Source organism: Pipistrellus kuhlii, unplaced genomic scaffold, assembly GCF_014108245.1.
Source record: "Pipistrellus kuhlii isolate mPipKuh1 unplaced genomic scaffold, mPipKuh1.p scaffold_m20_p_11, whole genome shotgun sequence".
Classification (NCBI taxonomy): Eukaryota; Metazoa; Chordata; class Mammalia; order Chiroptera; family Vespertilionidae; genus Pipistrellus; species Pipistrellus kuhlii.
Genome location: NW_023425416.1, coordinates 22,037,542 through 22,164,936, shown reverse-complemented (window position 1 = coordinate 22,164,936; position 127,395 = coordinate 22,037,542). Strand labels below are relative to the sequence as shown.

The window sequence follows — 127,395 nt, the reverse complement described above, 5'->3', positions numbered from 1 at the left end:
AAATGTAGTCATCATAGACTACAATCAAATTTAAACACCTATCAGCTTACATAGACTGTGTGTGTGTGTGTATACACGTATATATACACAGCCTTGGGATATTATATATATATATATATATATATATATATATATATATATACACACACACACACACACACACACACACACACACACATACACACACACACACACACACACACACATATATACACACACATATATATTTATATTAACCAAAAGCCAAAAATCTACAAAAGGTATACAAAAAATAAAGAGAAAACTCTAAATGAAAACACTAAAGAAAACCAGCAAACCACAAGGGAAAAGAAAAGAAGGAGCAGAGAACAAAAAGCAATTAGCAAAATGGCAATAAGTACACAGTTATTAATAATTACTTTAAATGTGAATGAATTAAATTATCCAATAAAAAGACACAGGGTGCTGAATGGATTAAATCCCATGACCCATCTATATGCTGCTTACAAGAGACTCACTTCAAGTCAAAAGACACACACAGACTGAAAGTAAAGGGATGGAAAAAGATATGCCATGAAAATAGAAATGAAAAGCAAGTTGAAAAAGAAAAATAAGAAGCCTGAGGTAGCAATACTCCTATCATACAAAACAGACTTTAAAACAAAAATGTTAAAAAAAAAAAGACAAAGAAGGACATCGCATAATTATAAAGGGGTCAATTCAAGAAGGTGATATAACAATCATAGATACCTATGCACCCAACACAGAAGCATCTAAATATATAAAACAACATTATTAATAGACACAAAGGGAGAAACCCACAATAATACAGTAAGAACAAGGAATTTTAATGCCCCATTCACATCAATGAATACATAGACATATATCCATAACAAACCGAAAATTAATAAGAAAATAATTACCTTAAATGTCACATTAGATCAGATCCACTTAATAAACATCCCTAGAACATTTCATTCCCATGCTGCAGAATACATATCTCTCTCCAAGTGCACATAGAACATTCTCCATATTAGGTCACAAAACAAGCCTCAATAAAATCAAGAAAGATTAAAATCATATCAAGCACCATGACATGAAACTAGAAATCAATTCCAGAAAAAACAAACAAACAAACAAAAAAAACTGGGTGGGGGGTGGGAGGAGAAACAATTCCCACAAATGTGTGGGGACTAAACAACATACCATTAAACAACCAATGGATCAAAGAAGAAAAAAATTTTAAATATCTTGAAATAAAAATGAATGCACAATTTTTCAAGATTTACGGGATGTAGCAAAAGAGTTCTAAGGGGAAAATCTTTACAGGTCTACCTCAAGAAACAAAAATTTCCAAGTAATACTATAACTTTATACCTAAAGGAACTAGGAAAAACAACAACAAAGTAAACAGAAAGAAGAAATAGTTGAGATCAGCAGAAATAAATGAAAGAAAAATTAAGAAAACAATAGGGAAGATCTATAAAACTAAGAGCCATTTCTTTAAAAAGATAAATAAAATTGACAAATCTTTGGTCAAACTCATCAAGAAAAAAAAAAGAACCCAAATAAATAAAATCATAAAAGAAAGAGAAGTGACAATCAGCACCATGGAAGTACAAAGAATCATTAAAGAATACTACAATTATATGCCAACATATTTGACAATCTAGAATAAATAAATAAATTTCTAAAAGTATATAACTTTCTAAGACTGAACCTGGAAATCTAAACAAACCAATTACTACCAATGAAATTGAAGCAGAGAAAAAAAACACCAAAAAACTCCCAATAAATAAAAGTTTAGGACCAGATGGTTTTACATGTGAACTTTACTGAACATTCAAAGAACAATCTATATACAATGAGTGGCCAGATTACTATGATCTCTGAATAATAATTAGAGGCCTGGTGCATGAATTTGTGCATGGGTGGGGTCTAGCCATCCTGGTCAGGGGGAGGGACATGGGCGGTTGGCTGGCCTGTCTGCTGGTCAAACTCCTGGTTGAGGGGACAGTTTGCATATTAGCCTTTTATTATGTAGGATATACACTGAGTGCACAGATTATTATGCATTCGGAGATCATCATAATCTGGCTATTCAGTGTATATAAAAGCCCAGCGACTGGAATAGCAAAACACATACTGCAGCAACCAACTGACCTGATCTGGGCTCCTGATCAGCGACACCCCCCCCCCCCCCCGCCCCCCGCCCCGAGCCAGCCCAGCCCTTAATTGCCCCCAACACCCAGATCAGGGGTAGGGCCGGCTGGCCAACCACCCATGGCCCCTCTCCCTGGCCGGCCTTGCCCTGATCAGCCCCCCCCCCCCCCCATCCCAATTAGGGGTGAGGCCGACTGGGCCTTCAGTTAATATATATTCTTCTAAAACATCAAGCTGTTTTAAAAAACTGAATACAAAGGAAAGCTTCCAAACTCACTATATAAAGACAGCATTACCCTTATAACAAAAGTAGACAAAAATATTACTCACAAAAATTATAGGCCAATATCCTTGGTGGACAAAGATGCAAAAATTCTCAACAAAATATTAGCAAACCAGATTCAACAATATCTTAAAAGGATCCCAGGGGGATTAAAAATGGTGGCCGAGTAAGTGTACACCAGTAAGCAACACTGATACTCTCCCAGGACTGAGCTGGAAATACAACTAAAATACAGGAAACACTACCCAGAAAAATCAACTGAAGACTAGCTGGAGGGAACTCTGATAATCAAAGATGGAAAGTGGAGACCACATAGAGACTGGTAGGAAGTGCGAAGACACGAAAGGGGTGGCTGGGTCCCCACAGACAGCACTGAAGGTCTGGAGGGATATCTCAGCTTGTGAGGTTCCTACTGAGAACTCTGGGGTGCAAACCCTAAGCTAGTCTCCCCAGCCCAGAGCGCCAAAACCGAGAAAGGTGCCCGCATCACATCTGGCTGAGAAAAACAGCAGGGCTGCTGCCAGCCACCAAGAGAAGACTGGAAATGCAGGCACCCTCTTAAAGGACGAACACACCAAGTTTTGTGTGGAGCCACTCACCTTGGGCTCCAACATGGGGAGGCAGAGTGAATGGAGCTGCATGAGGACAGTTCACAGTTGGGAGCTCTGGGGTTGGAGCTTGGAGGGGAGCCATCACACTTTTTGCTTTCCCCTGCCGAGTCACTCCCACACGCTGAAGAGGACATCTTTCTCCTATGGACCGTTGCTATCCAGGTGGTTTTGGCCTTCGGGAAAGCCAGTTGCTATACCTGGTTGGAAGAATTCTCACCTCACGCTGTGGTTGATAGCCTGAGGCCAATCAAGACTGATAACAATCGGAGGACCACATCAAAACCCTGGTTGGGGTGCTTGGGAGAGGGGAAGATAGAGGGAGATATAAACAAGTGGAAGAATATGCCATGTTCATGAATTGGTAGAATTAACATAACTAAAATGTCCATACTACCCATTAATATGTCCATACTTGATGAACAAGAACAGACCCAGAGACAAGGAGGCATGGATCAGACTGTCGGATCTCAGAGGGAGGGCAAAGGAGGGTGGGGATAAAGGGGAAAGATCAACCAAATGATTTGTGTGCATCCATATGAGCCTAACCAGTGGTCAAGAACAACAAGGGGGTGGGGGCATGCGTGAGAAGGGGTTTGGGATGAAAATGGGGGGATGAGGACAAATATGTGATATCTTAATCAATAAAGAAATTTAAACAAAGAATAAAGAGAAAGAATCATAGATAAAATTTCTCAATGACTGTCATATTCATTAAGAAAAGTGTGTATTTAAATAATTTTAAAAATATTTATTCATTATAATTATTCATTGATTCCCCAAGTTTACTGAGTTTGTTTGTCAAATAAAAATGATGTTTCTGAATTTTAAAAAAATGTCCATACTACCTAAAGCAATCTACAGATTCAATGCAATCCTATTAAAATACCAAAACGTATTTCACAGATATAGGACAAATACTCCAAAAATTATATGAAATAAAAAAGATCCCAAATCATCGCAGCTATCTTGAGAAAGAAGAATAAAGGTGAAGGAATCATTCTACCAGATATCAAACTATACTACAAAGCCACTGTAATCAAAACAGCCTGGTACTTGCACTAGAACAGGTCTATAGATCAACGGAATAAAACGGAGACCTCAGAAATCGACCCAAACCATTACACTCTATTAATGTTTGACAAAGATGAGAATAGTCTCTTCAATAAACGGTATTAAGAAAACTGGACAAGAAGATGGCTGCTGACAGGAAGGCAGATTGCAAGATAGTGGGTGAGTGAGAGAACGAAAGGAGAGTGTGTAGTCGCACAGGGAGTATTTGTGAGTTGAGGGACAGCTATACTCCAAGGGACTGTTAGGGATTGCCAGATAGGGTTCCCCTGACAGGGCAGTCTCCACTGCTGCTGAAATCCCTCCCAGAGCAATTGGCTCTGACGCAAAGACTGCTCCATCTTGGAGGGGAAAGTGGCTGTTATTGGAAGCCTAAAAATCCCAGGGAATTTATTACACCACCACCCAGGGAACAGCTGGAAACCCAGGAACATCAGACCCCAAGTAACGTGAATAAACAGACTCGGAGGAGTTCTGCACCTTCTCACGAAAAGGTCAGATTTAGCTTAGGAAAAGGAGAGAGAGAACTACATAACAAAACACCCAGAGCAGAGAGATCAGGGGAGACAAAGAAACAGCCCGCATAAGAAAAGGAGGCATCAGCCGAAACTGGTTTGGCTCAGTGGTTAGAGCGTCGGCCTGCGGACTGAAAGGTCCCAGGTTCGATTCCGGTCAAGGGCATGTACCTTGGTTGCGGGCACATCCCCAGTAGTGGGTGTGCAAGAGGCAGCTGACCAATGATTCTCTCTCATCAATATTTCTAACTATCCCTCTCTGTAAAATATCAATTATATATATATATATATATATATATATATATATATATATATATGAAAAAGAAAAAGAGAATGAGGCATCATCAGAAAAAAAGTAAATGATATGGAGGCAAGCAACCTGTCAGAGAAAGAATACAAAGAAATGGTCATAAGGTGGCTGAAAAGAATGGAAGACAAATTCAATAGTATGTGTAAGAACCAAGAGGAAATGAAGAATCAAGTAGAAATGAAAAATGAAATTGTTGCTATAAAGAACTCAATAGAAAGCATCAAGAATATACTATAAGAAGCAGAGGACCACATCAGTGAGCTGGAAGACAAGGTAGGAAAAAACACCCAAGCAGAGCAGCATCTAGAAAAAAAATTAAAAAACAGGAGGAGAGCCTAAGAGAACTTTGGGACAACACAAAAAGTAACAACATCTGCATAATAGGGGTGCCAGAAGGAGAGAAAACTGAGCAAGGAATAGAAAACCTGTTTGAAGAAATAATGACAGAAAACTTCCCTGATATAGGGAAGAAAAAACTCACAAATCCAAGAAGCTTACAGAGTCCCAAACAAAATGAACCCCAAAAGACCAATGCCAAGGCACATTATAATTAAATTGGCAAACACCAATGACAAAGTAAGAATCTTAAAAGTGGCCAGAGAGAGACAGAAAGTTATCTACAAAGGATCCCACATCAGACTAGCGACTGATTTCTCAACAGAAACGTATCAGACCAGAAGTGAATGGAATTAAATATACAAAGTCATACAAAGGAAGGGGCTGAATCTAAGAATAATGTACCCAGCAAGGCTATCAATCAAAATTGATGGTGAAATCAGGAGCTTCATAGACAAAAAAGGACTTAGGGAGTTTATAACCACCAAACCAGCAATGCAAGAAATGCTAAGGGATCTGCTGTAAAAAGAATAAATAGGAAGCGAAGAAGGAACACAAGGGTAAAGAATAAAAATGGAGACCAACAAGTACCTGGGCTGGTTTTTACTAAAATACTAATTTATTCTTATCTAGACACTATATTTTAACTCTCTGGTTTGTTCTTGCCCATATTTATACATTTGAGTTAAATTACATTTGCATTAAATTAGTGTGTATACGTACTGTCTGAACTTGATTTATTTTGTATTCTTTTACATTTTGCTATCAATAATAACTTTAAATGTAAATGGATTAAATACCCCAATCAAAAGACATAGGGTAATTGAGTGGATAAGAAAACATGACCCATATTATCTGTTATCTACAGAAAATCCACCTAAAAAAAAAAAAGACACACACAGACTGAGGGTGAAGGGGTGGAAAAAGGTTTTTCAGGTGAATGGAAATAAAAAAGCTTGGGTAGCAATACTTATATCTGACAATTAGGTCTCAGAGTGAAGGACATAAAAAGAGATAAGGTAGGCCACTTCATAATACTAAAGGGAGCAATCCAACAAGAAGAAATAACTCTGGTAAACATATACACACCCAATACAGGAACACTCAAATACATTAAAAAAACTTCTGGAGACTATCAAGGGAGAGACTGACAGCAATACAATCATAGCAGGGGACTTTATTATTATTATTTTTTTAAATATATTTTATTGATTTTTTACAGAAAGGAAGAGAGAGGGATAGAGAGTTAGAAACATCGATGAGAGAGAATCATCAATCAGCTGCGTCTTGCACACCCCTACTGGGGATGTGCCTTCAACCAAGGTACATGCCCTTGACATTTCAGTCCGCAGGCCGATGTTCTACCACTGAGCCAAACCAGTTTCAGCATAGCAGGGGACTTTAAGACCCCACTATCACCATTGGACAATCCTCTAAACAAAAAAAATTAGCAAAGAAACATCAATCCTAAATGACTCATTAGATCAGATGGAATTAATTGACATCTTCAGAACATTTCACCCCAAAGCCACAGAATATACATTCTTCTCAAGTGCACATGAGTCATTTTCAAAGATAGACCATATATTGGGTCACAGGTAAAGACTCTTCAAATTCAAGAAGATAGAAATCATATCAAGCATCTTCTCAGATCACAGTGGCATAAAACTGGAAATCAACTACAATAAATACAATCCAAAAAAAATCAAACACCTGGAGACTGAATAGTATGCTATTAAACAATGACTGTATTACCAGAGAGATCAAGGAAGAAATAAAAAAAAATCATGGCAACAAACAATGAAAACACAACAATCCAAAATCCATAGGACACAGTGAAAGCAGTCTTGAGAGGAAAGTTCATAACTCTACAAGCCAACTGCAAAAAACAAAAAACAATGGTAATATATTACCTAACCCTACAACTCAAAGTGTTAGGAAGAGAGCAACAAGAAAAGCCTATTGTAAGCAGAAGGAAGGAAATAATAAAGATCAGAGCAGAGATAAACAACATAGAGACCAAACAAACAAACAAAAAAACACAACAATACAAAAGATCAACAAAACCAAGAGCTGGTTCTTTGAAAGGATAAACAAGATTGGTGAATGTCTAGCCACGCTCACCAAGAAGCAAAGAGAAGAGAGAGGACCCAAATAAACAAATTCATAAATGAAAGAGGCGAAATAACAACAGAACCCACAGAAATACAAAGGATTGTTAAAAAATATTATGAACAACTCTATTCCAACAAACTGGACAACCTGAAAGGAAATGGACATATTCCTAGAAAAAATACAACCTTCCAAAATTCAGGAGAATCTAAAAATCTCAATAGGCCAGTAACTATGGAAGAAATTGAAGCAGTCATCAAAAAGCTTCCAGCAAACAAAAGACTGGGGCCAGATGGCTTCACAGGGCAGTTCTACCAAACATTCAAGGAAGAACTAAAACCTATCCTCCTCAGACTATTCCAAAAAATTCAAGAGGAAGGAATACTTCCAAGCTCATTCTATGAAGCCAGCATCACCCTAATGCCAAAACCAGATAAAGACAACACTATAAAAGAGAATTACAGGCCAATATCCCTCATGAACATAGATGCCAAAATCCTCAACAAAATTCTAGCAAATTAGATCCAGTAGTACATCAGAAAAATCATACACCATGACCAAGTAGGATTTATCCCAGGATGCAAGGATGGTACAATATCTGTAAATCAATAAACATGATACATCACATAAACAAATTGAGAGCCGAAACTGGTTTGGCTCAGTGGATAGAGCGTCGGCCTGCCGACTGAGGGGTCCAGGGTTTGATTCCGGTCAAGGGCATGTGCCTTGTTTGTGGGCACATCCCCAGTGGCGGGGAGGGGGAGGTTTGCAGGAGGCAGCTGATCAATATTTCTCTCTCATTGATGTTTCTAACTCTCTATCCCTCTCCCTTCCTCTCTGTAAAAAAATCAATTATATATATATATATATATATTTTTTTTTAATTGAGATATAAAAGTCACATAGTCAAATCAGTTGATGCAGAAAAAGCATTTGACCAAACCCAAAACCCTTTCTTGATAAAAACTCCCAACAAGGTGGGAATAGAAGGATCATACGTCAACATAATAAAAGCCATATATGCCGGGACTGGTTTAGCTCAGTGGATAGAGCGTCGGCCTGCGGACTGAAGGGTCCCGGGTTCGATTCGGGTCAAGGGCATGTACCTTGGTTGCAGGCCCATCCCCAGTGGGGGGTGTGCAAGAGGCAGCTGGTCGATGTTTCTCTCTCATCGATGTTTCTAACTCTCTGTCCCTCTCAATTCCTCTCTGTGTAAAATCAATAAAATATATTAAGAAAAAAAAAAAAAAGCCATATGTAACAAACCCACAGCCAACATCATATTCAATGGGCAAAAACTAAAACCATTTCCCCTAAGACAGTGGTCTGTAAACTCAATAGTCAAGAGAGCCAAATATCAAGAGTACAACAATTTAAATTTCTTTTGAGAGCCAATTTAAAAAAATATATAGATATTTTATTGATTTTTCACAGAGAGGAAGAGAGATGGATAGAGAGTTAGAAACATCGATGAGAGAGAATCATTGATCAGCTGCCTCTTGCACACCCTCCACCAGGAATGTGCCCGCAACCAAGGTACATGCCCTTGACCGAATCGAACCCGGGACCTTTCAGTCCATAGGCCGATGCTCTATCCATGAGCCAAACTGGTCCTGGCCGAGAGCCAAATTTTTTAAACTTAAACTTCTTCTAACACCATTTTTTCAAAATAGACTCACCCAAGCCATTGTATTTTGTGGAAGAGCCACACTCAAGGGGCCAAAGAGCCGCATGTGGCTCACGAGCCACAGTTTGCCAACCACGGCCCTAAGAACAGGAACAAGACAGAGATGCCCACTCTCACCACTCCTGTTCGGCATAGTACTGGAAGTATTAGCCATTGCGATTAGACAAGAAGAAATAAATAAAAGGCATCCAAATTGGAAAAGTAAAGCTGTCCTTATTTGCAGATGACATGATATTATTATACATAAAAAACCTGAAAGACTCCATAAAAAAAAAAACTATTAGATTCAATAAATGAATTAGGCAATGTAGCAGGATACAAAATTAATACCAAGAAATCTATGACATTTCTATACACCAATAGTGAACTTACAGAAAGAGAGACTAAAAAAGCAATCCCATTTAGCAATGCACCAAAAAAAATTTAAGATACCTAGGAATAAACTTAACTAAGGATGTAAAAGACCTATATGTGGAAAACTACACGACACTGAAAAAAAAGAGAAAGACATAAACAGATGGAAGAACATAACCATGTTCATGGATTGGTAGACTCAACATCATTAAAATATCCATACTACCCAAAGCAATATATAGATTCAATGCACTCCCATTAAAATACCAACGGCATTATTTCACAGGTCTATAAAGAACTCTCCAAAAATTCATCTAGAATAAAAAGAGAACCTGAATAGCTGCAGCAATCCTGAGAAGGAAAAACAAAGTAGGTGGGAGCTGAATACCAGATTTCAAGCTGTATTACAAAGCAGCCTGGTACTGGCCCAAGAACAGACATATAGACCAATGGAATAGAATAGAGAACCCAGATATTGACCCAAACCACTATGCTCAGTTAATATTTGATAAAGGAGGCATGAACATACAATGGAGTCAAGACAGTCTCTTCAATAAATGGTGCTGGGAAAATTGGACAGATACTTGCAAAACAATGAAACTAGACCACCAACTTACACCATACACAAAAATAAACTAAAAATGGATGAAGGATTTATACATAGTATGGGAAACCATTAAAAAAAAAAAAAAACACAAAAAACTAGAGGCATCCATAGTCAGAGAAATCTCAGGCATATGCCGAAGCAATTTCTTCACCGATACTGCTCCTAGGGCAATGGAAACTGAAGAGAAAATAAAAAAATGGGACTACATCAAAATAAAAAGCTTTTTTACAGCAAAAGAAACCATCAACAAAACAACAAGAAAGCCCATTATATAGGAGAACATATTTGCCAATGTTATCACCAATAAAGGTTTTATCTCCAACATTTACAGGGAACTCATACATCATAACAAAAAGAAGATAAACAACCCAATAAAAAAAATGGGCAATGGACCTAAATAAATACTTTTCGAAAGAAGACAGAAGGAAGGCCAAGAGACATGTGAAAACATGCTCAAAGTCACTAATTATCCGAGAGATGCAAATCAAAACCACAATGTGGTACCATCTCACACCTGTCAGAATGGCTATCAGCAAACGACAAGTGCTGGTGAGGATGCAGAGAAAAGGGAACCCTGGTGCACTGCTGGTGGGAATGCAGACTGGTGCAGTCACTGTGGAGAAAGTATGGAGTTTCCTCAAAAAACTGAAAATGGAACTCCCATTTGATCCAGTAGACCCACTTCTAGGAATATACCCCAAGAAACTAGGACCGCCAATCAGAAAGGCTATATGCACCCCTATGTTTATAGCAGTACAATTCACCAAAGCTAAGATTTGGAAACACCATCAGCAGAAGAGTGGATTAGAAAACTGTGGTACATCTACACAATGGAATACTGCGCTGCTATAAAAAAGAAGGAATTCTTGCCGAAACCGGTTTGGCTCAGTGGATAGAGCATCGGCCTGCGGATTGAAGGGTCTGGGGTTCGATTCCGGTCAAGGGCATGTACCTTGGTTGCAGGCACATTCCCAGTAGGGGGTGTGCAAGAGGCAGCTGATCAATGATTCTCATCGATGTTTCTAACTATCTATCCCTCTCTCTTCCTCTCTGTAAAAAAATCAATAATATATACATATATATATATATATATATATATATATACACATATATATACACACACACACACACACACACACACACACACACATATATATATATATATATATATATATGGAATTCTTACCATTTACAGCAGCATGGATGGACCTGGAGAGCATAATGCATAAGCCAGGCAATGAAAGAAAAATATCACATCATCTCACTCATTTATGGAAAATAAAGAACATTATAACCTGATGAAGAAAAAGATAGATACAGAGGCAATGAAGCATTGAGCAGACTGTAAAATTACAGTGGGAAAGCTGGGGAGTATTGGGGGGTGGGGGAGAGATCAACCAAAGGACTTGTATGCATGCACATAAGCACAACTAATGAACACAAGACACTGGTGGGGAGGGGGGAAGGCATGTGCCAGGGAATAGGGGAGGCTGGGGGAAGGTCAATGGAGAAAAAAAAGAAGATATATATATATTGCTATTTGTAATACTTTAAACAATAAAATTTTAAAAATAAAATAAAATGACTCGTGAAAAAAAATCTTAGAATGATATTTGCTATAGGTATGCTCTGAGTTCTGTCAACACAATAAACATTCAAACCTGTAAAAAAAAAAAGAGAAGAAAAATTGGACATATATATGTGCAAGAAAATGAAACTAGACTACCAACTTATACCATACACAAGAATAATCTCAAAATAGATAAAAGACTTAAATGTAAATCACGAAATCATAAAAGTCTTAGAAGAAACCATAGGCAGCAAAAATCTCAGACATCTTTCATAACAATATGTTTGCAGATACATCTCCTAGAGCAATGGAAACTAAGGAGAAAATAAACACATGGGACTACATTAAAATAAAAAGCTTCTGCACAGCAAAAAAAAAACAAACCATCAACAAAATGAGAAGGGAGCCCACTGTATGGGAGAACATGTTTGGCAATGAGACATCGGATAAAGGTTTAATATCCAAAATATATAAGGAACTCATACAACTTAACAAAAGGAAGACAATCAATCCAATTTAAAAATGGGCAAAGGACCTAAATAGACACTTCTTCAAAGCAGACATGCAGATGGCCAAGAGACAGATGAAAAAATGCTCACAGTCACTCATCGTCAGAGAGATGCCAATTAAAATGTCAACGAGGTATCACCTCACACCTGTCAGAACGGCGACCATCAACAAATCAACAAATGACAAGTGCTGGCGAGGATGTGGAGAAGAGGGAACCCTAGTAACACTGCTAGTGGGACTGGTGCAGCCATTATGGAAAACAGTAAGGAGTTTCCTCAAAAAATTAAATATGGAACTGCCATTTGACCCAGTGATCCCACTTTCAGGATTATGAAACCCGAAACACCAATCAGAAAGAATGTCTGCACCTCTATGTTCATAGCAGCACAATTTACAATAGCTAAGCTCTGGATACAGCCCACGTGCCCATCAGCAGATGAGTGGGTAAAAAAGCTGTGGTACATTTGCACCACGGAATACAAGGCAGCAGTAAGAAAGAAGGATCTCTCACCCTTGAGACAGCATACAGGGACCTGGAGAGTATTATGCTAAGTGAAATAAGCCAATCAGAGAAAGATAAGTAGCACATATCTCACTTATATGTGGAATCTAATGAACAAAATAAACTGATTAACAAAATACACCCATAGATATAGAAGGATAGAACAGACTGCGGAATCTCAAAGGGAAAGTGGAGGAGGGTGGGTGGGAGGAGATCAACCAAATTACTTGTATGCACATATGCATAACCCAGAGACATAGACAATAGGGTGGTGAAGGCCTGGGTGGGGGAGGGGGTGAGCCAGAAGGGATCAGTGCTGGGGCGGGGGTGGTGGTGGTGGGGGGAGAGACATATGTAATACTTTCAACAATAAAGATTTAATTTAAAAATAAAAAAGGATTATAGCCCTAGCTGGTGAGTTCAGTGGTTAGAGCACTCACCCATGCACCAAAGGGCACCTGCCTGGGATCAATCCTCCACCCCAGTCTGGGTGCATGCGGGAGACAGCCCATCAATTTTTCTCTCTTACATCGATATTTTTCTCTTATCAATGGCTCCTCCCCCCTGCCCTCCCATTCACTCTCCCTTTCAATCAATGGGGGGGGGGATCCTTGGGTGAGAATTCATACAAATAAATAATCCTATCTAATAAAGAAGGAATATGCTAATTGACCCTCACACAGTTGCAGAGATGGTGGCGCCCACAGACAATAAGGAGGGAATATGCTAATTGACTGCCATGCCCTCAAAGATGGCGGCACCCAGAGCCACAAGATGGCAGCATCCAGTCTCCTCAGCCCCCCAGCTGCCCAGGGCCCACCAGTGGCACAGGCAAGCCTCAGATGGTGGCTGCCCAACTGCCCAGGGCTGCCCTAGGCTCAGGTAACCAGGGCCAGCCAAGGGTTGCACTGCTGGCAGTGGCAGCAGCAGCGGTACGATGGGGGTGTCGCCTTCCCAATTGCTGGGTCTCTTCCCACCCCTGAGGGCTCCAGGACTGTGAGAGGGAGCAGGCTGTGCTGAGGGACCCCACACCAGTGCATCGATTTTCATGTACCAGGTCTCTAGTTTAAAATAGAATAAAATAATAAAATAAAATAAAATAATAAAATAAAATAAAATAAAATAAAATAAAATAATAAAATATAATATAATATAATATAATAAAATAAAAAATAAAAATAAAAAATAAAATAAAATGAAATAAATAAATAAATTAATTAATTAATTAAAATAAAATAAGATAAATAAAATAAAATGGATTATATTTTATACCATGGCCAAGTGGGATGCAAGGATGGTTCAACACCAGTAAATATCAATTAACACGATACATCACGTTAACAAAATAAAACAATCATATGATTATAGGTGCAGAAGAAGCATTGGACAAAGTTCAACATTTATGATAAAAACTCTCAACAAAGCGGTACAGGAGGAATATGCCTCAGCGTAATACTGTATATGAAAACTCACTAACACCGCACGCACAGGTGAAAAGCTGAAAGCGCTTCCTCTAAGTTCAGGAACAAGACAAGGGTGCCTCCTGTCTCCTCTTCTGTTCAGCACGGCGCTGGAAGTCCCAGCCACAGCAACCGAACAAGAAATAGGAGGCATTCAAATCAGAAAGGAAGAAGTCAAACACCGATTATTAGCAGATAACATGATACCACATATAAAGACCCCAAAGGCCACAAAAACAAACTATTAGAACTAATAAATGAATTCAGTAAAGTTGCAGGATACCAACATGCAGATCAGTATTTGTTGCATTTCTATACACCAACAATAAATTATCAAAAGGAAAAATTAAGAAACCATCCCATTTATTAGTACAATTGTATCAGAAAGCACAAAATGCCTAGGAATAAATTTAACCAGAGAGGTGAAAGACCTATACTCTGAAGACATTGGAAAAAGAAATTAAAGAAGATACAAATAAGTGGAAGATCTATTTTGTTTGTGGTTTAGAATGATTTTAATAATAACATCCTTATTACCTAAGGCGATCAATATACAGATTCAATGCCATCCCTATTAAAATATCAGAATTAGAATTAATCCTAAAATTCATAGGAAACCACAAAGACCCCAAACAGCTAAAGAGATCTTGAAAAAGAACAAAATATCCCCTGATATCAAACTATATTACATAGCTACAATAACCAAAACAGCATGGTAGCTTGGGGTGATAGACACACAATGTCACATGAGGCACTATAGAGCTGTACACCTAAAACCTGTATAGTTAACCAGTGTCACAACAATTAATTGAATAATAAAAAACGGCATGGGCCCTAGCCGGTTTGGCTCAGGGGATAGAGCGTTGGCCTGTGGAGTGAGGGGTCCCAGGTTTGATTCCAGTCACGGGTACATGCCCTGGGTTGCGGGCTAGGTCCCTGGTAGGCGGCATGCAGGAGGCAGCTGATCAATGACTCTCATCATTGATGTTTCTCTCTCTCTCTCCCCCCTTCCTCTCAGAAATCAATAGAAATATATTTAAAACAAAAACAAAAAACCCCAGCATGGAACTTGCATGCAATAGAAGAGAGCCCAGAAATAAATCCTTGTTTATATGGTCAATTAATCTATGACAAAGGAGGCAGAGATATACAATGGAGTCAAGACAGTCTCTTCGATAAGTGGTGCTGGGAAAACAGCAAATACATGCAAAAAAAAAAGTGAAAGTGAACCATTTTTCCCCCCTCTGTACAAAAATAAACTAAAAAAATGGATTAAAGACTTAAAGACCTGAAACTAGGAAACTCCCGAAGAAAACACAGGCAGTAAGCTCTGACGCCCCCTGGAGCAGTGTCTTTGTGGAGATGTTTCCTTGGGCGAGGCCAACAACAGGAAAAACAAACAAATAGCTCTGTATCAAACTGGAAGTTTTTGAACAGAAAAGGAGAGCATCAACGCAGCGAAAAGACAACCTACGAAACTGGAGGAGATACTTGCAAGTGGTATAGTACATCCAATACAGGGCTCGCATCCAAAATAGATTAAAAAAAACACACAAAACTTATATAACTTAACGCCAAGAAAACCCCCAAACGATCCAATTAAAAACTGGGCAGAGGACCTGAATAGATACTCCTCCACCGAGGACGGAGCGATAGCCAACAGGCGTACAAAAAGATTGGCACCATTCCTCACTAGCAGGGAGATGCACACTAAAACCACAATGAGCTATCCATCACCTCACACCTGCCAGGGTGGCTGTCGTCAATGAGTCAACAAATGAGCGACAGGGAGGAGAAGAGGGAACCCGCCTGCACTGCTGGTGGGATTGTATAATGACGCAGCCACCAGGAAGAAAACAGTACGGCAATCCCTCAAAAAAAGTTAAAAATACATGTGCCATGGGATCCAGCAATTCCACTTGTGGGTATTTATCCAAAGGAAAAACAACAACATTAATTCAAAAAGATATATGCACCCCTATCCTATCCAATGTCATTGCCAACATCCTTTACAGCAGCCAAGATATGGAAGCAGCCGAGGGGCCCATCGATAAGACGAAAGGATAAAGAAGATGTGGTACATACACACAATGGAATATTACTCGGCCATAAAAAATAGAGTGCAATCTTACCATGTATGACACCATGGATGGGCCTGGAGGGTATTGTGCCAAGTGAAATAAGTCAGAGAAAGACAAACACTGTATGGTTTCACTTACTACATGTGGAATCGAAAAAAAACACACACAAAAGCCACACAAATGACTAAACAAAACAGAAACAGGCCAGTAGATACAGAGGACAGGCTGATGGATGCCCAAGGGGGGTGGGGTGAGGGGATGGGGATTTAAAAAACACACAGGAAGTATAGAAGCTTCTAGTGTCCCAAGGTCTTGGGCCCTTCCTGTCAGGTCCACGCTGCCATATCCGTCAAGCAATCACCGAGCCCGGAGTCGAGGCCCAGGACCCGGCCTCCACCTCTCGCTGGGGAGATGCCACAGCCATTCTTAAAGGGCCCAGGCTTCGCGTCCCGTTGCTGCTCCCCCTCCGTGGGCTGCAGCCACGCGGGCCTGCCCGCAGCTCCTTAGGCCTGCTCAGCAAGTGCCCACCTCAGGCCTCACCCCTCCTCCTGCTGCTGCTGATTAGAGAGGTGGTGCTCAGTAACCAGCTGTGGAGTGGTCCCTAACGCCTCTCAGCCTCTCTCCTCTCTCCTCACAGCCGGAGGGCTTTTTCTAAACCTACCCACCATCGCTTCCCCTGCCTCTAACCTCCCTGGCTGGGGTCCCCACGACCCCAGAGAGAAGGCCCACCTTCCCCAGTCTGCATGCCCACCCTCCCCCGTGCTGCTCTCACAGCCACAAATCCCCCTCTTCCCACCACACCGCAGGTGTGCAGGGCCTCTCCCTGCAATGCCCGTCCGTTCCTCCAGCTCCTCCCGCTCATCCTTAAGGCCAAAAGCTGCCTCCTCCTCCAGGCAGCAGTCCCAGACCTCCAGCTGCGTTCAACGCCTCTGCTGTGCCCTCCGATCCCCGCACCAGCCCTTTCCGTTGTACGGTACCCGCCCCCCCCCCCCCCCCCCATGAGAGTTTTGTACATGCACCAGGTCTCTAGTTTAAAATAAAATAAAATAAAAAGGATTATACACCACGGGAGCTTCTACCTGGGCCCTGGCCCTGCACGGCCAGACCCTTAGGCCTCCGCCTTCTTCCACACCAGTTTGAGAGGGAGAAAAAGAAAATTCTTTATTGATAAGTAGGTGGTTACAGTAAAATAAAGTGATGTTTTTTGGGGGAATAAAAACTCTGTGTCTATCCACCCCGCCTCTAGCTCCTGGCCTCGGCCTTCACTCCGGTCTCCTCGGTGGGCGGGCCAGGCCTCCGGGGGCCCCGGGGGGCCTCCGTCTTCCTCTTGGGCGGTCCCGGGCCCGCCTTGGGCTCGCCGTCCTTAGGAGCTGCTGCGGTGGCAGCAGCAGCGGCGGCAGCTTTGGCTTTCGGCCCTTTCCTGGCGCCCTGGGCAGCGGCCTCTTTAAGGGCCTTGTTCCCCGTCTTCTTTTTGGCCGGGGCGGCCACTCCGTTTTCACTCTGTAAGGGAGTAAGCCGAGGGGCCGGGCGGCGAGCTGGCGGGGAGGGGCACCCGGCGCTGGGTGTCTTTGGCCCAGAGGCCTCCCTGCCCTGAGACTCAGTCTCTCTCCTGTGAAACCGGGGTGCCGGAGGGCCTGGAGGAGAGGCTGCACTGTGCTTTGTAGGAAAACAAGTGGCCCCCTCTTCTCTATTTGACTTCCAGGGGCCCGGGGCGGGGGCCCAAACAGTGGCCTGTGCGGGAGTGGGGGGCAGACCCAGGCCAGGGGAGCCGCACAGGCACCTACCTTGGGGACTGTGGGCTTTGAACTCTGAGTCCCAGCTTTGGCGTTCCTGTGGGCCTTGGCATCTGCTGGGAAGCGGGGAGAGTATGGGGGAAGGAGCCCTCTCGGGAGGAGCTGCTGGTGGGCGGGAAGGCTCAGGGGCTCCGGAGCCCTGGTCCCGCCCGACCCCCCACTCCTCACAATGCCACCGACTGGCTTGGGGGCAAATGGTTGAGCCTCAGCATCTCCCAACAGCATCGTCGGAGAAGGCGCTGGGCCGGGGGTGGCCGTCCCTCACTCTCAGCCTTGCCTCCTCTGGCCTCTTTCCCTTGCTCTGACCCCAGTGCTCTGCGCTCTCCCACAACAAAGGGCCTAACAGGCTCCTGGGCCTCCAGTCTTTAGTCCATGACCCACATGGCGGCTGAGATACAGTGAAAATGCCTCAGCCCCTCGCTGCTCCCTGTCAGAGTCTTCCCTTGGCTCCTCGCTGTTCTCCAGATCAAGTCCAGTCTCTGGCTGCCCTTCCCAGCCTCCCCCTGCTGCAGCCCCTCTATCCGCCCCCCTCGCCCCCCGAACTGCACACAGAACCATTTTCACGTCAAATGCATTGCCTTCTTCATTTTTCCAGGCCTTTGCATAGGCTGCTCTTCTGCCTAGGACACCTGCTCCAGGAAGCCCTCCCTGACTCTCTTAGGGATGAATCAGGCTCCTCCCCCTCCCCCCAATCAGCTTCTATGACTTCCTTCCGTCTGTCCAGGTGGAGCTTGCTGCTCAGGGTGCAGGTGCCAGCTAGGAAATCCCCTCCCCAGAGCCAGCCCCTCCATCCTCACCTCCAGTGGCTGCCACGCCCTCTTCCCTGCCCTTCACACGCCTACCTGAGCTGTCCTTCTTGCCTTTGACCTTTAACTTCCCGTAGGGCCCGCTGGCACCGGGAGGGGCCTTCGGGACCTTGTCTGCCTGCTGGGGGGCCTTCCTGGCCGTCTTGCCCCCTCTCGCCTCTTCACCCTTGGCCTGGCCATCTCTCTTGGGGGCCTCCTCCTTGGCCTCCCTGGGCCTCCGGGGGGCCGCCACGGTGGCTGTCTTCCTGTGCTGGGTTTTCTTCTTCTGCTTGGGGACTAACTGGCAGAGGAGAGGACGGGGTGGGGTTGAGAGCGGAGGTTCTGGGGGCTCATGCCCCTAGCCCCAATGCGAAGCTCAGGGAAGATGGCCCCCTTCAAAAAGGGGGGAGACGAAGGAGGTGGTCAGGGCACGGGAGAGGACACACACCCGCCTGCCAAACGCCTGCCGCCAGGAGCACATTCAGGCCTCTCTCTGCCCTGCAAGCCAGGGCTGCTGCCACTCAGGAGCCGGGCCCGAGTCTCCCGTCTCACCCAAGCTGCCCCCTTCCTGCTTCCCGAGGCCGCGGTGCCCCGCTCCTCCCCCCAATCTGGAAGCGTCAAAGCCAGGCTCCTGGGAGCAAATGATGCCTCTGTGAGCCCCGAAGCCATCCCGAGAGGCTGAGCTGTGAGCCTCCTTGGGCATCCTCCCTGCCCACACGGTCCATGGACTGAGGCTCCGACTCGCCCTCCCTCTCCCCACCAAAGCCTGCCCCACGGCACACTGCCAGGTCCCCCACTCCCCGCCTCGCCCGCCCGCTGTGCCCGCCAGAGGAACATGGACTCCCCGGCCACACGGCCTGGCACTTACACACACACACACACACACACACACACACACACACACCCGTGTGCATCTTGGCCGAGTCTTCCCGTCTTTACCAGGGAGCCGTCGGAGGAGGTGAGCACATCAGGGGATGCAAGGGCCCCTGGCAGAAACGTGCTCCTTGCCTTCTGGAGTCTACTTGTGACGATGCTGCCCCCTCGCCCCCAGCCCTCCTGGCTCCCCAGCTCCCACCCAGACCGGAAACAACCCCACTCTCACCTCACAGATTATTACACCCCTAACACCGAGCGCCCTGAGCCCTTCCCTGCCTCCCACCGCCGCGGCCCGCTCTCCGGGTTAGCTCCTAGGCCCTAGGAGCACCCCAGCCACGAGCACCCCAGCACCCCTCTCTTCTCCCCGTCCCACCCCAGCCCCGGGCCTTGCCATGGCTGTCCACGCTCTGGCCCGCGGGCAGGTGTCCTGCAGGGCTGGGACTTCCTGTGCCCGGCCACCATTCCCACCGGGACTGGAACACAGCAGGCTGAGAACGTTCCATGGCAACTGCCAGAGCAACTGCTGCCCACCGGGGCGCAGCACGGACCAGGCAGACCCACGCCTGGGCCCCTGAGATTTCCCCGGTGGCAGCTGGCGGGCATGGTGCTGGGGTTCAATTTTGTGACACATCTGACCCCTTTGGGACCCTCCCCTTTGACAGCGGAGGGTGTGGTGCTCAGGCGGGCGCCAGCCTCGGTTTGGAGCCAGAGAGCATTGGGGGAAGGGGGGAGGGTAAACCTGACCCTGAGGCCGGGGCCCGAGGCTGGGCGGCCTCGCCAAGAGTGAGGGAGTTCCAGGAAAGGGCTGTGGGCAGAGGGGAACACAGTGGAGATGGTCCCTGGCCACTGAACAGAGCTGACAGGGATGGAGGAGGACACAGCAGGGTGACCAGAGCTGTGTAGGGACTCCGATGGGGCTCACACACCAGCCCTCCTGGGGAAGGGGGCGTCCCCGAGAACACACGGGAAAAAGGAGAGAAGACAGCCGAAGCCGGTGTGGTTCAGTGGATAGAGCATCAGCCTGCAGACTGAAAGGTTCCAGGTTCGATTCCGGTCAAGGGCATGTGCGTTGGTTGCAGGCACATCCCCAGTAGGGGGGTGTGCAAGAGGCAGCTGGTCGATGACTCTCTCTGATCGATGTTTCTAACTCTCTCTCTCCCTTCCTCTCTGTAAAAAAAAAAAATCAATAAAATGTATTTGAAAAAAAAGAGAAAAAGGAGAGAAGACAGGGAGACAGGGGAACCGGCACACAGAGGTCAGGAAGAGCGAGCTGGAGCTGAAGCTTAGCCCTGGCTGAGTGCCCCCCAGCCCCCCTCCGACTCACTTTGAAGCTGCCGGTGGCCCCCCGGGCCCTGGAGTTGATGGGCCTGCTGAGGAGGCCACGCTGCATGCCGGTGTCCAGGGCCCGCTTCAGCAGGAACTTGAGCCGGATGGCGTCCACCGTCGGGTACTTCTGCAGGATGTACACCTTGATGGCCATCACCGAGGTGCCCTGGCGCTGCTCGCCCGCCTGCAGCGCCTCCAGCACCATGCGCAGCATCGGGGGGTTGCGGCGAGGTGGGGGGGCGGCATGTGGGCGCGGGCCTGCGGACGGACAGCAGGGCATCACCCGGAGGAGCCAAACCACCTTCAGGCCCAGCGGACGCGGTGGGGTGGCTGGTGAGGCACACACCGCACCCGCCAGGCCCCACGGTGGGCGGGCAAAGGGCTGGGGGATCAATGCACCCCCAGCGAATGCCTGCGAGCACCCCCCGGACAGGACTCACTGCTGGGCCGGTGCTGTCTCCTGGCTGGGCTCGTGGAAAGCATGGAGTGTTCCTTTAAAAAAAAATAACCCAACAAACAAAACGGGTCCAGAGACAGCAAACATGCAATAGACTGACGGAGCTCAGAGAAAAGTGGGGAAGCAGGGGTTAGAGGGAAGAGATTAACCAAAGAATTTATATGCATATATGTGTAACCCATGGCCACAGACAGCAGTGTGGCAAAGGCCTGGAAGGGGCTGGGGAGGAGGGGGGTCAGTGGGGGGGAAATGGGGGACATCTGTAATCCTTCCAACAACAGGGATAATTTTATAAACAAATAAACATACAAGATGAGCCCAAACAGGCCCACACCAAGATATATCATCATTAAAATGCTAAAGGTTAAAGACAGAGAGAGAATCTTCAAAGCACAAGAAAAAAAGCATTTAATTACCTGTAACGAAGTTCCCCTAAAATTCTCAGCTGATTTCTCAACAGAAACTTTTCAAGCCAGAAGGGATTTGCAAAAAATAATTAAAATGACAAAAAGTAAGGACCAAGATTATTCTACCCAGTAAGCTTATCATTTAGAATCAAAGGATATATAAAGAGCCTCCTAGACAAGAAAAAGCTAAAGGAGTTCACCACCACCAAACCAGAATTACATGAAATATTAATGGTTCTTCTTTAAGAATAAGAAGGGGGAGGAGAGAAAAAAAATATGAACAATAAAATGGCTATTAATACATATCTATCAACAATGGAATTTAAAAACACATGAACAAGCAGAACAGAAATAGTCTCGTAGATACAGATAACATTTTGATGTTGACATGGGAATGGAGTTGGGGGGATGGATAAAAAAGTGAAGGGATTAAGTACAAATATGTTGTCATAGAATAGTCATGGGGATATAAAGTACAGCATAGGGGATACAGTCAATAACATTCTAACTATGGATTATGTCAAACGGGTATAAGTTTTATCAGGATGATCACTTGGTAAATTATATAATGTCTAGTCACTGGGGTGTACACCTGAAATATGATATTGTATGTCAACTGTAATTGAAAAATAAAAACGATTTACATTTTTTTTTTTTAAAGAAAAAACACACACAAATAAACAACCCGAAACCAAGTCAGGTGTGTAGACCTCACTGCAGTCAGGGCACGCAGGGCTGTGAAAGGGACACAGCGGTGAGATGAGCAGAACCAGGCTGTGAGGACCTCTGCCGGACACCAAGCCCCACTTTGCCTGCACACCCTCCAGGAGGAAGACAGAAAGGAGGAGTGGTCCCCAGAGATGAGATTCTGGAGAAACCTTTCAACCAAATGCCAGGAGGGGCCCTTGGAACATGATTTGGATGAGCCAGTGGGGGTGGAGATGGGGGGCGGGGAGGGAGGCAGGGGGAAGGCAAGGCAACTAGCTAAACGTGAATACTGGGAATACTTGATGATGCTATTGGTCCAGGTATGCTCATGGCATTGGAATTATTTTGTAAGAGGTTCTTATTTTTTTTAAAGACACTGGTGTTTACAGATGAAATGGTGGCTCTGGCGCTCGCCTCGAAATAGCCCCATATACGAAACAAGAGTGGCCGTCCGCTAATGACTGCTGAGGTTGGGTGATGAGTGCTGGAGATGGGACTGGGGCGGGGGGGAGAGAGGGAGGGGTTCCCTGTACCACTCCGTCTACTTTTATGTTCATTTGAAAGTTTTCATAATAAAAAAGTTACAAAAGAATTCCACTGCTAAATATATCCCCGAGAGAAATGAAAACATATGTCCACACAAACATTTTTACACACAATGTTCATCACGGCCGGTATTTATAATCGCACAAAAGTAGAAACAACGCATATGTCCCTAAACCAACGGGCGGATAAACAAAAGGGACGGCAATAGGATGGAACATCGCCCGGCCGAAAGGAGGAGTGAGGCGCTCCCGTGAAAACACTACGCCGGTCCCACAAAAGCCACAGCCCAGCACTTCAGGCATGCGAGCTGTTCGATCGGGCCAGCGGCAGGAAGGGGAAGCAGACCGGTGATTGCCGGGGGCTGGGGGTGAGGGCTGGATGGGAGCCACGGCTGTGGGTGCAGGTTTTCTCTCCAGGTGACGGAAATATTCTAAAGCCGGCTGTGGAGACGGGCCCACAGCTGTGCCGGTACGAAAAGCCACTGTCCACTTTGAACGGGTGAACTGGATGGTGTGTGGGTCGCTGGCATAGCTCAGTCAGCTTTCACAAAGAAAAGCTGCAAAAAGAATAGGGTCAGGGGCTGAGCAGGGAGAGGGGGTGAGAAGTTGTCCGTCACGAGAAGGCACATAAAAGTGGTTTAAATGGGGAGGTTAACTGGGGGGGAAGGAGATGTGTAATATATACTTTAAACAATAATTCTAAAAAGTGGTTTCAGAAGAAAATCTGATTTAAATACTAGGTGATTAGAAATATTACTTTCTAATCAACTTGCAAAAATTAAAGACCTCAGGAATCAATTGGCTATATATATATATATATATATATATATATATACACATTTTAAAGTAGAAAAAAACAACACCCAAAAAACTCTAGATCCTGAGCAAAACTGTAGAGACCTAATCCATTTGGACCACTGCTGTCTCCCGGCCAGGAAGAGCCCAGTGTCTGGGAATATTCATTCTGGGACCAAAGCCTGTGAATTGGTGGTGTCCTGGGTCAGTCACCCCAGGTCTTGGGAGTTTTACCCAACCCCACCCCCCCTTCAGTCTTCCCATCTGGATAGTGGGAATGGGGCCAAAGCCCTCCCGCTGCAGTGTTCAGTGGTTTCCAACGGGGTCCTCAGCCTTAGTGTCCCCTCTCCTGCCTCTCCCAGACGGTGCCGGGCCCAGGAGCCACGTCTAAGCCTCCTCCCTCCCAGACCCCCAAAGGGATGGGATTCAGCTCTTTGTTTGGCAGCTGTTTAATACTGCCATGTCCAGAATCACACACCCACATACCTGCCCTCCACTTTTCCCTCCCCGCATCTCTCCCAGACACCTCACAAGAACCCAGGGGACACCCTGGACTGCCCTCCCCTCCACCACCATCCCCACTCTCCCTCCCCTCCCCTCCCCGACAATCTCCCCTCCCCCCTTTCCTCCCCTCCCCCAGGCTTCTCCCCCTCCATGCTGGCCTCTCCTCTTCCTCACTCCCCCCTCGCACCCCAGGGCCCTTGCCTCCTTCCTGTGTCCTTATTTCCCTCCCAGCCCTTCTCCTCACTGCATCTCACATCCCTCACCTGCATGTTGCCTTCGGTCTGAGGGCTGACGCACCTGACAGCAGCCTGGGAGGCCCAGTCTGATTGGCCCCGCCCACCCTCACAGGTGTTCTCCCCGGCCCTGCCCCTGGCTGAGGGGAACCTGCAACTCCCAACCCTCTGCCGCACTGCTGCCCCCGGGCCTCTGTCTGTGCTGTTCCTTCAGTGCAGAGGCCTCCTCCTTAGTCACCAGGCAGCTCTCCCTCACCCTGTATGGCTCACACAGCACTGGGATTTGAACACCTGCCCTGGCTTCCCAGCCCCAGCGAACAGCTCTTCCCTGTGTGCCGGGGGCATCCGGAACCTCCTCTCCTCCAAAGGAGCCTTTGCAAAAACTCAGGAAGCTTCCCCTCCTCCCCCTCTCCTCTCGGGCAGGACTGACCCTCCCTTCAGGGTCACCTCCTCCAGGGCGCAGGAGGGCCCTCCCGCAGGGAGTTGGGTGACCACCTTGGACTCCTACAGCCCTCGGGGTCCCCACAATTAACATCATGCTGAGTGAAATAAGCCAGTCAATGAAAGAAAAGCACCACGTGATCTCATTTATGGGTAATAAAGAACATTATGGACTGATGAACAAAAAGATAGATACAAAGACGGTAAAGCAATAGACTGTCAAATTACAGCGGGGAGGGTAGGGAAATATGGGGGAGATAAGAGATCAACCGAAGGACTTATAATACATGCATATAAGCAAAACCAATGGACGCAAAACCCCGGGGAGGGAGGGCATGTATGGGGGGGGCGGGCAATGGTAAGATATATACACATATAATACCTTAATAAAAAATGAAAAAAAAAAACCTTAAAAAACAAACAAACATGCATGCCACATCATCAAATGGCACCGCTTAACGAGGCAGATTGGCCCATCAGACTGGGAGCCGCTGTGGGGAGAGAACCAGGGCTGTCTCCGGGGACCCTGTATCCTGAGAAACCCTGAAGCCTTGTTTATTGAAAACTGAGAGGCAGCCCTAAATCCACAGCCCAGCCCCGCATCAACCCTCGCTTTTCTGGACCCTTCCACCAGCTGTGGAGGGTGCCGGCGTTCCCGGGGGAAGAAACAGGCTCCAGCCGGGGAGGCCTGCCCTGCCCGCGTCCCCTGGCCGGGCAGCCTCCGCTCTCAGGCCCTGCCCGGCCCCCCCCCGGCCCGCTGGCAGCTGCACGCAGCAGCCTCTGTGCAGGGTGCTGGCCAGGCTGGAGAGGAGGAGGGGGGAGGAGGGGGGAGGGTCTGGGACACCCAGGGAGTGGTCTTGCTGGGAGGAGGGAGGAGCTGCCTCGCTTTGCTCACCGGGCTTTAGGGTCCCAGGCCACCCGGAGGAGGAGGTCTTGGAGGTCAGCGAGGCCGAGGAAATCAGGCTGTCACTGGAGGCCAAGCTCCCGGGAGCCATTGCGAGGCTGACACGGACGCAGAGATAAGGCCGCCAGCCCGCCTGCTTGTCTTATACACCGGCGGCCTGGCCCGGTGACTCCAATTAGCCCTGATTGGGGGGGTGGGAGCTCTGAGGTCCTGCTGGGGCAGGAGGGATGGGATGGGGCGCTGACACCCCGGCTTAGTCACCCACCCCTGTGCGAAGTTGGAGGAGTGATTGGCTTCTCTGCGTGTCCGCCCCCCCTGGTGAGAGGATGGGGGCTGAGACCCTGGCTCCCTCCTGCACCCTCTGCCCACCAGGGGCTGGAGACGCTGGTGGGGCATTGGGCACAGCTGGGCTGTGTAGGCGAGGCCATCTGATCCTACCGCCCAGGTGTCCGGCCCTGTTCCCTGGCGGCTGCTTGCCTCCCTTTCTCCCAACGGATGGGGGTTGCCTGAAGCAGACGCGCCTAGGCCAACCTGTGGCCACTCTTATTTTTTTTTTTTTAATTTATTTAATTTATTTTATTTTTTTTTGAGAGAGTGTAAGGGAGGAGGAGACCAAGAGAGAAATATCGATGTGGGAGAGAGACACAGCAATTGGTTGCCTCCTGCACACGTCCAGACGGGGCAAGGACCAAAGTACAGAACTGAACCCGAGACCCTTCAGTGTGTGGGGTCTAACCATTGAGCAACGAGCGAGGGCCTTTATATATTTTTAAGAAAGAAATCTTTCCCCAGCCGATGTGGCTCCGTAGTTGGTCGCACACCCATGAACCAAGAGGTCACCATTTGGATTCCCAGTCAGGGTACATGTCTGGGTTATGGGTTCTATCCCCAGGAGGGGGGGGTGGGGGGCCAGGAGGCAGCTGATTGAAGTTTCACTCTCATCGATGTTTCTCTCTCTCTCTACCCCTCTCCCTTCCTCTCTCTAAAATCAATAAGGACATTTTTTTTTAAAAAAAATAGAAGGAAATCTTTATGGAATTAAAGAGCAATTTTAAAATACAACTGCTTTCTAATCAACTTGTAATTTTAAAATAAAATTGCTCAGCCAAAGTCTATAAAAATTAACAATGGCCATTGGGAAAGTGGACAAGAATATAAATAGGCGATTCACAGAACAGTTTATAAACACAGGAACATAACCCCAACCTCCTTGGCCTTCTGGGAAATTCAAATCGAAGCAATGATATTATTTCCCCATAAAAATGACAAAAGTTGAAGACCAAGCTGGCAAAGAGGCAGGGAGCTGGATGCAAAGGCCCTCGCTGCCCCTGCCAGGGGTATAGATTGGGGTGCAGCCAACTTTGAAAAGGTTTTCCCTTAAGCCCAGCAGCTCCCCTTCTCCGAGCAGTGCATTAGCGAGGGGAAAAAAGTGAAATAGAGCTAACTTCCAAGTGAATCACTTGGGGCCTGGCTAAATCGCTCCCTTACTGCAGAGCACTCTGCAGCCACTTACAGTGATGAGCGGGGTTACAACAAAGATGAGGCTGTATTTCTCACCCAGTAGAATAACGCATATTTAAATGGCTGTCAATGCGGAGTGCCCAGGACACGGAGAAAGGCGTGGCCATCAGGAGGGTGAGTTGGAGCCGCTTTAGAAACAGTTTGGTAGCATTTCACATAACTAAGGATGGACACCTGCCACATCCCACCGTGTTGCTCTAGGTATAAATCAGAGAAATTCTTAGGTTACACACAAGTGTGCTTACCGCAATCTTAGCGAAACTTCATCGCAGCCTCAATGCCCGCCAGGAGGACAGTGGGACAGTACAGAACAGTGAAAATGAAGGTGCCAGAATATACCTGAGGAATATACCCTTCACTTCTAAGAAGACAGAACTGTGTGTGTGTGTTAAAGGCACAAAAGGTTTGAAAGAATTTATACCAAGATAATAGCAGGGATTACCTCTGAGGAGGACATAGGATTTGGATGGGATGGGTTTAAAAGAGATTTAAGCTGAAACTGGTTTAGCTCAGTGGATAGAGCGTCGGTCTGAGGACTGAAGGGTCCCAGGTTCAATTCCGGTCAAGGGCATGTACGTTGGTTGCAAGCACATCCCCGGTGGGGAGGCGGGGGTGTGCAGGAGGCAGCTGGTCGATGTTTCTCTCTCATTGGTGTTTCTAGCTCTCTATCCTTCTCTCTTCCTCTCTGTAAAGAATCAATAAAATATATTTTTTAAAATAAAAAATAAAGATAAAAGAGATCTAAAATTTCCTCTCTCTATATAGTCTATTTTTGGAACTTTCCCAGGGGACTCTCCATTGCCAGGAGGCAGCAGCGGCCATCGAAGTGCCCTAAAGTGCCCAATAGATGTCACTGCCCTGTCTAGCACTCTTCATGGCTCCCCCCTGCCCAGGTTGGAAGTTTGACCTCTTCATTCTGGCTTTCGGAGCCTTCTTCCCCCACAGACCTGCCACATAGTTGCTCTGGGGCTAGGTACCGAGATGTGGGTTTTGCTCTGTGTTTCCTCCGTGTGTATGTGTTAGATTGGTGTAGAAAGAACCCCAATTTTTCACCCCTGCCCGTTTGCAATGTAACTTTGCAGGGCCTCCCGCACTCCTTCAATCTGTGCTAGCCTTTGTGACTTTCTTTGACCCATAGAACGTGGTGGAAGGGATGTTATGCTAATCCCACTGGCATATGAACAAGCCCTGGCCAGCGTGATGGATGCAGAGCTCGTACACCTACCACCCAGCCAACTAATCAACCCTCCAATTAATCACACATACTTGGATCTGCCTAGTGGAGATCAACGGAGCTTGGTCTGGGCAAGCAGAACTGCCCAGCTGACCCACAGAGTTGCAAGCAGCAATGCAGGGTGTGTTGTTTTGAGCCATGTGGCATAGGAGCTGTTTGTCATGCAGCATAAGCTAGCTGATACAGTCTGCCTAGAAGAATCTTCCTTACCCCTATCTACCTTCTCTGGACTGGTTTCTACTCATCCTTTTGGCCTCAGAGTAGATGCCACTTCCTCAGAAAAGCCCTCCCCGTCTCCCTAGGAGGGTATGGGCCCCTTCTCTGGGTGCCCAGCAGTCCCTGAACTTGCTGTGTGGGAGCCTCCAGCATCCTGAGTTACAACGCTGCCTTACCTGTCTCCTGTACTAGCCTTTGAGCTTGGTAGGGGTGGGGGGTATTAAAGGAGAGGGAACAGGGCTATGTCTGCCTTGTTCCTGGTGGTATCCTTGGCACCCAGCACAGCGCCTCACACACAGTAGGTGCTCAGCACCCATTGTAGAAGCCTCGGTGTCAGGGCCCAGTTTGGCTCAGTGCAGGAAGAAGGCCTGAGAGCCAGGTGTGGGAACCATGCTAGAACAGAAGATACGAGTATGAGGCAAAGAGGCATGTGGAAGCTGGTGCCAACGGGGGCAGCAGTTTTGATCACATTGTGGGGAATTTCCAAGAATTGAGAAATAGAAAAAGACTCAGCAATACAAACATTCCCACAAGCTTAATCCGAAACCCTGCTCCCGGTCTGTGCCAGGATAGAGGTTTGCATTGGGAGGGAAGACGTTCTAAAATGTGCTGCGTGATCTAAAAATTCTCCTAGAGGATTGCCTTTTACAGGAAACAATCGCGGCGAGGACCAGCCTGCGGGGAGGAGCGGGGCTTGGTTACCGATGTGACTCCTTTCCTGAGGCCCGTCCGGAGTTTGAATTTTGCCGAAAATATTTTTAGCGTCTTGGAGCACTGAACAGGGTCCATCTGCATGGGAGCTTCTGATGGTTCTGAAGGTTACAGCACTCAACTTTCTGAAGTAGCAATAGGGTGTCTGTTTTGTGCAACTCTAGATTCTGTAGCGTCAGGATATCTGCGACTTTAGGTCAATAAATGCCCAGAGGGCAGGGTAGAAATGAAAAGTAGCTGCCAAGTTCAATATCTATGTTAATATTTTATAGCCACGGCTTTATTTACACATGAAGAAGCAGAAGTTCGGAGAGGACCTGTGCCAGCCCTGAGCCGCAGCCTGGAAGCCCTGTGTCCGTTAAGAAGCCAGCGGTGACTCCAAAGTATCAGTGGCTCAGACGAGAAGCCACGAGACCATTTCTCACAAAGCTCCCGGAGAATGCATTGTGCGGGGCCGGCAGGGCAGCCCGGGAGACCTTGTCCTGAGGCTCTGCTGGTCTCTGCCCACAGATGCCACCTCCTGACCCGAGAGAGCTGCTGCCACTCTGGTCGTCATGACCACCCTCCTGCCTTATGACAGGAAAGGAAAGGAAGTGCCTCAACTCTCTGACGTGGAAGACCCAGAGATTGCAAACATCACTCCTGATTATGCTCCGTTGGCCAGACCTTGATGTCATGCCACTTGCAGGTGCAAGGGAAGCTGGGAGGTGCAGCCTGTGCTGGGTGCCAGCTAGAACCTGGGTGATATTACTCAAAGGAAGGAAGGGGATGAATATTGAAGCCCTTTGCTCTTGCTTCCCCTTTTCCTGAGGCCCCTCCATTATTTTAGTCCCTTCAGTGCCCGTCTCGACCACCACAGGGGGCTGCTCCTTTGAACTTGGTTTGTGTCTCTGGGAAGGGACCTCACAGTTATTGAATGTCTAGTAGGCACTGCATCTTTTATATCCATTATCTCGTTTGTCCCTTTAGACAAATCTACCACCTGGGATGATTCTCCCCTTTAAAGCTGAGGGGTCTGAGGCCTGGTGAGGTTCAGAGACTGGGTCCAAAGTCGCACTGCTGGGAAGGACACCCACCATCTCCCTGGGGGGGGGGACCTTGGGGTGTCAGGAACGCACATCTCTCCTGAGGACAGGGGGACCAGCTGCCATTAGGCCCTGCTGCCTCGGGGGCTGGGGTGGGGTTCGTACAATCTCCTCCCGGGGCCAGGATCAGGGCGGAGAGGGCTCTGTGGCCCGGAGGCTGGCCAGGCCACAGCACAGGGACGTGGTCCCTCCGATCCATCTCAGGAGCCCCTGGCACACCCTGGCCTAGGACCCGCCCCCTTAGATCGGGTTGAGTGGAGACGTGATTGCATACAACAGGCGTTCCATAAACCTGTGGGCTGCAAGGAGCCGAGAGAGGAGGTGGATAATACCCTCCTCTTGGGCTAAGTCAGCAGCTCTTTGCCTTCCCTATGCAAGTGCCCCATACGTAGCTGCCAAATCAGTTGTAAATTAAAGAAATAAAGAGGCTTTCCTCTCTACCAGGAAAAACCACAGGATGTTCTGGTTTTAGAGTAATTTTCTCCTCTGGATGTGAGGCTGAGGCAGACATACCACTCTTCGGAATAAGTGAGGTAGGGTGGGGGAGTGAGGGGACAGGGCAGCCTGCAAGACAGGGCGGCTTAAATGCCACGTCCCTCCCACTGCTGTGCCTGGCCCAACACAGCACCTGACAGGGACAGTAACCTGCAGGACCAGCCATGGGGACCTTCTTTCTCATGTCCCAATGTGGGAAGGGGGCCTGATCTAGCCAAACCTCAGTGATTCAGAGTCCGTCCTCTTTGGGCCTCTGACTCTCTGCCCACCCCGCCTCCCACCCTCTTCCTTCTGGTACCAGGCCTCCCCCCTCCCCCCCAGGTTTCCTTTGGGCCCCTTTCTGTCCCCTCTCTCAGGCCATCTGGTGTATGTGGGGTTAACATTGGGCTGCAGGGGCAATCAGGTGACCTCGGCTTGGCCAATGAGGGCCTTTCCTGGGACATTTGCTGGAACTGACGGGAAAGAGAAGCCCACTCTCTGGGCCCGTGCTGGGCCTGGAACAACTGGCTGCCGTTCCTGCCCTCCTCTTGGAACAGTCAGCCTATGCGTGAAGCCAGCACGGAGGAGAGTGCGGCCAGAAGAGACACAGGAGCCCGATAACATAATCTGAGCAACTGTCTGCAGCTGTTCCCAAAGCCCTGGGCTTTCCGTGTATGGCAGCCAATGGCTTTCCCCTTTACGTTCAGCCCTCACAGGGATTTCTGGTCACTCGCAGCCAAAAGAATCCTGACTGACGTCACTCAAGGAGACAGAGTGAAGAGGGATAAGGATAGAGGCCAGTACCTGCCCCAGTCCCACCATGGCACTAGGGCTCTCTCCATCTCAGGCTCCTGCCACCCTTTCCTCCGCGGAGGCTGAGGGTAACTCTGGGAGCTATGTCTCCATCCTGTTTCCCTTGCAGATGGAGTGCCCAGCAAAGTGAGCTCTGAGCTGAGTCCCCAGTAATGTCCACAGTCTCCCACAGGGCAGACTGGTCACTGTAGTCTATTATCTCATCGAATCCCCTCAAGGTCTGTTTTAACATTCTCTTTTGCAGACAAAAAAGGCTCAGAGAGGTGACAAAACTTACTTGCAGTTTCACAGGTCACCTGGGTCTCTGTGAGGCCAAAGTTGGGACTTTTCCCATGCGTGGGCTGGCTCCCTCCCTCCTCTCCCAACCCCCACACCCCCAGGAGGCTCTGCTGATTGCCCCATCCAGGCATCCAGGGTCAGGGACCAGGTGGATGCTGCCCAGTTTCAATCCATCCTGCAGAAAAGAAAAAAAAACAGAAAGAAAAAAAACCCCACCACCATTAACACCAAGTACAGAAGCTGAGCTTTTAATGCCCCAATTTGCCTTAGTCTCCAGGCAGGGCTGTAGAGAGATAGAGCTTCCAGCTTTGGTTATGTGAAGAAGGAGAGGTCAGTGCCTGAGGTGGCTCAATTCTGATGCCCCAGCCTTAGAGCAAGGGCTCTCCAGAATAGGGAATGGACTGGAGCTGCCAAAGATGGGCTCCTCAGCAAGGGAGCTGGAATCTGGGACCTGTCAACGTCCCCAGGGAAGGTGGCCCAAACAAACTGCCCACTCTTTGTTTCTAAGCTCTTCAAGACAAGGGTGACATTGGAGACGCCGCTCTTTATTAAATGTGGGCAGGGAGCACGGCTTCTAGAAGCTCTATCCTGGCCCAGATATGTCGTGGCCCGAGGATCTGGGTAGCAGAGCACGTGGTTTCCAGAGCTGAGAGAAAGGCCTGTCTCTTCACTGGCTGCACAGGGGCTGGTGCTCCAGGCCAGAGGTTAGACTCCGGACCTTGGTCCCAGACTCCAGTCCAATGTCGTTTCCTCAGGTCTGATGACGGCATTCTACATTCACTCAACTGTCCCTACCTCCAGCCCAACCCCCAAATGTGGTCTGGCCTTGACACCCAGCTAATTTTTTTTAAAAAACCTGCCGAGGCTGGATACAGTCTCAAAATGGTCACTATGAAGAGGAAATTATAATAGCAATTAATTGATTACATTAATTGATGTTATTCATAATGTTAACTACAATCTGTACAGCTTCTTTACAAAGTGCTTTAATACACACACACACACACACACACACGCACACACACCATTTGATCTGCACAGCAGCCATGAATGGCAGGACCAGGGACTCGGGATTCCCATTTCACAGGGAAAGAAGGTGAGGCCCAGGGAGGAAAACAACTGCTCAAGGTCGTCAGCCACGGAGCTGCTGCTGCTGAGGTGGTTTTCAGAGGATAGATATACTCTCCTTCCATCTCTGCATTCACTCCCCCATTCACTCCTTCCTCCCTCCATCTAGCGTTTATTTAGCACCTACTATGTGCCCCACTCTGTGCTAGGTACTTATCCCTAAGCTGGGACACGTGTCCAGACGGCAAGAGTTCTCTGGTCCTGAGAGATGCGTTGTGGGGAGGAGGGGTGAGGTCCCACTGGCCCCTGGGAACTCAGGACTCCAGATCAAGCCGTCCTCGTGATGAGTGGAGAGCCTCGTTAATTTTTTTTTTTTAAATGCCTGGAGCCTGTGAGACCTGGTCTGACAGGCACAGATCCCGGCGGGGGCGCTGTTGCCGGGGGTGGGTGGTGGGGACGGGAGGCTCCTACGGTCGGCAGCAGAGTCCTTGGCAGGGCTTAGGCTGGTGCCACCTGGCTGGCCTCCGTCTTGGAGACAGTGGTGGACGCTTCGTCATCACCCAGTGGGTTCTTGCCACAGCAGAGGGTGGTGAGCATGCAGCTCCGGAACTGGAAGGCAAGGGGCCTGAGTCAGAGTCAGGGTCCACTCCACGTGTGTGTGGCAGGATTGGCCTACAAACCCTTCCCGCTCTGCCCCTCACAGCCTTCACTCCGGGTCAGACCTGGCCCTCTGGGGGGAACTTACTAAACATATGTGTCCCCACTCAGAGATGCCAGGGACTAAACGCAGGGGGGGCTTTGTCACTAATGACATTCCGTGACGCCCTCTGCGTGCCCAGGGTCATCTGTAAATTATCTCATTTAACTCAAGAGTTTGGAATTTTGCCCCTTCTATGGATGAAAAACCCGAAGCCCAGAGAATGGAAGTGATGCATTGCCCAAGGTCACACAGCTAGAAAATAGCAGATGGATCCAGTATGCCTGACTGGAGAGCATGTTTTCCCCCACTGGATTCGGCAGAGAAACACTGGTCTGTGTTAAAGGACTACTTTATCCTTTTATCCCTCAGAATAAGACTTTTTAGCTTTTTTTTTTTTTTTTTCTCCTTGATGGAGACTGGTACATTCCATCCTCTGGCTTGGGATTTTGACTTTTAAAGCGGGCCTTCAGAACCATCTGACGTGAGCCGGCCCCAGAATCACCCGGAGGACTTGTTCGAAATGCAGGTCTGGGCAGAGCCCAGGAATCTGCATTCCTCCCAGGTGCCTCTGATGCCCTGAAGGAGACCAACCCCGCAGTCCAGCTTTGCAGAGGGGAAGACCGAGACCCAGACAAGGGGACCTGGACCCTCCTGCCCCGCCACCTGGCACCTGCTTGTTCATCATGATGTAGATGACCGGGTTGTAGATGGAGGATGACTTGGCAAAGAATGCCGGGATGGTCATGAAGATGGGGCCAAAGTTAGAGCCTTGGTGGGTGAAGATGTAGAGCGCCACGCTGGCGTAGGGCACCCAACAGACCAGGAACGCGACGACCATGATGATGACCATGCGGGTGACTTCCTTCTCGGCCTTCTGGGTGGTGGCGGACTCCTGCTGCTGGGCGGCGGCCTGCGGGGACACGGGGCCTGGTGTGCAGGCTGCCGCCGCTCCGGGCCCGGGGCCGGGGCCGGGCTCCACCCACCCGGCGCCCAGCATGGGACCGTACCTCCTTCACGGTGAAGACCAGCTGTCCGTAGCAGAAGAAGATGACCACCATGGGGATGGTGAAGTGGACCACGAACATGTAGATGACGAAGGACTCGTTGTTGACCTCCGGTTTGAGCGTGTAGTAGTCAATCCCGCACGAGCACTGCATGCCCTCTGGGATGTACCTGGCGGGACGGGAGGGGGCGTGATGGGGACCCACATATGAGGAGCTTGGGAGCAGGTGCCAGCTGACCCGAGTGACCTGCCGTGTGTGGCTGGCCTTGCTCTGGGCCTCACTTTCCCTCTCTGTAAAGTGGAGATAATAAAACGTCTTCTTGGCTGCGAGACTTTGAGAATCAAATCAATTGAGAAAAGGGACTCAAATGCGCCATGTTTGTTTCACTATTGGTTTGGTGGCTGTGTTATTGGAACACGACCCAGTCTCCTGCCCGTCTCTCCCCTGGCTTGTGCATACCACCGGCCTGCGCAGGGTTTCTCCCCGGACCTGCTGCCCGATAGCGGCCAGAGCCAGGCCTCGGGCTATGCAAGGCAGAGGTTGGTGGGGAGAAGGGAAATACTCCTCACCTCTGCATTTGAGATAGTTTGTACAACTCGGGGTCTTACTGAATAACAGGATGAGAGTATTTACTAGCACAAATAAGGGCATGCAGGGTAACTAAGAGATACTTGCACAAAAGAGGAGAGGGGGAATGAGAGGCGTCTGGGGCATGTGGTTGGATTTTTTTTTCTCTCAATGATTCTAGAGGACGGTGATATTGCACCGATCTCAGAAAACACGATGTGTCTGTGCTCACGAGGATGTAACTGAACCAGACTGGACCAGAAAGAGAAAGAGGCTGGAGCGGGGATGGGCTTGAATTCAGCAATGGGCAGAAAATGACCTCAGATTAGGGGTCATGATTGGACCGGGAGCCCTGCAGGGAGCTTTCATAGAGACTGAGGAGGAAAGGGAGGAGAGGGGATTTCCTGGAAGCAGGGGAACATGAAGCCTCTGGACACGCAAAGTCACAGTCAAATTTCCCGAACTGCCTCCCCTTTTCCACGTCTCTCATCTCAGCCCCATTCGGAGACAATGACCCGCAGACGGCACAGGACCCAGGTCCCAGGGGCTACAGAGTCACCACCTGCACCAGGAAGGCTCAGCCTCCCCAGGTGCTGAGGCCCAAGGTCAAAGGAAGCCGCCCGCAGGGCACTGGACCAAAGAGGATTGGAATCTGGCCCTGGCTTAGTTGAGGATTAGGGGCACAGCCAAGGTGAAGGGTTAGACTTTTTGGATTCTCCTTAAGATGGGGACTCAGGAGGTGGGACCAGCCCCATAGCAACATGAAGGTCTGATCCTTTTTTTCCTCTGCCCTAAACCCCAATCCCAGAAAAGTTAGCAGCTCAGTGCCTGGAACCAGACAGCCCCAGGGGTAAGTGTGTCTTGGGGGCCCTAAGAAGACCCCTGGAGACCCGCCCCTCCTGCCCAGTGCCATTACCTGGACCAGCCGGCTAGCGGGGGTGCAGCGCAGGCCAGTGCCATGACCCACGTGAAGGCGAGGCCCATGATGGCGTGGTTCTCCCCAAACCGGAAGTTGCTCATGGGCTTGCATACCACCACGTACCGCTCGATGGCCAGGACCACCAAGGACCACAGGGCAACTTCACCTGCAAGGCAGTCAGCCGTCGGTCAGCCTGCTGGACTCCACTCTCTGAGGAGGAAGCTAGGAAGGCAACCGGGTGTAGGCCTCGTGTGAGGCCTCAGGGTGGAGCGGGGTCAGACATCGAGACCTGGGAGGGGTGCAGGGCAGAGGGAGTGGAGTAACTCTTAGTTTAGTTCAGTTAGAGCTCTGGGCTCAGGAAGGACACAGAAATCAGATCAGGGACCAGCGGTGGACTGGAAGCCCTGCAGGGAGTTTTCACAGGAGGAGGGGTCCTTCCTGGGGCAACAGCCAGAGTCCCTGTCTAGAGGCGTCGCAGAGGCAGGGGAACCTTCCTCCCTCTGGAGCGGGGCCCCTCCCCTCTGGGAAAACAAACAACCTGGGCATGTACGACCCTCTCTCAGGAGCCAGGAAGATGAATGGCGTTTGGCTCAGAGGACTAAGGAGGAAATAATGATGGAGCTCAGACATCATGCTGCACACCACCACAGACATTCAGGAAGGAGGGTCATAGAATTCATCAAGCAGACTGGGCCATTTCTGAGAGTGAAAGGGGACACTATCGTTGTAAAGTGGGACTGACCCTGCAGAGAAGTGTCTGCCTGCCTTGCCCCCTGCCTTCTGGCCTGAGACCGAATGATCTCTGGTCCCTGAAGTTGACACCCAGGAATAGCCAGAGATTCAGGGGAATAGGGCTGAGGCAGCAACCTGGACACAATAGGGCGAGAGAAGACAGGCAGCAGAGCATCCTTATGGTTGGTGTTATGTCCCAGGGGCAGGGGCAGGGCGGCGAACGTTCCTGAATCTGAGCCAGGAGACCTAGGATCTCTGGTCACTGCCCTGCATATCCTTAAATGAGTCTTCCCCTCTCCATGCCTCAGTTTTCTCCTCTGCTAAATGGGATCTATTGTCTCTGTAGCACTCCTGTCAGTTTTCCAATCAAAGAAACTTTTTAAAAGCATCTTCCAAAGCTACAGACCACACAGGTCTCATGCCTCCTATGGGAGGGTTTTCGGAAGCAGATGAGCTCCTCAACACAGAAAGCATTCATGCTTGGCAGAGGCTGGAGGTGGGCTGGGGAGGGACTCAGCTCATGGCTCAGTGCAGGTCAAGTCCAATGGCTGGAGGACAGAGAGTCTGCATCCCACCCTGAGCTGGGAGCCCTGAGCACAGGGACCTATCTTGTCCATCTCTCTCCCCAATGCCAGGCATGGGTCTGACCCAGGGCGTCTGCCCTGAGGGGAACTGAACGTGCTTGCAGGGGCCCACAGAAGTGGGCTTGGAGCACAGCTTTGCCCCTGCTGCCGAGACGTGACCCCTGCAAGGCCCTTGACTTCTCACGCTGTTTCCTCGCTCTAAAGCAAGACAAAGGCACCACTCAAGTGAGATTAAACAGCGCTCACTGCTTGCCCTTCCCATTTGGCAGCCTAGCTCATCATCACCGAGTGTTTGAACGTTAGATGATGCCAATGATTGCAGAGGGCAGAAGGCCTCTGAACCCCCATCTCTAAGCCTGGACCTGTCCCCAGACACCTCCATGCCCCTGGCTCCTGCACCCCTGCCCGTCCGCACCACAACGCGTACCGCCCAGCGTGGCGAAGAAGCCCTCCATATTGCATCCCGTGGCCCCGAAGACAAAGTATCCGTGCATAGAGGTGTAGAGGGTGGTGGTGAAGCCGCCGAAGACCATGAAGAGGTTGGCCACGGCCAGGTTGAGCAGGATGTAGTTGAGAGGCGTGCGCAGCTTCTTGTGCTGGACGGTGACGTAGAGCGTGAGGAAGTTGATGGGGAAGCCCAGCACGATCAGCAGGAACATGTAGGCGGCCAGCACGGAGAACTGCCAGGGCTCGGCCAGGTAGTACTGCGGGTACTCGAAGGGGCTGCGCACCACGCCCGTCTTGTTGGAGAAGGGCACGTAGAAGTTGGGGCCCTCTGTGCCGTTCATGGCGGAGGTCCCGGTGGCCGCCCCGGGGGCAGCTCTGACCCAGGAATGCTGCTGGGGCCTGAGCTTGGCCACACAGGGCTCCGGCCGGACAACTCCGGGGCCTGACCCCCCCAGGCCCTTATAAAGTGACCTCCCCTCCCTAAGCTCCTGGCTGAATCAGCACCTGGGAGATTGAGGGTGTTATTAATCATACTAATCCCGGAGTAGATGCTCACTAACTATTTGTGGAAGGGCAACCGGGGGCCTAATTGGCTTCCCAAGAGGGGCCAAGGTGACTCCAGGTGGAAGCCCAAGGTTGGGAAGGGGAGGTGCTGGGACCCCGGGGAAGCACAGGAAGCCTGCACCCACTCTTCTGCCCCCAGGAATCTCTGCCCGTCTCAGCCTGATGGCCTCGGCCTGGCATGGGACCTCAGACTCCCAGCCCATTCCTCTCTGGCTTAGTGTGAGCTGGCTTGGTCTTCCACCGCCTGGACCGTGCGCTCCCAGTGGGCAGTCTCTGGTTACTCTCCCGGTCTCTCATCCCCCCACTCAGCCCCTGGCCCATCCAGGTGCTGGACACACACCAGCCCATCTTCCAGATTTTGAGCGTCATGAGGGCAGAGGTCACATCCTGCCAGATGCACAGCCTGGCATAGCCCAGGAGCTCAACTGAATGGGAATTCACTCACTCACTTATTTGTGTGCAGGTCACTGAGGAGGACCCCAGCCCAGAGAGGGGAGGTGCCTGCTTGGCAGAGACGCCCAGGGAGGTGATGTTTGGGTCTTTGAGGGAGGGGAGCACTTTGCCAAGTTGGGAAGATAGCACACACTTAAGACAAAGGCTAGGCAGAGGCCTGAGGCACATCTGGGCTGTGGCTGCATGTGGGTTGGGGCCCCACTGAGGGCAGTGGGAAGTGGCTTGGGCAGATCTCAGGGACAAAAAGGTGACACGAATGCCCCCATAGAAGGATTGGAGGGAGCCAAGATGGAGAAGGGAACAGGGAAAGGGTTGAAGCAGGGAGGGACAAAGACTCTCAGGGATGCTGAAGCAAGGCCTTGCATCCAGCAGGCAGACTGTGTACCAAGCCCTGTGCTGGGCACCAGATCATTGCTGTGAGCGGGGCAGGTGCAGTCCTGGCCTCCTGGGGACTCCAGTGTGAAGGGGAGGCAGGCCTGGGAAACAGGACAGGTTGGGCACTGTGGCACACGGGCATGTCCGGGGATTCTGGTCAGCCTGGGCTAGCACAGTGGGCTTCGGGTACCATGGAGCCCCTCGAGGGTGGGTCCCAGAATAGCAGGATGAGTTTTGGGGCCAAATGGAGGCCTCACCTGTGACAGGAATGCAATGACACCTCCTAGGAATAAAGAGGGCAGCTGGGAGTGCTGGCATGCAGGGTGCTTGTCCAGCCGCAAATGTACATCGACCAAGTTGCTTTGTTCTGGGAGACACAGTGGACAAGGAGGACCAAGCCCCTGCCTGCAGGAAGCATTTCATTACAAACAAGTAATGAAGCAAAACATATACAGGAAAAGTTCAGATCGTGATGCATCCCCAAGACACTGTTATCTAGAGCAGCCCCGGGCAAGTCTTGGGGAAGGTGAGGTTTGAGCTGAGAACTCAGCGATGGAAAGAGCCAGTCCTGCCAAGATCTGGGGCCGGGATGTTTAGGCAGAGGAAACAGCAAGTGCAAAGGCCCTGTGGCCAGAAATTCAAGGCCAGCGGGAAAGTGTCCCTGTCTCTGAGACTTCTATCCCTTAAGCTTTCTGTCATCCAGTCTCTTTCCTACCTGGGCATCCTAGACCTGTCTGCTAAAGAAAAAAAAAAAAAAGTACCCCCTTCCCTCAAGCCCACTTGGGGCTCCAGGCCCCTGTCTCTCCGGGCAGTGTCAGGGCCTGCACCGAAGGGCTGGTGATGAAATGTGTGTTGGTGGGATGAACAGAGGGTGTCAGGGCAGGGTGGGTGGGGTGTGACCTCTTGCAGTTTAAGGCGCTTGGCCCAGTGATTAGGCCCAACGCTAATGAGGTCAAGGTGGAGGGTTTGATTCTGACAGCCTGGCCCCTGGTAGGAGGAGCCCTGGATTCCCTGAGTCAACACCAGCCCCCACACGGCCCCACCCTGGCTGGGCTGGGCTGAGCCCTCGACCTCGGCACCTTCCTATGCTTATGACAGCCTGGAAGCTTCTAATTCGTGTTCTGTTCATGTGCTTTTGGTCCATCTCCCAGGCTGTCACGTGGGTGGGGTCTGTTTCCTCACCACGGGGACCTCAGAGCCCAGACTGGTGCCCAGCATGTGGCAGGAGCAGAATCATTTTCCTGGAACTGGGACAAGCTGGGGTTCCTGTCTGTGTTGTTCCCTGATGTGTCCCCAGGGTCTGGCACAGAGTAGGTACTCACCAACCATTGGTGGGAAGAGTGAATGTATTCAGTGACCGCAGGAAGTGCTTGCCCTCTCTAAGTCTCAGTTCCTCCTCTGTAAGAGTTTAACAATTCCGCCCTCACAGGGTGAGGTAAAGGGGCATGGGTTAGGGTTTAGCTGGAGGGGCACAGATAGCTCCTGAGCCTCTGCATTGAGGTGCTGCTTGACCAGCAGCAGCTTCCTCCTCCTTCCTGCTTCCCCTCACTGGCTTAGTCACACCTGACTGTGTCATCAGGCTGGGCGAGGCCTTAGACTGAGCAGAGAATGTCAAGGGGGAAGAAGGAAAGGGACAAATGGACTCTCTTCCCCTTCCTTCCTCTTTTCCTCCCATCCCCTCCTCCTTCTTCCTCTCTTCCTCCCTCTCTCTCTTTTCCTCTTAACCCAACATTTGCCAAACACCTCTGGGCACCAGGGCTGGGTGCTCGGGACACTGATATGAGTCCCACATGGTCCCTGCCCTCAGGGAGCTCCTGGTCTCAGGCAGCAGCAAACGAGGCAAAAAACGAATAACCATGAGAGGTGGGAATTTGTTCTCAGCCTCAAGTGGGGGCTCAGAGTAGCAAGATGTGGTCCAAGAGGGAGCCTGAGAGACCCCCCCCAACCTAGACAGCCAAGGCCAAGGGAGGTAAGGGCCGGCTGGTGTGAAGATGCTGAGGCCCCAGGATGCGTGGCAGGGGAAGGGAGGACTAGAGGTTGGGTGCTAGCTGGCTGGCAGCAGGGGGCACTGATAATTGCAAGCAGGGGAGGCGTGTCATCAGGTTCCCATTTTAGGAAGATGCTCCGGAGTCTGGGTGGAGGAGGAATATCAGGGAGTGCTAGGATAACAGCCTGGCCCACAGTGAGCCCCTCACCCAGTGGTAGCTCCTGCTTGTTCCAAGGGCAGGGCTGGCACAAGTGGGAGGTCACCTGGTATTTGCAGTTGGCAGCAACCTTGGAGAAGGGGCTCTGTCCACCTATTTGAGAATCACAAGAGGCTCCTGGCTTTGGTAGCATTGCTGGGGATAGATGGAGAAACCCAGGTGGTTGAGGCGGGGCTAGAGCCAGGCCCACTTAAAGTCTGGCCTGGGGCTCTTTCTGGGCCACCCTTTGCCCCCTTTCCCACTTTCTCCTTTCAAGAATATGGGGCCTTAGCTGGCTTGGCTCAGTAGAGAGAACATCAGCCTACGGACTAAAGGGTTCCAGGTTCGATTCAGGTCAAGGGCACATGCCTGGGTTGCAAGCTTGATCCCCAGTGGGGGACATACAGGCGGCAGCCAATCAATGATTCTCTCTCATCATTGATGTTTCTTTTTCCCTCTCCCGCCCTCTCTGAAATCAATAAAGATGTATTAAAAAAAAAAAATATATGGGAACAATGTTGAGGACTGGAGACAATGTCGTAAGCTCGACCTCTTCCACGCTGTGCGGCCTCTGGCAGACACTCCTCCCCCTCCAGGCCTCAGGCTCCTCTTAATGAAATGGGCACCTCAGGAACCCTCGAGGCCTCTCTCATCCTAGTATGTGAGGGGTTGTCAGTGTCAACGGTGGAGACTGAGGCCTGAACCTCAGTGTCAGAGCTGGAGGGGGCGCTTTTGTACACATCAGGAAACTGAGCCTTGGAGAGAAAACTGGACCTGGTCAAAACCCCTCCAGGTTGGGACAGGAGAGCAGGTAAAACAGAGTGCTTACATGTAAAGGCTGGGTGTGAATGCTGTCTTGGCTCAATAAATATTCCTTAAGTGAAAGAAAACATTACTGAACCTCAGTTTCGTCATCAGTAAAAGGAGAATCCTTAGTGGTTAGTAAGGATTAAATAAGATGATGAGTGGAAAGTGCTTAGCACAGGGACTGACATTCAGTAAGCACTTGATTTAATGGGAATTACAGTGATTGTTTCTCAGACTCAGGCCTCCAAAGCTCAGCTTGGTGGCAGCAGAACCTGGCAGGGCACATGCGTGTTATTCAGCTGAAAGGATGCATGCCGAAGTCTCAGTCTGGGCTCCCTGTCTCTCCCTTCAGCCATGGACCATCTGATCTGACACTGATTGACACCTGCCTGCTGGGTGGTTGAGGCTGTTTTCTTCCTCTCCCCTCTTTTTCCCAGCTATATGCAAATGATTTCAGTTCAAGTAATGCGCTAATGGAAATCCTAATGCATTAATAAATGTTTAGTGAGAGAGAGCATGCATGATCATAAGTAATTACACACTCAGCGGAGGAGTTCTGTTGGCACAATTGTCTGGCTCCTTTTCTTCATTTTCCTCCATTATCTCCAAAGAGAGATGCAGAGGGAGGCAGGGAAGAAGGGTGGGGCAGGGGTCCAGCTTCTGCACTCACCCCTCTGCAGCTGCTCCCCTCTTCATCCCTCCAGTAGGGACCAGTGTTGTGCTCTGTATCAATATCTAATCATGAGAGTGGTTTTCGACATGTTCCCTTTCTCCTGCTGTCAGGACTTTACAGGATGCGCTTGCTCACCCCCTCCTGGGCAGGCAGAGTGGACCGTGAAGGGAGTGGGGCCCCCGGGACAGACAGTTCAGCGACTTACCCTCAGGGAGGGGTGAGGCCCCAGCACCTCCACCCATCCCCGTGGCTGTATAATGGAAATCACCCTTCCTCGCAGAGAGCTGTGAGAACTGAGACAACATATGAAACAAACCTGGCACAGAAAAAGTCTCAGGAAGTATCAGCTCTTCCTCCCCAGCTTCCCATCTGCTACCCCCCATGCCCTTGAGCTATAAATCGGACATTGTTGATGGTCAGGGGAAGGGACCTTAGTGGGATCTCAAGAGGAACCACTCCCTTTAGGACCGGGATGGAGGGAAGGGAAAAGCCTCGGGTTGGGATGGAGCCCAGGTGGTGCTGGGGGAAAGGTGGTGGAAGGGGCCTGGCCCCAGCTGGGAAGTATAACCTCCAGGGAGGGCCCTCTTTGCCATCTTCTTTGGAGCCAGGTATTTTATTTTCTTGTCAAGATGGAGCCCCATTAAACCAAAATATATGAATAAATAAACCCTGTTCCCCTACTCACTTCCATATTGCCATTTCGATTAGATTAAATTTTAAAAGAACACAAATATAATGTTCCTCTTGGATCAAATTAGAAACAGGTGCACTTTTGCATAAGGAAATTAAATTGCAGACAATATGAAGATTTGCTAAAATGCAGACACTGATGAAAATAAGTAGCCCCTTTATTTGTAATTATTGAGGCAATCTGTTTGCAAAGTATACATGTTAATGGTCTGACAGATCTCTGGACTCCAGCAGGCTGCCACGAACAACTCAGAACTGTGCTGAAAGTAACAGCTTTTTTTTTAGGTTTTTTTTTTTTTTTTTTTTTTTTTTTAGAAAATATATGTACATTCTCTTATCCATATCCTGGTGCTATTTACAAGGTCTGAAATGCCATAAATAGGAATTCTGTGGTTACATAAGGCCCCTCCCTAAAATATAAACTTCATCTGGGCAGAACACACATTCTAACAATTTACCTCTTCCTTCTTTCTACTGCCAACTACAAGGTGGCCCAAAGGGAATGGGTGGTCCCCAGGGTGCAGGTCACGGGCTGGGGTCGTCAATATGTCTGCGGCAATAGGGGCAGTGGGTGTGCTGAAGCACCAGCAGCTCGTAGTCCTCCGAGTGGAACATCTGAGGAGAGACGGCCGGGACTCTGGGCAGCCACTCTAGGAGTGCGTCAGCCCCGAGCCTGGCAAAGACGGCTGCCTTCCAGTGGTCGGGTTAGAACACCAGACCTCGAACACCTCTGTCCGAGGACTGGGAGGAAGGGGTAAGGGTCTGTGGCCCATGTTTTCTAAATGAAGTTCAAAGGTGAGTCACTTTCCCGGCCCTCCCGGAGTAAGGGTACATGCAGACAGCCCAGGGCCAGGACATGAGTGTTCCAGGCAGCACACGGGATGCAACCCAGAGGAGGGAGGACAGCCGAGTCTCTTCTCCCAACTAGGCCCTGGTTGCTCAGAGATCACTTACACTCCTCCCAGATGCCCGGCCTCCCCAGGGGGAAATTTGGGAAATGGGAAAGCAACAGAAAGAAGAACCTGCACACCCCACAGGAGCTGCAGGCAGTGGGCACAGTACCTGGAAGCAGGAGGGACACATGGTGATGGAGGCGTCTGGTAGGAAGGAGCGGAAGTACTGCCACTGCAGGGGCGGGGGCCAGCGCTTGATAAGGACTTCCCGACGGCTCATGGAACGCAGCACCGACCGACTCACTACCACGGGCACGAACTCCGAGCCACCTTGCTGCAGGGCAGGCAGGAAGCAGGGGGCCCTGGTACCCTCAGTCACAGTAACACATTTATGTGGGCCATGATCCCAGAATCTTTAGGAGTGGCCAGGAAAGATGCCAGAGATTTCCCCCATCAAGTACCTTAACAGAACCCTGCCAGGTCATGGAGCCCCTGTTGGCATCTCTACTGACAGAAAGCCCACCCCCGCCCCCTACCTGGCAGTCCTAACAGGAAGTAGTTCTCCCTCACACCAAAGAATGTATACAGAAGAGACCTAAGACCACCCTCCCAATAGGCTTTGCGGGCCTCAGGAACCCATCACTCACAGAGGCACCTCACCTCAAAACTCAGCTTTGCCGTGAAAGGGTCATCATCTCCCATGGAATTCATGGTCTCGTCCAGTCTCAGAGTCTGGGAATCTGGAGGAGTCTGGTCAAGGATAGAACCTGAGGCCGAATAGGAAACAGGTCCCACCCTCCACCCAACATGCTGAGACTCCCAGGAGCTCCTCCAGGCCTCATGGGTCTCCCTCCAGCTCTGGGGAAGAGCGGCAGGGCTGGCGGGACAGGTTTCCAGATGGAGAAATGCAGGAAACACAGACCTGGTCAGGCCCCATGCTCAGGTGGGAAAGGAGGACAAAGGGCTCTGCGGCCCCACAGGGACCATGCCATGGCACCATGGGCCTGCCAGCCAGAAGCACCAGGTGAACAGAGGCCAGAGGGCTGCTGTGTGTGGCTGTAGAAATGATGGGCCAGCGAACTGGCATTTCTTGGAGACACATAGCCGGGTGGTTTGCAGGCCATATTTCTGAGATGGCCATGGAGAAGGGGGTGAGAGCTCCTGCAGATCCCGAGGCTGGCCAGATTAGGCTGAAGGTCCCCAGGGAGCTGCCACCTCTGCCAGGAAGAGCTGATGTGAGGCCAGGGCAGCGGGACTCCCACGCGAAAGGCCCCTCCGACTGGAGGCCGCGGTGCTGAGTCAGGTACAGGATGTGGCCTCACACAGCAGCAATAATCCAGCCTAAGCAGATGTATGTGTGCAGAGGACTGGTGTGTGAACAGAGTTTCTGTCTCCCTTCTTGACCTCTCCTCTGTCTTCTGCTTTTCAAAATGGGGTTCATGGCCCAGTGGCATTGGCATTACCTAAAAGCTTGTAGAAATACAGGCCCCAGATGAGGCCTGTCCATGCCGCCAGGTGGGCCTCTCCACTCTCTCAGCAATTGCCTGCCATGTCCTCGTCCTACCTGGCCCAGCCGCCCTCCAAGGCCTTCTCCTCACACCCAGGCCCTGAGCTCCGCTGGCACACACAGAGGTCAAGCCCGATGCCCAGGATACTGTTGCCTGTGATCTCCTGCCATTTGTTCTCACGCTTGTGTCTTGGTGCCTCCAGGTCAATGAGGGAGACGGCTTCTTCATCGGTGATCCCCTCCTCTAGGTAGAACTCAACCAGGTGCAGCACCTCTGGAAGACACGGGGCACGGGGAGGCGCTGGGGGATGGCACCAGCGGGAAGCTGGGGGCTGGATACTCTCACCAGGCAGCCTGAGAGGTGAGAGGACCACAGAGTTCCTTCCTCACCCAGCAGCGGGCTTCTCTGAAATCAAGTAGACAAGCTGAGCAGCAGGGACACTCCTCCTGCCTGTCCAATGTCCGGGAGCAGGGGTGTGGTGGTGGTGGGGTGTCTGTGTGTATGGGATGAGAACTGGGCCTTCAGTCCCTCCTTCTTCCCCCCAACAGCTGGACGGGCTCCTCTCTGAAGGAAGAGGCTAGGCCTCTGCCCAGCTACTGGGAAGGGCTTCTGATCCTATGTCAACATAGAAGGAACTGGGACTCCCAGACCAAATGCCCGACCAGCAGCCTCTATTCCTGGGGCTTTTATGTTACACAAAGCCTCACACAGGCTCTGAGGAATGAGTGCTTCAGGTTTGTGCAGCACTGTGCGTCCTGAATGACCCTATGTGTCAGGCACGGTGGCTGTCCCACTGTCCCACTTTACAAATCAGGACACATGTGAACAACAAGAAGTGGGCTGAGCCCAGCCATTCACTGGGACCCCTTCCACATATGCCAGACTCACCATAGGAAGAGGCAGAGAAGATGAAGGGCTGGCGGCAATTGATGCAAACGTTGCCCAGGTTGTTTAGCAACGGGTTGTTGGTAGAGCAGCGGTAGCACAAGGGCACCAGCTCCTGCAAAACAAAACAAGGACCACAGACTGGGCTTAGCTGCGAAGAGGAAAGGCCCTGGGTGGGTGGGTGGGGGCTCTGTGCTATGTAAAGCAGAGTAAGAGCCTACAAAGACTCTGGAGGCCTCATCATTTGGGGCCTGGACACCTCCTTCACAGGCAGGACTCAGCAGCTCTGTTCTCCCGGCAGGAATGCCAATAACCAGGGCCACATTCACCGGCCACTTACTATGCTCCAGGTACTGTGCTAAGCACATCACCCACACTGGCTCTTTCACCCTTACAGCCACGGTGGGAAAGCTATGTGTGCCCCCATTTGATAGAGAAGGAAACCCAGGCTTAGAAAGATTGAGACATAGCTAGGAAATGGTGGGGCTTGGATCCGAAGCCATGTCTATCTGATGGCAGTCTCTCCTATGAGCTTAAAGAGGGGATTGTGAAAGAGACAGTAGTTAGCTGGGTTGGAGGAGAGAGGGCTGGGCAAAGACATGGGATGGATTTACTGAAGCACAATAACCTGGTTCCAGAAGGACGGCGGGCGAGGACTTGGGCTCCTAGGACGAAGTGGAGGCAAAGCCACCTGGCCACGGAGGGGTGGAGGGAGGCTAGGGACAGAGGAGGGCCACAGCAGAAATGGAACCTTGAGAGGGCCAGGAAGAAGATGGGGCAGGGCTGTGGGATTCAGGGAAGCCCTCTGGAGCACAGAGGGCTGAGTGAGAACGGAGGGACGGAGAGGAAAGAGCAGGAGTTGGCAGGGAGGGGACACGGACACCTGAGCGTGTGCGTCAGGAATGTCCGAAGATGCTGCGAAAGAGGAGGAGCCTGAGGGGCTGTGACCCACCTCGTTGTCATGGAAAGGTTGGGAGCGGATGGTCAGGCTGTCCAGCTCGATGGACTTCTGGAACCTGGCGGGGACGTACAGGCCCCGCAGCTGGTCGTAGGCGTGCCGGGCCAGTTTGTAGGCACCCAGGGTCCTGCTCTGCTTGGCCAGGGTGAAGAGTGTTCTCCTGTCAATTACAGGGTTAAGGACAGCAAGGCCTACACTGGGGCCTGCGAGTTGGCACCACTTACCCTCAGAATGAGCCCAGTGCCAGAACACAGCTCATGCTGGTGCCAGGAGGGCACAAGCAGGAGCTTGAGGAGTACTTTGTTCCTTTATGGGATGTAAGTGTAATTCTCGGGTATCAAGGCCCAGAGATCTTTTTTCAGAGATAAAGACAGTGCAGTTTCCATTATTTCAACCTTGTTTAGGTTCTCTGGGCCAGCTTTGGTTCATCTTGTACCTGACCAGGACTAAATGGCTCTCCCCACCTTGCCCAGCCTGTCAGCCAAGCCCTCCGACTCCAGTCCTGCCATGTACAACCTGGTCCCAGACTGCCTGGGGAGCTGCCCTCAGTTCAGCTTACAGAGGCCGCTGGTTGCAGCGCACTTCTCTCTGCCTCCCCTCCCCAAGGGCCAGGTGATTTCTGAGTGGCAGCCTCCCTTGCTCTCTGCGGCCTTCCTCTGAGCTCCTCGGACTGAGGCTGGCAAAACTGTGTTCAATCTCAGGTTAGCTCCATTGTTGGATATACTCAGACCCAGCCTGACCTTCGTCCCCAGCCCACCTGTGGACACTTAACCCACTTCCCCAGCCAGTCCCATGCCTCCTCCCCACTCTCCTACAGATGTTCCCGCTCCCCACGCCCCAAGTGTGGCTCCTTCCACTCCAGCAGTCATATTTGTCTGTGTCTTCACTGTGGCTTCTCAAAGTCTGGGACTGTCTGGAGCTATTCCCAGGTCCCCAATGGCCAGCACAGGGTGAAGCTCAGGGCAGGGGTTCAGCAAACGCTGCTGATTTGAATGGAGCTGCTGGAATGGGTACAGTGCTCAGACCCCAGCAGGTGTGTCCTTGGCCACTCATTTGAAGGCAAGGCTTGATTTGTGGGAGTTTCCTCTGAAATGTAAATTTTGGGCCTGGAACCCTTTAGAAACACCTGATTAGCACCCCCGAGCCCTCTCCTGGGAGGGCTTTTTCCTCGCAGAAGGCAGGCCCCGTTGGAGCTGGAAAGGGGCTGAGAGAATGGCGAGATTTCCAACAGGAGGGGATGTTTATGTCCTTTATTACTTTCTGGGCCTTCTGGAAGCATTGGCCCTCTGCCTCTTCTCTGCTGATAGCCCTCCCTGTGGCTTGCACCAGCCAGAGGAGGGAGGAGGCTCCAAGGCCACTGCCTCTCCAGCCTGGCTCCCCAGGGCTTCAGCAGGCTGCCGCTCCTCTGGCACGTCATGCTCACTTCACCACCTGGCCTTTCCATGTGCTAGATACTCTCCTGGAACATGGACTCTGCTGTCGTCCCTGGTTACCTCAGCCTGTAGGATGGATATCACCTTCTCCAGGCAGCCTTCCTTGGTCAAGACCCCGGCTGCATTCCACTCTTGGAAACGGCATGCATCCCACTGAACCGGCCCTGACAGGTTCCCTCTCTCCCATTAGACGGCAGCCTTGTTGCCTACCGCCTGGCAAGGGGCTTGGGGCACAACAGGTGCTCCATCCACCGGCCTCCCGAGGGAAGTCTCTAAAATTCCAAACCCGAAGGCCTGGTCTTCCTATAATGCAGTCACAGCCACATTTGTGGGTTCCGGGAGGGCTTGGAGAGTGTGCTGGCTGCAGACTCAGTGCTGGGTCTAGCACAGAGAACCCTGTAAACTAATCTTCTCTTGGCACTAGCCCCTCGGCTTCCCTGGCTGGGCCTCTTCTTCAGCAAACAGCAGCGGCTAGGCAGGCTTTCTGCCTTCCCTGAGGGCTGCTGGAGAGAGGGAGGTTTTTGCCAGCAAAGTGCTCTGGAAAGAACTTCTCAGGGCCATTAGACAGGAGGGGTGGGATAGAGGTGGGGGTAAGAGAGAGGATACACTTTAGAGATGCCCAAGGGGGTGTCCTTGGTCAGGCTGTGCAGCAGGAACCTGGAGATGTTGAAGAGGGTTTCAGGGCGATGGGAACTGAACGGCTCCTCCTACAGTGAGAAAAGTAAACAGAGATTGAATTCCTCAAATGAGCCACTGCTGGGCCAGGCTGAAAAGCAGATGCCAATAATTCTAAGATCCTTTAGTAAATGAGAAGACCTGCTTAATGAGAACCTACTGTGTGCAGGGCATTTTATAGCTACTGTCTCACATGGTCTTTAACACAGTCCTGTGAGGGATGTATTGTCACCCTCACTGTACTTACAGGCAAACAAGGCCCAGGGAGATGATCTGCCGAGGTCACCAGCTAGAAAGGAGCAGAGCTGGGATTCAAACCCAGATCTGATCCCAAAGCCCAAGCATGTCTCCTGAGTGGCACTGCTTCTGGGGTACGTAATGATTCCGTTTCCCTGAGCTCAAACTGTCTCAAATTAGCTCAAAAACAGAAGACATTTATGCAATTTGGGACTTGACCATGCTATAAACCTGCAGGGAAATAGTTAACCGACAGCATAAAATCTCATACCTCTTCTCTGCTCTCCAATAGCGGCCTGCCCATTCACTGCCCACCGAACATGCACATGTGGTGGAGCCCCTCAACTGCTCATCCCTGTGCCCCTGCACCTGGCATAGGCCCTAAAGATGAGGCACTCAACACACATTAACTGAATGAGTACCTAGAGGCTGCCGGAAGCTCAGAACAGCAGACCAGAGGGAATTTTCTATCAGAAAGGGTCCATAAAAGGTTAAGAATACCACTTTGAAGGAATCTGGCACAGTGTGTGCAAACTGAGACTGCTTTAGATAAGAATGCCTAATTCAGGCCAGTTACCCCTCCCCTCTCAAGCACTTAAATAGCAATAAACTGACATTTCCTTAAAGGTCTTGCTAGACCACTCTCACCATGGAGCCATCAGGACGTAGGCCCTAATTGGTCTAAATTCACTAGGACTCACTTTACACCACTTCAGTTCAGAGCCCAGCATTCTCTCTCCAGTTCTCACTTAAATGTCTTTAGCCTCTTTTAGTTCCAAGAACCCAAGAAAACCTGAGACTGCATCCTTTTCTGGGTGACAGCCAGGGAGAAGCCTGCCGCTGGTTACACTGCACTAGGTGAGAAGCTAAGAAATGTCCCAGAGAGAACAGGGGTTGGGGGAGTTCCTCAGGATTAGCACCTCTCCTCTGGGAAGGAAGCCATTATGCCAGGAAAGGTCTGCTGCTTCCCTTCCCAGTCTGCTCTGCATCAGAGCTGCTCTGCTGGGACCTGCCTGCCAAGCCTTAAAATACCACCTACCTCCACGCCTTTGTACATGCTGTGACCTCTGCCAGGAATGCTCTTCCTCCGCCTCTGCACTTGCCCCATCCTTACGTACCTCCCTCCTCTGGGCTTCACCTTCTCGAGGAAATCTCTTGACGACAACTTCTTGTTACTAGACTATGAGCTCCTCAGAGCTGTTACAGAGAAGAGATGCCCCGTGCTCATGCCCCGAGGTGCAGAGGAAGAAGAAGAGCAAAAAGAAAGAGCTGGGCTCAAAGTGACTCAGGAAAACTGATACTGAGCTAGGGCCTTGACTTTTGAGTCTAAGTTGAGTTTGGGTCTGCTTTCCACCTGGGCACCTCTTTGCCCCTCTTTTGTGCTAAACTCTTGGCACATTATTTGCCTCTGGGGAAAGTCTGGCAAGAAAGACTCTTCTGATGGGCTCTGCCTGAGCAGCTGTCAAGCCTGCATCTCATCTCCTCCCACACCAGCGCCAGTGGTCTCAAGGGGCCTCGTCTGCCCTTGCAGTCCTTTCAGAGCCCCTGTCTCAGGTGCTCACCCGGAAAGAAGCTACTTTCCTGATTTCAGAGGGAGAGAGATAGAAACATCAATGATGAGAGAGAAACATTGATTGGCTGTCTCCTGTACGTTCCACACTGGGAATGGAGCCCACACCCAGGCATATGCCCTGACTGGGAACTGAACTGTGACCTCCTGGTTCATAGGCTGATGCTCAACCACTGAGCCATGCTGGCCTGGCAACCCTCATGTTTTATAGAGAAGAAGGAAACTGAAGGCCGTAGAGGGAAAATTGCTCAAGGTCATATAGCAAGCCAGTTGCAGAGCTAGGGAGGGACCTTAGGCCTTTGTTAGAACTGGGTCTTCACCCATCTAGTAGAGCCCCATGCACTGTTCACCCCTCACCATTTTAGACAGCCCTTTGTCTGGCTAACCTAGAGTCTGTCCGAGTCATCCAAACCTGAAGCAAGCAACTCGAAAGGCCCAATTTAGCTGGCTGACTAATTCAGAAGCCCGCAGCTTGCTACATGTCAAACAAGCAGCCAATCAAAGAAAATCAAAGTTCCACACTTTGTTTCTCAGGAGAAAAGCAGGATTTCTCAGGAGGTCACTCTGCCCAGTGGGTTTACTTAAGACAAGTCCAGTGCCCCTATCTCAGTAGGCAGTGCCCCTAGCTTAGGCACCCATTTCCGGGCCATCTTACCGTGTACCGGTGAATGGCATGGTAGCAGTGGTACAGCTCAGCCAAGTGCTGGAAGTGGTGAAACTTGGTGAGCATCGTGCCCTTCTGGGCAGGATCTTCGGTGTGCAGTGGGAGGGAAGAAGGGGGAGAAGGAGAAGGCGTGTCAAATCAGTCTAGAAGGAAGAGCTAGGCAATGGCACTGTTGCCAGTTCTCCCCCAACATCAGGACTATGCCAGGAAGAGTGACAAAGAGGTACAATGAATGGAAAAGATGCTCTGCTTAGAAGCTGGGGCCATCGCAAGACAAGGCAGAGCACTATCTCAGTGTGGCAGAGCACATGGCCAGGGAAAGTCTGTGGATATTTCTCGCAGGTTCTCCCAGAGCCCACACTATGCACTCTCAGGTCATTCCACTGAGAGAGCAGCAGCTAGGGCAAGAGCGTGGGTCACTGGCACTCAGACATACCAGAGGAGCTGGCAGGGAGGGTGGGCAAGGGCCAATTTTATTCATGCTCACCTCAAGCCTCTTTCCACTGTGCTGTTCCCTATTAAAATCACAGACCACTGGCCGGAACAGAAAAATACCAACCTACAACCTGGCATGACAGTTATCAAACTGAAACCATGGCTTCTGTGAGGCTCACAGCAGCCTTGGGAAGGAAGGGCAGGGTTACCCCCATGCTAGAGACAGGACATGCTGCTGAGGAAGGAATTGGGACTTATTATTAGTCACCTAGCTGCCTCCAATTCCAGTGGTTTTCTCATTCCTGAATACTGGCCTCGGTCTAGTAAAGAACTCCTCAGGGGGAAGTCTTGTGAATGAAAGAAACATTGAAACTATTTTTCTGCTTGGGATGAGTGAGAATCTGGAGTGTGTCATTGTAAAATGATCTCTTCTTCATCTTTTCATTTAATTAAAAACATTTTTAAAACTGGAGCTCACCCAGGTCCAGTTATGGGCTCCCAGGTAGCTGGGGAGAGACATGTTCTGAATTAGCCACACAGGGTATGACACCCCCCCCCCCCCAATCTGTAACCCCAGGATGGTCCTCATCCCATCTTTAAGCTGATGGGAAAACTGGAAAAAGATGACACATCAGACTAGGGCACTGCAAGGCAGGGTTACGGACAATACACCCAATAAACAAGCCCAAGGCTTTAATTAAAACGTCCCAGCTCTTTCAATGTTTATCTTGGTGCCAGAGCAGGGCCGGGGAAACAAGCGGCCTGGCTGTTGTTTACTTACCTTGAGCTATATTGAGGCACTGCATGGACAGCATCCAATAATAATAGGCAGCATCATTAAATCTGTTTTCTACCACCGCGTTGTTTGAGAGCTGCTCCAGCACTCTGACCGCTTCCCCCTGCCGCCCGGCCTTGTGGAACGCTGGAGGGGCACAAACACACACACAATTCAGGGCATCGGAGGGAATTTTGCAGGGTTTGCAAGGGGCTGCTGAGAAGTAGGACATTCATCGGAGCATCTGCAGCACTGCGTTGCTGGGATGCGCCTCTCAGGCCGAAGGCTATAAATAACCTAGGCTATATCTTGAAAAAACTACAGTGAGATATGCTCCCTTTTGGCTGGGAAAAGGCAACCAACTTTGTAAAGGCATGGCAGCAAGAAAAACTTGAGGGACCGAAATGCAGGGCAAAGTCTAAAGATAAAACTGTTGTTCTTCAGTGAGGTTTTGCCCCTATCCCACTCCAGGGGAAATAAGCCTTGTGGTTTCTGAGGTGACGCTAACAGGACCTGACACTTGAATGGGTTTGGTGGTTTAAAAAGTGCTTTTGTCGCTGACTACTTCACTGGGTCATCACAACAGACTTATGAAGACTTTGCTTAATGGGCTCTGCAGGGTGGAGGTAAAGCAGCATGCCAGGGTCACAGATCCGAGCACAACTCAAGTCCTCAGTCAGTGTCCAACTGAGTGCTTTCGGATGGCAACCTTGAAAAAATCTGGCTTGGTTTTATCAACCAAACATTTGTGAAAATAAGCCAAAAAGATCTCTAAATTGTTCCTATTCTATTTAAGAGAAATCTCTTGTACACACTGTGTGCCAGAACCATGGGTGCTGGGGGCTGCCAGGGAAGCACTTCTAGTTGTGACAATTGCCCACGTATGGGCTCTCAGATGATCCAAATCCTCAGCTTTAGAGAAGGAAAAGGTCTGGCCTTTGTTCCATTCTCATCCGTAATCTCTCATCTGAGTACCAAGTTACTATGGCGATGGATTCTTGGAAGGGCAGACGCAGACAGATAGATAGGTTGATATGTTTTGCCCAAACATGCAGATACTTTAACAACTGGGCTCTCTGGAAACGCTGAAGCAGTAGAGAAGACGCTGTCTTTCAAAGGGGGCTTTATCGAGCTGAGGAGATTCAACAGGGAGACATTTGTTCCAAAACGTGTCCGGAGGTGGCAACCAGATAGACGTGTGAGATGCTATGGAATATGACACACCCAACTTCAGTTAGAGGACTTCCCAAAGAGGCAGCAAAGCCTAGCAGACGAATCAGGTTCCCCAGCCAGCCAGCCAGATCTAGTCCAACTCGGCCTTCGTCACTCTCTGGCTTTGTGACTTTGGAGGGCACAGCTAGTTTCTGTCTCTGCAGGGTTGCTGCCCAGATTCAAGGTTATGTAGTTACATGCCCAGCCAGTGCCTGACATAGAAGACAACCATATTTTTCAATTATTACTGCCAGTTAGTTCTATACTCTCTTTCACTTCTATTTCAGATACTGCCACACCTAGAATGCAGCCCACTTTACCTGTGAAATGCCGAGGAGCTGAGGATACCCCATTTATCTGGGCCAGAAACAGAACCCATCTCCATCCATGCCAGGGGAAAGTGTCAGGTGAGATGGTGCTAGACACTGTGCGAATCCTCTCATTTTGTCCTCGCCCCAACCTGGCTTGAATTCTTTCTCTGTCACTTCCTTGCTGTGACACGTCAGGCAAAATCCCTGTACCACTTCCAACCTCAGTTTTCTCATCTACAAAGCGGCACCTACATCATAGGGCTTGTGAGGATTAAATGGGAAGATACATTTGAGGGCACAGTGCTTTGCTCTGAGGGGAGATAGGACCTGTGTAAGGTCCGAAGGCAGGTGAGTGATGGACTCAGATGTGTCTGACTCCAGAGCCCATGTTCTTTCCACTGCTACCCAGTCTTTCATCAGTAAACACATCACATGCCCAGATAAAGTCGTACATCTTGGTAGTCTACAAAGGGAGGGGCTTGGCAGCCTTCCTAAAATGTGTATCTGGGAAGTGCCTTCTCTTGCTCCTTCTACAAGGTGCCAGTCTGTGTCCCCTACCTTTTTGGGCTTCCTCAAAACGATCGTTCTCTGCCAACCACTGAGCGTAGGGCATGTAGATGTCTTCTTTAAACTCAGGATGCTTCTCGCCCAGAGCAAAAGCCTGGAGGAAGGAACCAATGCATTTGTAATAAAAGGCCCTGCAGTCCCCTTGAAAACATGGCTCTTGGCTGAATCCATCAGGGATGTCATATTTTGCCAGCTTGACAACTCAGAGGGGGAGAGTGCTTTCCCCCACAACCCCCAAAACTGCAAAAACAAATCAGCTCTTTGAAAACAAAGGCAATTAACAGCTATATGCAAGCGACTGGATTCAATAACAACAGTCTGTTTCTGGACCACAGAAGCAGCACAGAATTGGAAACATTTTATTTTGAGGGTTTGCGTGGGCTCCTGTACTGCTGCAAACAGATTTCTTTTCATTGCAGGCGACACCTAAGGAAACAGAATTGACATTATCATCATCCTGTGTATTAGCTGTTAAAGATGATGATGGACTGGTGCTGTATGGGACCCGGTGACTGCTTCATCTAAGTCCCAGAACCACCTGTCAAGCAGAATTGAAAATGAGTCATAGGGGAAAGTATGTGGAAATAGGGAGAAAGTTTGCCTGATACCCAGCCAGGATCGAGTTGTTCCAAGATGTTTTAATTTATGCTGCTTGAGAAATCTCCTGATAAGCTTATCTTGAGATGCCATTATTACCTCTGTCCCTGGCTCCACCTTTTCTCTGAAGGGACCGTGTCACCTCACCAAATGGAGCCACTCAGAGGGCAGTCAGGAGTGAGACAACTCATACCCAGAAAAGTCCTACACTGGCTCTGTAAACTAGAACGTGGTGGGTAGGGTAAGGACCAAAGGTGCAGTCTAATACTTCCATGGATGAATTTCAATCCAGGACACAGGTAGTCAGTGAGCTAGAGGGTGAGTTCAAGATACAGAGAGGGTAGCACATCACTGCTTCTGCATCCTCATCCCAGTGCTCTTCCTATTGGCCTGGCTAATTCTCTCACCTGCCTTTCATGCGAAAGGAGCCTAGGTCTTTAAGTGGGGCCAGGTAGGCAAGAAGGAGGAGGAGGAAGTGACCTCTGAAATGGCTCTGGCAACCTGCACCTGGAAGTATGGGTGACCTTTTCTGCCACCCAGTAGGTTTTAAATGTCACTTAGGTGTCTCTCCATGTCAGACCTGTGTCAGCCTGTGGTGCTGGTCAGAGATAGCTCAGACCAACAATGGGGGCTGTCACATTAACTCTCACATGCCCAGTCTCTGTCACAGGGCTGGTACAGAGTCAGCAGTCCATAAAGATGCTCTGAATGAATAAATGAGCAAACAAATGGGAAGCTAGTGTCAAAAGGCCCGCCAAAATACTCTGGCTTGGAGAATTCAAGGTTAAGTCTCTTGACTGCCAGGCTAATGTTCATTCTCACAATGAGGGCAGCTGCTTTCCATCTAAACCACAAAAAGTCTCCTGTGGCCCAGGGCCCAGACAGGACCCCCTAACCCATGAAGCATATGGCAACCTCACCTCATCCCAGTGCTGGGTCTCCACGTGAAGCTGAACCAAGGACTTCAGGTCACCAATCTTCTGGTAGGTCTCGGCAGCATAGCCAGGGTTATCCAGCTTCTTGAAGTAATGAGCGCACATTAGCAGGGGCTCCCGCTCGGCCTTGTCCAGCTTGCGGGCAATGTCAATTAACCTGGAGAGGCAAGCACACAGGGAGAAGATGGACCCCTGTGAAAGGAGCCTGAGGCAAGGAAGCGGATCTTCTTGAGGGCAGGCTCCGTATCACTTCATGTTGATGCCCAGTTCTCCATATAGTATCACGGCCCCCGGTGCCCCAGGGGGTTATTAAATGAGTGAATACACACCCAGAAGCAGTGCCCAGTGACAGGGAGAGGTTGCCTGCCAAAAGACACTGCTTCCCTGTCCCCCCATCATGAGCCTTTCATGGGAGTTACTAAGCTACCAGCAGGAACCTGGGGAGAGAAACGAGCATCTACTGATTACCTACTGTATCAAGAACAGTGCCAATAGTTTTCACATGTGTGATCTCATTGAATCTCCACCATCCTAAGAGGTGGTACTGTTTTCCCATTTTACAGATGAGTAGACTAAAGGCTAGGGTGGAAGGTGGAGCAACCTGACCAAAGCTCTGCGGCCAGGAAGTGGCAAAGGGCTCTTCCCACCACTGTTCTGAGAATTCTCATGGGAAAGCAGAGGCAGAGGCATGAAAATTCTTCAGTGACAGAATCTCTAGAGGAAGAGGCTTGTGTGGGGCTTGCTCTGAGCTCTGGAAAAGAGGTCTGCAGGCACTGTGCCTCACTTCCTGGCCAAGGTGCCATCCATTAGTGAGGGGCCACAGGGACCACTTGCTCAACACTTCTTCCCAGTAGTGACTGGCTCTCCCACTGCTTGTGGAGACTTAGGGGCTGAATGAAATGTGCTTGTTCCCTCTGGTCAGGCCAGGATTTAGGGTAAAACCAGCTTTCCCAGGGGAAAAGGGTCCTAGCCAGCTTGCTCTTTGTGAGAAAGAAAGGGGAAGCAGCTGTAACAGATCCCTGTCTCAGAGACAGGCAAGCTCAGGAAGGCCTGTCAATCTGTACTTAGAATAATAATGGATCTAAAAATAACACTTCTCAGGGGAGAAATGACACATTTTAGGGAAAGGTGGCACAGGCAACCCTTTAGAGCTCCCTAGCCCCACCCGTCAAACCAAATGTCCCTGGAGGAGAGGCACCTTTTACAGCCAGACCTGGAAAAGGGCAGAACATGCTGCATGTCTCTTTCCTGAAAATATGTAAGTCTCCTCAAGGTAACCCTGGCACATATCAGTTGCAAAAGAAAGTGACATGAAAAAGTAGAGGGAGAGAGGGACTTAAATCTGCCTGGCGCTCTCCTATACCATCCTTTTTGTGAAAGAATAATTTTGGGAGTGAGGGGAATCTGTGCCTCTTTCTTCAAGAAACTTTATTCTTGGACACATATCAAACACATAGTGGGGTTCACAGGGATGATCTCGTTATTATCAGCCCCTCTCCGTCCCCAGGTTCTATCTGGGCCACCGCTCCCTACGAACTACAATGTGGCTTCCAGAACAACCAACAGTTTTGAAAGTTCAGACTCAGCTGACCTCAGAAACTGCTCCCTCAACAGTCATGGCAGTGCATGCACATATATGTACACATGAATATACACATGTATATACACACATGCACGTGTATGAGAATGAGGCCCACTTTTTCTGACCTTCCCCTGGAGGTGTGATGCTCTCAGAGTCCCAAAACTGAATCCATCCCCTTTCCAGCAGCCCCACCCAAGCCTATTCCTCTTCTGTTCTCTACCTTGGCAAGTGGCATTACTGACTACCAGTCCCAGATCTCAGAATCAGTCTACAATTCCCTTGCCTGGCCCACTCCCAACACCCCTAATTCACTTGGGTCTTATTAGTTCTGCCTACTCCGTGCCTCTCATTCATTCCCCAGCCAGCCTACTATAGTGACCACTTATCTGGTCTCTCTTCCTTTGGTTTTCCCTCCACTCTACACCCTCTGCCTGAGTGGGCTCCTGACAGCACAGTTCTGATCAAGGGTCCTCACTGCTTACTGACAAATCTAAATGCCTCAGTCTGACACCAAGGCCCTCCCAGAGTGGCCAGCACAGATCCTTCTGCCCACAGCCAGCTGTCTTTCACTCTCCCCCTCCTACACCTTTTATTCTGATCACAGCCAACCCATTGTGCTGTGCTTCTGGCCTGTACATCCTGCCCCTTCCTCCTAGCTCTGCCTCTTGAAATTCGTCTAAAATCCTTCATGCAAAGACTACTCTAAGGAGAAGACAGCCATGGTTCCTCCTATGAGAATTCAGTTCAAATCCTCCTTTTCAGTTCCTACCGTTATAGGTATTATGGGCATTGAAGACAGTCAAATCAGTTTGAATGAGGCTCAGCTCCACAATTTCCCAGCTATTTGGCCTGTGTGATCATTTGGTCCTTGAGCCTTGGTTTCCTCATTTGGAAGAGGGGCATGGAAACACCCATGCTTAGGGTGTCAGCGAAAACCAAATGTCTTCAAGGTATTACAGTGCCTGGCCCGTAGGGAAAGCTCAGGGAAGGGCAACTCCAATGCTTGGGTGTTTCCTCCTCACTCTCTTCTATTCTTTCGCCCAGAAATTTGCTAAGCTCCTCAAAGACAGAAAATGCCTCATCCAATCTCTGTCTCAAAAACCTAATCACTATCACATTCGGATTAAATCTTTAGAGAAACACTATTGTTTTCCTTGTCAGTCAAATCCAAGAGCTAACAAGATACAACATGCTGCCAAATGCTTCTTGGGGCAGGGACTGAAAACCTACATGTCAATCCAGCCATGGTCACCGCTGATCTCTATGGCCTTGACATGCTCTCCAGCTGAGATGTACATCTCCACAGCGGCTTTGGGCTCATTGATATTTCTAGCCCAGTCAGCCTGTTTGGTGATTAGCATCTTTGTTTCTTTGGGGTCTCCAGATCCAAGGAAATCCTGAGGAAGCACAACAAACAAAAACACTCTGAATTAGAACTTCCTGCTGCCAGCATTACATCAGGCTGCTGAAAGCTGGAGCAAGGAAGGGCTTGTTTGGCTGAAGCAGGCGATCAGGATGCAAGTGTGAGCCCATCCCTACAGAGCTGACTGAGGGGCAGTCCCAGGTGTCCGGGAGGAGAGCTCACAGGCCGCCCCACAGGTGCCTCTGGCGGGAACTGGGACAGTGTCAAGGACTATGGCCTTCAGCGTTTCCTGTCCTGCCCACTAATGCATATTTGTTCTCTAGCTAAACAACCCTTTCCGGATTCTGCAGTACTGTACACAAACTCTGAAGTGTGGCAAACTTATGAGAAGGTTTCTTCTCTTTCTGCGTGTGTGTTTGATATACGTGTGAATACTTCAATATAGTGACTCTACAACCTGGTTGCACAATTTCAAATATTCTAACTTACAATCTTTATTTAGATATTAGGGAGAATGCCACATGCCCCAGAGTGAGGCTGAGCACAGTCCCCTAAACTTAAACAGACAAAATGATTTAGAGTCTAGAATAGCCCCTTTGTGCCCTCCTCCCCTCACCACCCACAGGAGGTACTATTCACATCTGTTTTCTGATTCTATTCAAGTTCTTTTGCCTGGACGTAGGGCATCTCCCATTGGCTTTGCCCCCAGGTGTTTGCCTAGGGCAGATAAGGAGTACAAATGTTACTGGTTAATTCCTTCTCAACTGGACAGTATCAATTGTCTGGAGATCAGGTCTGCTGGGGGCTAAGAGGGCTCTGAGGCAGGGGAAGAGGCCTGTGGATTTGCAGGCTCACAGGGTCAAGTCTCAGGGCCTATGTGCTTTCTACCACAGCAGGGGGCCTCCAAAGGGGCATGCCCAGCTTCCCTAGTGGCCCTAGGATAAGGGGCATGAGAAACAGCCTCAGAAAATCACCTCTTTTCAGGATACAGTCACCTAAAATACATACGCGGGAGTTTGCCATAGTTGAGGTATGGTACTGACATTTTAAAAGGTGGGGCTTTTCAAAAAAGGATATTGAGAGCTCGGAGCACCCAGATCTGCATAACTAGTAAGAAGCGGTTTGTCTTAGGAATAATGTACCCTGCAGAGAGTGCACTGTCAACCTCACAAAGTCTAAAAAAAGCACTCCTTTCCCCACGATTAGCACTCACTTGTCAGGAAAGTACAGTCAATGTATGCTAAAATCCTACTTGAATAATTAGCTCTATTTTTTTTCTCTCCATTTGCTTTCAGGGTAATTGTGTAGCCCCTAAAATAATATTAGATTGGCCTAAGACAACCATTTTAAAGGGGGAAAGAGCATCATTTATCTTGATGCTGGGGGTCCAGATAGGCTAGCCTCACTGGCCTTTGGTCCTTCTGGAGTTCTCAGAGGAGAAGGGGTCTGGAAAGCAGCTACTATCTGAAGATGCCTAGTTTGGGCCACTACAGAATAGTCTTTACTCTTGACAACTACTGCAATGTGTACACTTTATGCCAATGCAAAACTGGAAACTTTGCTAACCTGGTTGGTTAAATGAGGTTAGCAGCTGGGAGAAAAGGTAGAGAGAACAGAAATAGCCTTCAAAGTGAGTACTCGGTGGACTCAGGGTGACTATAGTAAGAAGGTTCAGAGACCAAAAGCAAGCCATAAATGTGGATCCTCAATAAGGAGACCAGCCAGGAACACAGTTCATAAGCTTAGAGGGACCTCCTCTAGCCCAACAGCTCAGTCCCGAGAGATCTGACCTAATTGAAGCTGACTCTAACTGGTTCCTTGAAGGATCAACAAACTGGGTTTTCAAAGTTTCTTTGGTTTCATGAAACTAATCTACACATTATCTGGGGCCATGGCAAAGACTCTGCCCTGGAGTGGACAGAAAGAGGCTGTGCTGAGTGATGAATGAGACTAAACAGTGTTCTCATGCTTGGTGATTTTGATAAGGACACACTACATAAGAGTTAAGAGCATTATAATTCCCTTTATCACCATATAAACATGTCACTTATCCGGAAAGCATATAATTTATTTGTACATGGGAATGTAATTTAAAAATTTTCTGAAAACCAGATTGAATCTTGGGAAGCAATTTTCAAATAAACAAAAACATGCCATGTTAATAAGTACTGTATCCCTCCCCACCCCAGACATAATGTGTATATACACACTTTCTCAAATTCAAACTACTGGGGGGTGGGGGAGGGAAGGGATTAAAACAGAACCAATCTACTTGGAATTGTGACCAAAAACTACAACCAAAAACAACCCCCAGAGTATTTACCTTCATAGAGAAGCAGACCATATGGAGTGTGTAAATAGGCTGCATTTCTGGGTGGGAGCCTTGGGTACACGAAGCCCACCCAAAGTGTGAGGAGGAGCCTCCGTATAGGAGCGGGAGTGGGGCTGACCAGGGAGAGGCTGAAGCACAGCCACGCTGTGGTCAGGGTTGGCCTGTCTCGTTTTCCTAACCTTTCTACAGCTTGGCCTTGGTAAAGGGTTTTCTCAGACATTATTTTGTGCAATTCTCAGAACTAAGTTGAGATGCAACTGTCACCTCCAAGAAGAAAATGGAGGCTTAGAAAAGTGAAAAGCCTGGACACCAAGGCAAGAAAGCACTGTCTGCTACACCACAACATCTTGCTGGAAGGTTCCAGAAGTTCTAAAGAACACCGAGAGCCAGCTTTCCTAATACTTAAATTCCACCTCTAGGATTCAATCCTTTAGTTTAAGGTTTTGGCCTTGGTTTAGAAATTGTTATCCCCAGAAAGAGACACGCTGATTTAAGTGTTCTCAGTATGAATGCAGTGTCAGATTGTGTGTCCCTGTGTGTGTAGTGGCAGTATGGGGGGGTTAAAAAAGTTGAAAACAGCAAAGTGGATAAGAGGGACAGAGTGAAGGGACCACAACCCAGGTGAAGAGTCAGGCTGGGGACCAGGTGCTTGTCCAGCTATTGGTGACCAGAAACTCCTAGGCCAGATCACAGTGGCCCAGACATAACCTTTGGCTCCAGAAATTCATACATGGTGGAAGGTAAAAGAATGCAGCCTTAAGGAAAAGAGCAGAAAAAAATGGGGATGATTTTTCACCTTGAACTTGTGAGCTAGATAACTGCCATTAATAGCCACTAATTGGTTATGGCTGATGACTCACTAACATTCTGAAGCTCCTGACAATACCCGGAAAGGCAGGTTAACAAAGGCACCTCCATGGAAGGAAGAGCCTGATTGTTCTATGTGTACAGGCTCCTTTCACTTGCATTAGGCTAGACTGCAAGTGTCCTGAAGGTCTGGGCTCCTCAATGGTACCCATGCTCACACAAACCATGAGAAGCCTGCTCCAGGAAGTGCTCCCTCATGTATCCACATCTGTTGGCCCCTTCCAAATGCAAGGGGAAATCTCTACTTCAAGCATGCAGGTGATGTGGGAGCCGTGCTGTACCAGCCCAGGTTAAGGCACACCATGCTCGCACCAGAGGGCAGGGGTTTTGTCAATGTCTCCAAGGTCCAGTGCAAATGTCAGTACCAGACAGACAACAGGAGTTTAGGGAACCCTGGCTGGGGTAAATCACACTCTCCGTATGTAGAACCATTCATGCCTGAGGACACTGATTCTTGGTGGCTTCCAATGAAGTTTTGGGAGAAGTTGTGAGAAACAGCCCTGACCCTGAATGAAGGGGCACTGCTGGTTCATCTAGCTCTGTCATTGTCAAAGGTCTGAACTGTCATATTCTGTTCCTTTGATGTCACCCAGAGGGTCAGTGTTAGGTCAGCCTCCATTGATGGTTCCTTTGCTTACCCATTTGCCCACACTCTTTCTGAGGCCATTGCTGTCTTCTGTCTGCACCGCCTCTTGGGGCCAAACAACTGGACACACGGTGTCAGAACACAGGTGGGTCCCACCTGGCAGCTGGGGCCAGGATGTGGGGAATTACCTTGGCATACTCAAACATGCGGAGGTCAGTGTACATGTCCAGTGCGAGGTTCTCATGTCCACTTCTCTTGTACAGTTTGGCGGCCTCGTGGAACTTCCCCTGGTAGGCAAACACATCTGCCAGAAACAGGTCATTGTTGGTCTCTCCCTGCTTCTTCCTCTCCTGGAAAAATTAGAAGCACAGGAAATGGCCTCTGCAGCACGGCAGGAAGCAGCCTTTACAAAGGTTAGATGTTGCTATTTCAAGTTAAGCCCATGGGCCTTCCTACTGGAATCTACACTGGCTCCTGGGCTGTTGTATCTCTCACCTAGGATTCTGGTGGGAATGCTTGACAACAAAAGCAGATCTTTCCTTCCCCACGCCGCCGCACTAAACCTTCCCCCCCACCCCTCCCCGGCCATGAGTGAAGGTCAAAAGAGATGCAAACTTCTATTTATTTAGGGCTGCTTTCTTATATATTCTTCCAAAGAAATAACTACTTAGGATGGTGTGTACTGCCCATTCTTTGGAGGCCTCCAAGCTCCCAAGATCTCTCAAGTCCTCAGGCTTGATTTGGCTGAATTGTAACTCATGAGGATGGTAGACAAGGAGAAAGTTTAGGGTTTCTTCCCCAGAAAAACAACAACAAAATAAAAATATAATTAGTCTCACTTTATCCCTGTCTCTAAAGTGAAGGTGAGCACCCATTAGGTACTTCCCATATGGACCCAAGGGTGGGCAGTGCTACCCAAGTGTCACACTGAGGGGAGCTGAGGTTCAGAACGGCAGATCGAGGGCATACAGTGCTGGCATTTGGACTTGGTCTGTCTGTCTCTAGATGCTCTTTGTACCACAGAAACAAGTGATGTTCTCCAACACTCTGCTATGTGTTTACACACACACACACACACACACTCACACACACAGTAGTGCTGAGGATGGAGAGAAATAACTGTGTGCTCCTTTCTCCTGTGTTAGGGAACATTCATTAGTCTACAGCTCAAGTATTTGTAAACACTCAATAGCACCCAATTGCTCATCCCCCGCAGTTTCCTTTTGCTTGTTTTCTAGCAAGTGTATCACACTAGAAGAAGAGACATTGAGTCAAACTCCCAGACAAGCTGGTGAAAGTTTTAACAGCTGGAGCAACATCCTTCCCCACTGACAGAAATAATTAAAAAAAAAAAAAAAAAAAGGCTGAAACCGGTTTGGCTCAGTGGATAGAGTGTCAGCCTGTGGACTGAAAGGTCCTGGGTTCGATTCCGGTCAAGGGCATGTACCTTGGTTGTGGGCACATCCCCAGCAGGGGGTGTGCAAGAGGCAGCTGATCGATGATTCTCTCTCATCGATGTTTCTAACTCTCTATTCCTCTCTATAAAAAAATCAATAAAATATATTTTTTTAAAAAGAAAAAAAGAAACTACACATTTTAGGATAACCAACCAAAAAAATTAACCCTAATTGTAGGAAATGATTAAAATCTTGCAGTGAGATAAAGAAATAGGTTTTTACTAGGCATGGCATTTAGGCTATATCCATCCTAGGTCACAGAATATCACCATGATCAAGAAATATGGTTTATGTGTAAAGTCACATGGGAAGATTCTCTTCTTCCTGTTATCAGTACAGTTGCATCTCACCTATCTCAAAGAAGTCTTCTAAGGAGCCTGAGTTCTCTGGAATAATACCAAGTGCAAGCACCTAAGACCTCAGAGCAGCTAAAATGGATCCTCACTCAGTGGTACTTGACTCTTTCTCATGAGACAATTCTTACAAGTTTCCTTTAACCGATGGTCTTAGGCTCTACAGCAGCGGTTCTCAACCTGTGGGTAGCCTAAGACCATCGGAAAACACAGATATTTACATTACGATTCATTAGCAGTAGCAAAATTACAGTTATGAAGTAGCAACAAAAATGATTTTATGGTTGGGGGTCACCACAGCATGAAGAACTGTATTAAAGGGTTGCGGCATTAGAAAGGTTGAAAACCACTGATCTAGAGTAAAGACAGTTTGGGAAATAGAACTGGCTTTGAATTCTAACTGAGCTTTTGTCTGTGGACCCTTCGGGACATGGCCTAGCCTTTCTTAGCCTTTGTGTCCTTATTTATCCAACAGGTATACTAGTAAAAACAATGTCTGACTAAGTTGTGAGGGTTTAAAATAGCATACACATCAATCATGATCATGCGAGGGCAGAGCAGGAATTCAGCAAATGGCAACAATTGTCAGGGTTAGCGGGTCTCTTCCACTCAGCTCTGCCCACTGGGCTCAGCACAGGCTTGGCCCACAACAGGTGTTTATTATGCTAAACTGAATCAAAGGGACAAGACATTTGCTGATTTCTTCACTGCTTCCATATGGAAATTCAAATTTATCTCACATTCCCATAGCCTCACAATAAATCTGTTCAGAGAAAAAATATGTATGCCTTTTTACAGACACCCAGCAAATGGTGCTCCCAGAACCAGCCTCTTTCGTCTAACATAGCTCTCTCTGGGTTTGGTTGATGAGGCTGGTTTTCTCAGCTAGGAATGGTGAACTGGAGGGAGGGCTCCAGAGCCTTTGGATGCCCAGTTCAGACCTCCCTTCCCAGGACCCATTGCTACGAGTGGGCTGTGGATCATATGCATTTGGGAAATGCCTTCTACATTGGCATGCTATTGAAGCCCTAGAGCAGGGGTGGGGAACCTTTTTTTCTGCAAAGGGCCATTTGGATATTTATAACATCATTCTCAGGCCATACAAAATTATCAGCTTAAAAATTAGCCGGCTATATTTGGGCAAACGTTTAATTAACTCACCCCTAATGCCTTGGCAGGGCCAGACTAAATGATTTCGCAGGCCTTATATGGCTGGATGTTTCCCACCCCTGCCCTAGAGGATGGTAACCAGCTAACAACCACTGCAAGGATGAAAAACAGTTACTGAAAATCTATGTAATCCTCCCAGCAATCTTGCAAGGTTGGTCTCATCCCACCTTACAGACAAGAAACCAAAGCTCAGAGAGAGTAGGAATCCATCTATAATACCTCCCCTACCTACCAAGTACCAGGCTGCACTCCTTGCCCCCAGGTGCTGCCTCCCCCCACCACATGGCATCTGTACCCCAAAGGCAAGGCTGTAGCCTTAATACTCAGGCACCAGTAGGCTCTGTTCACATGTCCTCAAGGCTTTTTCCTTCTTGAAGAGCTGCTTGTAAACCCCTGACAGTGAGTCTGTGCTTTCTTGAGAATAAAGAACACTTCATCTTTACCTCAATGCTGTTGATGAGCTCTAAATATCGGAGGTCTCGTACTCTGATGAAGGCCTACAGAGAAAGAAATAAAATAATAAAATCAGCTGCTTTCTGGGCTTCAAATGTGGGTGATTGGCTGGGGATGGGAAGTCAAGCTTTAGAAAATGAGCCAGTAAGGAGGAGAAAGAAGCAAGCATTGATTAATCACTTGAATGTTCAGGAGGGTTCTACCACCCATGAGGCTCAGCTTTATTCCTGGGATTAGTCCATACAAAAAAGCCCTGGTTGCATCAATCACGTTGGGATTAGGTGAAACAAAACTATAACACTGCAGTCTGAGATGGTGCCTGCTTAGAGGAACCTCTATGCAAAATGGAAGAACAAGCCAGTCTGGCACTCTGAGGCAGTGGCATCTGAGTGGGAGTGGGAAAGACGTACTGACTCAGGAGAGACTGCACGTACATCTTGGTGACTTGGACAGAAAACAGGAGACAGCTATACTTACCAACCGTGCGAAAACACAGGGCATTCAGTACCACCATGAAGGGAGAAAAGGAAGAGAAATTTGAGAAGGAATGAAGATGGTTTCTAGAAGGAAGGGGTAGGTAGGGAATGAATCACTCCAAGTCCCTGGGAGGCAAACTCTTGCATAAATCCTAAACGTGTAGCTCTTGCCTTGGACTCACAGTAAAGCCAGAGACTTTAACCCATGGGAAGTTTCCAGGCATCCCTCTTCATGCACACTGAAGCCTCTTTAGTTGCTTTCAGATTCTGCATGGGGCTTAGAGGAGCAGGACCCACCATGTCAGGCTGATCTTCATGTGGTTTTGCTGTCAACATTCACACTCAGCTGTGCTTCTTTACATTGTCCCATTTGAAATGGGCTGACACACTCCTAGAAGAGACAGCAGGTCCAGGATGCATAGGGGTGTCGAACTCAATCAGAGAAGGGGCCAAAATCTAAAATCCAGCCTAAATCGCGGGCCGAATGGTTTACTGAACAGTCATAAACTGTCATTGTGATGGAAACGCAGCGGAGTGCAGTGATGACAGCGAGGTGCGGGCCACATTGCAAGGCCTGGCGGGATGGATTTGGCCCGAGGGCCTTGTGTTTGACACATGTGCTTAGAATATGAAATGGAGAACAATAATCCTAGCTACTTAGCTACAAGACATCCTCCATCTTAAAAAGACTTGTGGAAATGAGCAAGTCACCCAGCCTCTGGCTGCCCACAGATGACCACAATGTACTGTCATCTTTTCGGCCCACAGGACCAAGCATCCTGTTGGGTTGGGGACCAAGAGGTGAATATTATTTGGCTCCTGTCCCCCTCTCAAATTTGGGGATTCATATTCTAAAAGGGGAGGCAGGCGGATTAAATAGATCAATAAATTTCGCTGAGCTAAGAGCTATACAAGCACAAACTAGATGTCCTGGAGAACAGAGATTCACTGTCTAAGCACAGGCAATAGCAGGAGGCAGGATTAAGCACCACAGTAGACCCTGGCAAATGGGTATTCCTAAAGAGGAATTCCTTGAAAGGGTAAGGCAGTTATCACATGAGCAAAGGGATGGGAGCTAAGAGCACCTGTATTTTTAACTGGAGGTCTTGTATTAGTAAGCCATCTTTGAGGTCTGGGCTTCCTTAAAGCAACCAAAGGGAAACCTGGAATGCCTGACAAAGTAGCAGGGAGGTAAGGAAGAGCTAGGTCTCAGTCCTAGCTTGCTTTCTAGGTGGGGGACTCTGAACCTACTTCTTCCCCACCGCTGAGAGAAATCTGTTTCTGAGTTCCTTCAGCCCTAACATTCTGCAGTGTCAGGGTGCCCTGGTCAGAGTGGTCAGAATCACAAGGCCTGTGAATAACCTCAGGGGAGGGAAATGTGGGAACGGAGAAGCTTTGCAGTTCTCCTCAGGGCAGTGGTCCTGGGTGCTAAACAGCTCTCCTCTGCCATCTAGTGGGGACAGCAGTCTATCACCGGAACCATTCACTTCCAAGGGTGCCTGAGTGACTTGGCAAAGCAGGAAAGAAAGGCTGGGGATTAGGAATTTGGGTAAAGTGATCAAGTTATAGTCTATAATCAAATTCTATGTCTTTAATACAATAACTCATATTCTCAGGAGTGTTTGGGGGGGGGTGATACAGATTGGGGGCAGGTATTAAGCAAATGGGAATTCATTCCAGTTTAGTTTTCATCCATTCAAACATTTGCTGAGCACTTAACACAGAGTTAGGCACTTCCGTCTAATTTCATTCAATGATAAAAATAAATAAAACATATTCTAGGAATCCTTTGTTATTCTTCATCCCTCCTGGCATTTCAAGGTGAGGCAGGAGAGGGAAGCTCCCTCCATGGAAAGTTTCCTCCCTCTGGATTCCTAAAGCCCTCTACTGCTACCACTTTTATGATACAATAGATCCAAAACTATAATATACTAGAGGCCCAGTGCATGAAAATTCATGCATGGGAGAGCAGGTCCCTCATCCCTGCCTGCCCTCTCTCACAGTCTGGAAGCCCTTCAGGGGTGGAAAGCAACCTAGCGATCAGGGGAAGGTCGACGCCCCATCACACCTCTGCTGCTGCCACTGCCAGCTTCACAAGCCTCCACCGACCCTGGTTACCTGAGCCTCAGGCAGCCCTGGATGGCTGGGCAGCTGCCATTCAAGGCTTGCCTGCACCTCGGGCCAGCCCTGGGCGGCTGGGAAGGCAACATCTGAGACTTGCCTCCACCTTGGGCCAGCCCTGGGTGGCTAGGGGGCTGAGGGGACTGGAGGACTCCAGAGGCAGGTACTCCAGCGACGCTGAGAGAACTGGGTGCTGCCATCTTTGAGAACATGGCAGTCAATTAGCATATTCCCTCCTTATTGGCTGTGGGTACTGCCAACTTTGCAATGGCATGAGGATCAATTACCATATTCCTTCTTTATTAGATAGGATATTATTATTATGTAATTACTAGAGTCCCAGTGCATGAATTCGTGCATGGGTGGGATCCCTCAGGGTGGCCTTAGGGGATCAAGCCAAAACCCGCAGTCCAACGCTGCCTGCAGCTCCTACCTGCTGCTCCTGCTCATGTCTGCCCCACTGTGCCTGTCTCAGGCTCACGCCCAATCAGTCCTGATCAGCAGAGGCTCACACTGCAGCAGCAGCAGCAGCACTCGCCAGTCATGAGCCTTGTGTCTGGCACTCTCCAGAGGGGAGTGGCCTGCAGGATTGGACTGAAACTGGCTCTCCAACATCCTTGTGGAGTCCTGGATTACGAGAGGGTATAGGGCAGGCCAAGTGACCCTACTGGTGCACAATCGGGGCCTGGGAGGGACCATAGGAGGGCTCCAGGGCATGTCGGCCCCCCACCCCCCATCCCGGTCTCGCCCAGTCCTGGGGAGACTGGGCCCGATCGGGGCCAATCAGGGATGGCCAGCCAGCCGAGGAGGGATCATGGGAGGTCTCCAGGGTATGTCTGGCTCATCTCAGTCCCAACTGGCCACATCCCAGCAGCAAGCTAACCTACCAGTGGGAGCATCTGCCCCCTGGTGGTCAGTGCACATCATAGTGACTGGTCAACCAATCAACTATCTGCCTCCTGGTGTTCATTGTACGTCATAGCAAGCAGTTGAGTGGCCTTAGCATATCATTAGCATATTGCACTTTGATTGACTGAACAGTCAACTGGTCACTGGACAACCAAACACTTAGTATATTAGGCTTTTATTATATAGGATAATTGTACTTGCTTTAATAACAGCTAGCATTTGTATAACCATTGCTAGTTTTAGAATCCTTTTTACAATGTGACAGGTAAGCCTGATGACACTGTGTCAGGCAGGATTGACAGTGTTTTCATCCTCCCCATTGTAGAAAAGACTGAGGCTGAGAGAAATGGCTTGCCAAGGGTCTTCCAGCCTGTACATGGCCAAGCTGGTTCTCAACCAGGCTTCTGAAATCTAGTCTGGTCTTGGTACACTCTCTTTTTATGCTTAGAAATCTTGACCTAGCATGGAGATAGCATCAAATACTTCTGCAATTTCTTCCCGATCAGCACAATAGTATGCACAAAATGAGTATCTGATTAATGGGCTATGGGAAAATAGAGACAGAAGCGGGGAGAGAGCTGAAGGCCGTTCCTTTCCCCTACACCTCAGGAGACATAGCTGGATTCTTCCTAATAATGTGTGTCAAATGTTTTCAGCTATTTCTGTTATTTTAATAGACTGAGCCAGGACATGACACTATGAATCAAGGTCATGAATTATGCCATGAAAGTATGTGGGAGTGACATTGCTGTCAGAATCAGAGAGCTTGACCATCTTGTCTAACATACTTAGCAGTGTGCCAAGAAAAACAGCATTGTGTAATACCAATAAGCGCTTATGCCAATAACAAAAGCCACCATTTATGGAGTGCCTAGTTTGTGCCAGGCTTTTAACTAGGGGCTTTATATAAATGATAGCTAATAAGAGTGACAGCTAGAATCTATCAGATGCTTCTCCTATGTCAAGCTTTATAGGCATTATCACATTAGATAAAGGTGACCAAATGTCCCGCTTTTGGCAGGACAGCCCCGCTTTTCAACAATCTGTCCTGCGTCCCGTGGCGTTTTTAAAAAGTCCCGAGTTTTGGAAAGATCCTTTTAACTTTTTGAAGATGGGACCTATCATCACCCTGATTTTACCAATGAGCAACCTCAGGAAGGCTGTTACCTGCTCAGGCTTATAGTCAGAAGGTGGCTGGCTGAGCCAGGTCAGTCTAATTCCAGCACCCACTGCAATATGCTTTTGCCTCCCCCTATGTCACCTGGAATGGACCCTCTTCTGCCTCCTCAGAGGACTCTCCAAGGACCAGATTCTTGCTCACTCTGACGAGATGCTTACCTTCTTTGCTGTTTCAAACTCTAATCCTTCTAAAGCTTCCATGGCCAGCTCACGCCAATCAGTGTCTGTCACCCCCAAGCAAGCAATCTGGTAGGCTTCTTTGAACATTTTCCTCTCCAGATACTGGTACATGGGAGCAGACTGCAGGATTGAAGAAAAGAAGATTATTTTCAAAGCAATGGAAAGAGTCAGATTCATACAAAGCCTGACTCCATATGTGTGCACTGACTTATTTACAAAAGCCTGCAGAGCAATGCTGCAATGGTTAATCAGTACCCTTCTCAGCCACACCCCAGTTCACCCTACATGCCTTCCATTCTGCCACCTCCTTTCAGAGCTGAGCCATGCTCAGCAGTACAACCCTTACCCATTCTTCCCTCCTCCACCGGCTTTTCCCACCTCCAGGCCTGCCTCTCCACAGAGTTCTCCATCATCTGGAATGCCTTTGTCCCTCTTCACCCTCTGGAAAGTATCGATTTGGCTTTCAAGACCCTGTTAAAGTGTCACTTCTTCTGGAAATTCTTCACTGACCCTTCAAATAATATCATGAATGGTTCCTAATAACTTCTATTTGTAGGCTTTTGGATCTGTCCCAACAGTCCTGTGTCATAGGTATTATCACTCCTGGATGATAGCCCAAGACTGAAACTCAGGGAGGGCAACTGATTTGTCTAAGGGCACACATTAGCCAAAACCGGTTTGTCTCAGTGGTAGAGCGTCGGCCTGTGGACTGAAAGGTCCCAGGTTCGATTCCAGTCAAGGGCATGTACCTTGGTTGCGGGCGCATCCTCGGTAGGGGGTGTGCAAGAGGCAGCTGGTGGATGTTTCTCTCTCACCGACATTTCTAGCTCTCTATCTCTCTCCCTTCCTCTCTGTAAAAAAATCAATAAGGGCACACACTAGTAGTGGCATATAGAAGATCTTGGGGCTGGAGCCTGGATGACTTCTTGGGTATGTGTGTGTATGTGTCTCTATACATGAGAACAAGTCTGAGTTGGGCCTGAGTGTCTTTCATAACTAAAGGCCCTCCCTTGTTTTAGGCCAGTCAGTGGGCTGAGGGAACTGCGTCTTTCTGGATTCCTAGGCAGTGGAAATCAATCAGTCAGAACCTCTGTGCTAATGGTTCCCAAATGTGGAGCAGAAAGTGCTGTTTTCTCCATTTGAGGCCTTAATCTTTGAAATTTCCTGTCCCATTTTTTGCTTTAGCATTGAAGGAAATTTCTTTTTAAGCCATTCCATCCTCTCACAGCAAGATGTGCCTGCTGCTGAGCACTCATCTTTCCTCCTGCACCCTCCCTTCAGGTAGCAGCAGGGTATGGGCACAGGAACAGTTGAGCTAGAATCCAGGCCTAGCTCAGCCATATCCTAGATGTGTGAATTTTGGGGTCAATTAACTTCTGTTTAGCTCACAGGCTACCATGGGCAAACAAGAGAAGTACTTTGAAAATTGATAAAGTGCTGGGCAAAAAATGAGCATGATCATTGGATCCATAGTATTTTCTCATCACCAGCTCCTCCCCTTCTCACAAATCCTCCAGACTTGTATCCACCCCCAACGTTCCCTGTTTGAAATACCTTTGCTAGTCCTCTCTGCCTTTCCAGACCTTTCAGGGCTCAGATCAAGTGTCACCATCACCTGGAAGCTTTCTAACTCCCCATTCACAATGAGCTTTCCTTTCTAAACTCCTTTAGTGAGCACCTTCTGTTCCAATTTAGTCCTGTTTTGTAATGTTTAATATTTTAACACTGTTGTTAATAATAATAATAATAATGATAGAATTTGGAGCAGACAAAACCTGAAAGAGGGATGTCTTTAACCTCACTGCACAGAAAACAAGTGAGACCCCAAAAAGTGAACGGAGTTGCTCAAGGTCACAGCTAGAGTCAGAAAGCCAGTACTCCTTTCCCTAAACTCCTTCCCTTTCCCCATGCTGAAAGCCCCATGAGGGTTGGGCTTGCCCGGGAGGCCCCATCTGAGAGTGGGAGTTTTAAAAATACCCTAACTGAACAAATGCCCTCTGAGCTCTATTTTATCTTGCTATCGCATTCCAAGCATGAAGTCACCACCCGCCCTGAGAAGCCCGGCTAGGGCCTGCCGCCCTACTTGGCAGCCCTGACAAACCATTTCTTGCACAAGATGATGTAAATTTCGAAAGGAAACCAGAAATCCCCAGAGTGGGTCTGATGCTTTCTCCCTCCCCACTAGGCCAAAACCACAGGATGGCTGGAGGCAGAAACGACAGATAAATAGCCTTTGTTTTGAGGCTGCCTTTCCTAACCCTTGGCAGTTCTGACCTGCTGCATCAGCAGGATGGCCCTGGTGCAGCCATTGGGGAGGGGGAATCTGGCTTCTGAATCTTTAGAGCTTGGCAGAGGAAGTCCCAGGCTGCCCCTTCAGCTCCTCTTGTCCCGCCAAAGTCAGGGAGCAGCAAACTGTGTTTATCTTGAGGTCAGCATGGCAGTCTTAGTAGAAAAACTTTCAATCAGCAGAGCATGTTTGGCATGATTGAGGAAGATTGTGTTTCTGATGGAAGTGGTGCATGAGTCGGGATGGGGAGCAGATGAGGACTGCAAGGAAACAGTCCAAAGGGGTTGTTCTTGCCCCTCTTTCTGCTGCCACTTCTACCCACTTCTCTCCCTTCTTTCTCTGCCTTTCTTTCTTTCTCTTTTCCTTTTCCTCGGTCTGAATTGCCCTAATATTTATTGAATCACTGCTCTATGTTAGATACTAACAATCCTTACATCAATGAGTAACATAATCAACTATGAGGAAGAAATGAAGTCCAGTTCCACCCTTTACATGAAGCCAAGCCAGGGCAAGGTGTGTGGAGGGGATGTAGATTAATGTAGTCTAGCTGAAAGGCAAGCTGGAAACATGTCTAAAAATCTTTCAAATGTAGCATAAGTAGCCTTTGGCCCAGCAATTTCACTTCTAGGAATTTATATCAAGGAGCTAAGATGGGATAGGTACAAAGACTTAGCTATTCATAAGAGCAAAAAGCTACAAACAGCACAAATTTCTAACTACAGGGACTGAGTTCAGTAAGTTGTGGAAGATCAGGACAAAAAAATAATCACTAAAAACAGTACGGGATGGAGGTGAGGCAGCAGGGAGGAAGGTGTGGCCATAGCAAAGGTAAACCCAACACCAGGGATCTCATGCACTGTTGGCGTGAATATACCAACCTATACAGGAGATAAATTTGTACTGCAGCATTGCAAAACTGTTACCAGTGAGGGAAGCTGGGCAAATTGTACAATACAAAGTGTCTCTGTATGATATCTTACAATTATATGTGAATCTACAATCATTTTAGCTAGAGAAGGACATTTATTAACATGGAGCTATGTTTCTAGTAGATTGCAGAGTGCTAGTTAATAGCCAACAATTCATACAAAGTGATGGGTGTATAATATGTAAATGTTAGGTTAAATCAGAATATGGAGATAAAGGAAAGTAATTAAGTCTCTCCTATTTATAGTCCACAATCAGTAAAATAAGTGCAGTAAATCTGAGGTTTCATCTACAGGAGCAATATTTATAGTTAATAAAAGTCAAAACAACATTATTCACAGTACCATTCCTCTTTTAAAATGTTATATACATCTAGAGGCCTGGTGCATGAAATTTTGTGCATGGATAAGGTCCCTAGGCCTGGCCGGCGGTCAGGGCCAATCTGTGGGGCAACTGGTGGGGCAATCAGGGGACCCCCACTGACACCTGCCTTGGCTGGCCTGGGGCCTGTGGGCTGGGGGCAGCTCCTCCATTGAGCATCTGTATCCTGGTGGTCAGTATGCATCATAGTGACCAGTCATTCCACCGATCATTCTGCCGTTCGGTCAATTTGCATATTAGGCTTTTATTATATAGGATCTTATACTCCCAATTATATATTATGCATACATTACACATACATATAGAAAAAGTCTGGTGGATAATTTCCAAACTATTTAAGAGTGATTCTCTCTTCAGGATGGGATTCTGAGGGCTAGTCTCTCTTTGATGCTTATCTTTATTTCCTGACAGTTCTACAGTGGGAATGGCTCACATTTCCACCTCCCATTTCTATTCTGGCCTCCTACTAGAGTGAGGGACTTGTGCAGATAGTCCCATGCTCCCTTTCTGGCTCACAGACCTCAGCCCCCACACCCCATTACACTATATTATCTTTCTCTCACATACAACGACCCCTTCAAATGCTTGTGCATATACCCTGCTGGACTCAGTTTTGCTGGCTTACTTTACTCTGCCCCAAGCACAGCTCAGTGAAACACAACTATGTCTGCTGATAGACAACTCTGTCTGCTGCATACCTCTCCCTGTCCCTACTAGGAAGTGGGGATCAGAAAGAATGGAGGTTCAATGATGCTGCATTTTTTGCCCAAAGACACACAGATTGCATGGGATGGAGATGGGATTTCACATTCAAGTCCAGAGTGCCTTCTATGATACCTCAGCTATCATTCTTGTTTCTCTTCCTTCTCTCCTCACCACTCCCTCCCCAAGGAACCAGTGAGGGGCGTAGCTTTCTTGGTCCTGCCACTATTGAAAGCTGACAGACATCCCGAGTTACCTGTGGCACCTCCACAGCTGATATGGAGAAGGCATGCAGGCAGAAGATCTTGGAACCGTTGTAGCCGACCACAAAGCCCTGCAGCTTCTGCTGGTGCACGGGGAAGGTGCTAGCTTTGATGTTGAGGTAGCCTCCTCCCGAGAAGCAGAGCATGTCCTCACACTGCGTGTTCCAGGCCACACTGTTGGCGTTCGGTTCCTGAGGGATAAGGATGGTGGGAACTATCATCGTAGGCTTTGGCACAAGTTCTCTTTTTAAAGCCTGAATCACATTAAATTGCTAACAGTGGGATAGAGGGAAAGGGAAGAAAAGGGGATTGGAAGAAATGGATAGGGAGATAGAGGCAAGCACTTCTATGCACTTTTGTGTTAGAATTTTTGAATAAGCAAGCATTCGTTTTGAATAAAAATTATTATTCCCAAATATTAATCATTACATAAAAAGTGAGAAAATCAGCAAAGTAGATTCTACTTCTGTATGGAAGAATGTTTAAAGGAATATATTCTAAAGAATTAGTCTTTCAGTGGGTGCTTTATATTTTCTGTTTTTTATTTGCCTGAAATTTTCTTTTGGTTATGAATATTTATTTTTTTATAATAAAAAAAATAACAGTGGGATATTTTAAATTAAAAAAATAATATATTTTCTCCACATTTATAATCCACACACTGTAAAAATACAATCACCCTGGGAGGTACTCCCTTGCCCCACCTCCTCTCAAAGATTTCTGCTCAGCTCTAGAGACTCAGGGACCAGCAGAAGTTCATATCTTTCTGCCTAGAATATTTTACAATGACTAAATATTTTATAATGAGCATAGATTATTTTTATAATGAGAAAGAAAACATATAACTGTTTGATTTGCAGGGGTAGGGGCAGAGGAGAGAAGAAAAAATAGCTGGAATGTTTATGACCCCTAGCAAGGGCTGAGAATTACCTTTCCTGGCCTACTACAGAAAACCCTCAGTGGGCTCAGGGAAGGACACACACCTTTCCTCTCCTATATGGTTCTAGGCTGGACACAGATTCACACCTGGGAACTGCTAACCTACCTACAGGGGGTTGTATTAAGGCTGGGGAGATGAGAAGTATTATAATACTAAAGGCTTATCTTGTGGTAGGCACTATAGTGTCTTACTTAGTCCTGTAGCAATTCTATGAGGGGGAATTATTAGTTCTATTTTAGAGGTAAGAAGAAATTGAGACTCAGAGAGGCTCACTAACTTGCTTGAGAGATGAAGGCAGAGCTGGATCCCAAATCTGTCTGAAGGCAAAGCTTATGCTCTTTCTTTCCCCTAAAACCACTCTGCCTCTCCCCAGTTATGAGTGAAATGTTATCAACTGGGAGTCACTGGAGCTAGTGGTAGCCAGAAACCTCCTTTCAAATAACTGAGGTAGCACCCTACCGCAGAACCCTTCCACCCTGCTGAATCTATTGCTGAGGACAGGGAGGAGACCTCAATCTGACCATTATACTGGGAAAAATTTAATGGTTGAGAAAGCCAATCAGTGGAGGTTTTAGCTTTGAGGGAACTCACTTCAGGAAAATAGGCCCTGACCACTTACAAAGCCCTAAAGAGGCAAAGAGCAGCACTAAGTCCAGTAGAAAGCCAACCAGGCACTGGGCATAGAGCCTTTGGGCTCTCTTCTCTAATGACATGCTTCCTCCAGCCACAGGATCAAATGATGTGTAAACAATGTCTATCCGCAAAACAGTTCACGTTTTGCTGGCTATTCTAGCATCCTTGTGAAATAGCAGGGAGGGCTTCCCTCATGTCTCCCCTTCCTTCAGATGACAAAACTGGGCCTATTTCCTTACTGTGTCTTAGATCATTCAAAGATGCAGGCAGCTTCCAGGAGGTGAGCAGCAGACTTTTTCAAAATCATCATCATCACTTTAACCCATACACTGATAGCCTGCAACATGCCACACTTAGATTTATTATTATTCATTTACTGCTCTCAGTAATCTTGTAAGAAAATGTTACTTGTCTATCTTACTTGCAACGAAACCAAAGTTCAAAGAGACTCACTCTGCTCCTGCAACTTATTTATGGGAGGGGTTGGCTGTGTCTGGGGCCTCTTAAGACTCTGCACCCCTACTTAGACCCTTACACCTCACTGCTCCTTTCAGAGACCCACCTGGAATCCAGAGCATAAGCACCTCCTATAAGGACTGGGAAGCTAGAGGAGGGTCTCTACTCAAAGGATCATGTGTTGGACACTCCCTGGGACTTCACCTGAAAAAGCAACTCCTTGGTGTGAATGTCATAGACCAAGCATGTATCGTTTTCATCCACCACGGCCAGCTTTTTTCGGGAGGCGCTCATGTCTAAGCAGCGCACGGCTGTGGCCTGTTTCAGTAGGACAATGGCAAAGAGATTGTCCACGAAGATCTTCAGAATCTGGCAAAATTTCAGAGAAAAAAGTGTGAGTCACCATGGCAACAAGACCCTGGAATACTGCCAGGCTGTTGGAACCCATGTGTTCTAAAAAAACACAACTCCCACTAATTTCACTAGAGGCTCTGTGTAGAGAAAAGGACTCATCAAAAGAAAGGGATCAGGGCTTATCCTTAGGAGAACAGAGTGTGGTTCATCTGAGGTCACCAAAGTAATGACATGTTGGCCCCAAGACATGACAAACTTACTTGAAAGTCTGCCTGACTGGGGATTTGTTAATGACATTACCCAACTGTAGGGTTAGGAAACACAATTCAGCAGAGGTCTGAGTAACTAATACAGGAAGAGGCTACTGTAAACACTGACAAGACATCTGGTATAACCACTGCAAAATGATGATGATGATGATGATAAAGCAATCAGTAATAGACTATTTTTGATAGTTCTGTAAAATATTATCCTCATTTGTAAAACCTGAATCTCAGAGAGGTGAAGTCACCTGCATAAGGTCACACAGCTAGTGAGTAGCTAAACACAAATATGACCCCAGGTCAACCTGCCTCCAAAGTTCATGCTTTCAGGTCTCCCACTGGAGGTGACATTATGACAAAAAACACATTCCTCCCCTTTGATATTGATATTCTATGCTCCCTGCTAATGCATACTCTATGACTCCCATCCTCAGGAAAGGCCTGACAAGCCACCACAAGCCATCTGCTAGACAGCTTGGCTCTCAGGCTAATGCAGTTACATTTTTACTTTCAAATTTCCATGAAGCCCACTTAGAACTTTTCTTATTTTGAGCAAAGAACACATACAGAAAATGGTTCGACTTTGTATAACTTAGATTTTCCGCATCTATTTGAACAAAGGGCCCATTTTTCTTATAATATCTAGTAATAGCCTACAGACCAGTTCCTTTTAGGACACAAGCTAGATCATACTGTCTTAATCCATTCACTGCTCTAATAGGGATCTGACATAAGGAATTATCTCTACCTCCCTCTCTACCAAGCCACAGAAACTGCTCCTCTAACAAATCTCCCACCATCTGGGTGACTTTTAAGCCCACTAATCTACTCAAGTCTTGGCCCAGATGTGCAGTGCCAACACTGCCAGAATGGGGCATGCTATGAGTCTGAGGACCACCTCTTCTTTGGCCTGAGGCTATCCTTATAAAAGGTAGCTCTAATGTGCCCATGAAAACCTATCTCATAACTTGACTGGCTGCGTGCATCTGCATGCTGATAGACTGATGGGGCACTCACCTGTCCATTCTTCAGGCCCACCAATAGACCTTCCCTTCCTGGAGGGCCACCAATCACCTTGATGTAGCGGATGAGAGATTCCATCTGCCACTCACGCTCTTTCACTCCACTGAAGGACAGGCACTGCAGCCGTTTCTCCTAGAAAGCAACCCCCGCCTCTGTATGGACATTCAACAGAATAAGTGTTCCCTAGCTCTCCAAAGGAAGTCTGCCTGCCTAAGCATCCAAAAGCACACCTGTTTGCCATTTCTATACTATAAACCTGTGGTACCCCCAAACAGCTTAAAGTTCTAGACTTTTAGAGATATTTTAATAATATTTTATATCTATAGTGATACCTAAAGGAATCCATTTTATCACTTCCAATAGACCTAGTTTCATGAAACAAAATTCACCTCTACTTCCAAGAACGATGCTGGGTTGGCCTTCTCTCAAAATCTTTCCAAAATTCTCTTGGCATTGACCTAGATATTTTCTAGGAAGCTCTAAGTTGAAAAATTTTTTTCTGTGGGGAAAAAATCTATCAGAAAGTAAAAACTCCCTTTACTGTTTTGAATTGAAATATAATACATTGGTGTTTTTTTTGTTTAACTGAAGGATATAATAAATTTTTATGTGTATATGTTTACAAAAAAAAAATCAATCTTCATTTTGTGGGATATCAATTTAGGCTTTAAGTCATTAAGAGATACATAATTCCAGTATAACAAAGTGCATTGTTTTTAATACAAAAAAGAAGTTGTCTCCTGTTTGTGGCCCATGAACTTTCTAGTAGAGTCTGACCATATAGATGTCAACAAAATAAAAGCAATAACCAATTCCTGATGAACTAAAAGTCCCGAGTTGGGTACCTTCTCCTTTTAGGAAGCCTAAGGTGGATTCAGTCTGATCTGCTGCTGCTTACCTGGCAGAGGATGATGTGATCAGAACACACCACCAGGAGGTTGCATTCAAACTTTTTGACAATCCTTTCCTTTACCCGGTAACGCATGTCTGATGAATCATCTGAATACAACTCATAGATGATGATTTTTTCTGGCACTTGGATAGCTAATCGATTTTTGTAGATGGCAATTTTCTTGACAAGCTCTTTGCATTTAATCCGAACTGTCAACGGTACAAAAAAATCCAGTTCTAGTAAGAGGTTGTTAAGTAAGGTAGGCGGCAGAGAAATGAAAAGCTATCATTTACTTAATGCTATTGGCAATTAAAGGAGATGCTCTCATCGAAAAATCTTTAGAGTGCCTAACATTTACAATCAGCTCTGTTAAACACTGGGATCCAAAGTCTTATATAATCTTTGTGATCCAAAACTTACAACTGAGTATGGAAAATGAAATGCTTAATGCTACCATCACTTGCTGAACATAAATCTAAACTCCTCTGAATGGCACTAACGACCCCTGATGATCAGAAGCCCACCTGAATGACTTCCCACAACTCTGGTCACTCTCCAAACACCACCCTTAACAACAGTAAACCATGTGTAATTTGTGGAGTACACTAAACTCTCACACTCATTATGAACCAGATGGAGAAAATGTTTCCAGAAAGGATGCTTCAGAGCTGTCCAAGTGCTACACCCTCAGCATCACTTTTGGAATCTTTAGATGGGGGTGCTCCTAGATGGGAACCAAAGAATGTCTGTCATCTGAATCTGCAAGACAACTCCCAACCAGAATCCCTATGTACAGGCATCTGGCAGTGTGCAGTGTCCAGTATATCTGGATATGAATACACTTGAAACAAGTGGATTCTTAGCCTCTAACCAGCCCACCTCCTTGGGTGAATAGAAGAAAAGACTGAGTTTGGACTGACTGCACTAGGCCTGGAACCCTGATCTGATTGAGCTTGTGGTACCCCACTGACTGATTAACTCTGGGGCAAGGACCTGCCAGGAGGCAAGTTGAGATGTAGCTGAGGGAGAAGTACCCCAGAAGTGCCTCTGACCAGAAAGAATGCAGGTCCACAAAGACCCATGCAGGTCAGCCACCATGACTCTGACTTGTTATACATTATCCTCCCTTAGTTAAGGAGTACATGTTCCCCTGGAATTATCTGCAAAATTTTGTGAGTGTGTGGTATTTTTTGAGAAAGGGTTTCTTGCTTTCATTAGATTCTCAAAAACATCTATATTTCTCCTCACCCCACCTCCACACACACACACACACACACACACACACACACACACACACAAATAATAATAATAATAATAAAATAATAGCAAGAATCACTGGTCCAGCATGTTTCCAAAAGACCGAGGAGAAATATTTCCTACCATTTCACTTGCCCTGTCAGCAGTCCTCTCCACTACGCCGCTCCCAAGTATCTAGAGCACATGTGTCAAACACAAGGCCCGCGGGCCAAATCCGTCCCGCCAGGCCTTGCAATGTGGCCCGCACCGCGCTGTCATCACTGCACTCCGCTGCGTTTCCATCACAATGACAGTTTATGACTGTTCAGTAAACCATTCGGCCCGCGATTTAGGCTGGATTTTAGATTTTGGCCCCTTCTCTGATTGAGTTCGACTCCCCTAATCTAGAGGGTAGAGGGACTCTACCTTTCTGCTCAGTGATCAGGTGCTGCACGATGACATCGGTCATGCTATCCCTGTATGCATACCGGTCCTTATAGAGCCCATGGACAGTGCTGAAAATAAGCTGGTAGAAGGAAATGGTGCCATCCTGGCAGCCTACCACCTGCAGGGAAAGAGAGGTGTCAATTCCCAGGTCTCTGTGGAGAAAGAGTCTGCCTTCCCATTTGTCAGGAAAAAACATCAATGATTTGACTGGCTAAGCAGGCCTGAAGTTCAGTTCCTACTCAGACAATGGCCCAATAAAAAACGAACTCCCTCTTCTTACCACATAGTTGGAATCAGGCTTCACTTTACAAGTCCACACCCAGGAGTTCTGCTCCCCAACAGTCCCGAGCCGCACTCCATCCTTGGTGAAAAGGGATACTTGCTTGTCTGACCCTCCCAGTAAAATGTACTCCCCTTTAGTGAAGTAGCTGACACAGCAGGGGTCAAAATTCAGTGGCCGATCCTTCCCAATCTGAGAAAAGAGAACATACACTAAAGGAAAAAACAACTTCTGAATCCTGAAACTCAATAAATATTAGCTATTATTATTATTATTATTATTATTAAGCCATATCCCTTTAAATATCAAAAACACTTAAAATGCCAAAAATACACAAGTTATGCCTAAGCCTAACATAAGATTTACTTCATCATCCCATATTTCATTCTAAATCTTCCCAGAATTAAGATACTTACACAAGAAAACAATTTTACTGTTCCAAATAAGTTGGGGGTTACTTTCTCAGAAGACTGAGGTTGCTTACTAGTCAAAAACTCAGGGATACAACATGACATTATATTTCCCATGGCCTGACTTCCATATTGAGCTTTTTTTATTGTCACTATAGCAGCAAGACCCCATTTCCACTTAGCATAGTGTGGTTATTTGTTCTAGGAAACCTCTAATACCCAACCTCAGTGCCAGATACATAGTAGATGTGCCAATAAATATATATTAAATTATTACGAACATACATTAAGTGGATAAATACTAGTAGATAGGACCAGGGAAACTGGATGCTAGATAATTAAAAAGATGGTTCTGAGAAAACAGCCATAGGAAACTGAGAAAATTCTTAATTATCTACAACCTTTATTTTTACTTGACTACAAAAGAAATGAGCAATGGTAAGGTGAGGCAGAAGAAATGGCTCCACATTAGGCTAAACATACCTAAAACCTCACTTCTGGCATGGTAAGTTATGAGAAATAAAGATGCTGTTAAACAAAAGGCTCCATTGAAGTGGCTGCATTTCTCATTTGCTTGGCTGTGGTAGTAAACCATCCCACCATCTTCACTCTAATCCTCAATGTCTCCAGTCTCCTAACAGATTTCCTACCACTAGGCTCTCTTTATTCTAATCCACCCTCCATAGAAATAAGGAATTCTCTGAAACAAGAATCTGACCAAGTCGCTTCCCACCTAAATTTATGGCTCCGAAATACTCACAGAATACGATATACAGTCTTGTCTCATCTTCCTTTCTAGCACCATCTTCTCTCCACAAAACTTGGGACCCAGTCACCCTGAACAACTCACTGTTCCCTGAGTTGTCATCTATTTTCATTCCTCCCTGCCTTTTCAGATGCTATTTTCTCTGCCTGAAACACCATTCCCAATGCCCTCTGCTTAGCAAACTCCTGCTTATCCTGCTCAAAGTCACCTCTATAAAATCTCCCGTCTCCACCAGGCAGTGATGTCACCCTTGTTTGTGTCCCTATAGCTACCTCTCTGTACAGCTCTCTGTCATGCCATGTATCACTGCACTGGGACTGCTGGCTATTGAGCACGTCCCCACCGGCCTGTGAACTCTGGCAGAGCAGAGGCATTAACTTACAAAGCTCAATGTCAGTGGCTCTTAGCACAGGTGAAGGGCTGGCCTAAAAGGTGCTTATAAATGTGGGTAGGATGGAGAAAGCAAATATAGAAGGCAGGGTCATGACCAAGATCAACCCTTTACAGTCAGACCAATCTGGGTTTCGATCCCATGTGCCACCATTAACCAGCAGTGTGAAACCTCAGGCATAGTATTTACTTCACTGCTCTGAGCCTTACCTGTTCATTTCTTACAAGTTGATAATCACAGAGTTTTATTAGACTTAAATCAGATAAAGGATGCACAGCCTAGAGCACAGTGCCTGGTATCACAGCTAATAACTCGGTAAATAGAAGAAAACAACAAAAAGTTAAAATTACTAATAATACAGCCTCAGAAAAACTACTACAGGCATGACTGTAACTGCATACCTGTTTTCCACTTAGTTGGTAGAAGGAAAGTTTCTGCCCCCAATCAGCTACAGCCAGGATGTCATTACGTTCCTCTCTAATCAACAGAAGACAAAAGAGGTTATGAGGGGCCATGGTCTGCTGATGAGTTAGCCCTAAGGGTTTTACAAACAGGAAAAAGAAAGCCCTGGCCAACCTGTCAGATTGCCAAATGTTGTACAGTAGCGCTGAGATTAGGTTGTAACATGGGCCAACCCATCAATCAGCCCAATAGGATGAGGGGAAGCAAGGCTCGATTCAACCTTCCTGGGATCTATTATTTCCCTAAATGCCCTACAATGAGCTTGTGGCACCGGTAAAGCTAAAACCCTCATTTCAAAGCTTCCTGTGGAGCAACAATAAGGGCAAGGCTGCAGACTCAAGAGTGCTTTATTCTTAGATACACACAGTGTAGGGAGAGAAATGTCTTTTGCAGTGGGAAGGCATGGATTGTCTGACTTTTTAATAGACAGAGGAAACCTTGCTTGCTCTTCTTGAAGAGGGAAAATTAATACCTAAACTAGGTTCTCTCACAGTTGGGGTGAAATGGTGTCTGATGGGATATTATAAAAATAAAAGTAATGGCCTCTCTAATGATCAAAACTGTCTTTGAAACTAGTCCCTATCAGGATCAGTGACTTGGGACCAGGACTGTAGGAACAGCACACAGGAGAAACTGAGGCTGGGGATCAGGCTACCTGGGAATCTAGTTTAAGAGTTTAATCCCTGCCTTTGAGGCCTGGCCTTAGCCACCTAATGTTGCCTCCTCTTCGTTTATTAGGTCCAGTTTTCCTGAACTCAAACCCGTGTGGTCAACTGGCAGCACCATTAGATATGCAGGCCAGGAATGGTGCAACCTTATCTGCAAAATTCAGCCAAGAGTGTACAGTGGCAAATACCATGGGCACTAATTCACAACTAAGGTGGGGAAGGAGACAAAGACCAAGAGCGATGTTAACAGGAAGGGACCTGCAGATAAACTGTGTGACTGCCACTGAAGTCTAAACACAGTCTAGGAGGCCAGCCTGCAGTGAGCCCTCTTGGGCATGGCATATATGCCTATCAACTGGATTCAAGCCCCATGAACCGAGTTGGTGGCTTTTAACCTCTTTTTTTCATTCTCTTCCCCCCCTTTCTCCTCTCCTCCCCCCGCCCCCAGGCAGTGGGTCTCAAAAAAAAAAAAAATTGTGTTAATTAAAAAGGATTATTCTGTTTGAAGCACAGATGGGACCTGAAGCCCACCTCTCCCTCCTTTCCTCAACCCCCACCTCCTACCTCCTTGTTTGGAAAGTTCCAAGCCAGACTATGTTTACCCAATCAGAAAATCCTGGCTATCTCAGCTTTTCCATTCCAGAAAGAAAGAAAGAATGCCTGGACAGCCAGGATTTGGGTCGTGAGGATTATGGGTAAATTGAAGGCTTCTTCTCTGATATGTGCTCTAGGAAATGCAAGGTAAGGTACAGTGTAGGAATAGGCTAAGAAAGGTGTCCAGTAATAAAGTATTAAATGAATTATGATACATCCACACGGGGGCATACCATGCAGATATTCAAAATCATGTTTTCAAAGGACTTCTAATGTTACTAGAAAGAGTACACTCTGTGATGTTAAGTGGAAAAATAGAAAGTAGGATGTGATTTAGTAAATTATATGAACACATTGAGGAAAAATACAATCAAATGCTAACAGTGGTTTCCTCAAAGGATAAGGTTTTAGAGAAGAGTTGAACTTTTTCCTTTAGACTTTTCAGTATTTTCTGGTCGCTCAAAGGATGATTTTATAATCCAAACACAAGTTTTAAAAGGTGTGTTTCTCCTGTATTGGAGGAGCTTTCACCAACATCGACCTCAAACCCTCTTAGAAAAGAGCTTAGAGCAGCACCTGCCCCAGCAGGTCTGCTCCGGCGCCTTGTCCCTTCCAAGGAGGGTTCTTACTCCTCGGGACACACTCACAAGTTGTCGTCCCTGAGACTGTCGTCCTCTTCCTCTGGCTCTTCCTCCTCTGCCTCACTACCCTGACTACTGTACACTGCTGACTTCAGAGTGGAAGGAATTTCCTGAAAATATCTGTTGACAATGACTTCCTCGGCATCCTCGTTCTCTCTGTTCATCCAGAAACTCTCCCATCGGCTGTAGACAATAAGTGGTTGTTCACAATCACAATGCCTAGAACTACACTAAAGCCATAATTTCAAAACCTGTCAAGGAGCCCCTGAACCCTGCCGGAAGAGGACCGCAACCAGGTAACCTGGGCATCCTGCTTCTCATGAATTAAAAATGGTACCCTGAAGCCACAAAGTCATCTGTGGCCACAAAATCAAACAGCAGGAACTTGGGGGTAGGCTAATGGCCTCTGAAGGCATTAGACATGTATGGTACAGCTTTGGGCTGGACAAAATTATTCAGGAAGAAGCATAATAATCTGGTATAGAAAGGCAGTGGAATTGCACAATCTTCTAAATCAAGTAGGCACCACCTGTAAAGTGACATTGGGCTGGTAAACAATTAAGTTCTTTAATTTACCTTCAGAGGACTCTGTGAGAGATATTGGTGGTTTATTATTATAAGATTACATAAACAGCATATAAAGATATTAGCCCACCCTCAAAGTCACATTGGCATAGAAAGAAAAGTGTGTGTAAGGTCTGAGATAGTAAATGCCAATTGTTTGTGGGACTATAGAATTTGGAGACACTTATAGACTTAATTAGGCTTTTAGGGGCAAGGGCAACAAAATGACTCATGAAAAAGCTATTTATTATTGGATGGGCACATTTTCTGCCCAACTTGGAGAAAAGAACTGAAAAAGAAAAAATACCAAAATAAAGCCACAGCAAAGAGGTGAGCTACTAATTCATAAGAAAATGGCCCTCTGTGTGGTGTGTGTGTGTATCTCAAAGTGCTCACACACATCTCAAAGTGTGTGAGCATCTCAAAGTGCTCACACACACTTTGAGATGGCCTAAATAGCTCATCTGCTTAGCTAAATTTCTGGGATTCATTCCAAAACACAAGATGGGCTCTTCAAAAATTTCATTCAAATGGAACATGTTCCAAAACATATCAGTCAAGTGGGCTGAGAAGCCTCTGAATGCATGGAGAGCCCTTACGAAGAGAGAAAGAAACAGTGTGCTCTAGAGAGAGGAGAGCTGTAAGAGCACCTTGAAGGGTTCCAGCAGATGGACCATATTGGGGAAAGGGAGCCCCCAGGCCGCTCGATCTTCACTTTCTCGTCGCCATTTTTGTTCCGTAGGCTGATGACTCCATTGAACATCCCCAGAGCCAGGTACTGACCATCATTTGTCCAGCTGTTCACACAACCAGCAAAGGGCACAGGGAGAGGGAAAGGAACACAGAGAAAGTAAAAACCGGTGAGGATGATGCCATGGTTGCTATAGAATCTGATGAGGCAGCAATGGTTAGGCTCATCTTGGGGATGATGTAAAAATTAGAGGACCAGACTTAAAATCCTACTTATTTCTGGGATCAACAGATCGATGAGAAGACAGGAGCCCCTTTTTCTGAATTCTCACAGCTCTCTGTACAGTCAACAGCCCTTAGCTTGTGCCTGCATTGCTGGGTCAGCCTCCATTCAGCACTCACCATTTCAACGTACTCCCACTTTAAGAACACATTACAAACAAAATCTATGTCTTGCTGTATACTAGGCTTCTAGAACAGGTGCTTAACTGATGTTGAATGAAAAGAAGTCTACACTCAGAAGCTGAATAAGAATAGCAATCATTTATAGAGTGTCTTCTATATGCCAGGCTCTGTGCTGTATGCTTTTAGATTCTTTAGTTAGTGTGCATTTCACAACAGCACTATCAAATCAGTATTTTTACCCAGTAATGTCAGATGAGGAACCCGAGGCTCCAGCTCAGAGAGATTTTGTAACTTTCCTAAGGATACTGAGCCTGTCAGTCATCCATCTGGATATGAATCCAGGTCTAGCATCAAAGCCTATGCTTTCCCCAGTGCGCATGCCACCTGGAAAGAACATTCTTGCATCTCCAGATAGTCTCCACTGAGGACCGCTGTAGGCTGAGGAGGTTTGTAACTACCGTGTTTTCCCGAAAATAAGACATCCTCCAAAAATAAGACCTAGCGCATGGAAAAATAAGACATCCCCTGAAAATAAGATCTAGCGCATCTTTGGGAGCAAAAATTAATATAAGACATTGTCTTATTTTCGGGAAAACAGGGTAGATGACTGCATGAAAGCAATTTATAGTTTTCTTTTGCTTGATGGTCAAAGGCAGGTACAAGTCCTTCCTACCAAGAAGACCAGAAAAGAAGACAAGAGGAAATACAGGGGCCCAAACGAACTAGCTAACACAGACTTTCTCGACTATATGAATTTATTGGATTTTGAGAGTCTGTTTAGACAAGAAGGGAACATAAAGTCTACCTTCAGAGTTGTCTCTAACTCACCTACAGCAGATGATCTTGCTGCTGGATTTGTGCTTGGAGACAGACTTCTGTTCAGGAGACCACAAGCCTTCAATAAGAAATAATATTTAAAAAAGGCAGATTGGTGGGAATATCACTCAGCAATAAAAGAGGAACAAAAAACGGATACACAGACAACTAAGAGGATCTCTGGGGCTTTATGCCCAATCTTTAAGCCGATCTTAAAAGGTCACACACTGTATGATTCAACTTTATAAATTCTTGAAATGACAAAATTATATAGAAATGGAGAAGAGATTAATAGTTACCAGATGTTAGGAATAATAGGAAGTGTAGGGGAGTAGATGATGATAAGGAGTATCTTTATAGTGGTAAGAAACCCAGCTTCCTGGTTTTGATATTGTATAACAGTTACATAAGATGTATTCATGGGGAAACTAGATGAAAAGTACATAAGACTTCTCCATTATCTTTGCAACTTACTATGAATCTATAATTATTTCCAAAAAAAAGAAAGAAAAAAGGAAGATGGATTAGTGAATTTATAGCCAACTTTTCAGGGGTTTTACTCAGAGAAATGGCAATTTCAGTGTAAATAACTGTTACATTGTAACCAGAGTACAACTTAGCATTTTATTATATAGGAATGATGCTTTCTGGGGATCTCATTTCCACTCCCAGGCCTCGCCCACATGAACATGACCATGACCCTATACAAGCTGTCTTGTCCATGGCACATTGGTCACCTTTGGCTTGCTCCCTCCTGCCCCAGATGCTCTGGCTTAGGGTCCCACAACAGGCAAATTCTACCTTTTGCCTGAGCCATATGGCATAACCAAGAAAGTAAATATAGTGTGAAAATCCTACCTAATAAAAGAGTACTATGCAAATTGACCATCACTCCGCTATACCCACAAGCCACGCCCACCAGCCATACCCACCAGTCAGTCAGAGTGAGTATGCAAATAAACCCAGCCAAAATGACTATAGCCACAGAGCTTGGGTTTCCCTGGCAATGGAGGAAGCCAAGCTTTCCGCCTGCCCTTGCCAGCCTAAGCCTTCACTCCAGGCTACAAAGTTTCAATTATAGAAGGTAAACAAATTCCAACAGAAATGGCAGCCGGTCACAGAGCAAGCAGGAGGCTTGGCTCTGCTACAGGCTACAAACTTTCAATTGTAGAAGATACATAAACCCCAGATACCAGGGCCTCTGCTTGGGTCGTCAGGTGGCATGGCTGGCCTGCAAATCACCACAGGCCCCTCACCCAGGCCACCCTAAACCCCAAAGGAATCCCCACCCTGATCTAGGACACCCTTCAGGGAAAACCAGCTGGCCCCCACCCATGCACTAGGCTTCTATCCTATCTAATAAGAGTAATATGCAGATTGACCATCACTCTACCACACAAGATGGCTGCCTCTATGTGGTCAAAGATCCTGCCCCCATGTGGACACAAGATGGCCGCCACAAGATGGGGAGGGCAGTTGGGAGGGACCAGGCCTGCAAGGGAGGGCAGTTGGAGGCAATCAAGCCTGCAGGGGAGGGCAGTTAGGGATAACCAGACTGGCAGAGGAGGGAAATTGGGGGTGACCAGGCCTGCAGGGATGGGCAGTTGGGCAGGACCCAGGCCTGCAGGGGAGAGCAGCTGGGGGGACCAGGCCTGCAGGGGAAGTCCGTTAGGGGTGATCAGGCCTGCAGGGGAGGGCAATTAGGGGTGATCAGGCCTGGAGGGGAGGGCAGTTAGTGGCAATCAGACTGGCAAGGGAGCAGTTAGACATCAATCAGGTTAGCATGGGAGTGGTTAGGGAGTGATCAGGCTGGCAGGCAGAAGCAGTTAGGGGCAATCAGGAAGGCAGGCAGGCGAGCAGTTGGGAGCCAGCAGTCCTGGATTGAGAGAGGGATGTCCCACTGCCCGTTTAGGCCCGATCCCACCAGGATCAGGACTAAATGGGCAGTCGGACATCCCTCAAGGGGTCCCAGATTGGAGAGGGTGCAGGCTGGGCTGAGGGACACCTTCCCTCCGTGCACAAATTTCATGCACCAGGCCTTTAGTATATTTATATAGTAAGGTGCAACATCAAACAAATGATTTTTCTCCTTTCCCGATCCAGAATGTCTCCCCCAAAATTTCCAACTAGCATATTATCTGTGCTCCACTGAGCCTGTCTGGAAATCCTCCCTCTGGGGCCTTCCTCAGCAGTGCTTACATGACTCAAGTCCAATCCCTGGTCCTACCACTTACTTACTTGCTGGGTAACCAGTAACTGCTTGCTCTAAGCCCCAGTTATTGGAGTGAGAATGAGAATAATAACCTGACCTAAAGGGTTGTCATAGAGCTCAAATAGGAATTAATTTTTTACCTAGCACACCACAAGCATTCAATAAGTACTGTTATTACTCACTATTACATTTTTACAAATTCTACCTCCCCTCCTACCCGACTACAAATTCTTTGAGAGCAGGGATTCTATTTTCTCTTCTTACTCCCAAAAGTAAGCACATTGACTAGATCCTCACATGGAGAAAATGCTCTATTTTATTAATGAATAACCGTCGTTTGCCCTTTTATTTATACACTAGAGCACATGTGTCAAACACAAGGCCCGCGGGCCAAATCCCGCCAGGCCTTGCAATGTGGCCCGCACCACGCTGTCATCACTGCACTTCGCTGCGTTTCCATCACACTGACAGTTTATGACTGTTCAGTAAACCATTCGGCCCGCGATTTAGGCTGGATTTTAGATTTTGGCCCCTTCTCTGATTGAGTTCGACACCCCTACACTAGAGGCTTGGTGCATGGGTGGGGTCCCTCAGAGTGGCCTGTGGGAATCGGGCCCCAGCTTGCGCCCCCCAGCCTCACACCCCCACAGCCCCACCTGGCACCCTGCCTTGGCCTGGTGCCGCCCCTTCACTTGCTCCACCAGCCCACCTGCAGGGCAGTCAATCAGGGCTGGGGACCCCCCTGCCTGGCTCTCTCAGCACCTAGGAGTGGGCGGCAGCCCCACCCCCCGCCACCACCGTCTGTGGGGCAATCAATGGGGCTCACACCTGCCTTGGCCTGGCACCACTTGCTCCACCATCCCACTGTTATTTCACTCTTGTCAGAGCCCATCGAGGCCAGCAGCACCTCTACTGCTGCCCACTCCTGCTGCTGGTCACCCACCATGTCCCGCACCGCCCCCTGGTGGTCAACGCACATCATTGCAAGCAGCTGAACTCCTGGTCAAACAATGGTCTGAGGGGACAATGTGTGGATTAGGCTTTTATTATATAGGAAGATTCTCTCTTTTAAGCCTCAGAACTTTTATCAGTGAAATAAATGGTAGAAACACGTTCATCTAGATAAGTAAAGTCAAACACTGACAGGAATTAAATCTCTGACTTCTTGGTAATGGCTGATCTATTGTATTATATCTACTATCTCTTAGCACAAAAAAACAGAATTGATGAACTCAAAGCCAGAAGTGACCTTGAGTAGAGATAACCTACAAGCCTCTGCTTACTTTCCCTCCCTGCCTCAATGGACACTACACTGTGCCAGCACTATGCCAGTCCAAGGCCAGGGTGAAATGCCTCAAAGCATTCAACCCCTCAGAGAGGACAGCTATAGCCACCACACCGGTAGCAATGGTGAAACAATGCGCAAGAAGCACAGTTAAAATGGTGAAGAATCTCACACATACACAAAGAACACAAAGGTGGAGACAACCGGGCTGTCTGTGAGGCATGGAAGGCTGTAAAAACACCAAGTATAATAATACCGGTGCTCTCCATTTTCCATTTTCCTTCCCTGGGGCCTTTCTTGCTGTTTCCCAGATTTCTTACCAGACTCAGTGTCATCCTTCACTCTCTTGGTTTCTACACAATTTAAAGAATAACTATTGTTTCCCCAACCTTGCCCATCCTCCAGCCAATTAAGGAAGAAAAATATCGTAACTCTCTTGGGACAAAACCACCACCTTCTAGAGAGATTTCAGTATTTTCTGCTCAAATCTGCAATTATTCCAGGACAAGATATCAGGAACCTACCAAAATCATTAGAGGAACAAGATGCAAGTTGGTGGGTGGCAGGATTGTAGGAGACAGCCTGGATAGAATCATTGTGCCTGGGAAGTAAACAATTATAGATTATTATGCAGCACACTGCAAATGCTTTGATGGCTACAACTGAAAATTGAAATGATGAACCCACAGTCTAACTACACATCACAAGCTCTTATGCAAGTGACCAACAAAAAAGCATAGGAATTAATTCTCCTTCCCCTAGATTGTCCCTCATCCCATTTTTATCTCCTCATCAGCTTAAATGCCACTTCCACCAGGACTAGTGTGCTGGACACCTCTGCCTTGTGAGCTAATACAACAATGATGTAAAGCACTTAGTCTAGTGCCAGCCGCACAAGAAATGCTTTATTAATGGCTGTTATTCTCATTGTTTTGTGGAGGCCTAGAAATATAAGATGGATGTGCAGTGAAGACATTTCAAGCTAAGCCTGGGGGGCATGGTTAAGTATCAATCTATGAGCCACTAGGTCACATTTTGATTCCCGGTCAGGGCATGTGCCCGGGTTGCAGGCTCCATCTCCATTGATGTTTTTATCTCTCTCTCCCTTTCCCTTCCTCTCTGAAACCAATAAAAATATGGAGGAAAAAAAGCCCTAACTGGTTTGGCTCAGTGGCTAGGGCATTGGCCTGCAGACTGAGGGATTCTGGGTTTGATTCCAGGCAAGGGCACATGCCCTAGTTGTGGGCTTGATCCCCAATAGGGGGTGCGCAGGAGGCAGCCAATCAATAATTCTCTATCCTTATTGATGTTTCTATCTTTCTCTCCCTCTCCTTTCTTTTCTGAAATAATAATCTTTTAAAAAGATATTTCAGGCTAAGTTCTGAAAATATGGCAAATCCTTAGACAATAATGAAACCTAAGTGAGTCATGTACCACACATAGCATCTCAGACCCAGTTTTACTCTTTACTTCCGGGTAACAGTTTACTCCCAACTTCACTCATTCATTGGTTAATTCATTCAAAAGTTGTTTGGTGATTTGTACACCCATGTTCATAGAAGCATTATTCAAAATAGCCAAGAGATAGAAGCAACCCAAGTGTCGGCTGACAACATATAAATGGATAAAGAAAACTGGTCTATACATACACTAGAATATTATTCAGTCTTAAAAAGGAAGAGAATTCTGCCTGGCTGGTATGGCTCAGTTGGTTGAGTGTTGTCCTGGGCAAGAAATCTTGCTAGTTCAATTCCTGGTCAGAGAACATACCTGGGTTGCAGGTTGGAATCGGTCAGGGAAGTACAGAAGGCAACTGATCAATGTTTCTCTCTCATATCGACGTTCCTCTCTCTCTCCCTTCCTCCTTTAAGCATGTGCTCCGGTGAGGATTTTTAAAAAAAGAAAGAATTTTGACACATGCTACGACATGTGTCAACCTTTAGAATATTATGCTAAGTTAAATAAACCAACCACAAAAGGATAAATTCTGTATTATTTCACTTATATGAGGTCCCTAAAATAGTAAAATTCGTAGAGAAAAGTAGAATGGTGGATGTTAAGGGCTGGGGGACAGAAAGGGGAGTTGTTTAATGTGTATGGAGTTTTAGTTTTGCAAACGAAAAGAGTTCTAGAGATTGGTTGCTCAACATCATGTATATACTTAACACTACCGAACTGTACGCTTAAGAAAGCCTGGCTGGTGTGGCTCAGAGGTTGAGTGTAGGCCCATGAATCCGGAGGTGATAGTTTGATTCCTGGTCAGGACACATGCCCGGGTTTCAGGCTTGATCCCCAGCGGGATATGTGCAGGAGATGGCCGATCAATGATTCTCTCACCATTGATTTTTCTATTTCTCTCTCCCTTTCTCTCTGAAATCAATAAAAAGTTATTTTCAAAAAATCATTTCCTGAGTACCTAATACATATATCAGGGACACAGGATGAACAAAAACAGATGCATCAATCACAAGATAAATGTAAAACTACTGTGAGAAATGCCATCAAGGAGCCTGACCAGGTTTAGAGGGGCAGGAAAGGTTTCACAGAAGAAGCATCATTTGAATCTGAGAGCTTCAGGGTGGGTAGTGTTATCTAGGGAAATAAAAAAGACTATGAGCAGAGCCTCTGCAGTGAGATAAGCCTGGAGCATTCCAACCCCAAGTTTCTGGCTGTTGCCACTGGGTGGATGTGAGGCCATTCCCTGAGATGCAAGAGGAAAAGTTGGGACAGAGTAGAATCTATGATGTCAGATTCACTAAACTTAGCTATATGAAAACAAAGCCCAGTGCTGACCGAGCTAGTAGTGCTCAAGAAATGTTCATTCAGTTACCTTCCTATACCACCACATAACTCCAAAACTTCAAGCTTAATGCAGAGAAAGAAGTTCTTCCTTATATCTTTTCTAAGGCTCAATAAGGTAAGAGTCAAAATAATAATACATCTAAATTGTTACTTACGTGTACTTCAAAATGCCTTCTAATTTTGACGTCCAGATAATAACACTTTTGTCAGCTGCTCCAGAAGCAAAGCGCTTGCCTAAAATTATTTTTAAAAAGAAAATTCTCACATTTATTTTAAACCAACATTTCCCCGAATATTTCTTAGAAAACTGGTTCTTTTAAGGTCTCTAATAAGTGCCAGCTGCTTCTTCTACTCCTTCTTCTTATCAGTACTGGGCAGCAGTACTTTGGAGTCAGGAAGTTTGGGTTCAGATCCTGGTCTGTCTGGCACCGAGGGAAACAAAGATGTATTGAGAGTCTACTATCTGCTAGGAATCACGTTCTGTGCTAAGGATCAAGTAGTGATTAAAGCACACATAGTAATCGCTACCTTCACAGAGTAGTGGGGAAAGCAAGCATTAAATTAATCCAATACAACTACAATATGGTAACAAAAGAAATATGAAAGAGAATAACTTGGGATACCTAATTTAAATGAGGGAAGGCTTCTCTGATGATGAGATCCTTCAGTTGAGATCTAAAGGTTGAGCAAACCTTAGCCAGGTGCAAAGAGAGGAGAAAGCACCACCCACATAGATAGAACAGATGGGCAAAGATGGAGAAGGAAAAGCCTGGCATGTCTAAGGGGCTGAAAGACAGCCGCATGGAACTCCAAGGACAAGGGGTAAGGAGGACAGGGGAGGGATCTCTAGGAGCTTCAGGGCCACAATTGAGATCTTTCTCTTTAACCCAAAGAAAGGCTTTAAGCAAAAGAGCGACAGATGAGATTTTCATCTTCACACTGCTGGATTTTAGAAAAGAATGGATTGGAGAGAGGCAATATATAATAAGTAATTACTTATTAATTACATTGCTACAAGTTTGCGAGTGCTTAGAAGTGGAGCAGAGCATCCTGGCAGCAAACAATAGGGAGCCTTCACCTACTCCAGTGAAAGATGATTAAGAAGTAAGCACAGGCTAGATTCTGTACACCTAGTTAAGGATGTTTAGACTTTAGGGCAACTGGAAGTTGGTCTTGGCAAAGTCACTGTTCTCTGAGCCTCAATGTCCTCATCTGAAACATAAGGGATAATCATATCTTCTTCAGAGATTCTCTGTGGGGATCAACTCAGATAATATCTGTAAAGCACCTTTCACAGTGGCTGAAACATAGATATTAGGGTGAGCCGTATGACATTACTGCAAATACTGAATAACAGAAGCTGCTTTCATATGTGATTACTTCTGTCACTCCTCTCCCATCTTGGCAGGCAGTAAGTGATGAAGAGTATGGACTACAGGCTAAGAGTCTGAGTTGGAATTTCCAGTGATGTCACTTATCAGTTACATGCCTTTGTATTATGGTTGTGCATGAAATACTTATTAAACCTTAAGAGAGCCCTGGCCAGTGTTTCCCAGTGATTAGAGCATCAGCCCATACACCAAAGGGTTGTGGGTTTGATTCCCAGTCAAGGGCACATACTTTGGTTGCAGGTTGAATCCTTGGCCCCAGTCAGGAGGTGTGCAGGAAGCAACCAATCGATGTGTCTCTCTCACATCAATGTTTCTCCCCACTCCCCCTCCTTCCCTGCCTTCCACTCTCTCTAAAAATCAATGAAAAAAATATCTTCGGGTGAGGTTAACAGCAACAAAAAACTTAAGTGAGCCCTAGCCAGTTTGGCTCAGTGAATAGAGCATCAGCCTGCGGACTGAAAGGTCCCGGGTTCGATTCCAGTCAAAGGCACATGCCCGAGTTGCGAGCCTGATCCCATTGTGGGGCGTGAAGGAGGCAGCTGATCAATGATTCTAACTCATCATTGATGTTTCTATTGGTATCTCTCTCTCCCTCTCCCTTCCTCTCTGAAATCAATAGACATATTAAAAAAAGAAAAAGAAAAAACTTAAGTGAAAAATCAGAAACAAGCAGATTTAAAGAGCAAAACCATGATTCAGAATATCTCCATTTCCAGTTGAGATAAATTAAAAGACTTCTTAATCACTGTATAAGTGTCCTGAAGAGGCAGCATGATATACCAGAAAGAACAGGGCTCTGCAGTTGGAAGACTTGGATTGGGCCCAGCTCTGCCCATTACCTATGATCGTCCCAAGCCTGTTTTCCCGTCTGTGAGAGGAGCTGAGAATCCCTTTCCTGGCTGTCTCAGAGGACTATGGGAGGATCAAATGAGATAATGTGTGTGATGGGACTCTGCAAAGTGCTGACAAATGCCACTCATGACAGATCATACTCTGAAATCATCAAGGGTCAAGGCTTATAAACTCCAGAGGCCCCACAGGTCTCGTAAAGGTATTACTCTGAACTTGAACTCAAAAACACATTTTAAAAAATGACTGCCATGGCATAGCACACTTAACTAAAAGGCAAGAAATTAGTGTTTTCTTCGCCACTAACACTTGCTGCATGACCTTAGCAAGTGACTTGACTTTTCTAGGTTTTTATGTAGGTCTAAAATTAAGAGATTGATTCTGGTTAGCTCAGTGGTTGAGTGTCAACCTACGAACCAGAAGCTCACGGTTCAATTTCCAGTCAGAGCACATGCCCAGGTTGCGGGCTCCATCCTCAGTGGAGGGTGTGGAGGAGGCAGCTGATCAATTCTTTCTTATCACTAATGTTTCTATCTCTCTCTACCTCTTCCTTCCTCTCTGAAATCAATAAAAATATATAAAATATAAAATAAAAGGAGGAGATTGGGCTAGATCATATTAAAGTTGTATGCACAAAATTGTGTGTATATATATATAAAGTATGTGCATTTATTTGTATTTGGATCCTCAGAGAGATCTGTCAATCAAAAGAAGTTAAAAGCCTGCAGCCTGAATGATCTCAAAGATTTGTTTAAACACTGTAACACTCTGACTCTGTGGCTTCTCAGCAGTGGTCACAGAATGCTATCTTCCATATTATATTCATTTGACACATATGAAAATTGAGAACCAGAGAAATTCAATAATCATCTCAAACTCAGAGCTTTTGGGGTTGGAACATGAAGCCATCTCATTCCAAAACCTGTGTTCTGCTAATCCCATGTTGTGGGTAGCATGGATTTACTTTTAACTCTCAAAATCAATTTCATGTACCCATTCTCTGACTACCATCTCTCTTTCTCACCCAACCTGGTATCCCAACTCCAATGATCTTTCAACCTCACAAAACCTACCATCTCTCTACTGTCCCTCATCCCTTGCAGATCTCTCACCCCTCATTACTCAGCTGAGGTCAATGTATATAATCACTCCTTTTCTTACATCTTCCATTCCTTTTCCCTCTTACTTTATTTTCAGAGATGCTTATAAATCCACTACTCAGTTAAATCCAATTCTCCATCATCTCCACCCTTGCATTTATGCAGCTCAAAGTGGTGGAGAAAAAGACAATCAAACCAACTGACCTCACTTTCAAGTCATGATCACCAGCTTCAAGTGGGCCCTTCCTGTCACTGGGGGTCTCTCACCCTACCTTCTCGGTCTATTTTACATTTTTTCCTTTCTCCTTAACTCTCTCACACCTCCTTTCTTCACTCTCAGTTGGTGTTTCTTCCTATTTCACTGAAAGAATGGAAGAGAATTTCCATTAGAAACCTACCACCACATGCCCTGCCCTGCCAGCATTTGCAGTGACATCCTCTGCCTTCCACCATGTGCCATCTAACCCATCTTCTCTTGCCCACTGGATGCTCTAACCTGGCAATGCCCTCTCCCCTCTCTTATAGCACCAACTTTTCTCAAGTTCAAGATGTTCAAAATCGAACTCCTGATCTCCCACTGTATGTTTCTCTACCTGCAGCCTTCCCTATCTCAGTGGAGAGCAACGCCATCCTTCCAGTCTCTCGGGTCAAAACCCTTGAAATCAGCCCTGGCCAGTGTGGCTCCATTGGTTGGGCGCTGATCCCATGCACCAAAAGATTATGGTTTGATTCATGGTCAAGGCATATGGGGTTGTGGGCTTGATCCCAGTATGGGGCGTGCAGGAGGCAGCTGATCGATATACTGTTACACTCCTACATTGATGTTTCTCTCTTCTTTCTTCCCCTCTCTCTAAAAACCAATAAACTATTATTTTAAAACAAATGAGCAAACAAAACAAAAAAACGTGAAGTCCCCCTTGACTCCTTGCCTCATGCCCACATCTGAAGGCAATCCTATTGGCTCCATCATCAAACTATATCCTCCTCTGACCCCTTCTCACCATTTCCTCTGCTCCCAGAGGTCTGAGCCCCCATCACCAGTGTTATAAAACTTGCCTGGATAATGCTTCCTCACACTCATCTCCCTGCCCCAACCCTCTCTCCTTGCAGGCTCTTTCAGCAACTGGAGGGATCTTCCTAAAATACAAGTCAGATCTTATCTCTCCTCTGCTCAGAACTCTTAATGGTTTCCTATTTTCACTGAGCATCAAAGCCAAAATACTTATGACAGCCAACATGATCTGGCCACCCAATGTACGTTACCTCTCTACCCTCATTCCCTACTGCTCCACCTGATTCTCACTGCCTCAGCCCCTGAAAGGTACACTCCCACCTGAGAGCCTTTACAATGGCTCTACCCTCTGCAAGGAACTCTCTTCCTTCTCCCAGATGCCCACCGTCAGAATCTCACTGCCTCCCACCTTCAAGCCTTTGCTCACCTGTGCCTGACTCAGTAAGTCTACCTCATTACCCTATTCAATACTATACTCAGCCCACTGTCCCACCCACCACTTTCAATCCCCTTCTTCTGGCCTACTTTTTCTTCTTCCTTAACACTATCTTCCAGCACACTACTTAATTTACTTATGTTTATTATATATCACCCCTCATTCTTCCCCTTCTTCCTTCCCCTCCCCTATAGGTATAAACCCCATAAGGGCAGAGGCCTTTGTCTGTTTTGTTCTCTGAAGTATCTCAAGCAGCTAGAATAGTGCCTGGCACATAGCTAGCCCTCAATAAAACTTGTTGAATAGAATGACTGAAATGAAGTCTATGAGACTTAACTATCTTCTGAAACTGCAAGCTGTACTTCAGCTTACTAAAAAGAATTAAAGAGTGACTAAGGAGAAAAATGAAAAGCTACGAAACCATTACAGAGCCTATAAACCAAGAGCAGCCTCTTACCATCCTTCGCATACGCCACACAATACACCGTATCTTTGTGTCCCTTTAGGGACTGAAGTAAGGTTCCATCAGAGGTGTCATAAACCTGGCAAAAAAAAGGGACAAAAGTACACATTATCCACATGGCATTCATTAGTTAGAATTCCCACAGGCTGCTGCTGCTATTTTGGTTTTTATAATGTGGACTAAAGGGGCCATATGCTAACCTGACAAACACAGGGAAAGTCTGCATGGCAGTCTTGCAAACTCAAAGACCTAAAGTAACCACAAAGGATGGTCTGAAATTAAACTTGAACTAAAAGTAGTTATGGTGGGTAGTCACCTCCTAGGCCGGTATTTTCACTGACATGGTCAACTTTTTCCTTAACTGAGCCTATCTGTCTTTTTGAATCTATAACATCCTTGAAATGTCTGGGTAACTGTAATCTCCCTTTTTCGGACTCCTTGGGGTACAACCTAATGTGCCTGGGTGCCAGGACAGCTACCACAAATTCCTTCATTGCTATTGTTATGTTAATTGTTGACTGCTAATGATCCTGTAGCCACCTCTGTACATGTCTATCATTTTACTTTTTATCCAATCCCAGGGTCCCCCCTCTTTGCTTTCTCCCACCCCTCTAATCTATCACCAATGGATTCCATGTCACCCCCACCTACGTCCCTTCTTCTGATTTGCAATATATAAAAATTGATGAGAAACCACCATTCTCTGGAGCATTATCCCAATCTGTTGAGATACTGCTTCCCAGGCAATTGTCAACAGTTTGACTCAAACTCATAAAAATTCTTTACAGGTTTGAATGTTTTTATGTTACCAATAACAAAACACTCTTCAATATTCTAAATGTGTAAAAATTGCACTGACAAATCAAAAAAAATGTGACTTAATACTGGGAAACCCAAGAAGTAGAGGTCCTGATTCTATGCATTTTATTACCAGAAACATACTGTTAATCCTCAAGAAACAAAAATTTTCTCTGTGAAACTTCTCCACAAACTTCACTCATTCTTTTTTTTTTTTTTTTTTTTTTTTTTTTTTTTTTTTTTTTTTAAGTTTTTATTGTTCATATTATTACAAATGTTCCTTCCCCCCCCCCCCACCATTGCTCTCCTCCACCAGGTTCCCACCCCACCCTCTGCCCTTTCCCCTCTCCCCATTGTCCTCATCCATATGTGCACAGTTTATGTTCAGTCTCTTCCCACGCCCTCCTCTCCCCTTTTCCCCAAGAATTGTCAGTTCACTCCCCTTCCATACCTCTGATTCTATTATATTCAACAGTTAATATTGTTCATCAGATTTTTTTAATTTCCTTGGTTTTTAGAATCACTTGTTGATAGTTACGTATTTGTTGTTCATAATTTTTATCTTTGTTTACTTTCTCTTCTGAAAGAACCCCCTTCAGCAATTCATATAATTCTGGTTTGGTGGTGATGAACTCCTTTAGCTTTTTTTTATTAGTGAAGCTCTTTATCTGGCCTTCGATTCTGAGTGATAGCTTTGCTGGGTAGATTATTTTTGGCTGTAGGTTCTTGCTATTCATCACCTTGAATATTTCTTGCCATTCCCTTCTGGCCTGCATGGTTTCTGTTGAGAAGTCAGCTGACAATCGTATAGGTGCTCCTTTATAGATTACTACCTTCTTTGCTCTTGCTTCTTTTAATATTCTCTCTTTGTCTTTTGCTCTTGGAATTTTAATAATGATGTGTCTCGGTGTGGTCCTCTTTGGATTCCTTTTGTTTGGAGTTCTATGCGCTTCCTGGACTTGTAAGTCTAATTCTTTCCCCAGGTGGGGGAAGTTTTCTGTCACTATTTCTTTCAGTATGTTTTCGATATCTTGCTCTCTCTCATCTTCTGGGACCCCAATAATTCTGATGTTGGTTCGCTTGAAGTTGTCCCAGAGGTTTCTTACATTATCTTCAATTTTCTGGATTCTCTTGCCTTCTAGCTTCTGTGGAGGAGTGTCTTCTGGCTCTTTATGTTCCAAATCTTTGACTTGATTCTTGTGATCTTCCCTTCTGTTTTTAGGACTCTGTAAAATATTTTTTATTTCAGACAATGTATTCTTTATGTCTTGTTGATCCCTTATTAATTCTAGTTGATCTCTTTTCATATCCTCATAGGCCTTATCCATCTTTTCTAGGAAATTCTTGAAAAACCTTATAAGCGTAGATTTGAACTCTATATCCAGACGCTTTTTGTCCTCCATTTCTTTCGTTTGTGATCTATTTTGTTGTCGCATTTCGCAGTTACTGATGGGACGGGGTTTCAGGGTGGAGCCTGCAGCTTTGGCTTCCGTCAGCCCCGCCCTATGCGGGTCCTTCAGTGCTCGCTGCCGGCGCCTCTGAGAGAAAGGTGCCCTCGATTTTCGCCTGCTGCCAAACAGTCTATGCTCTCCCCCAATGAGCCCGGTATTGGGGTTCAGTTCAGTTGGAAGTGGAGTTGGAGGTGGCGGTCAGAGCAGTCTGAAGCCCCAGTCTCCTTCCCGTCAGGGCAATCCCGCGGCACAGCCGACCGTCCCTTCTCTGTGCGCAGTGTGCGCACCGCCGGGACCTCCTTTCGCCACTTTCCCGGGGTTCTGCCTTACAGCCAGGCTCCCTATGGCTGAGCCTGAGTCCTCGGGGTCTGGCTTAAAACTGGGGATCAGAGCAGTCGGGGGCCCTGCACAGTCGGAGTTTTATCTCCTTTCCGCTAGGGAACGCCCGCCAGGCACTCGGCCTCCCTCCTCTCCGGCTCCTTCCTCTCCGCGCGCCGCGTCTCCGCGTCTCCGTACCTTGGGCTTTTCCAGCTCTTCCGCACCTCCTTCTGGTTTTCTCCTTGCTTCTCACTGTAGAATTTCCAGTCAGTCAACCTTCCTGTAGTTCTGGGCAATGTCCGTTTTATATTTTAGTTGTATTTTATTGAAATTGTTGTGTGCGGCTGCGGCTAGGTGTTCACCTGGGCGCAGCCATCTTGGATCCTCCACAAACTTCACTCATTCTTATGTGAATTTGAATATATTACCCATCCAACTAGATCGTCTCAAATAAAGTCAGCACATAGAAAGAACCACCTACAGCATGATTAAATCTTAGAGGATGTTTCATATTTGTTACCAAGAATTTGAAAGTCACAGACCTGAACTCTGGGTTTGCATATCACAGGGAGTGTCATAAAATTCAGCTGTAAAGTGGATTTAGGATATTTTACAGCTGTGTAAGATCTATTACTATGTGGAGATTTAAAAAACGCATCTGAGAAACCAAGCCAAACCCCTCCAAAAACAATCAGTGTTGGAGAAAATAAACTACAGAGGGGGAAAAAAACCTAAAAGGATGGTCTGAAATTAAACTTGAGAAAAGAAGTCTGCCGAACAATTTAACCATGACTTTAAGATTATGTAGTTACCATAAAAGAACGGAGATCAGTCAGTCTGCATATTTAGAGACAACAGAGCAAGAGGAAGTCGACTTACGCAGAAGGAAGGAGACATCATACAAAGGTTCTTAGGTCAAACATAAAAAGTTCTCTGAAAATTACTTTTATACACTGGGATAGATTCCAGAGGGGGCTTATATTCTTTGAAAATATGAAAAATAGCTCAACATCCATATGGAGTTGTTTAGGTAGGCCAATGCCTAAAAGTTGGGGTCAGACTATCTGGCTTCTCATGGAGGGAGTCCCTTCAATCCTGTTGCTTGAATTTTTCAGGGGGACAAAATGTGAACTGACATCAGCCCAATTTCAAAGGCATTTTGATTAATTGTTTTCAACCTTCCATGGATGTCTCAAAGTAAAAAGGGAAAGATTAATGACTCCAAGGGAGGTATTGTTCACAAGTTCCTATCTGATAGACAGTTTACTTACCTGTTTTAAATAGCCCATTTCCTTCCCTATTAAAAAGTAATGACTGGTTTTTCTGCCCTTGCCTTTTTTATCTCAACAAAAAAGACGAGGTGTGTCAAATTTCAGGGTACTTATAAGAAGGAAAAGGGGGGAGAGGGGGAACCCAGACAAAATCCTACCAGTAATCTGTTTCCTGCAGCCAAAATCAGTTGGGTTCCATCAGGCTTAAATGCGAGGTCATATATACTAAACAGGAGAAAAGACAAGACAAAAGGACAATTAGTAACCAAAATGACGAGGTCTGCTAATGGCCAGGAAAGCAAACTTTATTTTATAAGTGCCATGACTGATACGGCTCCTCCCCTAGTTGGGCGTTGTCCTAAGCACTGAAAGATTGCTGGTTCAATTCCTAGTCCGGGCACATGCCTGAGTTTTTAGCTCAATTCCAGGTAGGGGGCATGCAGGAGGCAGCCGATGGATGTTCTGCTGTCAATGGGTGTTTCCTTCTGCCTCTCCCTCTCCCTTCCTCTCTCTCTCTAAAAAGCAATTTTAAAAATATTTTTAAAAATACCGTAACTATTTCCAATTAATCAGACACTTACTGAATGCCTCTTCTAGGCACTAACAGATATAAGATACATTAAACATAATCCCTCTCTGCCTTCAAAGAAATTACCATCCATTGGGAAAGGGTGGATCAGACACATTCACAAACTACTTCTACATGTCATCAATCCTAAAGCATACATTTCCACATCTTTCATCTCTGAAGTTGGAATGTGTCTTATAACTGACTAGAGGCCTGTTGCAAGGACTCATGCCTGGGTGAAAACAGCCTAATCCCCACTGGCAAGGCCAAGGGACCCCACCATTGCACAAATCCATGCACTGGGCCTAGTATGCATATAAGAACTTTGGTTAATCTCTTCCTGCCGTCCCCCTCCCCCTTCCCTTTGAGATTCATCAGCCTGTTCCATGTTTTGATGCCTGTGTGTTGAGTGTCTGCCTCCTGGTGGTCATTGTGCGTCATAGCTACCAGTTAACAGTCAAATGGTCAGATGGTCGCTTAGGCTTTTCTATGTATAGATGTTGTGTCAGTTTAACTGGCAGCATTTTTTTGTTCTTTTTAGTGGTATGTAAAATAATGGTATTTTAAAATCAATGACCTCTTTGATTAGATGAAATTCAGAGTAATGCTGTGATAAAGGCTTTAGGAGAAATAAACCCATGTCTTTATAGTCAATTAATATTTGACAAAGGAGGCAAAAACATAAAATGGGATAAAGACAGTCTTCAATAAATAGGGTTGGGAAAAATGAACAGATGCATAAAAAAATGTAACTAGACCATCTCCTTACACAAGAATAAATTCAAAATGGTTTAAAGATTTAAATGTAAGACTAGAATCATAAAAATCCTAGAAGAAAACATAGACAGTAAAATCTCACAGCAAAATTTTTTTGATATATTGTGCCTCAGGCAAGAGAAACGAAAAATAAACAAATGGAACTATCAATACATCACACTAAAAGTTATTGCAAAGGAAATCATCCTCAAATGAAAACAAAATTCACTAAGTGGAAGAACATATTTGCCAATGATACATATGATAAGTGATTAATATCCAAAATATATAAAGAACTTATACAACTCAACACCAAAAAAACAAACAACCCAATTTAAAAAATGGGCGAAGGATCTGAACTGACTCTTCTCCAAAGGAGACATACAGATAGCCAATAGATATATGAAAAGACTAGAGGCCAATGAACAAAATTCATGCAAGGGGTTTGAATTTAAAGGGGGGAGGCATTCTAATTTGAAAAGAGGATCAGGAAAAGCTTCATGAGGAAAACAGTACTTTAAAAGGGTAGGATTTTGAGACACACAGAGATTGGGTAGGTGCAGCATTTCAGACAGAGAACAAAAACAAAGACATGAAGGGGGCATATTAAGTAATCAAATTTGACTGAAACACTTGGCTATGTGCAAGGCAATAGGGAGAGATAAGACTAGAAAAATAGGCAGGAGCCATATTACAAAGATTCTTGAATCCCCAGAGCAGTGGTTCTCAATCTTTCTAATGCCGTGACCCTTTAATACAGTTCCTCATGTTGTGGTGACCCCCAACCATAAAATTATTTTCGTTGCTACTTCATAACTGTAATTTTGCTACTGTAATGAATCATAATGTAAATATCTGTGATTTCCGATGATTTTAGGCTCTATAGCAACGGTTCTCAACCTGTGGACCACTGCCCCAGAGGATTTCATTGGTTCAGATGACTGACAAGACACCCTATTATAAAAGTTTAGCATGAGATAAACTTACCTGGTACCTGACAGTAATCTAAAAATACACACCTCTGGTAGCATTTGCCACAGAGAGACCCCATGCTAGCTCTTCAAACGTTTTATTTTATTTCACTCTCACAACAATTTTCTGAAGTAGGAATTACCACTTGGTTTTGCAGTTGAGGACACCCTGGCTCAGAGAAGTCAAGTACCTCCCCCAACATCACAGGATCGGCAAGTGAAAGGGCTAGTATTTCAACTCAGGTCTGACTCTAGAGTCTGTGCTATACTGCCTGCCTTTCACTCTCTTGATATATTGTCAAGTATAACAAATCTCTATTACCTTTAATGTTATGATAATGAGTGGCTAACATTTATTGAGCACATTTTATTTATTAAGTATAATTTAAATCCTTTACTTGTATTAACTAAACTTAATCCTCACAACCTTACACCTATTTTTCAGACAAGAAAATTAAGACACAGAGAAGTTAAATAATTTGTCCAAAAATAAATTGTTACTGATTGGAGGTGGAGCCAGAATTCAAATCCAGGCAGTCTGGCTCCAAAGCCCAGGTTGTAACCATTATGCTTTGTGGCATTCATTATCATTTTATTAGCATTTGCCATAGCTGACAAAATAATTAACAAGGGGGTTTCCATGCTTTATCACAGATTTTTTAAAAAGACATTATATCAGTGCATTTATATGTAGAATTCACAAAGTACTAATAAAGGCTCTGTAGACTGCAGAAGCTTATTCTTTTTTTCTTTTTTAAATTTTTAAAATTGATTTTAGAGAGAGGAAGAGTGAGAGGGAAAGAGAGATCAATTTGTTGTTCCACTTACTTATGCATTCATTGGTTGCTTCTTGTATGTGCCCTAACTGGGGATCGAACCCACAATCTTGGTGTATCAGGACAATGCTTTTACCAACTGAGTTACCCAGCCAGGGCCTGCAGAAGCTTCTTAAAAAGAAAAATAATTCTTCACATGTAACCAACAGTTAAGAGCTGTTAAAAGATTGTAAACCGCCCTAACCAGTTTGGCTCAATGGATAGAGTGTCGGTCTGCAGACTCAAGGGTCCCAGGTTCGATTCTGGTCAAAGGCATTTACCTTGGTTGCAGGCACATCCCCAGTGGGGGCATGCAGGAGGCAGCTGATTGAGGTTTCTCTCTCATTGATGTTTCTAACTCTCTCTCCCTCTCCCTTCCTCTCTGTCAAAAATCAATAAAATATATATATATTTTAAAAAGAGTGTAAACTTATATTACCTCATTTGATCCTATGATAACACTAGAGGCTTGGTGCATGAAATTCATGCATGGGTAGGGTCCCTAGGCCTGGCCAGTGATCAGAGCCAATCGGGTTCCCCGCCTCCCCACCTCCTCCTTCCCTTGCCACCTATGTCCACTGCCACCCATCCACAGTTCCCTGTCCCAGTCCAGGGGCCCAGCCCCGATCAGGTGTCTGCCTCCTGGTGGTCAGTGCACATCATAGCAACTGGTCATTCCAGTCATTCCACCATAACGGTCACGTGTGTGTGTGTGTGTGTGTGTGCACACACACACACACACACCAGTGGCTGGTGCACAAAAAAAGGGAATTAGATGAAATATTTTAATATTGCTATTTCCCTTTCTCTATAAAAAAAAAAGTGTCAGAAATAAAAGAAAATTAGTAAAATGGATATGAAAATCTCCCTCCTGTTAGAGTCTGGGGCGCACCATGGGACCTAGAGTTAAGTCGCCACTCACCACCCGCACACACTTCAAAAATGCAGGAGACCCAGACGGGGCGGGCCTCGCCCCTGTCAAGCCCCTCCAGGCGGAGGTGGGGATTGCAGCCTCAGGTCTCCTGGCCAGGCACCAGGATGGGGGGCATGGCTTGGGTCTCCTATAGGACAGGGAATGCAGCCTGAGGTCCCTCGCCCAGGCCAGGTGCCATGCAGCCTCAGGTTACGGCTGATCGGTCGTGACATTATGGTATCCCGGCTAATTTGCATATTCCTCTATTATATAGATAATGCAATAGCAGGCAGGGCACTACTGTCCCATTTTTATCAATGAGGAAACTAAAGAACAAAGGCAAGTCATGTGTCTTTTGCCCCACAGCTGGCTGATGGAGAAGCTGGAATAAGGGTGATTGTTACATCCTTTCCAGTTGGGCTTTCCTCTTGATAAAAGCAAAGGCAGACCCTGAGTTCAGTTTCCTCTCTGTTACCTGGCAACAGACTGGGTCTTCCTGTTTCTCAGGCTTTCTTTCTCTGCTTCTAGGGGAAAATGTACTTGGTGCATTTCACACTGGGGAGATGTGGGGCGATACAGTGAAAAAGTGAAAAGTAAAGAGGAGCTGGGCCTAGAAGAGCTGGCCCTTTCTGAGCTTTTGTCCTCACCTACAAAACAAGATGGAGAACTGTGTATAGGCAAGCCTTGTGCAAAGCATCTGCCATCTGAGGGTTGTATGATGAGGTATTAGATTTTGGAGGAGGTCTGCACCTCTCTTTTATAGTAAACATAGGATATGTGGCTCCCTTTCTGCCTTGTATGTATCTGAGTTCCTCGAAGTGGCTCCTGTATGGCCTGTTCTTAAGGATCATTTTGGATTGAATTATCAGAAAAGCATTTCTGAGTATTCCATTTGGGTCAAGCCTTAAATTATCTTCTCTCAGATGTGAAAGTTCATTTTCTCTGAATTGTTTGAAACTTGTCTTCCTAAAGTATAATTTACATGTCTGATTTACCCCAACCTAAATTCTTACTGTGCTGTACAATCCAATTTAAGTCTGAATTATATAATCTTCCATATTTTACATTATTTCAGATACTATCTTGTGTCCTCTGCATTAAAGTTATATGCAATTTTAGGGGAATGACCCTATTTTAGACATTTGTGGACCCACATGCATGACCTTGTCCTAGATACATAATGAGTAAAATCGACAAACTGACATTTTATCTTGAACCCCTTGGCCTTTAGTTATACCATGAAATCACTCAGAAACTCAGAATTGGACAAGACCCTAGACCTTGTCATGTGATCTAACTCCCCTGCCAGGTCAGAAATTCCCTAAAGATGGGCATCAGCCTCTGCTTGAACACTTCCAGGGCTGGGGAGCTCACCCTTCTATAGGCAGTCTGTTACCCTGCAGGATGTCCCTCTTTCCCACCCCATCCCCTTTTATGAAAAAGATACATCATCAGATTCCACTGCAGAGAGACAGAGGACGAGTCCTGCAACTTGTCTTCAGCCAACCCTGTGCCTACCTCACTAGAAACTGAAGCCCCAAGGAGCCTCTCTAAATCGTACACAATCTGACCCAACCCCACTGACTTGCTTAGGTATCTTAAGCAAATTGTGTCACCTCGTTAAGTCTCAGTTTTTTTCACCTGCAAATGGGATAACACTTCCAACTGCCCAAGTTGTTGTGTATGTTTAAGAAGGTAACGCATGTAAACACAGTCTGGCTTACAGCAAGAACTAAGCAAATACTAGCTGGTATGAATTAACTCCAGTAAATACTAGGGTTCTGACAGATGCTGGCCTGCCTAGAATAAGGTGGGCTAGCCAAATAAGGCATCATAGTAGAGCATTGCTTTTAAGGAAGAAAAAGAGGGAGTTCAGAGAAGAATTACATAGCAATTGGGAAGGGCCTTTGGATAGGAAAATGGAGCGTTTAGCTGAACTGAAAAGCATAAATTTAAATGTTAGGAATCGAGGGTGGAGTGTAAGTAGGGCCACCTAGTTAAATGCACAATTTGATTGGGAGGAAACTGGAAGTCACTGTAGGTTTATGAGAAGTAGAATAACAGATCACAGTAATAGGACTCAAATAAGAATTCCTGCTGATATTGAAGGTTAGACTGCAAGTAAAAGATCAGAGAGGAGACAGCAGCTGGTTTAGCTGTCTTTGACATCTGGGATTTTTTGAGTTCTACTATCTGTCCCTTACAGTTTTTTGTTTTGTTTTGTCTCATTCTGGGCCCTCAGCTGGCATATGCAGCTGTCATCAGGATTGCTGGTGACATACTCTAATAGGTTGTTTCAAACCTGTAATGGGCCAAAAATGAAATAACCAATCTTTATTCACCATTCATTCACTCACTTACACATTCATTATTATATCTATCAATCTACTCACCAAATAGTCACAACCACCACTGATTTATTTGACTAGGCTAATTGCTAATCTGGAAATGAATAAAACATAGCTGTTGTCTTTAAAGATTTTATAGACTGTAAGATAAATAGAATCACAAATAACTCTTATATTAGACCAGTAACTTTCAACCTTTCTCATCTCATGGAACACATAAGCTAATTACTAAAATTCCGCGGCACACCAAATATATTTTTTGTCAATCTGACAAACACACACACACACACACACACACACACACACACGTCATTCACACAGCTATTATTGTGTTGATTCTTATCATTTTTTTATATGACAACCTAAGGGAAAAGAGGTCAGAACCTGTGGGCCAAAGGGTCTTGGGTTCTATTCCTGGTCAAGGGCATGTACCTAGATGCACATTCGATCCCCAGCCCCAAACAAGGTGCGTGCAAGAGGCAATGAATCGATGTCTGTCTCTCTCTCTCCCTCTCTCTCTCTTCCTCTCTCTCTCTCCCTCTCTCTCTCTCTTCCTCTCTTTTTCACTCTCTCTAGAAATTTAGGGAGCTCTGCCGTGTAGCTCCATGGTTGAGCATCCATCTATGAACCAGGAGGTCACAGTTCAATTCCCAATCAAGGCTCATGCCCAGGTTGTGGGCCCAGTTCCCAGTGTGGGGGCATGTAGAAGGCAGCTGATTGATGATTCTCTCTCATCATTGATGTTTCTATCTCTCCCTTCCTTTCTGAAATCAATAAAAAAAATATTTTTAAAAAATCAATGGAAAATATATCTCAAATGAGGATTAAAGAGAAAATAAGAGGTCAGTGCCCCTGATTAAATTGTCAGGAATTGCATGCTTTAAAAATTCTTGTAGCACATTGGTTGCAAAATTACTGCACTAGACAGGTTCTAAGTACCATAAGATGAATGAACAAAATTCTATGACAGGGGTTAAAAACTAGGAGCAAATAGAGCTGAATTAGACTAGAAAATGTTTTGTTTGCCCCACAGGTTTTGGTTTGTTTTGTTAAGATTAGATTCCAACATATAAAAATTAGGACAGTTTGCATAAAAACCTAGATTTCTCGTGTCTGGTGAAAATTTTAAGTTCTAAGCACAGTAGCCCAATTCCTGCATGGTGGTATTTGGCCAGAGCTGAACAGCAGCTGTCCCTTTTAGGCAGAGCATGAGATCTCTAGTTTGCCACACTCTTTGTCACTCCCTATTACTCTCTGACATCAAAGCCAAATGTTCAGTTGTCACATATCATTATCTTGTGCTGTAGGTACTTTTTAAGAGGAAAGTAAAAAGGAAATTTTTAAAACTCAAATCTCTATTAAAAGTCGAAGTAATAAGTTATGTGTTTCAAGGGGGTTGTAGACTAGAAGAAAACTCTTAAGGAAAAGACAATTCCTTGTATGTAAGAGGTGCATAAATATCTCCCAGTTATGTTGCCTGTCTGACTCCTGTAGGCATTTGAGTTTGCAGACCCTATAATACAAAGAAAAATTAAAGTAGTGGATAAAAGCATTAGCTTTGGAATGAAGAAGACCTGAGCTTGGATGCTGGCTCACTGTGTGACCTTGGCAAATTATTTACCCTCTCTGTGCTTTAGTATCCTCACATGTAAAATAGAGGTAAATTATAGGACCTATATCAGAGGGTTGTTTTAAGGTGACAATGAGATCAAAGATATTATGTTTTAACCAGTGCCTGGCACATGGTGTTAGCTATTACTAGTGCAAAGTACAGAACAGAGAACGGGTTTCAATGTGAGAAGAGAAAAGAAGGCATGCTTACACCACACAGAAAAGCCTAAGAAAAGACTGAAAGGGAATGGCAAATATCTTGTGTCAAGAGCCAAAACAAATGCTTCACAATGAAGCTGAAAAGATCATTTATGTGAAGATTTTAAAACTCAGCTGAGGAGAACTATCCAATAAGTCAGTATTTCCCAAAATGTGTCATTGTGTGATGAATTTAGGTGATAAAAAATGGAATAGGGCATTAAATAAGAGAATCACAAGGTGAGTGTCATTCTCTTTTGATTCTCTTTCAAACTTTCTAATTAAGCACAGGGGAACGTCTGGGTTTGATGCTATTCATCTCAAGCACCTCTCTGACCATACTTGCTAAATCTCAAGTTCTAGAGAGAGTAGACCTCAGGCTTAAAGGCTCCATAGCAACAGTATCTACCGTGTTTCTCCGAAAATAAGACATCCTCCGAAAATAAGACCTAGCGCATGGAAAGATAAGACATCCCCTGAAAATAAAACCTAGCGCAACTTTGGGGGAAAAAATTAATATAGGACACTGTCTTATTTTCGGGGAAACAGGGTAGCTACAACTCACCAGCAGTTCTGTTTCTCCTTGCTTTAAGTTGTCTGTTTTTTTAATCCTCACTGGCGATATGCTTTTTAAAAACATATGTATTTTTATAGATTTCAGAGAGATAGAAACATCAATGAGAGAGAAACATAGATTCGCTGCCTCATGCACGCCCTCTACTGGGGATGGAGCTCTCAACCTGGGCATGTGCTGTGAGTAGGACTCCATCCTGGGACCTTCTGGTGCATAGGACCACCTCAACCAATTGAGGGGAGAAAGAGAGAGAACAAGAGAGAGAAACATCGATCAGTTGCCTCCTGTCGGCACCCCAACCGGGAATTGAACCGGCAACCTAGGTATGTGCCTAATTGAAATCAAACCAACTTTTTTGGCGCATCAGGCGCTCCAACCGACTGAGCAATTCGGCCACGGCTCCTTGCTTAGGTTTTGCAGTTATCTTATTATAGCAAGTGATATTTATTATTTAGGCGAAGATATGAGGGACCATTTAGAGAAGAAAAACATCAAGTAAATAAGAGTATGGCTAATATGTGGATAAGGCAAATATGTTGGAGAAACATGTCATGTATGCAAAAAAGGAGCCCAGGGCGTAATGTGCATAACGGAGTGACAGGACCAAACTGTGATGTGTGTACATTCCTCTGCCTCCTCTCCAAGCCTGTTTCTCCACTTGCAAAGGGGGTGGGGTGGGGGAAGAGACCTCGCAGCCACCCAGTCCCGGGGTTCAGCGCCCTCAGCCTAGGCCGCCGGCCCGTTGCCCCTGGCAACCACAGGAGTGCACGCACAGGCTCCCGCCATCCCCGCCGGGGCTGGACCTCCCGTTCCTCCCGGAATGCCCCGCTCCTCACCACTGTTCGGCTTTATCTCTCCACGTCAACACGGCCCTCATTGCGCCTTCCCTCACGCCTCGGGCCCCTCCTCCCCGCCTCAGCAACTCGGCCCTCGCCGCCCGCCACTTCGGCTACCTGGGTTACCGTTGACAACGCACATGCGCAGTGAGCTACGCGCGCGCCTTAGCGTGTTAACCAAGTGCGCATGTCTGAAAAGGAGGGCTAGTGAAGGAGCGAAAAGCGGGGATAGGAACTGGAGCCGAGCAGGCGCGTCTGCGCAACTGGGGCGCGCCCGATTGGTCAGAATGGGCGGAGGGCGGGGCGTCTTCCTCGACAAAAGGATTCTATTGGCCGAGCGGTGGAAATAGCTGAGGCGGAGCGGGCAGCCAGGAAGCGGCTATGGAGTTTGACAGATTTTTACCGCCCTCAGCTTTAGGTTTTAGCCTCTAGCATTCTGAGCCGAAGGCATTTTTACATCTTACTCTGCTCCACGCCCTGGTTGTCCCCCGCCCTGTTGGCCCGTTTGGTGCAGCCGGAGTCCGCTGGAATGGAGAATCCGAGCCGGGGAGACAGTGGAGCTGCCCCCTTCGTCACCCCTAGTGAGAGCCCAGACCCGGAGCGGCCGGGTGACCTCCGGCAAGTGATCGCCCCCTTTTGGGTCTCGGTTTCACCGCTTGTAAAGTGGGAGCGGGGGAACAGAAGTTGGTGGGCCTTTCCTATAGAGTCCACAGAGACCTCGGGGCTCACGGGTTCCTTACTAGGAATTAAGGCTGGAACTAAGTACTATTCTGGTGGGGTCAGCCCTGGGGTGCTCCCGACTTTCTTACCCAAAATGACGAGAGCTGGGAGGAGCAGGGAGTTGGTACAAGGAGACGTCTACCTGAGTAGGAAGTCCTAGGAAGGAGAGGTCATGACCAGCAGCCAAGAGCGCCCCAAAAGTGTGTCCTATGAGAAGTAACAGAGGAAGCTGCAGTCATGTATTGAGTACTTGTATATGTGCAATCTGGGGCTAAAGTGAGTGACTTATTTTTCTTTGAAAATGTAATCCTTAGAATTACCTTAAAAGGTATTACCTCCTTTTTACAGGCGAGGAAAGGAGACTGAGAGGTTAAGGAACTTGTAAATGTCAGAGCTGGGATTTGAACCCAGTATGTTGACTTTGTACTCTTTTCACCAGATTTCAGTTTCCTTATCTCTAAAATTGTGAACTATATAATTTCTCAAGCTCCACCAAGCTTCCCAAAATTAAATGACCCATGCTTTGATTCTAATTTTCGTTAGGAGCTCTTTGGTTTCCCTATTTCTAGAAGTTGTAGTAGACATCATTGTAACCCGTTCAGGTTTTGAAATTTGTGATTTAGTGGTTAGGATATACTCTACTGAAGTTTTTCAATAATAGTACAGGGGGAGTAGTATTAGATTTAGTAGACCGGGGTTCTTATAACAGCTCTGCAAATAATTTAATCTTTCTGTCACTCAATTTTATCAATAAAATTAGAGTAATCTTTATCCAACCTACCTCATAAGATTATGAGGATCAAGAATGAAAGAGATTTGAAAAATCTGTATCATAAATTACCTTTTGGTAAGTAATCTGGTGAAAGTGATACTCTCCCCGAGAAAAATGTATGTATATATATAACATTTTTACCTCATTTATTTGGGGAAGAGGAAGATTCTTCACTGACTCATGTAAGCAGGTCTGTTGATTCTAGGTTGAGCTCAGCATTTGGTTCATATTTTTTAAATTATACCAGTGTCATCAGAAGTCTGATTAATTTTAAAAAGTTTCTAGCAAATAGCTTGAGCTTTTCATTGTGTAGAGATTTGCAGCACTTTTTAACCCATGTTAGAGATAGGAAGACAGTGGATGGCAGAAGGATATTCCCACACCGTGTTTCCCCGAAAATAAGACATCCTCCGAAAATAAGACCTAGCGCATGGAAAGATAAGACATCCCCTGAAAATAAGACCTAGCACAACTTTAGGAGAAAAAATTAATATGACACTTATTTTCGGGGAAACAGGGTAGCATAAAACTGGTCCATACTGATTTTAATCTCTCCCATAATCCAAATCCTCACCCCTGTTTGGTTTTATCTCTCCACATCAATATGGCCCTTATCGCGACATGTGGTTCCTGCTCTGTCATGGATTTAAATCGAAGACGCAGAATAAAATCAATTTTAAATAAGCTAATCATTTATACTTTGTTTTTTCAGGAAGGAAAATGCTCTGGGATCAGAAAGAGTAGAAGATGGAAAACAAATGGTGATAAGCAGCAGTGAGTGTAATCTCTTGCTGCAAGAGCCCATTGCTTCTGCTCAGTGTGGTGGTGCTGAAATGACAGAATGCCATAAGTCTGTCCCCTGTGGATGGGAAAGAATTGTGAAGCAAAGGTTATCTGGAAAAACAGCCGGGAGATATGATGTATATTTTATCAGGTGAGCATGCAAAGTGGTAAAGATAGTGCAGCCAAATAATTTTGTTTAAACAGGTAGTGTGAAAGGATAGCAGGTATCTTGACTTTTTTCTATTATTACCGTAAAACCATTATGGATTCTATTCCTTCAATGTCACTGATTAGTTTTATCAAGTGATTTAGGGACAAGTACATACATTTTCTCCTACTGTGAATGGTTAATGATAAAGTTGCACTTAAGTTATATTTGTAAAATTAATTTATAGTATCATATTCCTCCTCATAGATGAAACTATTTAAAAATACCATTTTATCACTATTTTTATTTTAAATGACAAATACCCCCTGGCAACATTTGGAAATTATTAATTACACATCTGAAACGTGGTCTGATTCTTTTTAAGTCACTTTTATTTACTATCAATGTTTCCGTTAATATCGTTTTTAGCCCACAAGGACTGAAGTTCAGATCCAAAAGTTCACTTGCTAATTATCTTCACAAAAATGAAGAGACGTCTCTTAAACCAGAGGATTTTGATTTTACTGTACCATCTAAAAGGGGCACCAAGTCAAATGATAAAGACTGCAGCCCAGCAGCTCTGACATCCCACCTGCAAAATGAAAGTAGCATTTCAAACCGGAACCTCAGGACAAGAATCAGGTGGAAAAAAGATGTGCTTCCTCTGCCAAGTGGTAGTTTGGAGTCCCAAGCTAGCAGGGAACTCTCTAACTTTACTTCCATGCATTTGCTTTTGAAAGAAGGCGACGGTGTTAATGATGTTGACGCCAGAAAGGTTAGAAAGTCCAAAGAGAAGAGGACTACTGTGAAAGAAATTCAAGTTAAGAAAACTAAAACAGGGTGCCTGAAGAGTTTTCCAGATCCTGTTCAAAGTAACAGAAAAGGAGAATCTGTGTGTAATGAGGCAGAAGCTGAAAGTGAATCTGTTGCACAAGAAAGTCAGCTTGACAGGACTCTATGTGTTTCTGATTCCAGAGCAAGCAACAAGACCATCCATGTGACCAACAAAGAAAAGAGACTTGTAAAAGAAAAATCATTGCGTTCAGGATCAAATTTTAGTTTTGAACAAACAACTTCGGGCAGCATAAACAAATTATGTTCGACCAAAGAAGCAGAACACACGTGTGAGAATACCTTTTTAGAACCTGAGGAAATAACAACAGTAGAAGTTGGGGAAAGGAAGGAACATTTGCATGCTGACAGTTTAGAATGTGGCTCTGAAATGGACAACTGCTCACAAACTGAGAAAGATTCCACTTCTGTTAAAATATGTCGAGGTACTTGGTGCATTTAAAATGCTATTTAAGATGTGATGAGGCAGTTTATATTCCTGGATACAGTATTTCATGCCTGTAACCGGGTAAGATGTGGGAGTAGAATGAAGAAGTAGGGCCAAAAATGAGATCTATTCTACCAATTGATCCTAGTACCTTGTCTAACTGATCTTCAAACCCCTTCCTATGGCGGAGGGAGTTAGCTGGCTACTGCCTTGATGCCCCAGTAAAGGAGAACTGTGCCATTAGCAGCTGCTGACATCTCTCCCTGGTGCAGCAGCTCGGACTCTGGACAGTGCTTTCCCTTCTTCCCCTCTTTCCGGCCAGTAACCTTACAACTTGAGGGAAATGAAAAGGCTTCACATGGAAAAGTTTTGGGGAAGACTCCTTTAATATATAAACTGGTTGAGAATATTTATTACAGATGTGTGACTTCCAATTCAATTTCATATATATCATAGTCATTTTTATCATCTATGATGATGTAATGCTTCTCTAAACTGTTTTAGAGCTCTAAATAATTCAAAACTGTACTTACATAGTTCATCTATTATTCGTACTATAGTTTAGAGCTGAGGACTTTTGCCTTTATAATACCTCAGTGAATAAGAAATAAAAAGGAGACCATTTGAGCACCCTGATATTATTCATTATGCCATAATGAATAACTTTTAAAGAACAAAAGTAATTTTACTTAAACCCTACAAGAGATAGCCTGGACAAATTGGTGGAGCAGGACCCACTGCTGTCAGGCCCACTCATGATTTTATGTCTTTGCTATACCTGGAATTTTTCCACCTTTAACAGAAGGTGGCCAAATATATCTAGGACCTGCGTAAGAATTCTTCACGTCTGTTCTTTAAAGACTTTGAGCTTCTTAAACCCTTAGGCATTTATAGGTTTATTGCTAGTATAATGGAAAAATTAAATATTAAAAACATTCTTTTGCAATTCCAATAGAAGTATCTATTTATCCTATACATAAAGTCTAGTTCTCAATATAAGTTGAAGTACCCTTAGGTTAACAGATGTTCAGTGTAATAGTAAAGTCTCTCCCACTGGTTTAAGTAGAAATTTCCCAGTCTCCAGTAATTTATTAATTATTTACAGAAACCCATAAAAAATTATCAAATAGCTAGTAAGCTCAGTTTCCTTTGTTTTTTGTTGGTTTTTTTTTGTTTTGTTTTTTAACTTTCTAATAGGTTTTACCTATTTAAACTTGAAAGGCAAAAAACCCTAAACTAATTATCTGGAAAATGGGATACTTGGCCCAGTCTCCAGTTACTCCCACTATCATTTTGGAACGGTTGCTTAATTTCTAAATCTTAGTTTCATCAACTGTAAAATGGAAATAATAACCCTTACTAGTGCTCTTTCATATCAAGAATATTGTAAAGTAAAATGAGAAGTGAAAAAGGTGGCTTTACACTATGCAAATAAAAGGTATTATTAACTGACATTCAAATTTAAAGGATATGGCTAAAGGGAGTATTAAATGTGATTTTTGTTTTTTTGAAACGGGAAGCCTGATAACACTTGTCAAATAGTCTTTGGTAAATTAATTGAATTTCCTAGAAGATAGTGACCTTAGGTTTTTCTACGGGTTCTGTTTTGTCTATATTCTCCCCCCGACCCCTTTTTTTTAGTAAGTGTAAAAATGTTCACTGCAGAATTTTTAGAAAATTTAAGAAGAAAAAAAAATTACTATTCAGAAACAACCATTATGCCATTTTGGTTTATTTTAGTCTAATTTCTGTAAATGTATATATATATATATATATATATATATATATATATATATATGTGTGTGTGTGTGTGTGTGTGTGTGTGTGTGTGTGTATATATTTGTGTGTGAATATATATGTATATATGTATATATACTATATATGTAAATGTGTGTATGTATATATGTGTATATATACACATACTGTATAGATAAATGTGTGTGTGTGTGTATACACACACTTTTTAAAATTAAATTGGGGTCACATGTAGAATATTGCTTTTTTTCACCTGAAAGTTAAAGATGTAAGAAAGTCTTCAATGACATATTCTCAAAAATATTTTAATGACAACATAGTACAAAAGTGTCATAATTTAAAATATTCCATATTATTTCCAGTGTTTCAATACTATGAACTCTGATCATAAGTTATAGAGAACTAATGTAATGGAGTTGTTAAAGTCCTGAACTCAGGAGTCAGACTACCTGGATTTGAATTTCAACTCTACTACTTCCTTAACCTTGGGCAAGTTATTCAGTTTCTCTGTACCTCAATTTCCATATCTATAGAGTGGAGATTAAATAGTCCTTTAACTCAGAAGTCATTTGTAGGATTAAATTGATTAATTTTTGTAAAGTGTTTAGCATACTGCCTGGCAAACACCTAATGCTTTATAATAATAGTTGTTATTATTTGCATACCTGAATATTTCTTTAGGCTAAAACCATAGATTCTATTACAACCAATGTTCACTCTTCCTTTTCAGAAGACACCATCCCACGGACACAAGTAGAGAAAAGGAAAACAAGCCTATATTTCTCCAGCAAATATAACAAAGAAGGTATCCTTTCCCAATCAGAAAATCAGATTTTAAACCTATTTCAGATATCCAACTCTGATGCATTGTGTTTGTTCAGCTCTCAGCCCCCCACGTCGTAAAGCCTTTAAGAAGTGGACACCTCCTCGGTCACCTTTTAATCTTGTCCAAGAAACACTTTTTCACGATCCATGGAAGCTCCTCATAGCAACTATATTTCTCAATCGCACCTCAGGTTTGTGGATTATTTTAATCTGTACCTTATTAGAGACAGTATGATGAGAAAGAGCACTGAGTTGATTGGGAAGCCTGTGTTCAAGTTTGATTTTGAGTCTGTGTGACCTCAGGTAAAAGCCTTCCCCTTTCTGCCCTCAAGCTCTTCACCCATGAGAATGTTAGACTAGCCTTTATAGCACTAAGGAGCTGATTTTCATTTATTTTCTACTCTCAGATTAGTTTTGGTCATCAATGAAAATCAATTACGTAACATCCCTCCACCCTTAGACATGTATAAAAGCATTTTTTCATTGAATGCTTTCTTTAATGTCATTGACACCTTCTGTTTTTTATGCTTTTACACTATTTATCTGATGCTTTGATTATGTAAAAACTAATACAGGTGTGGGCAAAAGTAGGTTTAAAATAACTCATACAATAATCCTTATATTAGGATAAAAGCCTAATATGCAAATTGTCCCCTCTGGCAGTCTTTCAACCAGGAGTTCAACCACTTGCTATGGCATGTGCTGACCACGGTGGGGCAGGGGGTGGGGGGGCCGGTGCGGAACATGGCAGGTGTTGGTGACATGGAGTTCAGGCAGGAGCTGCGACCTCTCGCCAGCTACCTAGGTGCAGGGGTGATGGGAATGAAGGTGTGGTGAGAATGCGGGGTGTCCACCAAGCTTGATCTCACTCCCCCTGCTACCTTCCAGCGGAATGCCAGGGCTCACGCACACATCCGGGAAGCCCCCTGTGCTCATGTACTGGGCACCCACAAGGAACCCACCCCATATCCGTGCAGCATCTTCCAAGTGTGCCAGGCCACAGCCTCCAAGACCACAGGCTGGTCAGGCTCCCTGTGGGTTCAAGCAGGAGCTGGTCTGCAAGGCTGGCCAGGAGAGAGCTCAGAGAGCAGGCTGCCTGCCCGGTTTCTGTGCAGCACCACTGGGCAGCCCAGAGGCCCGTACTGCACCCCGGCCTGCGGCATCCAGCCACACTCACCACATCTCTGCGTGGGGACTCGGGCACCGTGACTCAGGCAGAGGGAGGCGCATGGGGGTTTGGGGGCACAGGTGCTGCCCAGGGCCCAGAGGTCAGCTGGGATCTGCCCTTCTATGCCAGATGCTCGCATTCCCGGACAGGCCTAGGGACCGCATCTGTGCACGAATTTTGTGCACTGGGCCTCTAGTTAATAAATAATACAAGAAAAAAACTCTGTTTCTCATACAACTACTTGTTCCCACCCCTGTATTATGTAAGGTCAGGTTTCAGCAAAATCTGGACTGTTAACCAAATAGATTATTGGTGTTGGTTTTTCACTCTCAAAGTGGTTATTGGTTTAGGTAATGACTTCTCAATAATGGTATTAAAAAAAAAAAAAAAAAAAAAAGGCTCTATATGAGATTTCTAGTTGAGGAAGTACCTGAACATAAATTAGCCCATCTGGAGGCTTGTAATCACATAGTTATCTTTACATCCAGGTAAAATGGCAATTCCTGTGCTTTGGGAGTTTCTGGAGAAGTATCCTTCAGCTGAGATAACAAGAACTGCAGACTGGAGAGAGGTGTCAGAACTTCTTAAACCTATCGGTCTCTACGAACTTCGAGCAAAAACCATTATCAAGTTCTCAGGTAATACCCACATACCCAAAGGAAAAACATAAACTGTGCTTCCATAAGAAAGCCACACCTTAAGTTTTTATGTCCACGGATGCCACATTAATAGACATCGTTCAGCTCAAGCACCAAAGGCATTTAAAACAGTTCACTTACCCCAAGCCACAGTCACCCATCAACCCATGCAATAAATCTTTGCCCAGCCATGTGAGCATAATTAGAGGAAGAAGTCATTGAAGCAGAAATCCCTCAGGACAGTACCTCTTTGAGTAAGCACAAAATAATAATGGTCAGTAAGTGGCAGGTGAGATATTCAGACAGAGATGCTTCAGGAACTCGGCAGAAAGAGCAATCACAACTGGGGTTGTTAGGAAAGATTCTTCCCTGCCCCCTTCTGCTGTTCTCCTCCATTACCACACATTTGGGGAAAGTGTCTTTCTTGAGGCTGGTCTGATATGTGGGCTGTTGCATTCTCAGATGAGTATCTGACGAAGCAGTGGAGATATCCAATTGAGCTTCATGGGATTGGCAAATATGGCAACGACTCCTACCGAATTTTTTGCGTCAATGAGTGGAAACAGGTGAGGTTCACTAGCAGCTAGAACATCTCTTGTTTCTGAGGCAAAATAAGACCACTATTATGGCTAAAACTATTTGTTGGACAGACATGCTATTATAGTCACAAACAATTTTGTTCCAAACTTGAGGGGCAGTGGGTGGCATGCAGTTATCGGCAGCAAGGAGAGGATCCATAGACACTCCCAAGTCCATAAAGACTCCTTGGTGTGACCTCTGACCGACCTCCAGCAGTTTGTCATTTGGCCCTGTTCTTGTCATTACATTCATGTAATGTTTCTAAGCCTGATGTAGTTTTCTTCCTGTCACAATCCTACGAGTCTTTAAAAGTACACCACAGGAAAGCAGGCAGGTCTGAGCTTGGAATGCTACTAGGGTTTCTCCTAATAGTCTCAAACTATTTTTTTGGTAACTGGATCCTACTTCAGCTGCCCGTTCTATTTAGTTGGTCGGCAAACTCATTAGTCAACAGAGCCAAATATCAACAGTACAACGATTGAAATTTCTTTTGAGAGTCAAATTTTTTAAACTTAAACTTCTTCTAATGCCACTTTTTCGAAATAGACTCGCCCAGGCCATGGTATTTTGTGGAAGAGCCACATTCAAGGGGCCAAAGAGCCGCACGTGGCTCGAGAGCCACCGTTTGCCGACCACTGGCCTAGCACATGGGCATCTGGGTGTGTAGTGCTGGTAAGCACTGCCAGGTAGCCTGCTACACTGCCCTCTTAGTCTGTGATCAGCTAATAGGTCTGTCTGGCCAAGCCCAACCCTGCTCCATCATTTATTGTGACCTGAGCGATTCGTTTAACTCTGAGTCAATAACCTCCTACTGGAAATGATATATTATTCCTTGGTCATGTTATCACTCCTTCATGCACCAGGTTCTGGTGAAGATCAGTACTAAATTGGAAAGTACTTTATACACTGTAAAGTATTACCTTAATATAAGGTATCATTTTAAACATTTGTGAATCCAGTTAAGTTAAAGGTTATAATTTTCAGGTTATTATCATAATGTATGTTCTCCCACCGTATCTTTAAAAAATCAATTTTATAAATGTATTTCTAACTTACTCATTTCTTACAGGTGCACCCTGAAGACCATAAGTTAAATAAATATCATGACTGGCTTTGGGAAAATCATGAAAAATTAAGTCTGTCTTAAAAACTCTGTGATGTTTTAAAACTCACTTTTTATATATTGCTTTCACTCTTCAGAGCTCAATTAAGCCAACCAACTATGTTTCCAGGTATATAAGTTTTAATCGGCCCAATTAGAAACCTAATTCTTAATATTTGTGTCACTGGTAGATCTTTACTACTGAACGTGCTGAAACATGTTTTGAGATTTCTTTAAAAAATAAATTGTTATTTGATAACGATCCTCAAAATGTATATGACTTTTCCAATAGTGAAATGTGATTTGAAGGTGAAAAATACTTTTTTAAACTATCAATAATACAAAGCAAATTTCTTTCCACCTTGCTTGAGGAAAGATTAGACTTTTTATTCTCTTTTTATAAAAATGATATTAATTGTTATATCAAGAAGTAATGAGCCCTAGCTGGTTTGGCTCAGTGGATAGAGCGTCAGCCTGTGGACTAAAGGGTCCCAGGTTCGATTCTGTAGTTTTGTAGTTTTTGTAGATCAAGGGCACATGCCTGCATTGTGGGCTCAATCTCCAGTAGGGGGTGGGCAGGAGGCAGCCGATCAATGATTCTCTCTCATCATGATGTTTCCATCTCTTTCTCCCTCTCCCTTCCTCTTTGAAATCAATTAAAAAAAAAAATTTTTTTTTTTTAAAGAAGTAATGAAAAAGCTGGGTAGCTCATTTGGTTAGAGTGTTGTCCAAATATGTCCTCCCTCCCCTCCTCCCTTCTTTCTCTCTCTCTAAAATAAGTATTTTTAAAATTAAGTAATCAAAGAGTTTGTAGCCAAACTTGTAAGAAGATAGTACAGTATGTATTAGGCAGTTAATTTTAAAAATACATTTACTGCCCTGGCCGGTGTGGCTTAGTTAGTTGGGTGTTGTCTTGTGCACCCAAAGATTGCCAGTTTGATTTCTGGTCAGGGCACATGCCCAAGTTGCAGATTCTATCCCTGGTGGTATACAGGAGGCAGCTGATCAATGTTTCTCTCTCCTTCTCCCTCTCTCTGTGAAATATCAATAACCTATTCAAAACATAATAAATGTTGACTAAAAACAGCTAATCCCCCCAAAAGAAAAATAAGATTATTTTGTCGTCATGTGTTGGCATTTAGGAATTGGAGATTTGACCCCAGCATTAATTTGATAACCTGATGTGAATATCTGCCCAAAGCTCTATTTCATAGTATCAGCTTGTAGCTCATACTAGCTCATACTTTGATCCCTTTTTGAAAACTCAAGCATTACCATCTTTCATCTTCCAGCTGGAGGATAGGACATTTTTTAAAAAATATATTTTTATTGATTTTTTTTTTTTTTTACAGAGAGGAGGAGAGAGGGATAGAGAGCTAGAAACATCAATGAGAGAGAAATATCGACCAGCTGCCTCTTGCACACCCCCTACCGGGGATGTGCCCACAACCAATGTACATGCCCTTGACCGGAATCGAACCTGGGACCTTTCAGTCCACAGACTGACGCTCTACCACTGAGCCAAACCGGTTTCGGCGAGGATAGGACATTTTAAGTTTTATGTCATTTTTAATACAGGTTTTATAATGTTATAGCTCAATACTGAAGCATTTGCTTATAAAAGAACTCGCCAAACAAAATAATCATATTAACAAGTCTCAATGACCAAGTGCCATTTTAAGGTATGATTTGAAAATTAAAGAGATTGAATAAATAAAGAAATTGTTAAGGAAACTACCTTTGTTGTCAGATAATGTGTGAATAAAATCAGAATGCAGTGTGTTGCAGGGGTGTTGGTTGTTTCCATTTTAGTGAGCAAGTTTGTCTCTTGAAGGATGGATTTTGACCAGAGAACAGGAAAACTGGCCACATACACACCAAAGGCAAATATCACCTTCATAACTCCCCATAACATTTTTTATTTAATAAATACCAAAGTAGCATTCACCAAGGCAAAGCTCTGTGCTAGGGAGGGGTACAAAGTTGAAAAGGCTCAGTAGAGGCCCTCACAGGGAAAGAGAAAGGCACACACAATAATTAAGGGGAACAAAGGGGATAAGGTGTAGAGACAAGATGCCCTAATACTGCAGCTAAGAGAATAGAGAGGCCTCTGAAACCCTAGGCCACTGCTGGGGTTGGAGGGTAGGGCAAGCTCACCAAGTTTAGGGCATCAGGTGTGGCAGGGCCTATTGTCAAATTCCCTCCCCCAGAATCCATCAGGAGTGCCACAGCCAGGCCTGCATGTGAGGTTGCCTGACCTCTGTACCTGATTCCTAACCTCTTTAGAATGGGATTATGGTGCCTATGATTTTTAAGTTAGTACGTGTAAGTGTTTAAATGGAGCCTTACAAAAGTGACCATTTAGTCACCAGTGACTAACACTATACTTTCCGCCCGGAAGACAAAACAGGCTGGGTGCTTAATATGTTAATGTGGCCCATAAGGATGATCTA

At 46.2% G+C, this 127,395-nt stretch overlaps 4 protein-coding genes across 10 annotated transcripts; 1 reads left to right on the top strand and 3 right to left on the bottom strand.

The window, feature by feature from the left end:
• Positions 1–17,390: 17,390 nt before the first annotated feature.
• Positions 17,391–26,013, bottom strand: LOC118715740 (histone H1.8). Its single transcript, XM_036432373.2, has 5 exons — positions 25,914–26,013; positions 20,927–21,186; positions 18,784–19,027; positions 17,933–17,997; positions 17,391–17,648 (listed from the first exon to the last, which is right to left on the bottom strand). Exons 1-5 carry the CDS (start codon positions 26,011–26,013, stop codon positions 17,391–17,393), a joined length of 927 nt encoding a protein of 308 aa, XP_036288266.1.
• A 6,771-nt stretch (positions 26,014–32,784) lies between these two features.
• On the bottom strand, positions 32,785–38,720 carry RHO (rhodopsin). Its single transcript, XM_036431186.2, has 5 exons — positions 38,257–38,720; positions 36,511–36,679; positions 35,031–35,196; positions 34,694–34,933; positions 32,785–33,932 (listed from the first exon to the last, which is right to left on the bottom strand). The coding sequence occupies exons 1-5, from the start codon at positions 38,615–38,617 to the stop codon at positions 33,822–33,824; spliced, it is 1,047 nt and encodes a 348-aa protein (XP_036287079.1). The 5' UTR covers positions 38,618–38,720; the 3' UTR covers positions 32,785–33,821.
• A 5,441-nt stretch (positions 38,721–44,161) lies between these two features.
• Positions 44,162–115,324, bottom strand: IFT122 (intraflagellar transport 122). Of its 4 annotated transcripts, XM_036431184.2 has the most exons (30): positions 115,174–115,324; positions 105,742–105,808; positions 101,740–101,824; positions 96,650–96,728; positions 94,217–94,293; positions 90,208–90,274; positions 88,935–89,081; positions 87,727–87,903; positions 85,757–85,832; positions 83,789–83,980; positions 83,488–83,626; positions 81,832–82,034; positions 80,928–81,065; positions 79,498–79,662; positions 77,258–77,455; positions 72,684–72,824; positions 67,830–67,883; positions 64,595–64,756; positions 60,489–60,655; positions 57,662–57,833; positions 56,136–56,238; positions 54,061–54,201; positions 52,836–52,930; positions 50,305–50,405; positions 48,260–48,425; positions 47,311–47,422; positions 46,570–46,695; positions 45,575–45,654; positions 45,084–45,248; positions 44,162–44,636 (listed from the first exon to the last, which is right to left on the bottom strand). In XM_036431184.2, exons 1-30 carry the CDS (start codon positions 115,212–115,214, stop codon positions 44,547–44,549), a joined length of 3,726 nt encoding a protein of 1,241 aa, XP_036287077.1. In that variant the 5' UTR covers positions 115,215–115,324; the 3' UTR covers positions 44,162–44,546. The 4 variants fall into 4 exon arrangements, with proteins under 4 accessions (XP_036287077.1, XP_045435161.1, XP_045435160.1 ...); XM_045579205.1 differs by lacking the exon at positions 77,258–77,455; XM_045579204.1 differs by lacking the exon at positions 80,928–81,065.
• Positions 115,325–115,505: 181 nt separating this feature from the next.
• Positions 115,506–125,208, top strand: MBD4 (methyl-CpG binding domain 4, DNA glycosylase). Of its 4 annotated transcripts, none has more exons than XM_036431180.2 (8): positions 115,508–115,791; positions 117,378–117,599; positions 118,026–118,873; positions 121,361–121,435; positions 121,512–121,646; positions 123,112–123,261; positions 123,724–123,827; positions 124,910–125,208. In XM_036431180.2, the coding sequence occupies exons 1-8, from the start codon at positions 115,703–115,705 to the stop codon at positions 124,985–124,987; spliced, it is 1,701 nt and encodes a 566-aa protein (XP_036287073.1). In that variant the 5' UTR covers positions 115,508–115,702; the 3' UTR covers positions 124,988–125,208. The 4 variants fall into 4 exon arrangements, with proteins under 4 accessions (XP_036287074.1, XP_036287073.1, XP_036287076.1 ...); XM_036431182.2 differs by lacking the exon at positions 115,508–115,791 and adding an exon at positions 116,477–116,740; XM_036431181.2 differs by lacking the exon at positions 123,724–123,827 and having other exon boundaries at positions 115,506–115,791.
• The last annotated feature ends 2,187 nt before the right edge of the window (positions 125,209–127,395 follow it).

What these genes read in the sequence shown, in the direction of transcription:
- LOC118715740 (XM_036432373.2), bottom strand. Translation starts at nt 26,013, where the DNA reads ATGGCTCCCGGGAGCTTGGCCTCCAGTGACAGCCTGATTTCCTCGGCC. An exon ending in GCCTGGGACCCTAAAGCCCG is followed by an intron (nt 21,187 to 25,913) that starts GTGAGCAAAGCG and finishes GTCCGTCCGCAG; the next exon opens with GCCCGCGCCCACATGCCGCC. An exon ending in CAAAGCCCACAGTCCCCAAG is followed by an intron (nt 17,649 to 17,932) that starts GTAGGTGCCTGT and finishes ACTCCCTTACAG; the next exon opens with AGTGAAAACGGAGTGGCCGC.
- RHO (XM_036431186.2), bottom strand. Translation starts at nt 38,617, where the DNA reads ATGAACGGCACAGAGGGCCCCAACTTCTACGTGCCCTTCTCCAACAAG. An exon ending in CCGCTAGCCGGCTGGTCCAG is followed by an intron (nt 35,197 to 36,510) that starts GTAATGGCACTG and finishes CCGTCCCGCCAG; the next exon opens with GTACATCCCAGAGGGCATGC. An exon ending in TGGTCTTCACCGTGAAGGAG is followed by an intron (nt 34,934 to 35,030) that starts GTACGGTCCCAT and finishes GTGTCCCCGCAG; the next exon opens with GCCGCCGCCCAGCAGCAGGA.
- IFT122 (XM_036431184.2), bottom strand. Translation starts at nt 115,214, where the DNA reads ATGAGGGCCGTGTTGACGTGGAGAGATAAAGCCGAACAGTG. An exon ending in AGAGATAAAGCCGAACAGTG is followed by an intron (nt 105,809 to 115,173) that starts GTGAGGAGCGGG and finishes TCTCCTGTTTAG; the next exon opens with TATATATGACCTCGCATTTA. An exon ending in CCCTTGGGCATCTCTAAAGT is followed by an intron (nt 48,426 to 50,304) that starts GTATCCTCTCTC and finishes TGTAATTGACAG; the next exon opens with GAGAACACTCTTCACCCTGG.
- MBD4 (XM_036431180.2), top strand. Translation starts at nt 115,703, where the DNA reads ATGGAGAATCCGAGCCGGGGAGACAGTGGAGCTGCCCCCTTCGTCACC. An exon ending in ATTTCTCAATCGCACCTCAG is followed by an intron (nt 121,647 to 123,111) that starts GTTTGTGGATTA and finishes CTTTACATCCAG; the next exon opens with GTAAAATGGCAATTCCTGTG. An exon ending in AACCATTATCAAGTTCTCAG is followed by an intron (nt 123,262 to 123,723) that starts GTAATACCCACA and finishes TTGCATTCTCAG; the next exon opens with ATGAGTATCTGACGAAGCAG.